Raw genomic sequence first — 144,179 nt, 5'->3', positions numbered from 1 at the left:
AAATCCCCCTTACGCTCGGAATGGCCTGGCACGGGAAGGACATTCTTAGCAAGGACCGAATCAAGAAACCACAACCGGTATGGCAAAAAGGACTTATTGGTGCTTGTGGTTCGAGTGGCGGTGAATTGGCCGTGGCAAATCTCCCCCACAATGTCGGACAAGGTGGCATCGGGAGGAGCAACATAGAGAGGCAAGCCCGCCCCATCCACGGGAGATCCCAATGGGCAGTCCATAGCCATAGCAAGGTTATCAAGGGTGAACTCATACTCATAATCATCAATGGTGATTTTGATTTTGTCTGGTTCCGCACATGAATAGAACATGTTGGCATTGAAGAGACGGACCATGCGTGGGTAGTAGGATTAAGCACGTGGTTTGAAGAGAGTTATAAGACCACGCTCCTTCAATTCGCAGACAGACCACGCCGTCTCACGATTATGCTCAAAACCATCTTTGATAGCGAACTTGGCTTCGGGAACGATTGGCCATTTAGCCCAATTTGGGGTTTGAGGTGCATTAGAAGGGCCCTTGGACAATCTAGCACGCTTGGAGGCCACTCTAGAAGCCATTGGGAGGAAGAAAATTGGTTCAGGACTTTTTACAAACACCTGGCGTGCATAAGAAATGGAAAGAAGGACAAAATGAGGTTAAAGATGTAAAAATCCCAAAATTTTAACCTTAAAATGAACATGCAAGCACACCCAACAATCACCAATCCTCCACAACTAGAATCCCATCCTCCTTAATGAGAAAATTTAAAGAAAAAGAAAGGGAAAAAAGACGTACCCAAACTTGGAGAAACAAGATCCCCTTATACTTGAATGATGAGAGAGTGAGGGATGAGGGATGGGAGGATGAATATGGAGATAGATGAATGAGAGGGTTAGAGAAAGATTGGAAGAAGATGGAAGCTTTGAGAGAGGGCAAGAGTAGAGTTAGGGGCGAGAGTTGAGAGAAATGAGGGTTTAAAATGAAATAAAATGGGGGGAAATGGGCTTGGAAGCCCATTTTAATGTGCCAGCGAAGGGCGGCGGGCACCTACGGTCTCGCGGCGGGCGCCCGCGGGATGGCACACACACATTGTCAAGAATGGAGGGCGCCTGCGAGGAATGGCGGGCTCCCACGGGAGAGGCGCGGGGGCTCTGCGGGGCCCCGCAGATACTGCGGGGGCTCCATGGATGATCGATGGCCACTGCCTATTTTGGCGAGCGCCCACGGATCTGCGGCAGGCGCCCACGGGGCTACTCAGCAGCTGCCTTGTGTAACTTAATTTTGCTTACAAGGCCTGGGTTGGGATCAAAAACAACTTAGATATGAAATTTGAATTATGGAGGATTCTAGTTGCTGTGCAGGAGTGCCGGAATGGGATTTAGTATCAATGGCCCAAGAAAGAGTCACGAAACCCAAATGGCATTTAAATTTTTGGATTAGACGAGCCAAATGCCTAAATGACATGAATAATTCCGGACGTGGTACGGAGACCTGAAAACGACTAAGAAAACCGAATGTGACCACGGAATGTAAGATTAGACAATTCCGAAAAAATGCACAATTTGGTTAAACTTAGCGAATTCCCAAAAAATTCTAGGCAATTGACACTTGGAAGAGGGAAGCTTGGAAGATGGAAGAATTGTTTCCCATGAATGCTAAATTTAATGTCGATAGCTAGACGAACCAAGCGTTGCATGGTGCATTAATCCTCGTAGATTGGGTCCGTCAATAGGACTTTCTCAACTTTTCGAATAGGGACTATGCCATCGACATAAGGCTTAAGCCGTTGACCGTTAACCTTGAAGAGAGATCCATTGGTAGGATCTTGGAGTTCGATTGCACTATGAGGAAAGCCGGCGGTGATGACATATGGACCATCCCACCGTGAACGGAGTTTACCGGGAAAGAGTCTCAATCTAGAATTGAAAAGCCAAGCTTTTTGTCCAGGGGCAAAAGACTTTTTGACAATGTGCTTGTCATGAAAAGTTTTAGACTTTGCTTTATAGATTTTGGCACTTTCATACGCATCATTGCGAAGTTCTTCAAGTTCATTAAGCTACAATTTGTGAGTAGAGCTGGCTTATTTGAGGTTAAACTTTAGCCTTTTATGGCCCAATAAGCACGGTGCTCTAATTCGACGAGAAGATGACAGGCTTTGCCAAAGACAAGTCGATATGGGGACAAGCCAATTGGTGTCTTGTAAGCTGTCCGGTAAGCCCAAAGCACATCGTTTAGCCTCAATGACCAATCTTTGCAGTCCAATCGAACCATTTTTTCTAGGATATGCTTAATCTCCCGATTAGATACTTCCACTTGACCACTCGTTTGAGGATGGTAAGGTGTGGCAACCTTATGAATGACAGAGTACTTGGAGAGGATGGATTTAAGGTAACGATTTCGGAAATGAGATCCACTGTCACTGATGATTGCTCGTGGCGTACCAAAACGACTAAAAATGTTAGATTGAATGAACTGGATCACAACTTTATGATCATCAGTTTTGGTAGCCTCGGCTTCAACCCATTTGGAAACATAGTCCACCGCTACAAGGATATACTCATAGCCATAAGAAGATGGAAACGGTCCCATGAAGTCGATTCCCCACACATCAAAAATTTTAATAATGAGGATGGGAGTGAGGGGCATCATGTCTTTCCTAGACATGGATCCAAGCTTTTGGCAATGCTCACAAGATATACAGAAATTGTAAGCATCCCGAAACAAGGATGGCCAATAAAATCCGCTTTGAAGGACTTTGTCAGCAGTCTTTCTGGCACTAAAGTGTCCCCCACAAGCAAGAGTGTGGCAGAAATTTAGGACACTTGTGGGTTCATTATCGGGAACGCATCTCAGGATGATTTGATCAGGGTAGTACTAGAACAATTCTGGATCTTCCCAAAAAAAATGCTTGACTTGGGAGAAGAACCGGTCTTTCTCTTGTTTGGACCAATTGGGTGGAATTTTACCTATTGCTAGATAGTTGACAATATCCGCAAACCAAGGGAAACTTGAATGGGAAATCTGAAAAAGTTGCTCATCTGGAAAGGAGTCCCGGACCGCAGCAAATTCAGAAGATTTCTCAATGAGTAAGCGAGAAAGATGATTTGCGACAACATTGTCGGTCCCTTTTTTATCCCGGATTTCGATGTCAAACTTTTGAAGTAAAAGTATCCATCAAATTAGGCGGGGTTTGGTCTCTTTTTTAGCGAGCAAATGCCTAAGAGCGGCATGATTCGAGAAAACAATGGCCTTGGATGCAAGAAGATGGGAACGGAATTTATCCAAGGCATACACCATAGCTAGCAATTCTTTCTCAGTGGTGGTGTAATTTAACTGGGCGTCGGAGAGTGTCTTGCTAGCATAATAAATGACATATGGAAGTTTATCCACACGTTGGCCCAAAACCGCACCTAATGCATAATCGGATGCATCACACATGATCTCAAATGAAAGAGACCAATTAGGCAGTTTCATGATTGGGGCGGATGAGAGAAGAGTGCGAAGTTTCACGAAAGCTTCCATACAAGCTTCATCAAAATTGAATGGAACATCCTTGGCAAGAAGATTACATAAGGGCCGAGAAATTTTGCTAAAGTCTTTGATGAAGCGACGATAGAAGCCGGCATGGCCAAGAAAAAAACGGATTTGACGGACAGAATTTGGAGGAGGGAGGTTGGAGATTAACTCAACTTTGGCTTTGTCCACCTCAATTCCCCGTTTAGAAATGACATGTCCTAGAACAATGCCTTCTTAGACCATAAAATGGCTTTTCTCCCAACTTAGAATTAGATTTGTCTCCTTGCATCTTTGGAGTACAAGGGATAGATTATGGAGACATGAGTCAAAGGAGGAGCCAAAGACGGAGAAATAGTCCATGAAAACTTCCAATAACTTTTCAACCATATTGGAAAATATGGACATCATACACTTTTAGAACGTTGCCGGTGCATTGCATAGCCCAAAAGGCATGCGTCGAAAGGCAAAGGTTCCAAAATGACATGTGAAAGTTGTTTTTTCTTGATCTTGGGGGGCGATTGCCACTTGATTATAGCCGGAATAACCGTCAAGAAAATAATAATAGCTTTGGCCGGCTAGCCTTTCTAGGATTTGATCAATGAATGGAAGTGGAAAATGATCCTTCCTAGTGGTAGAGTTGAGTTTCTAGTAGTCAATGCACACACGCCACCCGGTGGTGGTTCATTGTGGCACAAGCTCACCCGTTGAATTTTCAACAACGGTGAGACCGGATTTCTTGGGGATAACTTGAGTGGAGCTTACCCATTTGCTATTAGAGATGGGGTAGATGATTCTCGCACCTAGCAATTTGATCACTTCTTTCATGACCACTTCCTTCATGTTGGGATTCAACTGGTGCTGCACCTCTCTAGTAGGCTTTGCGTCGTCCTCCATATGAATGCGATGCATATAAATAGAGGGGTCGATTCCTTTCAAATCAGCCACTACCCAGCCAATAGCTTCTTTGTGCTCTTGAAGCACCGCTAAAAGGTTGATTTCTTAGTCGTTAAGAAGGTCCGATGCAATAATGACTGGAAGAGTTTGATTTACACCAAGAAACACATACTTGAGGTGGGCCGGGAGCGGCTGATCGGTTGATCAACTAAACATCAACCTTCGCAATAGCACGAATCATTGTAAAATAGGGCTATTGGTCGGGTAAGTCGAACCACTGGGACTGCGCTAGCTTACGGCAACCTTAGTGTCTAGAATCTTTCTAGAATGATGAAGGGTTTATAAAGGTTTTGTTGTTTGTCACTTAAGCTAAGAATATTGAAATTGCATAAATTAGAAACTTGCAAGAATTAAAAAGAAACGAAATACAAGTAGAGAAAAACTAGGGAAATGAATCCGCTCCAACCCTATACAAATTCTAGATTGAGATTAAATTGGGAAAATCAACGTAAATGATGGTCATGACACATAACAACCCTTGGTTGCTATACTATCCTCAAGAGGTTCATTAAATCAAAAACAAGAATAATCCATCAAAGATTCACATGCTTGAACTACCTAAACTAGGGTGTAGTCTTCAACATGCTCCCTAAGCCAAAGATTATCAAGCCCTTAATTAAATGATGAGAGCACACAAAGTTAAGAATCAAGTATAAACCATCAAAGGGCATCCTAAGCAATGATTTATCAAAGTTCTCAAACTCCATGCCATTAAAACCATTCTATGATCTAACTTCCATTGTCACTATGGAAATGCAAGCAATATGATTAGGAAGAGAAACCATCTAAGACAAGATGAATAGCTCAAAATAATCATGTATAGACATTAGAATTCATTACAACACATATGATGCTCTAGATCATAAAATCACCAACAATAATACATTGAAATCCCAAAAGTAAAATCTACACTAGAACATGCTTACAAGGGAGGGGCTTCATCACCTCCCTAGAGAAGATTTAGTTACCCATAGGAGCAATGGAAGAAGGAAGAAGCTTGAAGACCTCCTCCATTTTCGTGCTCCCTTCTTCAAGCTTGAAGAACTCTCCTTCTTGCTCCCTTCTCTCTCCTCTAATCTTGTAGAATATGGGATAATGATATGTGTGGCCTTCCTTGCCTTATCTACCACCAAAAGGTCACCAACCAACATCTCCAACCACTTCATTAAAGAGGAAAGCAAAGTGAAGAAACCAAGGTGCAAGTGGGCTGGAATGAGCCATTTCCGAAGGGCATTCTGCCCAAAATTCGAGCACTCTAAGCAAGGCCTCGAGCACTCGAATTTAGTGTAAAAATGCCCATGCTTCACTTGCTCCGCCCAGACCTACTTTGGTTAAACAGCCATAACTTTGCACTCCGAACTCCGAATGATGAACCGTTTGAAGATTTAGAAAGATAATTCAGAGCTCTAAATATTTCATGTTTTGGTGGAGATCCAATTCTCAAGGATGGTTGGTCGAAAATGAAGATCAAGGCAGAATTTCATTGCTGCCAGGCAGTTCTGCGCGCCTCTGGTAACAAGGCCATAACTCTCTGCTCTGAGCTCCGAATGACAAACCGTTTGAAGATTTAGAAAGCTGATTCAGAGCTCTAAATCTTTCATGTTATGAGGGAAGTCCAGTTCTCGAGTTTGGAAGGTCAAAATGGCGAGCAAAGCCCAGGTTCTACTGCTGCCAGAATTCAGCATTGGCACCTTTTGTTGCTCAAGATTCCACAAGGCCTTATTCTTGTTCCATTTTGGCCAATGAACCTGAAAATGCATAAAAACATAGAAATGAAGATAATTTACATAAATTAACATACAATGGACTTTACTAATGCAATTTAGGGCGCTTGAATATATAATATTCGGCGCTTATCACACCCCCAAACTTACATTTTGCTAGTCCCTTAGCAAAACTACAATGAAAAATTTAATGAAAAGACAACTATGGGCTTGCTACTGCAAAAATATCATCCATGGTAAAATAAGATATATACATTGCTCAAAAAATAACTTGAAATAGAAAAAGAGCTGGAGATGGGGTCATTGGGAAGACTACCTTGCATATATGAAGCATTGATACAAAAATTGGCTAAATACATTTCCACATACATGCATCAACATCAAAGTCTATATAAATAACTCAATTATCATCTCTTGAAAGGAAATCAACTCTAGCTTCAGTGAAAGTGAATTGGATTCTCAACATGCGGCTTTTACTTTCTTTTCCAATTCCAAAGCACAAGTTTGCAAATCATTAAATTCCCCTTTAAATGAGGTCCCTAAGGCATGATTTTATTTATAAGACAACTTTTGTTGCTTGTTGATAATTTATTGTAACTCATAAGCGAAACATAGAATGGTTGTGCAATGCTGAAGTCCCTTAAGCTTTCTAACCAACCTATGTAGCAAGCGTTAGGCCAACAACTCCCAAACCAGATGGCTTTAGGGTGTTAAGTGTAGAGACACTCCTAGGGCTTAATAACTCGAGTTGGAAAGGCTACGAACGTCAACTGATCATTATTTTCTTTCTTTCTAAGTTTTTTTTTTTTTTTTTTTTTTTTTAGATTCATGCCAAAAGTATTCATCCATTAGGTTTATCAAATCAGATTAACTAGGGCAAGGTCAAGGTCAATCAAGTTGCATGCCTCACAGTTAAGTTTCCAATGTGCATCTGTGCATTGTGAAGCTTAAAAGAGTGTCAAATCCAGCGAGAATTTAATTGAGACATTTATACAGACTAATTTGAATCTACATGATCATTTCAACTTAAATTTTTCTTTATTTTCAAAAATGTCAATTGCTTCTATACACAAGGTATTAAACATATGCTTCATCTCCAACTAGTGTCAAGTTATATTATCATTGCTTAGCAAAAATGCAAAACCAAAAATGCATAAATGCACCCCCAAACTTAAATGTCACATTGTCCTCAATGTGAGAAGACAAGTAAATCAAAATAAGAGCAAAAAAGGGGGGAAAGGAACAATAATACCAAGTGGAGTGACGACGACGTAGATGGTCAGCTATGCGAGTGTGCAAATGCGTCCCCCAAACTTGGACATGAAGACCGATCAAAACACAACTAATGTACACAGGTAAAAATCAAAACATAAATAAAAAGAAAAACAGGACTTATTTATTTATTTATATATATATATATATATATATTGTTATAATATTATTATTATATATATATAGTATTATGTTTTTTTTTTTTTTTTTTTTTTTGGAATGAATGGCATGCATGAGTTGGTGGTGAGTGAGAAGGTGAGGTGGGTGAGGGTGGATGCCGAGGGTGAAGGGGATAGAAGCCAAGGTGGGTTGGTTTGGGTTGGGTGGCTGCATGGTTGAGAGTGGGGAGCATGCATGGTTTGCATGCTTGGGTGGGGAGGTGTGGGTTGTTTGGTGGAGAGTGGAGAGGTGGGGATGCCGAGAGGGTGGCATGAGAGAGTAAGGGGCATGCATGCATGGGCTTGCATGCAGGAGGGTTGAGGTTGGTTGGCATGGTTGAGGAATTTCAGCGAACACCTGGCGTGCACCACAAAAAGGAGAAGGTGAAAATGAGTGGGGTGGAGGAGGAAACCCAAAAATTTTTGGCCCTGCAATTGTAAGAACGACTCCCAAACAATCACAAATCTCCATTGCATGCAAGCCCATCCTCCATTGATACCAAAAATGTGAAAGAGAAAAAGAAGGAGAAACTTACCCCACAATGGAGAACCAAAGGCCCTGTGTGCGTGGGATAAATGGTGGGGATGGGTGGGAGGTTGATGATTGTGCTTGGGTTAGAGGAGAGTGGGGAAAAAGGTGGAGGAGGTGAAGGTAGGTTTGCATGGGGTGGTGAGGTTGAGGGTGGTTGGGTTGTGGAGTTGGTGGAGGAGAGGGGTTGGCAGCCGAGGAGAGGAGATGAGGTTGAGTGAGAGTGGTGGGCTGTGGTTTTAGAAGGGAGAGAGAGAGGCTTGGTTCGAGCACTCGAAAGGTGCTTTCGAGTGCTCGAAATGGGGGCAGTGGCCTCGGTTGGTTTGCATGAGAGAGCCCGGGCAATGGCGAGCACTCGAAACTTGGGTTCGAGTGCTCTAGAAATCGGCAGAGAGGGGTGGGTTTGGGTTGGTGTGGTGGGTTTGTTGTGGAGATGGTTGGCATGGTGTGGGGGGGCATGGTTGTGACATGCATGGCTGCATGGTGGCTGAGAGTGGAGGTGGCTTGAGGGGGTGAGGTTGGGAGGTTGGTTAGTTGGAGGAGGCTTGGGTTTGCATGCATGATGGGCTACATAGGAAGCCGAGAGAGAGATGGTTTGCATGGAGTGTGGTTGGGTTGGGGATGGTGTTGGGATGGTGATGTTGAAGTTGCTGAGATGAGATGAGGGTGAATTGGTGAGCACATGCATGGTTGCTTGCATGCACGGTTGCGAGGTTGGGGTGGTGGTGCAGGCAAGAGGCATGGAAGTTGGGTTGGTGTGGAAAAGATTGGTGCAAGATGCCGAGAGATGGGCATGCTTGATGGGGTGAGAATTTCGAGCACTCAAAATGGGTTCTTCGAGTGCTCGAAGTAGATGCAGTGAGACAGGGAGAGGGAGTGAGTGAGGAAGAGGGTTTGTGTGGTGGATGAGAGAGAATTGGTTTGGTGGTGCAGAGAGGAGATGAGGTTGGTTAGGGTGGGAAGGTTGGTTATGCATGTGGAGGTTGAAGGTTGTGGATGGAGGAGTGCCGAGAGGGTGAAGGGTGTTAGATTTTGCATGCATGCATGGGGGTATGCCGAGAGGATGAGGGTTGTTGATGGGTTCGGGTGAGGTGGTGAGTGGTGGTAGGCATAGGGAGTGAGAGGGATGCATGGAGTGGGTTGTTTGGTTGGAGAAGTGGTCAAGTGATGCATGAGGTGAGAGAAGGTGATTGCTGGGATGTTGGTTGTTGGAGTTGGGTTTCTTGGTTGAGAGAAGTGGTCGAGCACTCTAAGCATGGAAGTAGAGTGCTCGAATTGGGACCAGTAGCCTCAGCAGCTTTGGGGTTTAAAATTCAAGCAAGGTCGAGCACTCCAAATTGGAGTTTAGATTGCTCGAAATGAAGCCAGAGAGTTCGGGTTTGCTGGGATGTGGCTGCGAGCACTCCAAAGGAACTTGAGAGGGCTCGAAAATGAGGCAGTGGCTGCAAATGAAGGGCTGAAATTGGAGGGCATCAGCGAGCACTCCAACTTGGATTTTGAATGCTCGAAATTGGATCAGTAGGCTTGAAAATGAATTCATTGCAATGGAATGTGTAATGTGAGCAACATGGAAATGGAAGCTGTTCAAAATGGAGTCCATGCATGGAAAGTCAGTGGCTTGGAGATGAAAGAATGCATGCAATCTAAATACATTATCAGTGGTTATTGTTGCATGCATTGGATGGAATTTGATTCATGTGCAACATCATTCCATGCATTTGCATATGCAATCTCATTCTATGGAAGACAGTGAGCACTATTACATGCATTTTCATGCATTTTGATGCATTTGCAACATCATTCCAAGAATTTTGCAAGTTGGCGACTTGGAAACAAAAAAAATTTTGCATGTCATTCCCATGGAATGCATGGGGAAAGTTTTAAACTTTGCATGCGGCAACCTAAATTCAAGCTATGCATAGAAAAATTTTGAAGCTTTGCATGGCATTCCCATGCATAGAAGAAATTTTTGAACTTTTGCATCGCAACATCATTCCAATTTTAATGTAGGGAAAATTTTTTGAAGCCTTGCAAGAAAATTCCAATCCAATGCATGGATGGAAAATTTTTGAAACTTAGCACTTTATCTCTAAAGCATGGAAAAAATTTTAAAATTTGCAAATTCAGTCCATTCCACTGCATGGATGGAAAATTTTTGGAAAAATTATCAAATTGCTCAACATTTCTAATGCCTAGATGAAAATTTTTCAAACTTTGCATTTCATCTCCAATGCATGGAAAATTTTGAGAAAATTTTCAAACCTTGCAGCTTCTCTCTAATACATGGAGAATTTTGAGAAAATTTCCAACTTGTGCATTAAAAATGAGAAAATATGCACATGAGAAGCATTCTCAAGATCCGATGAAATTGCTAGGAAGCGATGGAAATTTTCGGGAATGAAAATTAGGGCTGAGAAGGTCTAAGAAGCCGGTCTAAAATTGCGGAACACAACTGAAGACCATTTCAGAAAAATCAAATTTTTGGCTTTTCGAAACCATTTCCCAGAAAATTTCAAGGCACGAGCAATTTGAGAAGGTAGGGAAGCTTGGAACATCGAAAGAATTTATTCCCTTGCTTTGCTAAATTTAATGTCGATAGCTAGACGAAGTTAGAGCAGGTACTAATCCTCAAAAATCTCGATAGCTAGACACACCGAGATCAGGTTAGTCCTCCTTACCCTATACCATGTCTCTCAAGAGATTCAAGCTTCCCCAAATAGGATAATTCTTTTAAAAGCGAAGGAGGAAGAGCTTGAAGACAAAAGTGGAAAAGAGGTAGCGGAAAGACCTCAACCCACTCTTCATCCTCAATGAAGAACTTTGGATTATGGGGCTTATTTGGATTATAGGAAGATGGAGTAGGTGAGAGTGCACCTAGCAAAGGCTTTTGAAGGGTCATATTGAGCACGGGAATGCTCGACAACTTATCCTTCAAAATTTCAACATCCTCCTCACACTTATCCGGCGGTTCGGGCTCAACAACTTGAGACAACTCAAGAGAAGGAATAAGATGAGATGCAAGCTCCCAAGAAAGAGATACATTTGATGTTGACCAAGGAAGAGAATGAATAGGTGGATGAATGTTAAGCAAAGAATTCACCTCTGAAATGGAATTGTCAACATTAAAATCCTCACAATTGAAATGAGCCAAACAAGCTTTTAGAGGATCCTCCATTGAAGGAGGTGCATCAAGCAAAGGATTATTTAGGGGTTGTTCTAGAGTTTTAAAGGATGCAATCTCATCATCTTTTTCCTCATTTTTAACCACAAATTCTTCCATTTTATGAGTGGCAACAATTTGATCTTCAACCACTATTTCATCATTTTCATATGTGATGACCACTTGATCATTCTCATGATGAAAGTTACTAGGAGTAATCTCATCATTCATAGAATTTTCTTTTGGATTGGCCATAAATTCAAATGAAAATGTTTCCTCCTCTTCATGATTTTTAGCATTAATCCTTTGTTGAATTTGAGATATTTGGTCATCTATCATTGCACTAACTTGGGACTGGTGATATGGTACCACTTGATTGATAGACTCTACTGTGGATTGCATGCTAGCAAGGGAGGCCAATAGTTGATTGTTGGAGTCCATCATTTGCGTGTGCATAGACTCCATCATTTGTTTGTTAGCAACAATTAGCTCATCCAATGGAGACGGTGGAAAAGGAGAAGAGGGCGGGAAAGAATGATCATTGGGTTGAAAAGGTTGCATATGAGATTGTGGGGTTGAATTTCCTATGTCATGCCACAAGAAGTTTTGTTGGTCTCCCCAACCCGAGTTGTAACCATTGAAGTATGGATCACTACCCGGTTCAAAGAAATTTTCATTTGGTTGCTCTAGATAAAAATCCGAGAATTGTCTCGTTGGAAGACAATCTCTTGTATGATGTGAATTACTAGAGCAAAAAGCACAAAACGCATGTGGTGTGTAGAATTGAGTTGGGAGATAATTATTCTCCATCTAAGAGTTAAACATCAACAACACATAACATAATCAACACAACAATTCTTTATCATCAACTCCACATACAATGATATTCCCTTTCTCCTCAATTATCAAGACAAAAATTAAAATGGCCACGACAAGGACCGATGCTTGGAATTGAAAATACACAATTACAATAGCCTCGACAAGGGCTTGCAATTTATCTACTTCTAAGCTTAACACATGCACGATATTCACAATTCGAAACTAGAAGGTCAAGAGACTTACCCGGGGTCCTCTAGACTTACAATTTGCTAGCATTCCCCACGGCGAGCTTCGAGTTCCTAGAATCTCACTTACAACACAAAAATGGTTAAACCACACAAGAAATATTCACAAAACACAGTATTCACAATCAAACTAAAATTAACCCTAGAACCTTGGTCGCTAAACCGTTTGCAGTCCCCGGCAACGGCGCCAAAAATTGATCGGTTGATCAACTAAATATCAACCTTCGCAATAGCACGAATCATTGTAAAATAGGGCTATTGGTCGGGTAAGTCGAACCACTGGGACTGCGCTAGCTTACGGCAACCTTAGTGTCTAGAATCTTTCTAGAATGATGAAGGGTTTATAAAGGTTTTGTTGTTTGTCACTTAAGCTAAGAATATTGAAATTGCATAAATTAGAAACTTGCAAGAATTAAAAAGAAATGAAATACAAGTAGAGAAAAACTAGGGAAATGAATCCGCTCCAACCCTATACAAATTCTAGATTGAGATTAAATTGGGAAAATCAACGTAAATGATGGTCATGACACATAACAACCCTTGGTTGCTATACTATCCTCAAGAGGTTCATTAAATCAAAAACAAGAATAATCCATCAAAGATTCACATGCTTGAACTACCTAAACTAGGGTGTAGTCTTCAACATGCTCCCTAAGCCAAAGATTATCAAGCCCTTAATTAAATGATGAGAGCACACAAAGTTAAGAATCAAGTATAAACCATCAAAGGGCATCCTAAGCAATGATTTATCAAAGTTCTCAAACTCCATGCCATTAAAACCATTCTATGATCTAACTTCCATTGTCACTATGGAAATGCAAGCAATATGATTAGGAAGAGAAACCATCTAAGACAAGATGAATAGCTCAAAATAATCATGTATAGACATTAGAATTCATTACAACACATATGATGCTCTAGATCATAAAATCACCAACAATAATACATTGAAATCCCAAAAGTAAAATCTACACTAGAACATGCTTACAAGGGAGGGGCTTCATCACCTCCCTAGAGAAGATTTAGTTACCCATAGGAGCAATGGAAGAAGGAAGAAGCTTGAAGACCTCCTCCATTTTCGTGCTCCCTTCTTCAAGCTTGAAGAACTCTCCTTCTTGCTCCCTTCTCTCTCCTCTAATCTTGTAGAATATGGGATAATGATATGTGTGGCCTTCCTTGCCTTATCTACCACCAAAAGGTCACCAACCAACATCTCCAACCACTTCATTAAAGAGGAAAGCAAAGTGAAGAAACCAAGGTGCAAGTGGGCTGAAATGAGCCATTTCCGAAGGGCATTCTGCCCAAAATTCGAGCACTCTAAGCAAGGCCTCGAGCACTCGAATTTAGTGTAAAAATGCCCATGCTTCACTTGCTCCGCCCAGACCTACTTTGGTTAAACAGCCATAACTTTGCACTCCGAACTCCGAATGATGAACCGTTTGAAGATTTAGAAAGATAATTCAGAGCTCTAAATATTTCATGTTTTGGTGGAGATCCAATTCTCAAGGATGGTTGGTCGAAAATGAAGATCAAGGCAGAATTTCATTGCTGCCAGGCAGTTCTGCGCGCCTCTGGTAACAAGGCCATAACTCTCTGCTCTGAGCTCCGAATGACAAACCGTTTGAAGATTTGGAAAGCTGATTCAGAGCTCTAAATCTTTCATGTTATGAGGGAAGTCCAGTTCTCGAGTTTGGAAGGTCAAAATGGCGAGCAAAGCCCAGGTTCTACTGCTGCCAGAATTCAGCATTGGCACCTTTTGTTGCTCAAGATTCCACAAGGCCTTATTCTTGTTCCATTTTGGCCAATGAACCTGAAAATGCATAAAAACATAGAAATGAAGATAATTTACATAAATTAACATACAACGGACTTTACTAATGCAATTTAGGGCGCTTGAATATATAATATTCGGCGCTTATCAGCGGCTTAAGCTCAAGTTGTGGTGGAGATTTCAAGGACGGGACCGGAGGAGTAGTGGAAAGTTGAAGAAGTGATTCTTTTGGAATTTTCCAAGGAGGAGTATCCATGATGGCACCCACATCGAGCAAAGAATTTACTTCTTGGATAGATTGGTCAATATCAAAGTTTGAGAAGTCGAAACGAAACATGCAAGTTTCGAGAGGATCTTTGCTTAGAATAAAGGGGAGAGATTCCTCAACCACTTCATCTACCACATCAATAAGAAAACAATCATCCTCATTGGAAGGATGTTGAGTTGCATGGAAGATGTGGAGCTTGACTTGCATATTGCCAAAGGCAATGTCCATCACCCCGGTTCAGCAATTAATTGAAGTGTTAGCCGTAGCTAAAAATGGCCTACCGAGGATCACGGGAATATGCTTCTTTGGGTCATGGACCGATTCCGTGTCAAGAACCAAAAAGTCTACCGGGAAGTAGAATTTGTCCACTTTGATAATGACATCCTCAAGAATGCCCCATGGGTGCTTAACTGATCTGTCGGCAAGCTGCAAAACCACAGAGGTTGGCTTTAAATCCCCCAAACCTAGTTATAAGTAAACTGAATAAGGAATCAAATTTACACTAGCTCCTAAATCGAGGAGGGCCCTTTCTATCTTGTTGTCGCCAATGACACACGAGATAGTTGGGGTGCCCGGATCCTTATACTTTGGAGGAGCACTGTGTTGAATGATTGCACTCACATTTTTCAGTTAATCTCACCTTCTTTGGCAAATGATTTTTGGAAGTGCGCTTTTGAGTGCACAAATCCTTAAAAAATTTTGCATAGGGAGGGATTTGTTTTATAGCATCCAAGAGAGGCAAGTTAATCTTTACTTGCTTGAAAACTTCCCACATGTCTTGAATTTTGCAATTCTTATTCCCAAAATGTGTCGACTCTTGGAGACGTTGAGGAAACGGAGCCTTAGGCTCATAAGAAGTCTCTACATTTGGGTTGACAAGCTTGGGATTTTCATGAGTACTAGAATTTGGATTTCCAAGAGTGACTTTTTTATTAGAGAGAAGATTTGGATTTTTGGAAGGAAGGGTTGTTTCATCTTTCTCTCCATTAACCTTATTGTTCACAACTCGACCACTCCTTAGGGTGGTGATTGCTTGTACTTGTTCATGAGTAGGCCCACTCGGAGGAGGGGTTTCGTTAATCACATGAATCCCTCTAGGATTCTCAAATGTTTAAGCGGGAAGCTTCCCTTTATCTCTTTGAAGGAGTTGGTTCATTGAAGTGGCTATTTGCCCCACTTAATTCTTAAGTTTAGCAATAGACTAAGTATGGGAATAAACCATTTGGAGAGTGGGCTGCAAGGATGACAAGAGTTGCTTGTTGGATTCCATCATTTGCTTGTTTGCAGCCAAAATCTCATCAGTTGGGAACGCAAGAGGTTGATTAGAGACATTTGGATTATACGGAGGGCGGTAGCTTGACGAGGCCTAAAATGGCCTATTTTGAAGTTGAGAAGAGGGCTGGTTTTGATGCCCTTGATTTTAAAATTGTGAATTTTGTGGGGTTTGTTGCCTCCACGAGAAATTCGGATGATCTCTCTATCCCGGATTGTAAGTATTGGAATATGGATTATTTCCGGGCCTTGAGAACATCGCATTTGCTTGCTCTTGATTGGGATTAGGAAATTGTTCCGGTGTGGGACAATCTTCCGAGAGATGGAAAGGACTAGTGCATGATGCACACACTGTACTAGCTAAATTTTGAGACAAGGAAGGAGATAGATGTAGTGCCATCAATTGACAGAATTTATGAGCTATGGCATCCACTTGAGATGATTCTTCCCTCATTGTCTTCGGTTGACAAGGGTTGGTGTTCTTGGCATTGGTTGAGGCTAGAAGCCTACAAGAATTGTGTTGCAATGAATTCTCACTCAGATTCTCTAGTAAGGTCCACGCCTCATCTGCACTTTTAGACATGAACATCCCTCCATATAAGGAGTCAACCATGAATCTATGGGTGCCGATCAAACCAGCATAGAAAGCTTGCACCAATTGCCATTTTGGAATTAAGTAATGTGGACATTTCCTAAGGAGGTCTTATAGTCTTTCCCAAGTCTCATGGAGTTGTTCCCCATCGCTTTGTGAAAAGCTAAGAATAGAACGCCTCATAAGATTGGTCTTACTCACTAGATAATATTTTTTTAAGAATTCTTGTTGCAATTGAGCCCATGTAGTGATGGAATTTGCAGCAAGGGAGTTCAACCAATATTTTGCCCTATCTTTTAAGGAGAATGGGAAGAGATGCAAATGGAGAGCATTGTCAGGGAAGCCCCTTAGCTTGATGGTAGAGCATATTTCAAGGAATTCATCAAGGTGCTTATAAGGATACTCATTTTCAAAGCCATGAAAAGATGAAAGCATTTGGATGGTGCTAGATTTGATTTCATATTGAGCGGCCTCAATATTTGGAATCACTATGCAAGAGGGAGAAGCATAAGTGGTAGGGATGAAATGGTCCCTAAGAGTCATGGGAACCATATTTGGAATTTTGGCCCTATCATTATTAATTCCCTCATTTCCGACATTTCCTACATTTTTAGCCATTGTGTTAAATTCAGTTTCAAGTTCTCTTATGCTAGTAGATTCCCTAAGGTTTCTTCTAAGAGTTCTTTCAAGTGAATTTATGTCAACCGGCGAGTCAAGAGTTGGTAAGGAAAGTGACCTACGGCCAAACATAAAAAACACATAGCACAATTAAGACAACAATTCATCACCATCAACTCCACATACGATGTTCCCTTTCTCCTCAATTATCAAGACAGAAATGTAAATGGCCACGACAAGGACCGATGCTTGCATTTGACAAGAAAAATAAATAGCCTCGACAAGGGCTTCACAACTTAACTATATCTAAACTAAACGCATGCAAGATATTCACAACCTTGAAATTAGAGTTTCGAAAACTTACCTGAAGTCGTCTAGACTTACAAATTTGCTAGCTTTCCTCAACAAGCCTTGAATATCTAGAATCTCACAACACTTAAAATGTCAAAATAATCAAAACAACATAAGAAAATATTCATGAAACACAATATTAACAATCAAACCAAAGGTAATCCTAAAACTTCGGTTGCAAAATCGTTTGCAGTCCTCGGCAACGACGCCAAAAATTGATCGACGGATCGATTACAATTGTAAATCAACCATTTTGCAATAGCACAAATCATTGTAAAATAGGGCTATTGGTTGGATAAGTCGAACCACTGGGACTGCTATCTTATGGGAACCAAGGTGTTTAAAATCACTTTTAGTTTGATCAAAGAGGTATAGAGCTTTGTTTGATTTGTCACTTAACTAAGAATGAAAGATTGCCTAAAACAGTAAATGAAAGGAATCTAAGATGAGAGGAACTTATGTAGAGAAAGCTAGGGAAGTGAATTCACCACTAACTATGTAAACATGCTTGCTTGCAAAGAACTTGGGGGACAAAATATACATGTAACCATGATATGTAGAAATGCAAGACAACTACAACATCTTCAAGAAGTACACACATTCAAGAATTAAGTATAATCTATCAAAGGTTGGTATAATTCATCTATCTAAACTGAGGTATAGCATGAAATATCCTTCCTAAGCTATAAACTATCTAAGTCCTCAATTTGTGTGATAAGTGCACATGAAGTCAAAAGCTAAGAATAATCCATCAAAAGGGAGACCCTAAGCTATGGACTATCAAATCTTCCATACAACATGCCATTAAAAGCCTTATAATCATGAAAACATACAATCTCAGACAAGATAATACATTTAACACAATCATTTATTGAATTGAAGAACATTTACAACATGTGTAAGTCTCTAGAATATGAAAAGATTACATACACACTTCATTCCCCAAATCAAAACAAGATTCTAGCATGCTTACAAAGAGTGGCTTCATCACCTCCCTAGGATAGGGAGTTAGTTGCTCATGGATGCAAAAGAAGAAGGGGAAAAGATGAAAGCCCCCTCCATTTTTGTGCTTAGAGGACCCAAAATACCCAACACCTCAAGAACTCTTTTTTCTCTCTCTATAACTTTTCAAGAATAAGGTATATCCAATAATAATGCATCAAGGCTCTTATCTAGCCAAAAACCCCTCTCCTCACCTTCCATCATGAGCTCCAACCACTCCAAGGAAGTAGAACCACATAAAAAATGCAGAGGGGACAAGTTCAGCACAAAAACAGGAGCAGGTGGGCCGCTCTCTACAGATCGACGGGCGCCCGCGATGCCCTGGCGTGCGCCCGCGGGCTTTTAACCTCGAAGATGGCTACTGGCATGTTTGGCGGGGGCCCGCGAGTCTGTGGCAGGGCCCCGAAAAACTAGGCAGAGAGTTGAGGAGTTGGCAGGCACCCTCGGGACCTTGTGGCTGCAACATCATCAATACTTCTTGTAAGCCTCTTCGAGCCGAAGCGTTGATGCAGTCTCCACTTTGAACACTAAGCCACGAACTCTATGCATACAAGGACTCAAGCGGCCTAGCCCAAAAGACAGTCCTCAGCAACGGCGCACCTACTTCAACAAGAATAATGTCAAAACCGTTTCTTTAATCATAATCGGGGAAACCAACCTGAAACAAGACAGAAGTACACAAGTGAAGTTAAACTATACATTATACTCCATTAATGGACTTAACTAATGCAAGTAAGGGCGCTTGAATATGTAATATTCGGCGCTTATCAACAGCTTTCCAGGTATAGGTGCTCCCAATACCAGAGAATTAAAAAGGTACTTTTTGATGCTATCAAAAGCATTTTGGCAAGATTTGTCCCAGATGAATGGGGCGTCTTTCTTCATGAGTCAGTTAAAAGGCTGACAACGGCCAGCAAAATTTGAGATGAGCCTACGAATGAACGCAAGTTGACCTTGTAAACTTCGAAGCTCGTGTAAATTCTTTGGTGGCGGCATCTTTTGAATGGCCTCCACTTTATTAGGATCAATCTCAATACCACGATGACGTACAACGTATCCCAGGAATTTCCCTGAAGTCACACCAAATGCACATCTAAGAGGATTCATCTTAAGTTGAAATTTTTGGAGGCAATTAAAAACTGTACGTAGATCCTATAAATGATTCATTCGTTCTTTCGTCTTAACCACCAAGTCATCAACATAACATTCAATAGTCTTGTGGAGTATGTCGTCGAAGATCCTTTGCATGGCGCACTGGTATGTTGCTCCCGCATTTTGGAGTCCGAAGGGCATAACTTTGTAGCAATATATGCCTTTAAAAGTGCGAAAGGCAGTTAGTTCCTCATCTTTCAGAGTCATTCTTATCTGATTGTACCCGAAATAACAATCCATGAATGAGAGAGCTTTATGCCCTGTGGTTGCATCTACAGTGAGTTCGGGGATGGGAAGAGGAAAATCATCTTTTGGGCATGCCTCATTTAAATCACGAAAATCCACACAAATTCGAATCTGTCCATTTTTCTTCTTCACTAGAACAATACTCGAAATCCATGTTGGATATTTGACCTCACAAATGAACCCTACTTCAATCAATTTGTTGAGTTCTTCCTCTATCCTCGGAACTAGCTCTGGACGGAAGAAACATTGAGACTGCTTAATCGGACGTGTCCCATGTTTGACAGCAAGATTATGCACTGCAATTTTAGGATCAAGACCGGGCATCTCTTTAAATGTCCAAGCGAAGACATCTTTGTACTCAGACAATAATTGAAAGTAATCATTTTCTTCTGAGGGGCTTAGGAATGCACTAATGAAAACTGGTCTAGGTTAATCATCAGTCCCTAAGTTGATTTCTTTGAGTTGATCAACGGTAGCCTGCCCCCCATCTTCTAGTGTTGGTGGAGCTTTCTCGATATCATCTGGTTGTTCAGAGTCAAGTTCCTTTTCAATAGTGATGTGGTATGAAGTAACACAAGCTGATTCACCAATGTCTTCTATTTTATCTACTTCTTTTGCTTGATTAGTGAATACAACGGTTCACCATCGAGCTTTTAATATAACATCATTGGTGACATCTACCTCTATCTTATGTTTCATTCGTGAGGGCACTATGCTCCGAACTTCGCTATTGTTCACCACGTCGATGTTAGTTTTCTCTGACTTTCCACTCTTACTGCTTCTTAGTGGTGCATCATTAATAGTACCAATTTGATTAAATATTGACTTTCGAGATTAAGGTTATGGAGATTTTCCTCCTTGGTCATGAAAGCTCATCTTGTTAAAAACAGAGGTCTGTTGACATAAGAACTTGAGACATTTGACTTTTGGCTTGAGAACCTGTTGAATACAGATACTCAATCACATGGAGCTCCTATACGGTCGAAGACTGATTTTTTATGCATAATATATTGGTCTTGTTCATCTTTGACTTCTTCAACCCGATGTAAAAAGTGCTTGACTTCCTATCTTTTTTTGTGATGTGAATTCGAAGTGGCTCAGAAGGTACAAAACTGATACCAAACTTGGGTGGAATGATTTTATGCCCTTGATCTTTCAACTTCTTCTGTGTCTCACTGAGGCAATGCATTTTCTTACCGGTGACCTCTGAATTTTGTTTTACAAGGTTTACAGGATTTGTAAAATCATACCCCGACTTAGCCATGAGTTGGTATGCTTTAGGATCGAATCCTTCATCAATCCTTTGTTTTGGAAGTGATCCATGATTGACCAGAGATTGAGAAGGCCACATGAACCTTTTTAACGAAGGCTTGGAAAGCGAAGACTTTTGAATCTTGGTGAGAGGAAGAGTTAACTCTCCTTTCAGCTTTTGCACATCTTCTTTTTCTTGGGTTTGTGACATCTTCAATTTAAATTCCTTGGTTTCAAGTATCTCAATGACAGGTGACTGCCCTTCTTGTCATTCAGATTTTGGAACATACTTTAAAATAGGTTTCATCCAATGTGCTTTTATCGAGACCCCTCTCGTTTTAGCTACCTTTCCAATGTCTGTCACTGAAACATCTAATGGATCACTTAACGCTTCTTTTGTTTTTGTAGATTGAACCTCTTATGTAGATGGATGGCTTGGGATGGGCACTTCCAAAGGTGTATCATGGTCGATATAGAACTTGGCATCGGCAAAATAAGATTCTGCTTTTGTAAATTGTTTATGGTCTGCCACAACCGTTTGTTCGCCATTCTTGTAGAATTTGAAGCACTGATGAAGAGTCAATGGAATGACACCATTATTATGTATCCAAGGCCTTTCCAACAACAAATTGTAGGACATTTTTGCATTAATAACGTGGAATAAGGTTTCAGCTTGGAGCTCGCCAATAATTAGTTTGCCCGAATCATGCCAATAGCTCTCTGTCCTCCTTGGTTAAAACCTTGAATAATCAAACGGCTACAAGATAACTAGTCGATTGTGATGCCGAGATTTTTCATCGTAAATTTTGGCATGAGATTCACCACTAATCCACCATCAACAAGAATTAGAGCAACTCTTTGTTCTTTTATATAACCGGAGACGAAAAGAGGACAATTATGCGGCTTCGAACCCAACTGAAGATCTTCGTCAATGAAAATAATTGGTGCATAACATGAATCTAGCGTACCTCCGACTACTTCATTATCATCAGACTATTCAATGATGGCTACATCCTTTACATGATTCTCCACAGTCTGGGCTTCATCTTGATCCTTGTTATTCTCACCATCAGGGCTCGTTTCGGTTGAAACCATGTAAGCTGTCACAACTTTGTCATCTAGATATCCTTTTAGAAAGAACTCTTGCAAAGTAATGGGTTTCTGGATCCTTTTGCCTATAGAGGCATGTTTAGTTGACTATGTCTTCCTGACCCATTTTCTGTTATGGCTAGACTACTTATAGTGATATTGAGGTTTCTTCATCCTTTGCCCCCTATCAGAATAACTAGTTTGAAAAATGTCAGCTCGTTGCTTCCGTGGTTTCTTTCTTGTCACCAAAGTCCATCCTTCTTCATCATCCTGAGGAAAGACCCTTCCAAAAGTTGAAATGTCAAGTGCACTCCCTTTGCCAAGAGAGATGGGGATTGGTTTTAATGAGCTAAACTGGATGGTTGTGCAATATACCTCAAAAGTTGAAGGTTGAGAATGAGCACTCCCTACAACAGAGGTTGTCACAGCAGCAGTCGTATGATTTGAAGTTACAACTTCGTCCATGTCCAACAAGATTTTTCCTTGTTTTACCAGATTCTTCACCACTTCCTTGAAGATAAAACACTTCTCAATTAGATGACTGATAATACGATGGTATTTGCAGTATTTTGGATCGTTGACACATCCCATCTCTTAAGGGCGTTTGCATTCAGGGAGTTCTATAACTTTACTTTCGAGTAAACATTCCAAGATGCCAGGGACATCAGAATCGGGTAAGGGGTATTCCTTCTTCTCTAACTCCTTTAGCGTAGGACGCTGTCTTTCCCTCTCTCGAAACTGGTGAGGCTTTTTATCATCCTTCTTATCATCTTTAATAGATATCTTGATTGGGGTGGTTGAGATAGCCATGGAATCTTTAGCAGCGGTCTTAGATGACTTATCGCCCTTCTTCCAGTCTTTCTTATCCTTGCATGGTTCTATGGCTACTGGACTTTTGCCTTCATGGGATTTCATACTGATTTCCATGTCATGGGCACGCGTTGCCAATTCTTCAAATGTGCAAGGTTTTATACCTTGCAGAATGTAAAGAAGGCCCCAATGCATTCCCTGCATACACATCTCCACAGCAGAGATTTCTAACAATCGGTCCTTGCAGTCAAGACTGAGTGCTCTCCACCGATTAATGTAGTCGATTATAGGCTTATCCTTCCATTGCTTCGTATTAGTCAACTCTATCATACTAACCGTACGACAAGTGCTATAGAACCTGTTCTAGAATTCTCGTTCCATTTGGTCCCAACTATTAATTGACTCTGACTTTAGGTCAGTGTACCACTCGAACGCATTTCCTTTAAGGGAGCGAACAAACTGTTTAACTAGGAAGTCCCCCTCTGTTCCGACATTGTTACAAGTCTCGACAAAATGGGCAATGTGTTGCTTGGGGTTACCTTTTTTATTAAATTGCTGAATCTTCGGAAGTTGGTATCCTACATGCATCCTCATACTGTCGATTCTCCTTGTATAGGGCTTTGAGTACATGAGAGTGCTCTGTGAGACGCCTCTATATTGGGCTCGGATTGTATTCGTTATCATATCTTGCAATTGTGCGACAGATAATAAAGAGACTGAAGAAGCGTGATTGGTTTGACTAGATACCTGTTCTGTTACCGGCGTTTGGTTTTGACTAACCGCTTGTTCTGTGACCGGCATCTGTTTGGGGTCTTCCATGCAAGTGCCTTGTGTGGTAGAATTAGGATTTATTAAATCAGAAATTAATTGGACCAAATATTTCCTAATTCAACATTTGGCCCGGCCCCGTTATGATTTTATCCTTATCAAGAGATGACAGGTATCATCATCCTTTTAATCCAAGAAGCCTATAAGTAGAGGCCTGAAGGAAGGAGGAAGGGTACACAAATTTAGAGTCCTGAAATCCAGAGATTCAGAATTCAGAAGTCCAGAAGTCTAGAGACTCAAAAATCCAGAGACTCAGAAGTCAAAGACACAAATTCAGAATCCAAACCCAAAAGCGAAGAACATCAAGCACATCCAAAGACCTTCTGTTCTTTATCAAATTCCACGGTGATCCAAGAACAAGCTCGTGCAGCCCTTGAATCCAACCAACAATAAAAAGGAGATCGAATCAGAGGACCATTCTTTTTGTAAAAGATATCACAAAGGATTGTACTCCAAATATTTCTGATTTAATAAATTATTATTTTGCCCATATTTTTTCTTTATTTGCAGAGAACTAAATTTGTGTGTATAAATTTCTAGCATGCCAGGTGGGACCTTATTTGCCTCTCATCTCTTTCTCCTACCATTAAGTTTCATCTCTGTCAGATTCTACAGCTCCCCCTAAGACTCCGACAGACAAAAAAAGCCCAAAAGAACATCGCTACCATAAAGGTCGACGCCAAAGTCACCATGAAAAGTGGTACGAAGGCCAAATCAAGTGATGGAAGTACCATGGCTGGCCCTGTAACACGTAACAAGTCCCAGGCAATTACGTCATCCAAACAACTCCTGCAAAGTCGGCAAACGTGAAAACCCAACATGTCAAGAACCTTGACGTTATTCCAAAGGAGATTCCGCCGCCAGATTCACCTCATTCCATCCATGATGCTCGCTCTAGTGTCGGTTCACCCCCAAAGTCACCACGTCAGACTTCAGAGCATTCAATCACTTCAAGAAACGTTGACTCTCAAGGCCTATCATACTCATATGTGGTCGCTGCTATGATAACTAGAGCTGCCACGGTGGAGGAACAACTAGCAACTATGTCTCGTATCATTGAGAACCTCACAAAGACTGTTGAAGAGAAGAACTTACAAATCGCTACGCTGATGAACAAATTAGAAGTTCAGACCTTCGGTGAATCACCAATACAATTTGGGCATCCCACATCTTCCATATCACCACTAACTGGGAATCGTGCAACTTTTTCACCACCACCGTCTGGGAATCCTACATCTTCCACAGTAATGCCGACGGAGAAACCTAATTCTACCGCACACGGTACTCGCATGGAGGACCCCAAATAGACGCCGGTGACAGAATAGGTGGCTAGTCAAAACCAGACGCCGGTAATAGAACAGGCAGCTAGTCAAACCAATCATGCTTTTTCAGTCTCTTCATTATCTGTCGCACAATTGCAAGATATGATAACGAATACAATCCGAGCCCAATATGGAGGCGTATCACAGAGCACTCTCATGTACTCAAAGCCCTATACAAGGAGAATCAACAGTACGAGGATGCATGTAGGATACCAACCTCTAAAAATTTAGCAATTTGACGGAAAAGGTAACCCCAAGCAACACATTGCCCATTTTGTCGAGACTTGCAACAATGCCGGAACAGAGGGGGACTTACTAGTTAAACAGTTTGTCAGCTCCCTTAAAAGAAACGCGTTCGAGTGGTACACCGACCTAAAGTCAAAGTCAATTGATAGTTGGGACCAAATGGAACGAGAATTCTTGAACAGGTTCTATAGCACTCGTCGTACTGTTAGTATGATAGAGTTGACTAACATGAAGCAATGGAAGGATGAGCCTGTAATCGACTACATTAATCGGTGGAGAGCACTCAGTCTTGACTACAAGGACCGATTGTCATAAATCTCTGTTGTGGAGATGTGTATGCAGGGAATGCATTGGGGCCTTCTTTACATTCTGCAAGGTATAAAACCTCGCACATTTGAAGAATTGGCAATGCGTGCCCATGACATGGAGATCAGTATGAAATCCCATGAAGGCAAAAGTCCCGTGGCCATAGAACCACGTAAGGATAAGAAAGACTGGAAGAAGGGCGATAAGTTGTCAAAGACCGCTACTAAAGATTCCATGGCTATCTCAACCACCCCAACCAAGATATCTATTAAAGATGATAAGAAGGCTGATAAAAAGCCTCGCCAGTTTCAAGAGAGGGAAAGACAGCGTCCTACGCTAAAGGAGTTAGAGAAGAAGGAATACCCCTTCCCCGATTCCTATGTCCCTGTCATCTTCAATGTTTACTCAAAAGTAAAGTTATAGAACTCCCTGAATGCAAACGCCCTCAAGAGATGGGACGTGTCAACGATCCAAAATACTGCAAATACCATCATATTGCTAGTCATCCAATTGAGAAGTGTTTTATCTTCAAGGAGGTGGTGATGAATCTGGGAAAACAAGGAAAAATCTTGTTGGACACGGACGAAGTTGTAACTTCAAATCATACTACTGCTACTGTGACAACCTCTGTTGTGGGGAGTGCTCATTCTCAACCTTCAACTTCTGAGGTATATTGCATAACCATCTAGTTTAGCTCATTAGAACTAATCCCCATCTTTCTTGGCAAAGGGAGTGCACTTGACATTTCAACCGTTGGAAAGGTCTTTCCTTAGGAAGATGAAGAAGGATGGACTCTGGTGACAAAAAAGAAACCACGGAAGCAACGAGCTGACATTTTTCAAACTAGTTATTCTGATAGGGGGCAAAGGATGAAGAAACCTCAATATCACTATAAGCAGTCTGGCCATAACAGAAAATGGGTCAAGAAGACACAGTTAACCAAACATGCCTCTATAAGCAAAAGGATCCAGAAGCCCATTACTTTACAAGAGTTCTTTCCAAAAGGATATCTAGAAGACGAAGTTGTGACAGCTTTCATGGTTTCAACCAAAATGAGCTCTGATGGTGAGAATAGCAAGGATCAAGATGAAGCCCAGACTGTAAAGAATTATGCAAAGGATGCAGCCATCATTGAAAAGTCTGATGATGATGAAGTAGTCAGAGGTACGCTGGATTCAAGTTATACACCAATTATTTTCACTGACGAAGATCTTCTGTTGGGTTCGAAGCCGTATAATTGTCCTCTTTCATCTCCGGTTATATAAAAGAACAAAGAGTTACTTGAATTCTCGTTGATGGTGAATCAGCAGTGAATCTCATGCCAAAATTTACGATGAAAAATCTCGGCATCACAGTCGACGAGTTATCTCGTAGCCGTTTGATTATTCAAGGTTTTAACCTAGGAGGATAGAGAGCTATTGGCATAATTCGGGCAAAACTAATTATTAGCGAGCTCCAAGCTGAAACCTTATTCCACATTATTGATGCAAAGACGTCCTACAATTTATTGTTAGGAAGGCCTTAGATACATAGTAATAGTGTCATTTCATTGACTCTTCATCAGTGCTTCAAATTCTACAAGAATGGCGTACAAACGGTTGTGGCAGACCATAAATCATTTACAGAAGCAGAATCTCATTTTGCTGATGCCAAGTTCTATATCGATCATGATGCACCTTTGGAAGTGCCCATCCCAAGCCATCCATCTACATAAGAGGTTCAATCTACAAAAACAAAAGAAGCATTAAGTGATCCATTAAATGTTTCAGTGACAGACATTGTAAAGGTAGCTAAAACGAGAGGGGTCTCAATAAAAGCACATCAGACGAAACCTATTTTAAAGTATATTCTAAAATCTCAACGATAAGAAGGGTAGTCACCTATCATTAAGATACTTGAAACCAAGGAATTTAAATTGAAGATATCACAAACCAAAGAAAAAGAAGATATGCAAAAGCTGAAAAGAGAGTTAACTCTTCCTCTCACCAAGATTCAAAAGTCTTTGCCTTCCAAGCCTCCGTTAAAAGGGTTCATGCGGCCTTCTCAATCTCTGGTCAATCATGGATCACTTCCAAAACAAAGGATTGATGAAGGATTCGATCCTAAAGCATACCAACTCATGGCTAAGTCGGGGTAAGATTTTACAAATCCTGTAAACCTTCGAAAACTGAATTCAGAGGTCACCGATGAGAAAATGCATGGCCTTAATGAGACACAGAAGAAGTTGAAAGATCAAGGGCATAAAATCACTCCACCCAAGTCTGGTATCGGTTTCGTACCTTTTGAGCCACTTCGAATTCACATCACAAAAAAAGATAGGAAGTCAAGCACTTTTTACATTGGGTTTGAAGAAGTCAAAGATGAACAAGACCAACAGATTATGCATCAAAAATCAGTCTTCGATCATATAAGAGCTTCATGTGATCGAGCATCTGTATTCAATAGGTTGTCAAGCCAAAAGTCAAATGTCTCAAGTTCTCATGTCAACAGTTTGCCTCGTACCTCTATTTTTAACAATATGAGCTTTCATGACCAAGGAGAAAAATCTCCATAGCCTCAATCTCGAAAGTCTGTATTTAATCAAATTGGTACTATTAATGATGCACCAATAAGAAGCAGCAAGAGTGGAAAGTCAGAGAAAACTAACATCGACGTGGTGAACAATAGCGAAGTTCGGAGCCTAGTGCCCTCGCGAATGAAACGTAAGACAGAGGTAGATGTCACCAATGATGTTATATTAAAAGCTTGAAGGTGAACCGTTGTATTCACTAATCAAGCAAAAGAAGTGGATAAAATAGAAGACATTGGCGAATCATCTTGTGTTACTTCATACCACATCACTATTGAAAAGGAACCTAACTCTGAACAACCAGATGACATTGAGAAAGCTCCTCCAACACTAGAAGACGGGGGGCAGGCTACCATTGATCAACTCAAAGAAATCTACTTAGGGACTGATGATCAACCCAGACCAATTTTCATTAGTGCATTCCTAAGCCCCTCAAAAGAAAATAATTACTTTCAATTGTTGTCTGAGTACAAAGATGTCTTCGCTTAGACATACAAAGAGATACCCGGTCTTGATCCTAAAATTGCAGTGCACAATCTTGCTGTCAAACATGGGACACGTCCGATTAAGCAGTCTCAATGGTTCTTCCGTCTAGAGCTAGTTCCGAGGATAGAGGAAGAACTCAACAAATTGATTGAAGTAGGGTTCATTCATGAGGTCAAATGTCCAACATGGATTTCGAGTATTGTTCCAGTGAAGAAGAAAAATGGACAGATTCGAATTTGTGTGGATTTTCGTGATTTAAATGAGGCATGCCCAAAAGATGATTTTCCTCTTCCCATCCCCGAACTCACTGTAAATGCAACCACGGGGAATGAAGCTCTCTCGTTCATGGATTGTTACTCCAAGTACAATCAGATAAGAATGACTCCGAAAGATGAGGAACTAACTGCCTTTCACACTCCTAAAGGCATATATTGCTACAAAGTTATGCCCTTAGGACTCAAAAATACGGGAGCAACATGCCAGCGCGCCATGCAAAGGATCTTCGACGACATACTCCACAAGATTGTTGAATGTTATGTTGATGACTTGGTGGTTAAGACGAAAGAACGAATGAATCATTTACAAGATCTACGTACAGTTTTTAATCGCCTCTGAAAATTTCAACTCAAGATGAATCCTCTTAAATGTGTATTTGGTGTGACTTCAGGGAAATTCCTGGGATACATTGTACGTCATCGTGGTATTGAGATTAATCCTAATAAAGTGGAGGCATTCAAAAGATGCCGCCACCAAAGAATTTACACGAGCTTCGAAGTTTACAAGGTCAACTTACATTCATTCGTAGGTTCATCTCAAATTTGGCTGGCCGTTGTCAGCCTTTTAACCGACTTATGAAGAAAGACGCCCCATTCATCTAGGACCAATCTTGCCAAAATGCTTTTGATAGCATCAAAAAGTACCTTCTCAATTCTCTGGTATTGGGAGCACCTATACCTGGAAAGCCGCTCATACTTTACATTGCTACGCAAGAAGAATCGTTGGGTGCCTTACTTGCTCAAAATAATGAAGAACATAAAGAAAAGGCATTGTATTACTTAAGTCGCAGACTCACCCCAACGGAGCGAAATTATCCTCCCATTGAAAGGCATTATTTCTTGGCACATACGATACATCTTGTTGCAAGGGCTGATCCTCTCAAATATGTCATGTCTAAACCGGTCCTTTCCGAACGCTTGGCGAGGTGGTCAATTTTGTTTAACGAATTTGAAATTGTTTATGTGCCACGAAAGGCAGTGAAAGGACAAGTCCTGGTAGATTTCTTAGCTGACCATCCTATTCCAGCCGATTGGGAAATTTCTAAAGATTTTCCTGCTGAAGAAGTCTTCCTTGTGGACATCCTCCCTCCATGGATGATGTTTTTTGATGGGATAGCACGAGCAGATGGGGCCGGAGCAGGAGTAGTGTTTGTCTCTCCAAAAAGACATGTTATTCCATACTCTTTTGCACTCGCTAAAAACTGCTCAAATAATGTAGCTGAATATCAAGCCCTGATCATCAGCCTTCAAATGGCAAATGAGATGAAGATCATGGATCTCAAAATATATGGAGACTCTAAGTTGGTGATTAACCAACTTCTTGAAGAATATGAAGTTAAGAAAGATGATCTAGGGCCGTATCATCGTTATGCCTCTCATTTGTTGGAACGGTTTGATAGCGTCATGCTAGAACACATTCTGAGGAAAGAAAATAGGATAGCAGCTGTTTTGGCAAATTTAGCTACAACATTGACGTTAACTGATGAGGACCTGGTTAATGTTCCTATATGTCAACGATGGGTCTTGCCACAAGTCTTGGAAGATAAATTTGAAGAAAGTAATTTGGTTTCTTACTGGACACAAGAGGAAGAAGATTGGAGGCTCCCTATCATTGATTATCTGGAACATGGAAAGCTTCCCGAAGACCTACGCCACAAGACTTAAATACGAAGACGAGCACCTCGTTTCATCTATTACAACAATACGTTGTATAGACGTTCATATAAGGGTTTTTTCCTTCGCTACCTTGGAAATGATGAGGCAACCCATGCAATGAAGGAAGCACATTCTGGGATTTGTGGAGCCCATCAATCCGATCCAAAGCTTCACTTTCGTATCAAAAGAATGGGTTATTATTGGCCCATCATGGTCAAGGACTACATGGAGTATGCGAAAAAGTGTCAAGCCTATCAATTCTATGCTAACTTCATACACCAACCACTGGAACCATTGCACCCTACTGTGACATCATGGCCATTTGATGCATGGGGATTAGATGCAGTTGGTCCTCTAGACAAGTCTTCAAAGGGCCACTTATATATCTTGGCTGCCACTGATTATTTTTCTAAATGGGCGGAAGCTGCACCCTATAAACATGTGAAAAAGGAAACAGTGGTTGATTTCATTAAGTCTAACATTGTTTATCGATATGTTGTCCCTCAGTACATCATCACTGATAATGGGACAAATTTCAAAAATAGTTGGGTAACCGACCTTTGCGAGAAGTTTGGCTTCAAACAACATAAATCCTCCATGTACAATGCCCCTGCAAATGGTCTCGCAGAAGCATTCAATAAAACTCTTTGTTAGTTATTGAAGAAAGTAGTCAACCAGACAAAGAGAGATTGGCATGAGCGAATGGAAAAAGCATTGTGGGCATACCGCACTACGCATCGTACACCTACTCAAGCAACTCCGTATTCTCTTGTCTATGGCCTGGAAGTGGTTCTTCCATTGGAACAACAGATCCCTTCGTTAAGGATAGCCATACAAGAAGGTCTTACAAGTGAAGAAAATGCCATCTTACGTCTTCAAGAACTGGAAGCATTGGATGGAAAGAGATTAGAAGCTTAACAATAGCTAGAGTGTTATCAAGCTCGACTTTCTAAAGCATTCAATAAGAAAGTTCGACCTCGCTCATTTCAAGTTCGAGACTTAGTATTAGTTGTTCATAGACCAATTGTCTTGAATCACAAGGGAAATAAATTTGTATCCAAATGGGATGGACCATATGTTATATGTGAAGTTTATACTAACGGCACATATCTCATTATTGATGAAGACGAAATAAGAGTGGGACCCATTAATGGCAAGTTCCTGAAGCGCTACTACCCATGAAGGCAATGCTCCTTATTGTATGAGCTTAAACTGCACTATGCTCCTAGCCCGCATGAGCTAAAACTGTGTACAGCCCCAATAATAAAAAAATAAAAAAACAAAACAAAACAAAAAAAAATTCTGCATACTCCTACCTGCAAGAGTATAAACTGTGAACGATGAAACCAATAAACAATGACAACATCGTTTTTAAACAAATAGAGATAATAAATCATTTGTTTAATTGCTGAGATTCAAAGTTACAACTTTTGGGGTTTGAAAAGAAAATATAAAATATAAAATAAAAAGGATGATAATCAATATTAAAATTCCATAGCTATGATTTCGTCACGTTCTTGCCATAATATCTCTTCTAGTTGCTTCACTACTTCAAGATCATTATTAGAGATGACGTTAGATTCTTCCACTGAATTTCGATCTGCCCAAAGTTTGGTACTTCCTTCTTCTGAGATAACTGTGTATCCGCCGTCGATATGAGGACTTTAAGCCCCTGAGTTTCTTCCTTGACTTGTTGCAACTCCTTCACTAACTTGGCTTCCTTAACTTCGGCTTCACTCAAGCTAGATCGAAGTGATTGTATACGCTTGGCATCATCATCTTCTATAGACCTAGCGTTAGTGAGCTGTGTATCAATACTGGCCAATCGTTGGAATTGAGAGTCTAAAGTCATCATACAAGCATAGGAAGAAGATGTAGTAACATAATTGGCCGCATTATTTGTATACGAGTCAATTCGTCTCTTCAAAGTTGAATGGTCTCCAGGGAGTTTTGCGAGTCCCTTATAAAGTGTTTGAAGTTTAAGTGCTCGAGACGATATTTTGTCGGTAGGAGTATCGCGGATGATACCTTTTATGACATCAATAAAGAATAAAGCAGCATGGTGATGAACATCAAGAACGATCTCTTCAGCATTGAAAATTGGCATTTCGAAGGGGGCAATGTGATGCAAGGGTGGACCCCGTTCTCTTATAGGCATATAAGGGATAGCCATATCAACTTTTTCAACCGCCTCTATAATTTGACTAGTCACTTCAGCAACCCCCAAAACATCCGAGTGTTGAATAGCTCTGCTTCTTTGTAGTGAAACCTCTGTACCTTTTCCTATCGTAGTTGCCAACGCTAAGGCAGACAGTCCATAAATAGATTCTTAACTACATGTTGGGTTAGCAACAAAGACGACATCTTCCCCGAGAAATCTGTGATACCCCTCGGATCTGAGACACGGGTTGATCAGGCCCAGGCCCAAACCCTAGGGAATATCAAACAATTAATATTTTATAATGAACACGGAATACAAAATAAATTAAGAAATGAAATTAAAGCTGGAAGGAACTAAAAATAGAATCCGCAAAATATTATAATTATTAAAATCCATCAAACCCAAACTCCAAAACTCCATCAGTTTACAACTTGGGAATCCATCTCTAGTGGACCCCTATTAAACATCCAAACGGAAGATAGAACAACTGTAATAAACGTCCAGAAATAAAACTATAGAGAGAGCCCTACATCGTCGGAAGAGTGAATAGAGACCTCTGCTCAGCACGAACACGTCTAAGCCTGGAACTGTCGTGTACCTGAAAAAATAGAAGTGGGTCAGGCCCACGCGCAAGTTCTATACTACTACAATCCAAACAGAGGCCCGATACGCATGTACATCCTAAACAATTCAACAATAGCTGATAGTCCGTAAATATATATATAGTCACACTAAAGGACTCCCACTGGACTCAGGCCTGTCTCAACCTGAATAGAGGTAACATGCTAAAACGCACACGAAGTGGGCATATGTACCTATACCTAAACAGGGTACACCTCCAACTATCGTAGCCAGCTACATATCCCGATGCATATACGCTCCCTAGCCATCGGTCCTGAGGCTTAAGCTCATACCGAGGCACCATAACAGTACATATATAAAATCCATCCAAAATCCCTGGTATTACCGCTCAACAAGTAGTTGCCATGACAATACAAATCCACGGGACTTAACTTTTAGTTAATCCAATCCTTATTCCAAGTAGGTGGGTAATGGTATTGTTTTAAAAACCAAACCCATCCTTAGTATGCCACCGTCCCATACCGGTGCCTACTTTCCAATCCTCCAGTAGTCAATAATACCAATAAATCAAGTATATATCAACTAAATTCCAACATCCAACATTCAATGTTAGCAGTGATAAAATAAGCATTGATAAACAGGGTCACAACAACAACATATACATGCCCAATTTAATTTGTTCCCTTTAGTCTGATATAAAGACAGAATTAATTAAAACTTCTATTTAACACCTTACAAATGACATACAGATATGTAGGGTATGTAACACAAAATCCTAACCTCCACAGTTGATACTAACTGTGATAATGTAAGCATCAAAACAATATTCACAGTATGTATGTAGACATGCTCAAACTATAATGTTCCACAAAACCGATCTAGTGTTAAACTCAAATCCTCCTAGTATTTAAGTTCTAACAGTTGCTATTACAGAAGTTAAGATAGCTATCATCTAGACCCATCCTTCCAATAATTTATACTAGCAGTGGTAAGGAAAAACGTGAACCACAGAACCACAATGCATCCACAAACATGCTTAGTTTAGGTTGAACAAGCATACAACACTACTGTAACTACCAGTTTCATAGCAAAACAGATATCATTTTAGTTTGGTTTAATCTTCATTAATCCTGGAATCATTTAAGAGTGCAAAGAGTATGAAGCCTAAGGGAAAGAGTAAGGATAGAATTTTGCCTCAGAAACTTTTGTTCAAAGTTTCAACGTCGTCTTCTTAAAAAAATCCCGGCGAGTTCCAAAACCCGGTTACTGTTCACGGGTACGAAACACTATTCCCGAACTCAAAATCTAATCTTCACCGTTCAGATTGTGCGACACTGAGTCATGAACCTATCCTCCAAATTTTAGCTCGATCGGACCACGGACGAAGCGGAATCGATTGTTTGATGAAATCTGGGCAGAATGGAAAAAAAAACCTGTGCGACCTCGTTAATATTCACGAGTACGAATCACTGTTCCCGAGGTCAAACTCTGATCTCTACCGTTCAGATTGTGCGACACTGAGTTGTGAACCTCTCCTCCAAAATTCAGCTCGATCGGACCACGGACGAAGCGGGATCGGATGTTTGATGAAATCTGGGCAGAATGGAAAAAACCTGTGCGACCCAGTTACTGTTCACGAGTACGAATCACTGTTCCCGAGGTCAAACTCTGATCTTCACCGTTCAGATTATGCGTCACTGAGCGTGAACCTCTCCTCCAAAATTCAGCTCGATCGGACCACGGACGAAGCGGGATCGGAGCTTTGATCAAACCTTGGCAGAATGTGAAAAACTGCGTTTTTCCTTCTCCACTTCCACAAAACGTGTGCTTTGTTTAAAAAAAAACCCTACACAGACGTCTACCTTATACTTATAGAGTTTTCCTAAACCCTACGTTCATTTAAATCCAACTCACAATCCTAACGGGCCCATCCAATTAACGTAGAAACCTACGACGGCTATAATATAAAACCCTAATTTATACTGTAATTAAAACCCTAGTTAGATGTATTTACCTAATTACCCTATTCACCATTAAATACTTAACAAATAATCTAATTGAACAAAATAATAATTAGTAAACCCAATTAAACCAAATAAGACACACATAAAATAAGACACACATAGAATAATTAAACCAATTACACTTAAACCATTAATGCCAATTAAATAATTAAATCACTAACAAGTAATTCCAATCAAATAACTAAACCAATTACACTTAAACCATTAATGCCAATTAAATAATTAAAACACTAACAAGTAATGCCAATCAAATAACTAAACCAATTACACTTAAACCATTAATGCCAATTAAATAATTAAAACACTAACAAGTAATTCCAATCAAATAACTAAAAATAAATATCATTTAAATAAATTAAATCACCACAAAATAAAACAATTAAGCACCTAATAAAAAAAAATAATGATACATAATCAAATAAAATGCACTTAAATAATAAATTAAATACCATTAAATACCAGGAATATCCTTTTTAAAATTAGGGGTATTACATTCTTCCCCCCTAACAAAAGGAATTCCGTCATCGGAATTCACTCTTACCTTCTTCCAATATTTCAGGAAACCGTGAGCGAATGACATCCTCTTGTTCCCAAGTGGACTCAGACTCATTGTGATGACTCCACTGAACACGAACCAAAGAAATAACCTTATTACGAAGAATCTGATCTCGTCGGTCGACAATACGACACGGTAGCTCTAAATAAGTTGCATCCGGCTGCAACGCAATCTCCCCAACATCGATATGTTGATACCGATCCTCATCTCGAAGAAATTTCCGCAACATGGAAACATGAAACACGTTGTGGACGCGATCCAAAGTATCCGGAAGTGCCAACCGATAAGCAACAGCTCCAATGCGATCCGTAATCATGAATGGACCAACAAATCGCGGTGACAACTTCCCTTTCTTCCCAAAGCGCATAACACCCTTCATATGAGACACTTTGAGTAGAACCTGATCCCCAACCTGAAACTCCAAAGCCCGAGTACGACGATCAGCATAGCTCTTCTGCCTACTTTGGGCAGTACGCATGCGATCTCGAATAAGAGCAATCTTTTCAAAGGTATTCTTGATGAACTCAGGACCTAAAAATCGATTCTCTCCAACCTCCATCCAATAAACAGGTGATCGACACGGTCGACCGTACAATGCCTTAAATGGTGCCATACCAATAGTCTTCTGGAAACAATTGTTATAAGCAAACTCCACAAGTGGCAAATATTCCTCCCAGTGGCCCTTGAAATCCAGAACACACGACCGAAGCATATCTTCCATAATCTGATTCACCCTCTCAGTCTGTTCGTCAGTCTGAGGATGATAAGCGGTACTAATGTGTAACTCCGTACCTAAAGCCTGCTGAAAACTCTTCCAAAATCCAAATACAAAGCTCAAATCCCTGTCCGATATAATAGACAATGGAATGCCATGTAGCTTCACAATCTCTGAAATGTAAAGCCTCGCCAACTGCTCCGAAGTGTAGTCAGTGCAAATAGGCAAGAAATAAGCTGACTTGGTCAACCTATCCACAATGACCCATATGGAATTATGCCCCATGAAAGAATTTGGCAACCCTTCCACAAAATCCATAGATATGCTCTCCCATTTCCACTCCGAAATTGGTAGTGGCTGTAGAGCTCCTGGCGGCCTCTGATGATCAATCTTAACCATCTGACAAGTACTACATTGAGAAACAAAAAGAGCAATGTCCCTCTTCATACCTGCCCACCAAAACTGCCGCTTTATATCTTGATACATCTTATCGCCTCCTGGATGAACAGAGAACTCGGAGTGATGAGTCTCAGTCATCACATCCTTCCTCAAATTATCAGCAGAAGGTACCACTAACCGTCCCTTGTACCTTAAACCTCCATCAGCCCAACATAGTAGAATGGAACCTCTCCGGAAGCTATCTCTGCGACCTTGTCGACACACTGCTGATCGGTGAGTTGTGCTTGTAAAACCCTGCGAATGATGGAAGGTGTAACCACCTGCAAGCCATAAAAGCATCCGATAACTCATCCACACTCTTTAAAGCATTCCACTCAGTAGTGAATAGAGCAGAAAGACTACCAACAGGTCGGCGACTGAGTGCATCCGTCACTACATTCGCTTTCCCTAGATGGTACTGTATAGAAAAATGATAGTCTTTTACAAACTCCAACCACCTGCGCTGTCTCATATTTAGCTCCCGCTGAGTGAACAAGTACTGCAGACTCTTGTAATCACTGAATAATCTGAAGGACTCACCCAACAGATAATGCCTCCAAATACGCAAGGCAAAGACCACTGCTGCCAACTCCAAATCATGTGTTGGATAATTAAGCTCATGAGGCTTAAGTTTCTGAGATCCATAAGAAATCGGTCGCTCCTCCTGCATCAATACACATCCAAGACCCTGCAACGAAGCATCCGTGTAAATAAGATACTCTATCCCGCTCTGCAGAGTAGCCAGAACCGGTGTAGAAGTCAGCTTCCTTTTTAGCTCATCAAAAGCTCGCTGACAGTGTTTATCCCACACGAACTGTACACCCTTCTTGGTCAGATGAGTGAGTGGTCCTGCTATCTTGGAGAACCCCTGGATGAATCTCCTGTAATATCCTGCCAGACCGAGAAAACTCCGAATCTCAGTAGGTGATGTAGGCTGTCCCCACTCAACCACCGCTGAAACCTTGGCCGGATCCACTGCTATCCCCTTTTATGACACCACGTGACCCAGAAATTTCACCTCCCGCTGCCAAAATTCACACTTCTCGAACTTGGCATATAACTGGTGCTCACGAAGCGTCTGCAAGATTATGCGAAGATATCTAGCATGATCGTCCTCCGACCGAGAATAGATCAAGATGTCATCAATAAAGACAATAACAAACTGATCCAAATAAGCCCGGAAGACTCTATTCATTAAGTCCATGACTACTGCAGGTGCATTAGTCGTCCCAAACGGCATAACTCGAAACTCATAAGAACCATATCGCGTGAGAAATGCTGTCTTAGGAACATCCTGTTCCCTGACCCTCAGCTGATGATACCCAGAACGCAGATCAATCTTGGAGAAATATGTGGCTCCCCTTAACTGATCAAACAAGTCATCAATCCTGGGCAAAGGATACTTGTTATGAATCGTAACCTTGTTCAACTCCCTGTAATCTATACACAGACGAAGCGAACCATCCTTCTTCTTTACAAACAGAACCAGTGCTCCCCAAGGTGATGTACTCCTACGAATAAAACCCTGGCTGAGTAACTGCTGAATCTGATCCCTCAGCTCTCTCATCTCTACCGGTGCCATCCTATAGGGTGCCCTAGCAATAGGCGCAGTGCCTGGAGCTAAGTCTATCACAAAATTGATCTCGCGACTAGGTGGCAACCCTGGAATCTCCTGAAATACATCCGGGAAATCCTGTACAATCGGTATGTTATCCAATGACACAGTAATCCCCTCCTCATTTTCCTCCTCCACATGGAACAAATAGGTGCTACCGCCCCCTTTAGAATATGGCATAGCTACTACATACATATCCTGACCAGGTATGGTAAAAATAATAAATCTATCAAAATAAACAACTTGAGCATGGTAGTGAGACAACCAATCCATCCCAAGTATCACATCATAAGTGTGCATGTCCAGGACCAATAGATTGGCTAGAAATCTGAGTCTGCCAATATCTAGTGTCACAGGCCCATCACTCTCATGTATAATAGCTGTATCACCCAATGGTGTAGAAATACCCTGAGGTCTAGTGCATACCCTCGTCCTCATCCCAGACAAAGCAACAAAAGTCCTAACTACAAATGAGTGTGTAGCACCCGTATCAAATAAAACACGTCCATGCAAACCATGAATAAGAAACTTACCCTCAATAATCTGAGGTGCCTGAACATCCTGTGGCATGGGGTTATACACCCTGCCATAGTGCAACTGCTGTGGTGCCTGTCCCTGAGTCTGCGGCGGTGCCGGTAAAGCCAGATGTGTCTGTCCCTGAATCCGTGGAACCTGTGGAGCTGGTAGAGGCACTGCCGCCCTCTGTCCCTGCTGCACATACTGTCTCTGTCCCTGTCCTTGTCCTGCTTTAGGACACTGCCTGGTGGTATGACCATACTCTCCACAAGTGTAACAACTACCCTAGAAAGTACCAAATGGCCTCCTCTGTCGGTTAGCCTGTGGCTGACCCTGTCCTGCCTGTGGTCCCCCATTCTGTTGCCTCTGAATAGGTGCCCCATTCCGGTGAGCATCTGAACCACCTTTGTGCTTCTTCCATGACTGTTGTCCTTGGAACTTGCCTTTGTCATTCTGCCGGTGACCATTGCCATTCCCCTTTTCAGCTGACTGACTAGTAGAGTCTTTATCTCCCCGCTTCTCACTACGAGCCTGTCTGATATCCACAATCAACTGATACTGTTGTAGAGCGGCGTCTACCACCTGAGCATAGGTAGTATAGGCTGGACTACCTGTAATAGCTCTCTTGATAGACCACATCAGTCCCTTGACAAAACTGTTGCGTTTCTTCTCCTCTGTATCCACCTCCTCCGGTGCAAAGAGAAACAAGCGTGTGAACTGCTGCTCATACTCCGCCACTGTCATGTTTCCCTGTTGCAGACTTAGAAACTCGGTCTTCATAGCTGCCCTGACTGCATAGGGAAAATATTTCTCATCAAAGCGAGCACTGGACTCATCATAAGACAATGTCATCCTCTCCTCTGAGGTGGTAACTGACTCCCACCACTGTAGTGCATCCCCAACTAGCTTGAAAGTAGCAAGCATCTGCTTCTGAACCTCCGTGCACTGAACCAAACGAAGATGACGCTCAATGTCCTATTTCTACTGGTGAGCTGCTCTCGCATCAGTTGAGCCTGAGAACACAGGTGGACTCCCCTTTGTGAAAGAGCTCCTAGCCTTTCCCCAAGAATCCGTCTGAACCACTGGTGCTGGTTCAGCTCGATCGGACCACGGACGAAGCGGGATCGGATGTTTGATGAAATCTGGGCAGAATGGAAAAAACGTGTGCGACCCAGTTACTATTCACGAGTACGAATCACTGTTCCCGAGGTCAAACTCTGATCTCCACCATTCAGATTGTGCATCACTGAGTCGTGAACCTCTCCTCCAAAATTCAGCTCGATTGGACCACGGACAAAGCAGGATCGGAGCTTTGATCAAACCTTGGCAAAATGTGAAAAACTGCGTTTTTCCTTCTCCACTTCCACAAAACGTGTGCTTTGTTTAAAAAAACCCTACACAAACGTCTACCTTATACTTATAGAGTTTTCCTAAACCCTAGGTTCATTTAAGTCCAACTCACAATCCTAACCGGCCCATCCAATTAACGTAGAAACCTACGACGGCTATAATATAAAACCCTAATTTATACTGTAATTAAAACCCTAGTTAGATGTATTTACCTAATTACCCTATTCACCATTAAATACTTAACAAATAATCTAATTGAACAAAATAATAATTAGTAAACCCAATTAAACCAAATAAGACACACATAAAATAAGACACACATAGAATAATTAAACCAATTACACTTAAACCATTAATGCCAATTAAATAATTAAAACACTAACAAGTAATTCCAATCAAATAACTAAACCAATTACACTTAAACTATTAATGCCAATTAAATAATTAAAACACTAACAAGTAATGCCAATCAAATAACTAAATCAATTACACTTAAACCATTAATGTCAATTAAATAATTAAAACACTAACAAGTAATTCCAATCAAATAACTAAAAATAAATATCATTTAAATAAATTAAATCACCACAAAAGAAAACAATTAAGCACCTAATAAAAAAAAATAATGACACATAATCAAATAAAATGCACTTAAATAATAAATTAAATACCATTAAATACCAAGAATATCCTTTTTAAAATTAGGGGTATTACAAAATCCCTCGTTGCCTTCTGTCTATTAAAAAAAAAAAAAAGGTGATGGTAAATCACGAGAGAAAAAAAAATTAATTAAAAAAAAAACAAAATATATAAAAATAATAATATTAATAATAATAATAATACCTGTATAGGTTATGAACTACTAGGTACCTCATTAAAAAATCGATCAAGAGAAGAGGCAACACATTCCTGTACTGATCAAGTCTCACCTTATCAGTGATATGCTTCCAGTTACGATCCTCATCACAAGCGTTCACATCCTCATTTGAATCCATTGCTAACTGACGACGGAGACGGTTATTGATTAGTGGTAGGACCTCTTCTGCTATCTGGTGATGACTACTAGACCTTCCAACAATATCACAGTTATTATGAGATTTGATGGTTGTCTTTGGCATTGGCTTAGATGGGAGGCTTGACTTCAACCCCTTAGTTAAAACCTTCCTGATTTTAGTTGGTTTCTCTAGTGGGGAAATCATTCGTTAGGTTGCTTTGAGGTAGTTTCTTCCTGTGTAAATGGATCAACATAGACTTTAGCCCACCATTCAGCATATGCTTTCGTGACCCTGAATTTCTGAAGATTGGAGCTCAAAGGAAGCAATACTTTACACCCAGTATGGAAACAGGTGGACAATCTCCATAGTTTCATGACTTCTTCTAATTTACCAGTACGAATGTCCTTCTTCAACCTCCCTGGGACATCTTAAGGAAAGTGAAATTATCTGCTAAACCTATGCGGACTGTAAGGCTCAATGATGAAATGGTTACCTTGGCACAATGTCAAATAACTCGACCGAAGGGAAGCAAAATATTCAAAGATTTAGAAATTTTGATGGATATCATCCACAAATAGTCGCTCTGGCTCGAATATTTTAGACAAATGTGATAATTGACACCTTCATAAAATTTGAACAAATTTTGGGCTTCTAATTCATCGAAGTGCTTCGCTGACCCTTCCCCTTCAAACTGTATCATTTGAGGAACACAGTTGTGCTCTGGAGAAATAAAGTGCCTGTTGAAATATTCGGCTAACCATCCATACACATAGTGAATGGGAAATGACACTACTAAATTCCATGGGGTAGAGGAAGAAACAATATCGTTCAAGCCCTTGTAAATGCTGGCTAGGACCGGAATCGAAAGACAAAACCCGTCACCATCCGCAATCATGCTGGCAACTTTGAAAACTCCAGGGCGAATCATATTTTCAGGGCTGGAAGGCAGAACAAATTTGCATAACCAACAAGCTACGAAGGCAGCTAAATAAGTTTTCTTTCTCATTCCCTGTTCTATTCCAAGGCCGGTGAATACTTCATCCGCTTGTAAAGTCCAAGTATGAATGGTAGGGATCACTCCAGAAGGATGCTTATGAGTCTATTTGGGACGTTGAATTTTGTTCTTTAATGCTTTTCTTTTAGATTTTCATACTTTATTGGGCCTTTAAACCAAAACTTTACCCAATCAAAAATCTTCACAGTCTGCTCCGTTGTGTGCTGTTTACAAAGATGGTGGAAGGCAGAAAATAAGTACCGACAGTAAGGAGGAAGGAAAGGTTTACCGTATTTGCCTAAATCTAATAACTCTTTCATAGAAGGGATAACTTCTTCGTATTGTTTGCCAGAAAAAGGAAGACCTCCTATCACATACAAGTCACGAAGAAAAATTGACAATTTGCCTATTGAACAATGGAGGGTGTTGGTAGAAGAGCACCAAGATTCAAGGAAAGCTTTAAGAACAGGCCCAGGGCGATCATTTGTGAATAAAGAAGCAAATATTACACCATATAGTCTTTTTTCTTTAAGGAATTTAGCATGGCGACCCATGATGTCCTCTGACCATTCCCAATATCCATCAGTATAGGATAAATCAGGAATCTTGAAGGAATTGCCCCATTTAATTCCTTTAGCACGCATCCTATGATCCAAAAGTGAAAAATGTTCTAGCGCCTTTATTGGCTCGTGAAGTGCAGAGCGTAAAATCAGAACATTTAAAATCAAGCTTTTCTCATTATTCTGATTGTAGCCAAGGTTGGAGAGCTCACAGGATGATATGCGGGACCACTCTGGCAAATGATGGTATAGAGAATCAGAGTGAAGCGGCTTCAGTACAAAACGGCCAACAAGAGAAGTTCTGACATCCAAAGTAGTTCCTTTCTCTATGTTGTCGTTCTCTTGCTCCAAAATGGTGATAGTATGGGACTTGAAACTCTTGAAAAACACCATGGTTGACTAGCACTCCCTGAAAAAAAAAAAAAAAAAGGTTAGCACTTGAAAATAATAATAATAATAAATAAATAAATAAATAATCATCAAAAGTGTGGATTGGCATGGATGGAAGATTTTAGTTTCGAAGGAACAATGGCTCCTTACGGACTAGTTGCGTTTCGAAAGAATAATGGGTCCTTACGGACTAGATGCGTTCCGAGAGAACAATAGCTCCTTACGGACTAGTTGCGTTCCGAAGGAACAATGGGTCCTTACGGACTAGATGCGCTCCGAAGGAACAATGGGTCCCAGATGGACTAAAAGCGTGGAGAGAGAAGAAAAAAATATATAAAATATAAAATATAAAAAATATTAAAAAAAAAAAAAAAAAAAACATTGGATCCAACCAATAACAAAAAGGAGATCGAATCAGAGGACCATTATTTTTGTAAAAGATATCTCAAATGATTGTATTCCAAATATTTCTGATTTAATAAATTATTATTAAATTATTATTTTGCCCATATTTTATCTTTATTTGCAGAAAACAAATTTTGTGTGTATAACGGTATCTTAAGATATTGCTCAGATGAAAGAGTTTGTAATTGTTAGTCATGCCACGTTGAGTTTGTAATTATTACGTGTCCTGTCAGGTCACTGTTCCACGTTGGTCGGTTTTGTAATAGTTAGATAAAACTCGTCAAAAATATCATTATTCTTTTACTGATTGTTAGGTGGCTAAACAAACTCCAACAGAATGAGAAAAACAATGTGATTCGTAACACCTGATGATGATCTGTCAATAATGAGTTGGAATTCTTTAATTGGCCAAAAACATAAAAATGAAAATAATGAGACCAAAGTTTGTCACGGCACAAGTCACAAATTTTGAGTTAGTGATGTATTTGTTTCGGTGATCTCCATATCACAAGAGATGCCTCATGAAATTTGAATTTGAATGTAAGCACGGCTAAAACTAATTATTTAATTATAATAAACCAGTAAAAATAAATAAAGAAATATGCAGTTTATATGATACAGTCACATCTATTATTTACTTCTTTCCATTAACTCTTTTTATCTCTTCAGTAACACAAAATGCCAAAAAAGGCCAGAATCAAGCTATTGAGCCCCTTGTGCACCTCCTATTCAGATGGACCTTACCATTGGGTTAATTGGCTGGCCCAAATTGTTTTGTGACATTAGGCGTAAGATCTCGGTGTAAATGGTGACTCTGGCCTAAAATGAAAGAGTAAAAGAAGTTTAGGCTGAAATTTTGTAGTGAATTGTTAATGGAATTTTTTTCTTTTTTTTTTTAAGTTAACCCGGGTGTCCGAAAGAAAGCTCCTCAACAACCCCACTATTTCTACTAAATTCTCCCCAAATTTTGCATTCGCAAAAATCTCGTGCGCTGGATTGGCGTGATTTTTTATAAAATGAAGCATTCCGTACAACATAAGATAAAGTTCGCAATAAAAGAAAATTTAGAGGAGCCGGGGCAAGTAAAAAACTGTAATGATGGCGTCCGGCCTCTTGAGTTCATTCGATTTTTACACAGATTTTATATTAAAATGACATAAATCCTTTGAAGGTAATTGAACTTATTGGACTTCGGTTGCCCAAGCATGGCCTGCACTGGTCTTGATTCGCAACGCTGGATCCCATACCTAACACTTTACTCCAACGGTGCCTGTTGGCCCAAATATTTGTAATCCTCTGCATCCCTCTACACCTGATTCGGGCCGAGCCGGTTAGGTTACTAGATTACTAGATCCATGAAAAAACATTGAGTAAAAGATAACGCGAATTTTGCTTAGGTCGAGTTGAAAAAATAGAGTTATTCTATACGTGAAAAAATACTGATGAGAAGATAACACGATTTTTCTTGGGTCGAGTTAAAAATTAGAATTGTCCTACCAGTTTAAAAAACTAATAGAATGCATTTTTATTGAGTGAGTATACCAATGATGTCGTGTATATCAATATTTAACCTGTGCTTACTTTTGCATTGTTTTAAAGATAAACATCAAAAACTCTCATGAACTCTATCAGTTTTGTTGCAATTAATCTCTTTGTACTTCTAATTTAACAATTCAACACCCTAACTTGCACATAAATTTGCAATTTGGCCCATTCGGTCTATTTAGGCATTAAAAATCAAACCCTAATGTGGTCACATGCTCCACACGTGATTTAATTTTATTTTAATGATCATTTGTGAGTTGTGGAGGGGAATAAGATGTGGAAATTTGTATTAAAAATAATTTAGATGGGTGGTGAATAGGTTTTATTTACTCCTTTATTCAATTTTTACTTATTTTAATTTTACAGAAATAAGACTAAAATCATACCCATAAAGTAAAAATAAAGTAAAGTAAATAAAGTTTGAGAGATGATACCAGGATTTTGAGCAAGGAAACCCCAATTGGTAGAATAGACCAATTGTTGTGGGAAAAACCTCGTGGATTGTGTAGTCCAAAACAAAACGATCTAATATGTTTGAAGCAAAGTACACTAAACTTTAACTCAGGCTCACACCTTATCATTATACCAAAATCTAATTGCTGACAATCCCTGACTTTGCGACTCCCCCGTCCAATAGCTCTCGACTTCAGGCTTACTCTTAATCTCTACAGAAGATTTGCAGGTAGATCAAACAACATTCCATGAATGCTTTGACCCCTTCAAAGTGTGATAGTTTCACCTATTTTCTTCAAAATCTGAATTTGATGAAAAATGAATGAATCTTCAATTATGCTCCAATTTCGATGATATAAAGAACAACACTCCTAAATCACTATTGTGTTTATGTGTGTGCTCTCAAAAATAAAAACAGAAAAATCAAATTTGATTTTCTGAAAAATATCTCTCAAAAGGCTCTCTCAAAAAAATGATTTTTTGTTCCTAAAAGCCATGAAATCCTAATTGAGAAAACATATTTTTATAGAATTTTGAAAACCTAGATATGCCTGGAAAATAAGATAAATTCGTGTATAGGATTTTGGAAGGAAGTCTAGACCAAAAAAGAATCAAAATAGATCATGAAACTGAAGTTACCAATGCAAATCTGATGTCTTGAACCGATACTGGATTTTGGCTACCGGTTCAGAATGAGCGGAGAAGAAATATCTTCGTGATCAAAAGTTGGCTGATCGCTCCACCCCTTTTCTTCAAGATCCAAATTTAATGAAAAATGAATGAATTTTGCTTTTCAGAATTTCTGAATCTTCAATTATGCTCCAATTCCGATGAGATATCCTAAATCACTCTTGTGTTTATGTAACAAAAAAATCAAATTTAATTTTCTGAAAAATATCTCTCAAAAGGCTCTCTCAAAATAATGAAATTTTGTTCCTAAAAGCCATGAAATTCTAATTGAGAAAACATGTTTTTATAGACTTTTGAAAACCTAGATATGCCTAGAAAATAAGGTAAATTCATCCGTAGGATTTTGGAAGGAAGTCTAGACCAAAAAGGAATCAAAACAGATCAAGAAACTGAAGTTACCAAAACAGATCTGATGCCTTGAACCGGTACTGGATTTTGGCTACCGGATTAGAATGGGTAGAAAAGAATTCTCTTCAAGATCTGAATTTGATGAAGAATGAATGAATTCTGCTTTTCAAATTTCTGAATCTTCAATTATGCTCCAATTTCTATGAGATAGAGAACAACACTCCTAAATCACTCTTGTGTTTATGTGTGTGCTCTTAAAAATAAAAACAGAAAAATCAGATTTGATTTTTTGAAAAATATCTCTCAAAAGGCTTTTTTAAAATAATGAATTTTTGTTCCTAAAAGCCATGAAATCCTAATTAAGAAAACATGTTTTTATAGACTTTTGAAAACCTAGATATACCTAGAAAATAAAGTAAGTTCGTGCATAGGATTTTGGAAAGAAGTCTAGACCAAAAAGGAATCAAAACAGATCAGAAAGCTAAAGTTACCAAAACAGATTAGAAAGCTGAAGTTACCAAAACAGATCTGATGCCTTAAACCGATACTGGATTTTGGCTACCAGTTCAGAATGGGCAGAGAATAATTCTCTTCATGATTAGAAGTTGGTTGATTGCTTCATTCCTTGTCTTGAAGATATGAATTTGATGAAGAATAAATGAATTCAGTTTTTCAGAATTTCTGAATCTTCAATTATGCTCCAATTCTGATGGGAGAACAACACTCATAAATCACTCTTATGTTTATATGTATGCTCTCAAAAATAAAAATAGAAAATCAGATTTGATTTTATGAAAAATATCTCTTAAAAAGCTCTCTCAAAATAATGAATTTTTGTTCCTAAAAACCATGAAATCCTAATTGAGAAAACATGTTTTTATAGACTTTTGAAAACCAAGATATGCTTAGAAAATATGGTAAATTCATGCATAGGATTTTGGAAGGAAATCTAGACAAAAAAGGAATCAAAACAAATCAGGAAACTGAAGCTACCAAAACATATCTGATGCCTTGAACTGGTACTGGATTTTGGCTACCAGTTCAGAATGGGTAGAGAAGAATTCTCTTCGTGATCAGAAGTTGGGTATTGGTACTAGATTTGGCTACCGGTTCCCAATGGACATAATATAATTCTTCTATTTGGCTACCTGTTCCTTGATTTGGCTACCAGTTCGAAATAGGCAGAATGTAAACTTCCTAAGAACTTCAAACTTCCAAAACTTTTTAAGTGTTCTCACACACTCACATACCTTTCTAAAACATTGTTCTCATCATCCCGGAATGTATTAAAGTATGAACACTTGGACTTCTTCATTCTTCAAATCTGTTTCCGATCTTCAATCTTGAAGTTCTGAACCAAAATATTACAACTCAATCGGACTTATTTTGTCAACGAAATTAACCAATTACAAAATATATATGTCACAATTATATATATATATATATTTATATATATATGTCACACCATTATACTCTTCAACCAATTGCTTTACAAACCTCATCTTATAAAAATATGAAAATATAAATAAATTTAACTATATGAAAATAAATTTAAAAATATAAATAAAAATAAATTTAAAAATATGAAAATAAATTAGAAAAATATTTTTACATATAAAATAAGTGTATTTATATGTGATTTTATGATCAATTTTTATTTTACTTTCTACAATAACGGGTTAATAACTAATGTGTTTTGTGTTAATGATAAAAATTAGTTACTATGCTGTTAGGTTCAATTTTTACCTTAGTCCTTATACATTTTTTTTTTCTTCCCTTTTAAAAATGTGCTAATTGTAAAACTAAATAAATAATAAAGAAACTTTATATTATCAAAAGTGATGTTTTAGTAGATGCTCTTTCCTTATTTGCGTAGGTGTTTAAAAAAGAAACTATAGTTTTGCCTATAAATTGGACGATTATACTATTAATTCACTAAATTCGATCAATCGGGTGAGACTCAACATGGATGAATTGGTTCATGGTCTATGATAAAAGGGTTAAGTGCAAAACATCCCCATCTACTATCGATATAATGCAAAACAGTCCCTATGTGGTATAAAACCTTCATATACTATCAATTTGGTGCAATTAGCCCCCTGTTCACATAAAAAGACATTAATACCTTTTCTAATATAAATGAAATAATATTAAAAAAAATTAGGCAATGTAAAATTACCATTTTAGACAATTTATTCTTTTTTTTTTTTTTTTTTTGTATTTGGCTGATTGATAGCCGAGGTAGGAACACCGAAACTAAATTCCAGTGGAGAACCGACTTGAAGCCTTGAACTTAAACCCTCAGCTTCTAGTGCTGAAGTTATAAGAACATTCCCATGGTAGTACTTCCATCCACATGTGCAGGGCTTTTTAGAATCTATCTGATGCCCAATTCGAAGGGGAGGGAGTAGCCGAACCCTCTCCTCTATTCCTGACCTCAGAAAGGAAATTGGACAATCAATCTCAAGCATTTGGGAGTTAGCTAAGTGGAGAATGGGGATGGGCTTTGATTTGTTATGGCAGAGGAGTATGGAGACGATGCGAGATGGGTGTTAACCAGAGAGTTTGTCAGCGACCATCGACGTCGAAAACGCATCACCGGCGTGCCATCCCCGCTGCAAGTCGCCATTGCCGGAGCCCAATCTGTGGCTCAACGATGGTGATGATACAGCACCTCTGTAACTTTTTCTCAGCAATGGAAAATGGGGGATTTTACAAAAAGAACAAAATGGAGGAAAGGGGATTTTAGAGCTAAAAATTATGATTTTTTGGTATGCTTTGGGTATGATAATTTGTTATTTTTTTGAGTTTGATCAATTACTGGGTGTTTTGTGTTTGATATATATATATATATATATATATATATATATATATATATATATATTTCCTGAATAGTTGATATATATATTTTTTGTTCTGGGTCTTTTCCTATCTATAAAAAGAACATGACCCATTCATGTGAGTCACAGATTGCATTGTATCACGGCCATAGACAGCATGGACACAAACCACAAAATAGAAGGAGAGAATTAGGGTGAGGATGGCATATACAAGAAGATGGCAGTGGTCTAAAGTGGTCGAAAGGGCACACAGTTGAGAGGGATATATATTTTGGAAGATTTGAAATCTAAAAATGTTGTGGGTCTAGGGTTTCAATCATAGTATTTGAATATACCATTAAGAGAAGCGAGAAATATACAGGAGTAGTGGTGGTGGTGGGGTTGGGGACGGTGGTGGTGGTGGAGGATAGGAGAGAAGGGTTGTAATGACCCGGTCATTTTTCCTCCTTTCCTTTTTCTCAAATTTTACGGATAAATTTTTTCCGTTTAATTTTCTTTTCCAAGTTCTGTTTCTCGTCACTTGGTGTCGTCTCGAGTGCTTGGAAATGGTTTCTGAGACTCTTTTCTTTGGATTGACAACTTCCTTTAAGGACCAAGTCATTTCCACATTTTCACTTTTTGGATACTATTCACTTTTCGTCTTTTTCCCCGTTTGTCACTTTTTGGCACAACCTCACTTTTCATGCTCGGAATTGATTTCTGATTTCACGTACCTTCATTCTAAGTGGTTTTCACGAAATACGTATCTTTACTTTTGTAGAAAAGTACTTTGGTTACTCCCTGTGTCCATAGGGGCATGGATGCATAGTTTCTTCGAAAATATTTTCTTTTCTTGTGGTGTTTTTCGTAAATATCTTTTGAAGATATTTTATTTCAGGGGTTTTTAAGAAAATATTTTCTTTTTGGGTCATTTTTACAGTTATCTTTTGTTGGAGGGGCTATTGTGCAATTAACGAAAATTATTACAAAATGCCTCATTTTGAGCCTGGATCCTCGTACAAGATTCATTTTTACATTTCGTCGAGTCGGGTACTCTTAGAATTTCCTTCCGATCATTTTCCCCACTTTTAAGGTTTTCGGCCCTAGTTAGCTCCGAACTTGTTCGGAGCATATCTTTCTGCTCGGGACTCGATTTTCAACGCCGTTTCTTTCATTGCTTGTTTTATTTCATTTTGGTTCTTTTTTTGTTCATGTTGTTTTACCGTTTGAGCACATCTACGCAAATTTCATTTTTTCGAACCCAGTGGGGCCCGTTCGGGGCACTTTTAGGGTTTTACTATAAATAGAATAACTTAAAATGAAAAATCATATTTTCACCATCTTTTTCCCCTCTTTGGCCGGCAGCCATGGTGGCCCCTTGGGCTGCCACCACTCTTTTTTCTTCTCCACTTGATTTTCTTTGTTATTTGTCTCATGCCTTAACGTTTATCGTAGGCTTTGACGTGTTCTTCCTTTCCTCCTTATTAGAATCCATTTATGACCATTTTGAGTTCGGGTTTCAAGTTTAGGTTTATATTTTCATGGTACCTCAAAGGTTAAAGTTGTTCCTCTCGTTATCCCCGACATAACCTAGGAGTATCGTCGGATTCGGAGCACTTTTCTTTCGGTGGGGATTTGAGATTTCATCTCAAATTGAGGTAGAGGATGTCTTAGGTTTATATCTTGGTTATATTGAGTGCATTCCATGCTTACACAACTTAATCACATGCCTTTGTATTAAATCTAAAAACTGTATTTATTTATTTATTTTCTTGTATGAGATATAATTCTCCCGATTGGTTATAGCTTGGCTTAAACTTGTGGCATGCTATTAAATTACACCTTGATATGTTCATTAACATATATTAAATTGAGAGCATTTGGACAAGTATTGAAACTTTTATTTAATTATTTTCTTGAATGAAAATTTAATTCATGTGGCCGTATCTAACTTGAAATCAATATGTGATGTCAAATTATATTAGGCCCTAGCATACTCTTCAACATATGTGAATTTGAGAGTATTCAAAAACGTTTTAAAATATAGAGATAATTAATTAATTAGATTAATTAATTTATTCCAAGTGTACTATTCACTTTATTGGATTTCTGACTTGATATTGTTGATGAGCATGCCATATACTCTCACATATATTAAATCGGGAATATTTGATTAGGTTTTGAAACATTTCATTTTATTATTTTCTTGTATGAAGGTTTAATCATTATGGTTGTATCTTGCATGAAAATTTCTTGTATTTTGCTATTAAATCAAGTCTTGACATGTTTATAACATACTTTAATTTGAAAGCATTTGGATGAGTTTTAAAATCTAGATATTTTAATTAAATGAATTAATTAAAATCCATTCAATCGTTCCATGGGCTTGATTAAGTTTCTAAATTGGTATTCATGATTTAATCGAGTTAATTATACTTTGATATTGAACACTTGTCAACCTTATGAATTGGACTTGTATTTTATAGGGTTTTTACCTTTTTGTCATGCATCATGACCTCTTGTATCTTGGTTTCATTAATGTAGTTAATGGACTTGCACAGTTGTCTTAGAATGGTTTAATTATTCACGTGTTGTTTAACAAATAATTAAATCATATGTCTTATACTTGTGGTATATTTACATCAATGGATTCCATGTGCTATTTATCTTAGTTGTAGTCTATATAGATGCACACTATGATTTCTTGACATTTCACATGCCATTATAGTTGAGGACTGAGGGCATGACTTGTGTGTTTCCATAATCTTGGTTGTGCATGGAATGTGGTTTAATGTTTTACTTGTATCTTGATACTATCTTGACTTGCACAACTTGTTGATTTTGGAAACTCGACGATATCAATCAAGACTTGACATTACTAGGACTTAGTTTTAGTACGGGGGATAGAAAGCCCCCTACAATAGCGTGTGCATTAGGGGAAGGTACCCGTGTGTTAGTAACTCTAAAGTGATCCCAAGAGTACGGTTCTAATCCGGGCGACATCCGAGTATCCACATTGTTTAATTTAAACCCTTAGATTTCAAGTGTATTCCTTGAAGTTCTAAGAATCTTGTCGTGTTATATGGAATGTTCATATCTTGTTAATTGCATAGATATTATGCATTATCCTTGATTTCACGCCTTATCCTTGTCGTGTTAATTGAATTATTTTAATCTTTTTAATTTTCTTAGTTATCTCATTTCACGTTACTTTATGCTATCGTGACTTTAGGAATGATCCTATACATGTAACTGGACTTAGATTCTAGGTGGCATGGACCACATGTAATGATTTATATCAACATGCAAAATCTTTAAACCCTTAGATTTCAAGTGTTATCTCTTGAAGATCTAAGAACCTTATCGTGTTATATGAAGTATTTCCTACCTTGTTTAATTGCATAGACATTATGCTTACTTCGTGTATTTAGATCTCATTTAGCAAACTTGAAACTGTGCACTTGTTTCTTGGATCTAGATTCCATTTAGTATACTTGTGTCTCGTATACTTGCTTTGTGTGTTGCCGATCCCGTTTAGTATACTTGTAATTTGCATACTTGCCTCGTATGTTTTCAATTTCGTTTAGTACACTTGTACCCAGTATACTTGCATGTTGTGTATTTTATTTCAATCGCCTATGTAACTTAGGATGATCCCTGAGTCTCACTTTGACATAGACGTTAGGTGGCATGAGCCCCTTTAACATGTTTCACCTTAAGATGATGATATTGTAAAATGTTAGGTCTATTGCAACGACCCGAACCCGGGGGTCCGAACTGTTAGCCTAGTCCTTACTCAAACTCGAGGTAATCTATGTCAAACCCGACATTTCTAGTGTCAAAACATCACCTTTAAGATCATCATTAGGCTTCCAAAATATACATTACAAAAGAGCTCTAAGTTACAAGAGATAGCAAAAATGGACTTATGGCAACCCTCAAGCTTGCGGTGGATTATCATCCACCACTTCCTTCCCATAACCTGAAAAATGTTAATATAAAGGGGTGAGCAAATTGCCCAGTAGGTGGTGCCTAAGACAAACCTTTTGTAACCCCGTGTATCCAAATAATGAATAGGAATAAAGGATAGGGGTCATGCTATGCCGAGAAAGAATACAACATCAATTCCAAATTCAAAGTGAACAATGCCGTGCCATGAAATGCAATGCCATGTATGTCACTCCACATTGTCAAAATCCAAATCCATTACTTTTCAAACTGTTAATATAACCCGTCCTTTAGTGACTCCGCAGCGACACGAGAGAATGATTGGCTACTGTCCCTGACCCTTTATACCCCCGCGGCGTCATTTGGGGCCCAGCTAGCTCAACCACGCTAGGGCGATTTCCCTAATTCCCTTTAAGTTATATTAACACCACGGCCTGTTGGTGACTCCGCGGCGACCGGGTTTTCATAAAAATACTTTAATCAAAACTTCTTCTCAAAATTTCCCTTTTTCATTTCAAACCAATCATTCCCATTTTCCTCCAAATGCTTATGCATGGACATGTCATGCCATACATATGTATTCATCATTCTTCAACAATTTCAACTTAAACTACACAAGAAAATTTAACATGCTCTCACATAACATTTTTAGCAAGTTAACAACATAATGAGCATAGAAAACTAACACTTAAACATGCTTTCCATCCAAATAAAGTAATACACATAGTTACATGATTCATATACACATTTAAGCCATTTTAAAACAAAATCAACACAATCTAGCATATCAAACAACAAGTAACGAGAATATAACTCACATAAGCACAAGAATGCATGGATTAGAAATTCCTACCTTAAGGAGGATGAAAATCCCCTAAAATCGGAATCCCTAGAGTGCACTAAAACTGAAATTGCTTATATGGAAGTGAATATCTCGCCGTAATCTTTGAATTACCACAAACGGCTTCCAAATATTCCAAGTAATGAAGGAGGAATCAAGACTTGAAGTTTTTGTTGAGAAGAAAAAGAAAAAATGAAGAAATGCGAGGGAGAGAGGAAACCAGCGGGGAGAGAGAGAATAAGAGACCAAATGTGGTCTCTTTGATCATTAAACATGTGAGTGGTGGGTCCTACCATAAACATTTTCAAATTTTGACTTTTCTTATGCACCACGCAAATAAATATGTACACAACCATACAAAATACCTCATGAAACACATAAAAATAAAATATATGAGATGCAAAAGAACCCAACTAAAATCTCCGTACATAACAATACCGGTAGCGGGTCCCACACTGGTCCGTCCGGTCCGAAAAATACAAAAATGCAAAAATGACCAACCTTCTATTTTCAAGAGCCCTGAACTCAATGGAATGCTCCAAACAACTCTTCGACATACCCGGCACACCCAACGGTGTTCAATACGCAAAATGTAAAAAGATGAAAATGCCCTTTGCATCAACAAAATTCCCAATGCCCTTTACATCAACAAAATTCCCGAAAAAATGAAAAATGGAAAAAATTGGAAACATCACAATCTCCCCAACTTAAAAGGATTTCGTCCCTGAAATCAAGCCATACCTGGGGAAGAAAACAACTCCGGGTACTTGGAGCGAACCTCCTGTTCAAGCTCCCAAGTAGCCTCATCAACTCCTTGATATCTCCAGAGGATTTTCACTAGCGGTATCGTCTTATCCCTTAACACCTTCTGTCGTGTGTCAAGGATCTGAACGGTCATTCTTCATAGGAAATATCTTCATCACTGTCCACATCAACCCAATCCAAAATATGAGATGGCTCCGGCTTATATTTTCGTAACATCGACACATGAAAAATATTGTGGACTCTGTCCAACTGTGGTGGTAATGCAAGTCTGTAGGCAACCTTTCCTACGAAATCCAAAATCTCGAACGGTCCAATGAATCTTGGCGATAACTTGCCACTTTTCCTGAACCTCATTAAACCCTTCCATGGAGAAACTCGTAGAAAAACATGGTCTCCCACCTCAAAAGATAGCGGTCATCTCCGCCTATCCGCATAACTCTTCTATCGGCTCTAAGCTGTAAGCAACCTTTGTCTGATCAGCTTAATCTTCTCAGTAGTTTCGAGTACTATGTCAGGTCCTAAGGCGGCTGTCTCGCCCACCTCAATCCAATAAACAGCAGACCTACAAGGTCTACCATACAATGCCTCAAATGGAGCCATCTCAATGCTCGCCTGATAACTGTTGTTGTAGGCGAACTCAATAAGTAGAAGGTGATCCTCCCAAATCAAGCACACATGCCCAAAGCATATCCTCCAAGATCTAGATGGTACGCTCCGACTGGCTGTCCGTCTGTGGATGGAATGCCGTACTAAGGTGCAACGCTAAACCAAACGCTTTTTGAAGTCCTTCCCAAAACTTCGAAGTGAACTTGGCATTCCTATCAGAAACAATGGTTACTGGAACTCCATGCAACCTTACAATCTCCTTCACATACAGCACACCAAGCGCCTCTGCATCATTTGTTGCCTTAATAGGCAAAAAGTGAGCTGTCTTGGTCAATCTATCAATGATGACCCATACGGCTTCATTGCCCCTCCGGAACTTAGGAAGACCTATCACAAAATCCATAGCAATCTGCTCCCATTTCCACTGTGCTACAAGCAATAGCTGTAACAAACTTGCTGGTCTCTAATGCTCAGCCTTCACCTGTTGACAGGTAAGGCATCTAGCGACAAACTGTGCAACATCATTCTTCATTCCGTTCCACCAATACTGACGTCTCAAATTGTGATACATTTTAGTACCACCTGGATGAACTGCAAAGCAAGAAGTGTGAAACTCTCGTAGAACGTCTTCACGGCAAACTGTGGAAACAACCAACAAACCCCTGAACCGTAGACCCCCATCTACATGTAAGGTCCAATCCTTCACGGTCTCGCCACTGGAGATCAAAATGTGAATGGTATCTAAATCTGGGTCCTATCTCTGTGACTCAATCACTCGTCCGACAAGAGTAGGTTGAGCCACGAGACTAAACAAGAATGCCGATTCACTGCCATCGTCATCATAGCAACACAATCCCATCTCTGCTAAGTCTTCAAGCATCTTCCATTTTCGAATAGCCAAACCGGCCAAAGTTCCATGAGATTTTCGGCTTAAGGCATCAGCTACCACATTTACCTTGCTCGGATGATACTGCAAGTCAAAATTATAATCTTCCAAGAACTTAACCCATCGCCTCTGTCTGTTGTTCAAGTCCTTTTGGGAGAAAAGGTACTTGAGACTCTTATTATTCGAGAACACCTCGAATCTTTCAACATACAAATAGTGTCTCCAACTCTTCAGGGCAAAAATAATGGCTTCCAACTCCAAATCATGAGTAGGGTAGTTGTACTCATGAGTCTTCAATTGTCGAGACCTATAAGCCACTACTCTATCATCCTGTATCCACACACAATCCAAGCCATCATGTGAAGCGTCACAGTATATCACATAACCCAAGCCACGCTCAGGTATCACCAACACTGGAGTCATAGTCAACCTTGTCTTTAACTCCTGAAAGGATGACTTACAGGCTTCATTCCATACAAACTTGATCCCTTTCCGGGTTAAACGGGTCATAAGCGCTGCCAAATGGGAGAAATCTTTCACAAATCTCCGATAGTAACCCGCTAGGCTGAAGAAACTCTCGATCTCAAAAACATTCTTAGGTTACTCCCAAGTCAAAACCACTTCTATCTTTGATAGATCCATTAACACTCCACCTTCCGAGACAACATGCCCCAAAATCTTTACCTCTTGTAGCCAAAACTCACACTTCTCATATTTGGCATACAATCGGTGTTCTCGCAAAATCTATAATACAATGCCCAAATGGACCTCGTGCTCCTCACAAGTCCGTAAATACACAAGAATGTTATCCATGAAAACTACCACAAACTGGTCCAGGTAATCTTGAAAGACGCGATTCATTAAGTCCATGAATGCCGCTGGCGTATTCGTCAAGCCAAAAGGCATAACCAAGAACTCATAATGTCCATACCGTATACGGAACGCTATCTTTGGGATATCCTCATCCCTAACCCACAACTGATAATAGCCAGACCTCAAGTCAATCTTCGAGAAACAACTGGCTCCCCTCAACTGGTCAAATAAATCATCTATCATTGGCAAATGATACTTGTTCTTGATAGTGGCATGATTCAACTTCAGGTAATCAATGCACAACCTCAAAGAACCATCTTTCTTCTGCGTAAACAAGACTGGTGCGCCCCATGGTGACACACTCGGTTGGATGAAACCTTTCATCCTCAAATCATCAAGCTGCTTCTTCAATTCTTCCAATTCAACTGGTGCCATACGATACGGTGCCATAGAAATAGGCGCAGTACCGGGCATCAAATCAATAGTGAACTCCACTTCTCAATGTGGAGGCAACTCTGTCAAGTCTTTCGGAAAAACATCCAAGAAATCACAAACAACTGCTGGGTAGACCTGTCCCACAACATCATCTTCTTCGGCTAAAAGACTAGCCAATAAGTAATCACTACAACTTCTTCCATGAATTCCATAAAACGATGAAGTGTGGGAATCATCCCGATCTCCCACAAAAAAGAAACAATCCCTCTCTAGAGTGCAAACCGTGACTCTACCTCTGAAGCAATCGATCGTAGCATGAAATGAAGCTAACCAATCCATCCCGAGAATGACATCAAAGCCAGTCATTTCAAGGAGGATGAGATCAAATACGAAAGTCCGCCTAGCTATCACGATAGAACAATCTCTCACAACTCGGCTTAAGGACACTGAAACCCCAACTAGCGTATCAATACTCAACGCCCAATCCATGAAACTGACCTCTAACCCCGATGTAAGTGCAAATGATGATGCAATGAAGGAATGAGATGCACCAGAGTCAAAGAGAACATGAGCCCAAGAACCAAACACTGGAAAGATATCTCAGAGAACTGATGGACCAGAAGATGCATCAGTCAGTGCAGGTGCAAAGACACGTCCTTGCGGTGCCTGTGCCTAAGAACTGCCAACCTGACCACTTGACTGCTGCACTAACGTAGCAGGAATATCCCTCCTAGCTAGTCGTGATCCCTATGAAGACATGGCAGGCTATGGTGGTGGCGGTGGTCTGAAACCTGACTGAGCTGTAGCCGACTGTGACGGCCTCTACTGTGACCCTCTGCCACTACCGGTGCCTGCCCCCCGATTCGAACAGTCTAGAATCAAATGGCCTTACTGGCCACACCCATAACAAGTTCTTGGAGCTGAAGATGATCTCATAGGACAATTGGACTTGTAATGTCTAGGCTACTGACATTGAAAACAAACAACTCCACTCTTATCAGACCCAGCTGGCATAGGAGTGGTAGGAGCGGATCCTGCAGACCATTGCCCCTGAAACTGAGATGAACCACCCATGTTCCTCTTCCATGACTGCCCTCTAAAGATGGTCCTGCATTTCTCTTCTGTCTCCACTGTTCTTTTCCTACATTCTTATCTTTTGTTTCAGCCTCTAACATCAATACCCTTTCCAATGCCTCAACATACACCTTGATATATTGTACCGTTATCAATGGCCTCATTTTGTAATCGAGATAGGAAACAAACTTTTGAGTCTTTTCAACTACATTGCTCACTAATTCTGGAGCAAAGCGAGAGAGTGAGGTAAACTTGTTCTCGTACTCCGTCACTGACATATTGCCTTGGATAAGGCCATTAAACTGCTCCCTTAGCTCCCACCTCTTGGGAACTAGAAAATACTTCTTATAAAACAGCTCTTTAAATATGTCCCAACTTATCTCCTCCACCTTGTGTCGATTGGTGACTGACTTTGTAACGTTTCCGATTTTTAGCATTTTTTTTCAATTTTCTGAAATTGAAATTGATGCAAGGGTATTTCGGTCATTTCACTTTTGCGCACGGGATTGTGGTTGGGTCCAGTTGCATTTGTACATTTTATTTTGTGTGGCCTATATGGTAGTTGTGTGGTAATGCACTTGTATGTGTGTGGTGTAGAATTAAAATCAAAAGGAAAGGAAAAGTCAAAAGTGGAAGTGGCGGGACCCACCACTAGTGTATAATTGAAGCTAGAGACCATTTTTGGTCTCACACTCACTCTCTCTCCCCGTAAACTCCTTTCTCTCTCTACCTTCACTTCATTTTTTTTCTTTTCTTTTCCAAGCAAAGTTTGAATCAAGATTTCTCTCTCATTTCTTATCGGATTAAGGTGCTGTTTGAGGCAAAACGAAGAGCACGACGAGCTCTACGCATCCATACCTGAAATTCCAGATTTGGTACCCTCCTTGGAGTTCGAATTTGTGGACCCATTTTAAGGGTTTTGGTGCAACTTGAGGTAGGGGCTCTTAATCCACAACTTTCTTGCTCCTAGGTGAATTATATCTTCTAAATTATTGCAAGAAATGTTTATTGGCATTAGTTATAGTTTAAAGAAATTTAAGCATGTATATGTGATTATGTGAGAATGCGTATTAAATGTTTTATGTGGAAAACATGTCTATGTGATGATTTATATATGTTTCTTATGCTAGATGTGGTGTTGTATTAAAGCATGTTGAATTTCTTAAGAATTTATGTTTTACTTATTTTAAGTGAGTTGGTTATGAAATGATGATTATAATCATGATAATAATACACTCATGCACTTACATTGGGCATGAAATGGGAGAATTTATTTTGGAACAAAAAGGGGAGTTTTGGGAGAAGTGTTTTGATGAAAGTTTTTTGGAAAAACCTGGTCGCTGCGGAGTTACCAACGGGCTGGAGGTTAATATAGCCCAGAGGGGACTAGGGAGTCACCCTAGCATGGTTGAGCTAGCTGGGCCCCAAAATGACGTCGCAGAGTTACCAAGGGTCAGGGACACTAGCCAATCCTCCTCTCGTGTTGCGGCGGGGTTACCAAAGGGTAGGCTGTATTAACAGTTTGAAAGTATGGTTTTGAGAAATGAAAATGGGGAGTGACATTGGCATGCATTACATCACATTGCATTGCATTGTTTAAGCTTGAAATTGAAGTGTATGTTGTTATATCCCCACATAGCATGATCCCCATTTCCCATTGGCCTATGCTTTGCTTGGATTCACAAAGACACAAGATGTGTGTCTTAAGTGTCACCTGCTGAGCTTTATGCTCACCCTACTATATATATATATTTTTTCAGGTCTTGGAAAAGAACCGGTAGACGATAATCCACCTCAAGCTTAAGAGATGCTAAAAGATTTCTTTTGTTATTTTTGCAACTAGGCCATTCTTTTGTATAAGGAGCATTCTGGAAATATAATTAAAGTTGTTCAAATGGCTTTGTAAATTAAGAATGGAACTTACTTTGTTGATGTAAATGAATTTGTTGAAGTTATTATATATATTTGATCCTATGTAATTCAATTAATTGAAGTTGTATTATGATCTCATGTTGGTATTCGAGTTCTTGATCATGGAATGGAAGATTTTTAGTCGTTTAATTCAAGCACGGACCATTTCCAAGCTTCCATTTCTATTTTCCTTCCCTTCCATAGCAAAGCAGGTCAGTCTCAGATTCAAGTCTTGGGATCTCCATTTCGGTCGACCGAAATGGTGCATCGGTCGACCGAAATAGAATTCTTCACTCTCAGGATTCACTTCGGTCGACCGAAATGAGGTTCGGTCGACCGAAGCAATTTGGCTGCTCTCGGTATCTACCCTTCAGTCAACCGAAATAGAATTTCGGACGACCGAAGCTCAGGAGCTCATTTCGGACGACCGAAGCTCTACTTCGGTCGACCAAAATGAAGCTAAATGTTGTTGCTCCATTCTTCTCTTCGGGTATTCATCACTTCGTATGTTCTAAGTGTCCATGATCTTGTTTAGAAGTTTGATCCTAGTGAAATGATGACATTTCGACTCCCGAAATGATAGGTTCGGCGTTGACGACCCTGGGTTCGAGTAAGGACCCGGGTAGCGGTTCGGGCCTCCGGGTTCGGGTCGTTACAATGAATGGTATCAGAGCAATGGTTCGAAAACCTTTAGGACGACGAGTAGAGGCTTGCACGGGGTGTTGATTGCATTGTTTATGTGACTATTTGCTATGTGTTTATTTACTTGAGCAAACATGTTTAACTGTCTATGTGCTTACATGCTTACTTGCTTACTTGTTATGTTAAACCGTTTCTTGCACAGCTGTGTATGCTAAGTGTTAGTATGACGCCATTTCATGTTGAGTCATTTTCAGTGGACCTTAGTGTCATGTCATTAAACCGTTTTCTCCTCTTATAGTACGATGTCACGGCGTGAGGAAGCAAGGGAAGTTGGCCCCAGGCTAATAAGGGGTGATGTTGGTGAGAGCTCCAGGTCCAATCCGGAGGAGCTGAATGATGAGAACACACTTCTTAGGGACTTAATTCCCCCAAGAGTTGTTCCCACAAGAAGGAAAAATGTTGAAGCACCCGTAGAAGTGGGTGAAGGTTCTGTGGCACTAGAGTTGAATCGTTTGTTGCAAAGTGCCGTGAGGGCCGCAATTACTGCTCAGTCGCAGTCGGCACCATAACTTACAGTTCAAGTTGAAGAGACGTCAGCCCAATAGTGTCTCAAGACCATTAAAGGGTTTTCTCAGTTGATGCCAGTTATGTTTAAGGGCGGTGCGAATCTAGTAGCAGATGACTACTTGGATCAAGTTGAGACTCAGTTGCTCTCAATAGATGTGATGGAGGATCATTTGAAGATCATCCTAGCTACTTACAAGTTTGCTAAGGATGCTAAGGTTTGGTGGAAGTCGGTTACGAGCCAGTACAAGGTGGAAGAGATGAGTTGGGACAGGTTCAAGGAACTGTTTTATGGGAAGTATTTTTCGCTTTCCAAAAGATGGGAGTTACAAGACTAGTTTCATAACCTTATTCAAGGGAGCATGTCAGTGGCAGAATATGCGAACAAGTTCACTTTACTTTCTCGCTTTGCTCCATAAATGGTGAAAGATGAAGCTAACAAAACTCGAAAGTTTGTTTCTAGTCTTAATGATCGGATAAGGCCATTGATCACGGCACAGTTCATTAAGGTTTACTCTGAAGCAATGGAAAGGGCATTGATGCTGGAGACTGATAATAAAGAGAAAGACGCAAGAAGAGAGCAATTGAAGCAAAAGAGAGGTGTAGGGCCATCTTCAAAGGGATCTTCTTGGAAGAGGAACAGAGGAAGTTCATTTCAGTTTCAGGGGCAACAGTCTGCATGATCTGCTCCTACCACTCCTGTGCCAGCTGGATCTGACAAGAGTGGAGTTGTTTGTTATCAATGTCAGCAGCCTGGACACTACAAGTCTAGTTGTCCCATGAGGTTGTCATCAGTTTCTTCAACTCCAAGGGCTTGTTATGGGTGTGGCCAACAGGGTCATTTGATTCGGGATTACCCGAGTTAAGGAGCAGGCACCGGTAGTAGCAGAGGGTCACGACAGAGGCCGTCATAGTCGGCTATAGTTCAGTCAGGTTTCAGACCACCGCCACCACCACAACCTGCTATGTCTTCTCAGGGTTCACGACCAGTTAGGAGGGATACTCCTACTTTGTCAGTGCAGCAGTCTGGTGTTCAGGGTAGCAGTTCTCAGGCACAAGCACCACAGGGCCGTGTCTTTGCACTTACACCGGCTGATGCATTTTCTGGACCGTCTGTTCTTTGAGGTATCTTTCCAGTGTTTGGTTCTTGGGCTCGCATTCTTTTTGACTCTGGTGCATCTCATTCCTTCATTTCATCATCGTTTGCATTTACATCGGGGTTAGAGATCAGTTTTATGGATCAGGCGTTATCGGTTGATACGCCAGTTGGGGTTTCTGTGTCTTTGAATCGAGTTGTGAGGGATTGTTCCATTATGATAATCGGACGGACATTTTTGTTTGACCTTATCCTCCTGGAGATGACTAACTTTGATGTCATTCTCGGGATGGATTGGTTAGCATCCTTTCATGCCACGATTGATTGTTTCAGAGGAAGAGTCACAGTTTGCACTCCTGAGGGAGATTGTTTCTTTTTCATGGGAGATCGGAGTGATTCCGACCTTCGTCGTTGTATGGGATTCGTGGGAAAGGATGTAGTGATTACTTTTTGGCTAGTCTTCTAGCCGAAGAAGATGGTGTTGTGGAAGCAGATTATCCGGTGGTTGTTCGCAATTTTCTGGACGTGTTTCCAGAGGATCTGACGGAGTTACATCCACACCGGGAAGTAGAGTTCACTATTGATTTGATGCCTGGTACCGCGCTAATTTCTATGGCACCGTATCGTATGGCACCAGTTAAATTGGAAGAGTTGAAAAGACAGCTTGATGATTTGAGGATGAAAGGTTTTATCCGACCGAGTGTGTCACCGTAGGGCACACCGGTCTTGTTTGCTAAGAAGAAAGATGGTTCTTTGAGGTTGTGCATTGATTATCGAAAGTTGAATCATGCCACCATCAAGAACAAGTATCCTTTGCCAAGGATCGACGATTTATTTAATCAGTTGAGGGGAGCTAGTTGTTTCTCGAAGATTAACTTGAGGTCTGGCTATTATCAGTTATGGGTTAGGGATGAAGATATCCCGAAGACAGCGTTCCGTACACGGTATGGACATTATAAGTTCCTTGTTATGCCTTTTGGCTTGACTAATGCGCCAGCGGCATTCATGGACTTGATGAACCGCGTCTTTCACGATTACTTGGACCAGTTTGTGGTAGTTTTCGTGGATGACATTCTTGTGTACTCGCGGACTCGGGAAGAGCACGAGGTCCATTTGGGTACTGTTCTATAGATTTTGCGGGAGCACCGATTGTATGCCAAATATGAGAAGTGTGAGTTTTGGCTACAAGAGGTGAAGTTTTTGGGACATGTTGTTTCAGAAGGCGGAGTGTCAGTTGATCCATCGAAGATTGAAGGTGTTTTGAATTGGGAGCAACCCAAGAATGTATTTGAAATCCGCAGTTTTCTTGGTCTAGCGGGTTATTACCGGAGATTTGTGAAAGATTTCTCCCATTTGGCAGCGTCTTGACCCGTTTGACTCGGAAAGGGATCAAGTTCGTGTGGAATGAAGCCTATGAGTCATCTTTTCAAGAATTGAAGACAAGGTTGACTACGGCTCCAGTGTTGGTGTTACCTGAGCGTGGCTTGGGTTATGTGATCTATTGTGATGCTTCACGTGATAGTTTGGAAGGTGTGTTGATGCAGGATGGTAGATTAGTAGTTTATGGGTCTCGACAGTTGAAGACTCACGAGCTTAACTACCCTACTCATGATTTGGAGTTAGCGACAGTTGTATTTGCCTTGAATTGTTAGAGACATTACTTATATGGTGAGAGATTCGAGGTGTACTCGGATCATAAAAGTCTCAAGTACCTTTTCTCCCAAAAGGACTTGAACAATAGACAGAGAAGATGGGTTGAGTACTTGAAGGATTACAATTTTGATTTGCAGTATCATCCGGATAAGGCAAATGTGGTAGCTGATGCCTTAAGTCAGAAATCTCGTGGAGCTTTGGCAAGTTTAGCCATTCAGAAATGGAAAATGCTTAATGATCTGGCAGAGATGGGATTGCAGTGTTTCGATGACGAGGTTTGCAGTGAGTCAGCATTATTGTTTAGTCTTGTGGCTCAGCCTACTCTTGTTGTACGAGTGATTGAGTCACAGCGACAGGATACAGATTTGGATGTTGTTCACGCTTTGATTTCCAGTGGTGAGACAGTGAAATATTGGACCTTGCATGCAGATGGAGGTCTACGGTTCAAGGGTTTGTTGGTGATTTCCACAGGTTGTCGTGAGGACGTCTTAAGGGAGTTTCATACTTCCCGCTTTGCAGTTCACCCAGGTGGTACCAAAATGTATCACAATTTGAGACGTTAGTATTGGTGGAACGGGATGAAGAAAGATGTTGCACAGTTTATGGCTAAGTGCCTTACCTGTCAACAGGTGAAGGCCGAGCATCAGAAACCGGCAGGGTTGTTGCAACCATTGCCTGTAGCGCAGTGGAAATGGGAGCATATTGCTATGGATTTCATGATGGGACTTCCAAAGTCACGGAGAGGTAACGAGGCCGTATGGGTCATCATAGACAGATTGACCAAGACGGCTCACTTTTTGCCTATTAAGTCCACTGATGATGCAGAAGCACTTGGTGTTCTTTATGTGAAGGAGATTGTAAGGTTACATGGAATTCCAGTAACCATTGTTTCGGATAGGAATGCAAAGTTGTAATGACCCGGTCATTTTCTTCCTTTCCCTTTTTCCTCAAATTTTGCAGATAAATTTTTTCTGTTATCTTTTCTTTTTTCTGGATGGTTTTTCGTCGCTTAGTGTCATCTCGAGTGGTCAGAATTGGTTTATGAGACTCTTTCATGTGAATTGACAACTTCCTTTGAGGACCGAGTCATTTTTCGCATTTTTCGTTTTTGAACACTATGCGCTATTTCGTCTTTTCCCTATTATGTCATTTTACCTATTTCGTCTTATCTCCGTTTGTCAGTTTTTGGCACAACCTCACTTCTTGTGCTCGAAGTTGGTTTTTGACTACACATATCCTTATCGTGAGTGGTTTCTACGAAATACGTATCTTTACTTTTGCAAGAAAGTACTCTAATTGCTCCCGGTGCCCATAGGGGCATGGATGCATAAATCTTTGAAATTAATTTCATTTCTTGGGGTGTATTTCATAAATATGTTTTGAAGATATTTTATTTCAGGGGCATCTAAGAAAATATCTTTCGGAAGATATTTTCATTCTGGGGCAGTTTCGAAGTTAACCCTTTTTGTAAGGGCCATTGTGCAATTAACGAAAGTTATTGCAAAATATCTCGTCTAGAGCCTGGATCCTCGTACGGGATTCGTTTTCACTTTTTGTTGACTCGTAAATTCATAGAATTCCGTTCTGATCATTTTTCTCCAGTTTCGGAGTTTCTGGATCCAGTTGCCGCTGAACTTGTTCGAGGCATAACTTTTTGTTCGGGACTTGGTTTTTGATGCCGTTTCTTTCATTTTTCATATTTTCTAATTTTGATCTTTTTTATTCACGGAGTTTTTCCTTTTGAGCGCGTTTGCTCAAAATCCACTTTTCCATACCCGGTGGGGCCTTTTCGGGGCACTTTTTGTGATTTACTATAAATAGGTGCCTTAAAAAAGAAAAATCAGATTTTCTTCTTCTTCCTCCTCTCCTTGCATGACTAAAGGCAGCCATGGATGCCCATGGAGCTGCCATCTTCTCTCTCCTCCTTTAACCTATTTTTCCTAAGTGAAAATCCTTCGTCCTTTGCATTTGTTACTCGCCTCGTCGTGCTCTACCATTACCCCTTATTAGAACCATTTCTGACCAAATTTTGAGTTTGGGATTTAGGCCAAGTTTGGATTTTCATGGGGCTTCTTGGAGATTCATATAGATCGTGTTGTCCCCGACAAAACTTAGGAGTTTCTTCGGATTCGGAGCCGTTTCGTTTTGATGGCTTTTGAGATTTTCATCTCAAATTGAGGTCGGGGGTGTCTTAGGATTATATTTGTGGTGTATTGATGATTATATATGCTTATACAACTTGTATGCATGATTTTAATTAATTTCTTTGTAAATGATTTAATGTTCAAGGATATGTATGACTTGGAATTGAATTGTAACATGCTAGGAAATTATGCTTGGATATGTTGGTTAACATATATTAAATTTGACTTATTTGATTAAAAATTACAACTTTTATTTAATATCTATCTTTAGTGAAAGTTTAATTCCCATGGTTGTATCAAGCATGAAATCAAGTTGTAATGTGATATTTAAATAGGCCTTAGCACGTTCTCTAACATAGATTAAATTGAGGGCATTTGGAATTATTTAAAAATCTAGAGGAAATTAATTAATTAGCTTGATTAATTTTGTTTTAAGTGATTTAATCACTTAAATTGTCATTTGATGTTATATATGTGATGACCATGACATGTCCTTCAATACATATTAAATTGAGGTTATTTGGGATTAGCTTGGAATTTAGAGAATTTAACTATTTATGTCTAATTAAATTCTATTTTATTACTCCATAGATTTAATTGCATTTTGGAAGTTGTTTTTATATTTAAATCATGGATTTGGATTTGGTGTATGTTCACTTGATTACTTTTGAGAATTGGATAACATAGTTGTTACTTTTATATTCATGAGAATATGTTTTTCCTTATTGAATTTATTGTTGCTATGTGTAAGGAATTGCACATTTTGTATTTAATATCTTTCATGCCATAGTAGTTGTAGACTTTGAGCATGTATTGTATAAGTTTCCAAAATTGGGTTGTGCTTGGTAAATAGTTGATATCTTATATATACATGTTGATATATATATACGTTGTTGCACAATTTGTTAATTTTGGAAACTTGGGAATGTCGTTGTTTGGCTACGGCTAGGACTTGGTTCTAGTACGGGAGATTGTCCCTCTATATAGTCTAGTGCACACATAGGGAGGTTACCCATGGGCTAGTAACCCTAAAGTAACTATGTTGTCGGTCTGATTCGGCGTGACGTCTGAGTATCCACTTTGTTTGATTTCGTATTTCATTTCAAGTTGATAACTAGATGATATTGTAACTTGTTGTTCTTTGTTTGATTTCCCATTTTAAGTTGCAAGATATTAACTTTGAGAAATCATGCTTTAAGCGTTGTATTGGAAGTTCCAATGTTGGTTAAATTACATCGATATCATAATTTGTGTTTTGATGTTCAAATGTAGTTTATGAATGATCCTATAGATTCACTTTGAACATAGACGTTAGGTGGCATGTCCCACTCTTGTTGTTTTCGTATCTTGGATTTCAAGTTGAAAACTTTGAAAATCTATATCTTGTTGCTTTGTATAACATGTTTCCATGTTGTTTGAATTGCATGAATAATGTGATTATGCTAGAAATGTTTTAAGGTAGCTTAGAATACTTCTTAAGTCTCATTTTAACATAGACGTTAGGTGGCATGAACCCCTTTGATATGTTTCACCTTAAAGTGATAAAATTGTAAAATGCTAGGTCGATGCATGCTCATCTCCTACGAGTAGCTTTATGTTACTCACCCCTACGATACTGGGGCATATTTCAGGTACAGGACTCAAGACTTGAGGATTTCATTGCCTTGGATCGTTTGGTGGCTTTATGTATCAAACTTGTATTCTTTGATTCTATGTATGTAAAGTGTACATCAGTACACTCCTTTTAATGAATTTTACATGTATGACATGAGGCCAAGGGCCATTAACTTGAAAGGTTACAAGTATGTTTCCTCTAAAACTCAAGTATTACCATTGTAGCTTATTTGTGAGAAATGGATGCTTTGTATGCTAAAACTTGTTAATGGAATGTAAAGAGGCTTTAGACCATGTTGGTACATCTATTTTATCATATTGCATGCACTTGCATACTCACTTTGGCAAACAACACCATCCTTGATGAAACAAAAACTCTAAGTAGCATTTTTAGGGAGTTTTACCCTATTCTGTTCCAGGGGCATTTCGGGTATTTCACAATGCATTTTTTTCATTTTTCCTCAAGAGTCACGTAGAAAACTCAATTTTGAGGGTAGGTTTCTTCTTTGTGTTTTTCCAGAAAATGCCATCTTCGCCCTCAAAAATCCATATTTGTCCGAAAAATCCTTGTTGCCAAGTTTTGCAGATTTTTAGTGCAAATGTACTTGGTACTATTCATCGACTTTTTTTTGAAAAGTGTGACGACCGATCCGAAACTTCCGGGGGTCTTGTGGGTGTATTTTAAGATTGTATTTTCAATTTAGGCAATTTAAAAACCTCCCGAAACCCTATTTCCTTTCTTTGGGCAGCAGCTCGGAGAAATTTTTACCCCCTTGACCAGATTTTCTTGGGGACATTCTGGGCATTTTACAATGCATTTTTTTGTTTCCGTCCATTATTGGGGTAGAAAACTTGATTTTAGGGGGGATTTCTTCTTTGAGTTTTTCCAGAAAAGTCCGTTTAGATGCCCGTTTTTACTCTTAGTTGCAGCAGTAGTGGATTGACGGCACTGTAGCTGTCACGGCCTTCGTCGGGCCTCCGCGACGTTGATTTTGTTTTTAACCTTTCTCCCTCATCCGGACTCCAAATCAAGTGAATTTTTTTTTTAAATTGATTTATTTTTCATTGTCTATCCAACGGTGTGCTCAATTATACCCAGATATTTCTAAATAATTACCAGTTTACCCCTTTTAGCTTTATTGCTCGTTTTTCTTTGTTTTGTCGTTTCTCCTTCGTACGGAATCCGAATAATGAAATTCTTGAGTCCATCATGATTAGTTTTTCATTGTCTTCCCAGTGGTGTGCTCAATATCACTTGAATTCACTTTTTTGCAAAATGACCTTTTTGCCCCTAGGTTCATTTTTGTCCGTTTTTTAAATGACACTTCCGCATTTGTTTTCCTTTGGGTTCCATGACCTCATTGAGGATCACATTGGTGTCTTAGAGACGCATTGTATCTCTAAAGACCGTTATTTCACCTGTCGCTTCCGCATTTTGGATCCATTATTGGGTCATCTTTTGGTCATCACTAACGCACCGGGTTTTCAAAACTTGGGCCGTCATAAAAGTTCATTTCCAAGTTTTGGGAAGGACTTCAAGCAACGTTCAACTCAACGTTGCACCTGAGTACGGCATTCCATCTGCAGACGGACGGCCAATCGAAGCGTACTATCCAGATTCTGGAGGATATGCTTCAAGCATGTGTGCTTGATTTGGGAGGTAGTTGGGAGGATCACCTTCCACTCATTGAGTTTGCCTACAACAACAGTTATCAGGTGAGCATTGAAATGGCTCCATTTAAGGCGTTGTATGGCAGACCTTGTAGATCTCCAGTTTGTTGGACTGAGGTAGGCGAGACAGCCGCCTTAGGACCCGACATTATACTCGAGACTACCGAGAAAATTAAATTGATCAGACAGAGGTTGCTCACAGCTCAGAGTCAACAGAAGAGCTATGCAGATAAGAGGAGACGACCGCTATCTTTTGAGGTGGGAGACCATGTTTTTCTAAGGGTTTCTCCACGGAAAAGATTGATGAGGTTTGGGAAAAGTGGCAAGTTGTCGTCACGATTCATTGGACCATTTGAGATTTGATCGGTTGGTCAATTAACATCAACCTTCGCAATAGCACGAATCATTGTAAAATAGGGCTATTGGTCGGGTAAGTCGAACCACAGGGACTACGCTAGTCTAATACAACCTAAATGTCTAGAATCATTCTTAGAATGATGAAGGGTGTATAGAGGTTTTGTTGGATGTCACTTAAGCTAGGAAATTAAAAGTGCATAAAACAATAAATTGCAAGAATTCAAGGGAGTAAAGTACAAGTAAAGAAGGCTAGGGAAATGAATCCACCTCCATCCCTATACACATGCTAGGTTAAGATTAATTTAAGGGGAAAACAACATATATGATAGTCATGATACATAACAATACTAGGTTGCTATAATATCCTTAAGAAGTTCATTTAATTAGAAAGGCAAGAATAAACCATCAAAGGTTCACATGATCAACTACCTAAACTAAAATGTAGCTTAGAACATGTTTACTAAGCCAAGGATTATCAAGCCCTAATTTAAATGGTGAATGCACATAAAGCTAAGAATCAAGTATAGCCCATCAAAGGGAAACCCTAAGCCATGAACTATCTAGGTTCTCCAACTCCATGCCATTAAAACCATTCCATGATCTAACTTCCATTGTCACCATGGAAGTGCAAGCAATATGATTAAGAAAAGCAACCATCCAAGACAAGATGAATAACTCACAATAATCATTTAAAACATTCAACATTCATTACAACAAAAATGAGGCTCTTGACCATGGAAAAACTATCAAAAATACATTGTAATCCCCAAAAATAAACTATACTAACACATGCTTACAAGGGAGGGGTTTCATCACCTCCCTAGATGAGGTTTAGTTACCCATTGGTGAGCTAGAAGAAGGAAGAAGCATCATCCTCATCTCCATTTTCGAGCTCCTACTGTAGCACTCAAGAACACCCTTCTCCTTGCTCTCTTCTCTCTCCTTTCTCTTGCTCAAGATAAAGCTTCATCATATATGTGGCATTTGGGTAGCCTTTTATGCTCCAACAATACCCTCTCTCCTCCAAGGAACACCTCCAACCACTTCATAAAGAAGGAAGATGGCATTGAGGAAACCAATGTGCAAGTGGGCTGAAATGAGCCATTTCCGAAGGGCATTCTGCCTGATTTTCGAGCACACGCTTGGTGACCTCGAGCACTCTAACTTAGTGCAATGTGCAACATGCTCCTCTTGCTTAGTGCTGACCTATTTTGGGAAAACTGCTATAACTTTGTGCCCCGAACTCCGAATGACGATCTGTTTGAAGATTTGGAGAGCTGATTCAGTGCTTTAAAAACTTCATGTTTTGATGAAGACCCAATTCTCAAGTCTAGTTGGTAGAAAATGGGGAGAAAGGCAGTACATCAGTGCTGCTAGGCAGTTCTGCGCACCTCTGTTGTGAAGATCATAACTCTCTGCTCCGAACTCCGAATGATGAACCACTTGAAGATTTGGAAAGCTGATTCAGAGCTCTAAATCTTTCATGTTATGAGGGAAGTCCAGTTCTCGAGTTTGGAAGGTCAAAATGGCAAGCAAAGTCCAGGCTCTACTGCTGCCAGAATTCAGCGTTGGCACCTTTTGTTGCTCAAGATTCCACAAGGCCTTATTCTTGTTCCATTTTGGCCAATGAACCTGAAAATGCATAAAAACATAGAAATGGAGTTAATCTACATAAAATAATTAATAACTGGACTTTGTTAATGTAATTTAGGGCGCTTGAATATACATTATTCGGCGCTTATCAAGATTCTGGACCGTGTAGGAGAGTGGCCTACAGACTTGCTTTGCCACCACAGCTGAACAAGGTTCACAATGTTTTTCATGTGTCGATGTTACGGAAGTATGAACTAGATCCATCTCACGTTTTAGATTGGGTTGACATAGACGTTGATGAAGATGTTTCCGATGAAGAGGGATCAGTGCAGATCCTTGACACACGGCAAAAGGTGTTAAGGGGCAAGACGGTGTAGTTGGTGAAAGTTCTTTGGCAACACCACGGAGTCGAGGAGGCTACTTGGGAGCTTGAGCAGCTGGTTCGCTCCAAGCACTCAGAGTTGTTTTCTTCCCCAGGTATGGCTTAATTTTGGGGACGAAATCCTTTTTAAGTTGGGGAGATTGTAACGTTTCCGATTTTTAGCATTTTTTTTCAATTTTCTGAAATTGAAATTGATGCAACGGTATTTTGGTCATTTCACTTTTGCGCGCAGGATTGTGGTTGGGCCCAGTTGCATTTGTGCATTTTATTTTGTGTGGCCTATATGGTAGTTGTGTGGTAATGCACTTGTATGTGTGTGGTGTAGAATTAAAATCAAAAGGAAAGGAAAAGTCAAAAGTGGAAGTGGTGGGACCCACCACTAGTGTATAATTGAAGCTAGAGACCATTTTTGGTCTCACACTCACTCTCTCTCCCCGTAAGCTCCTTTCTCTCTCTACCTTCACTTCATTTTTTTTTCCTTTTCTTTTCTAAGCAAAGTTTGAATCAAGATTTCTCTCTCATTTCTTATCGGATTAAGGTGCCGTTTGAGGCAAAACGAAGAGCACGATGAGCTCTACGCATCCATACCTGAAATTCCATATTTGGTACCCTCCTTGGAGTTCAAATTTGTGGACCCATTTTAAGGGTTTTGGTGCAACTTGAGGTAGGGGCTCTTAATTCACAACTTTCTTGCTCCTAGGTGAATTATATCTTCTAAATTGTTGCAAGAAATGTTTATTGGCACTAGTTATAGTTTAAAGAAATTTGAGCATGTATATGTGATTATGTGAGAATGTGTATTAAATGTTTTATGTGGAAAACATGTCTATGTGATGATTTATATATGTTTCTTATGCTAGATGTGGTGTTGTATTAAAGCATGTTGAATTTCTTGAGAATTTATGTTTTACTTATTTTAAGTGAGTTGGTTATGAAATGATGATTATAATCATGATATTGATACACTCATGCACTTACATTGGGCATGAAATGGGAGAATTTGTTTTGAAACAAAAAGGGGAGTTTTGGGAGAAGTGTTTTGATGAAAGTGTTTTGGAAAAACCCAGTCACTGCGGGGTTACCAACGGGTCGAAGGTTAATATAGCCGAGAGGGGACTAGGGAGTCGCCCTAGCGTGGTTGAGCTAGCTAGGCCCTATAATGACGCCGCGGGGTTACCAAGGGTCAGGGACACTAGCCAATCCTTCTCTCGTGTCGCGGCGGGGTTACCAAAAGGCGGGCTGTATTAACAGTTTGAAAGTATGGTTTTGAGAAATGAAAATGGGGAGCGACATTGGCATGCATTACATCACATTGCATTGCATTGTTTATGCTTAAAATTGAAGTGTATGTTGTTTTATCCCCACATAGCATGATCCCCATTTCCCATTGGCCTATGCTTTGCTTGGATTCACAAAGACACAAGATGTGTGTCTTAAGTGTCACCTGCTAAACTTTATGCTCACCCTACTATATATATATATATATATATATATATATATATATATATATATATATATTTCAGGTCTTGGAAAAGAACCGGTGGACGATAATCCACCTCAAGCTTAAGAGATGCTAAAAGATTACTTTTGTTATTTTTGCAACTAGGCCATCCTTTTGTATAAGGAGCATTCTGGAAATGTAATTAAAGTTGTTCAAATGGCTTTGTAAATTAAGAATGGAACTTACTTTGTTGATGTAAATGAATTTGTTGAAGTTTTGATCCTATGTAATTCAATTAATTGAAGCTGTATTATGATCTCATGTTGGTATTCGAGTTCTTGATTATGGAATGGAAGATTTTTAGTCGTTTAATTCAAGCACGGACCATTTCCAAGCTTCCATTTCTATTTTCCTTCCCTTCCATAGCAAAACAGGTCAATCTCAGATTCAAGTCTTGGGATCTCCATTTCGGTCTACCGAAATGGTGCATCGGTCAACCGAAATAGAATTCTTCACTCTCAGGATCTCACTTCGGTCGACCGAAATAAGGTTCGGTCCATCGAAACAATTTGGCTGCTCTTGGTATTTACCATTCGGTAGACCGAAATAGAATTTTGGAAGACCGAAGCTTAAGAGCTCATTTCGGAAAACCGAAACTCCACTTCGGTCGACCGAAATGAAGCTGAATGTTGTTGCTCCATTCTTCTCTTCGGGTATTCATCACTTCGTACGTTCTAAGTGTCCATGATCTTGTTTAGAAGTTTGATCCTAGTGAAATGATGACATTTCGACTCCCGAAATGATAGGTTCGGCGTTGACGACCCCGGGTTCGAGTAAGGACCCGTGTAGTGGTCCGGGCCTCCGGGTTCGGGTCGTTACAGACTTTCACCAAAGCTTAGCATCCTTGGAAAACTTGTAAGTGGCTAAGATGATTTTCACATGATCATCCGTCACATCTATAGAAGTCAAGTGACCTTCCACTTGATCCATGTAGTCGTCCGCTACCATTGGATCTGCACCGCCCTCAAACATCACTGGCATCAACTTAGAAAACCCTAAAATCAACTTAAGACGTTTCTGCGCTGGTGTCTCCTCTACCTGAACTACCGGTTGTGGTACCGGTTACGGAAAAGTAACAATTGTAGCCCTCAAGGCACTCTACAACAAGCGGTTCAATGCTAGTTCCGCCTAACCTTCGCCCTCCTCATTGTGTGCTTCAACATTACCCCTCCTAGTGGAGAAACCAAGTCCCTAAGAAGTGTATCCTCTTCGACCTGCTCTGCGGGATTCGAGCCAGAGCTCTCGCCAACATCTCTTCTTGTTGGCCTAGGGCCAACTTTCCTTGGTTCTTTACACGGTGGCATCGTACTATAAAATGAGAAAATAGTTCAATGACATGATATTAAGGTCCACCGTGGATGACTCAACATGAAATGATGTCATACCAACACTTAGCATGCAAAGCTATGTAAGAAACACTTTAGCATAAACACGTAAGCACATAAGTAATTAATCACATATATAATGCAAACAACTTCCCATGCAACTCGATGTAGGCTTCTACCCATCATCCTAATGGTTTTCGAACTGAGGCTCTAATACCAAATCTGTAACGACCCGAACCCGGGGGTCCGAACAGTTAGCCGGGTCCTTACTCGAACTCGATATCATCTATGTCAAACCTATCATTTCTAGTGTCAAAACATCACCTTTAAGATCATCATTAGGCTTCCATAATGGCTCAAAACGAATCTCCAAGGCTTAGGATTAATTATATTGAAGGGAAGAACAAAATGTGCAGGACAGATGCACTTTGGTCGACCGAAGTAGAGCTTCGGTCAGCCGAAGCAGAGCTTCGGTCAGCCGAAGCAACTCCCTTGAACCGGTCGACTGAAACAGGCATTTCGATCGACCAAAATGAAACCTTAACAGCTATTAAAGTCTCTAGATGAACCGGTCGACTAAAGCAGAGATTTCGGTCGACCGAAATGGCTCTGCAAGCCCTAGAATTGCTATTAGAATGCTGAAACCCATAAATGAGCAATGGTCTATGGAAAAATTTGCAAATCAACTTCAAATTTGTTCTAAAAACTCTTCAAATGATGGAACAACATACTATAATCATGATCATCGGCATTTTTAATATAATACAACATCAACGAGTCTACTCAAATAAGAATTAAACTGCAGTCTTTACATTAATCCCTTTTATATCATAATAGAGTTAAGGCTCATAATTAGGTTACAAAGCCATGATAGCAAATTTAATTACATTCCAAAATATGCATTACAAAAGAATAGCTCTAAGTTACAAGAGATAACAAAAATAGACTTCTGGCAACCCTCAAGCTTGCGGTGGATTGTCATCCGTCACTTCCTTCCCATGACCTGAAAAATGTTAATATAAAGGGGTGAGCAAATTGCTCAATAGGTGGTGCCTAAAACACCTCTTGTAACCCCGTGAATCCAAATAATGAATAGGAATAAAGGATAGGGGTCATGCTACGCTAGGAAAGAATACAACATCAATTCCAAATTCAAAGTGAACAAGACCGTGCCATGAAATGCAATGCCATGTATGTCGCTCCCCAATGTCAAAATCCAAATCCATCACTTTTCAAACTGTTAATATAACCTGTCTTTTAGTGACTCCGCAACGACACGAGAAAAGGATTGACTACTGTCCCTGACCCTTGGTACCCCCGCGGCGTCATTTGGGCCCAGCTAGCTCAACCACGCTAGGGTGATTTCCCTAGTTCCCTTTAGGTAATATTAACACCACGGCCCGTTGGTGACTCCGCGGCGACCGGGTTTTCATAAAATACTTTAATCAAAACTTCTTCTCAAAATTCTCCTTTTTCATTTCAAACAAATCATTCCCATTTTCCTCCCAATGCTTATGCATGGACATGTTATACCTTACATATGTATTCATCATTCTTCAACAATTTCAACTTAAACTACACAAGAAAATTTCACATGCTCTCACATAACATTTCTAGCAAGTTAACAACATAATGAGCATAGAAAACTAACACTTAAACATGCTTTCCATCCAAATAAAGTAATACACATAGTTACATGTTTCATATACACATTTAAGCCATTTTAAAACAAAATCAACACAATCTAGCATATCAAACAACAAGTAACGAGAATATAATTCACATAAGCACAAGAATGCATGTATTAGAAACCTCAACCTCAAAGAGGATGCAAAACCCCCAAAATGGGTCCCAAAACTGGAATCCCTAGAGTGCACTAAAACTGAAATTGCTTATATGGAAGTAAAGATCTCGCCGTGCTCTTCAAATTGCCGCAAACGGCTTCCAAAAATTCTAAGTAATGAAGGAGGAATCAAAACTTGAAGTTTTTGTTGAGAAGAAAAAGAGAAAATGAAGAAATGTGAGGGAGAGAGGAAACTAGCGGGGAGAGAGAGAATAAGAGACCAAATGTGGTCTCTTTGATCACTAAACATATGAGTGGTGGGTCCCACCACCAACATTTTTCAAATTTTGACTTTTCTTATGCACCACACAAATAAATATGTACACGACCATATAAAATAATACCTCATGAAACACATAAAAATAAAATATATGAGATGCAAATGAACCCAACTAAAATCCTCGTACACAACAATACCGGTAGCGGGTCCCACACGGATCCGTCCGGTCCGAAAAATGGAAAAATGACCAACCTTGCATTTCTAAGAGCCCTGAATTTAATGGAATGCTCCAAACAACTCTCCGACACACCCGGCACACCCCACGGTGTCCCGTACGTAAAATGTGAAAAGACGAAGATGCCGTTTGCATCAACAAAATTCCAGGAAAAATAAAAAATGGAGAAAATTGGAAACATCACATTTATGCATGCTCATTCCCTACGAGTACCACAGGATACTCACCCCTTCGCTGAATGAGACCTGTTTCAGGTATGAAGACTTGGTTCTTGATGTTCATCATTCCTTGGATGACTTGTAGTTTTTAAGTTGCCATTTCATACAGATGTTAGCCTGAAATGTCATTTTTTAGCCTTATATGTCAAAATTTGTATCTTTGATTCCATATATATAATGTGTTAATAAGTACACCTTTTACGATGTATTTGACATGTATGAGATGAGGCCAGAGGCCAATGACATGTATCTTGTATCCTATGTAACTTTTAACTTCACGAAATATTATGAAAATATTGAAAAATGCCAAGTCATTGCTTCATCATGTCTGCATCGGGTGTGGGAATTCTATTTTTATTCTTCCATAGGGTCTCATTAATCATGAATGAAGTGTGGCCAAGGGCCAAACGGTAATTTGAAACCATTTTATAATTTTAAGTTTCAAAATTCCCTTTTCATGTGCATTTTCCGCCTTTTTTGGCCGTCGGAGGGTCGGATTTTGCATCGGGTCTTCTCGGGAGCCGCGAACCATTCTCCTGCGCTTGAAATCATTTATTATGATTGCGTGCACATTCGTTTCAACCTAGAAATGCATTTAGGGTCAAATGCATACTTGGTGCAAAATTACATTTTTTGAATTTTTGCCCTTTTCTGATCTAGGGGCATTCTGGGTATTTCACAGTGTATTTTGTTTTTTTCATTTTCTTCTGTGTGATCAGGCAGAAAACTCGATTTTAGGGGGGATTTCTTCTTCGTGTTTTTCCAGAAAATGTCGTTAAGGGCCCCGTTTTTGCTCTCTATTCTGGCATATTTCAGAAAAGCATGTAGCAGTTTTTTTTTTTGTTTTTTAATCCGCTTGACCTATGCTGATCTAGAGGCATTTTAGAGATTTTACAGTGTGTTTTTTTCGTTTTCTTTCACGTTGCCAGGTAGGAAACGTGATTTTAAGGGGCATTTCTTCTTCGTGTTTTTCCATAAAAATTCGTTTAAGAGTCCGTTTTTAGCCTCAGTTCTGGAAAATCAGAAATGATGTTTGCTGTCAAAACACTATTCACCGTCCAGATTTGTAACCCAAAAGTTGATTTTTTTGAAACTTTGGAATTTCATATTTTCTTCATCCGGACTCCGAATCAAGTGATTATTGAGTCTAGATTTATTAATTTTTCCTTGTCTATTTAATGATATGTTCAGTTGCATCTAGTTTTGTTTTAAAAGACAATTTTACCCCTGGTCAAGTACCCTTCCCATTTTATAATCTTAACTTCCACATTTGATTCTTTTGAGTTTCGTGACTTCATGGAAGGTCACCTTGGCATCTTAGGGATGTCGTATATTCCTAGAGACCTTATTTCTATTTTCGCTTCCGCATTTCGGATCCGTTTCGAATCATCATAGGACACACTGGCTTGAAAAATCAGATAAAATAGGGTTTTGAATTTATTTTATTTCAATTTTAATTAAAAAGTGGTCAGAGGGGTTTATTTGCACCTTTTTTGAATTTTATGAATTGAAATGCACATTTATAAAAAGTAGGGACTAGTTATGCACAAACACTATATATCAAGGGATTTTTTTGCAACTGACCCATGGTAAAAGTATTGTGAAACCAATAAAATAAAAATACTTATGGTTCTATTCTGTTTGAACAAATTGTGAATCAAACCAATTCTTACTATTACTCTAATTTTAAAGAGTAGTGTTATTTAGCCTGACAAAAGAAAAACCGACCCTCTACAGAGAGTTTATTTGGCTGCTTAAGTGTCAATTATAGTGGACCGCATCTTAACTCTTTGAAACTCTATGTATCTCTTTATCTAAGTAAATAGAAAGCAAGATCAATCAATTAAAAGAATATCATAAAACAATCTACACAACTATTCCACATCAATAAATCCCAAGATCGCAATTAATATTCTCCAAAATCCTAAAAATAGAGTAGAAACAAAACGAGAACGGAAATACAAAAATAATTTTGCATTTTACTCTCTTTCTTTCCCTCTCCATATATATATAGAGAGAGAGAGAGTAAAGTGAAAAAAAAAAACCTCTGTTATATAGGTATTCAAAAAATTCCTTACATCTTTCGAATTAAAAAAATAAAGACAATTCTTTAATTTGAAGACTAAAATACCTAAAATTCCATTAAGGCAAAAATAAAAATAAATAAAGTAATAATAATAAATGATTAAAAAATATAATAAACAAAAAAATAAAAATAAAAATAAAGGTATCTTCTAAAAATTTTATAAAAATCCCAATTTTTAATTTTATTATTTATTTTATTTTACTTATTTATTTATTAAAAGAAGGAAATTGCTAAAATTCCCTTAAAGGTATTTTGTGAGTTTTTCTTTAAAAATGTGATAAAAAATGATGACTAGGGGGCAATTTGCTACAAATTTTCAAAATACAAGAATTGCTATATACACTTTATAGAAAGGAATGGGTTTCTTCCACGATTTTTTATATAGCAAGGGTTTTTGCATTTCACCCCCCCCCCCCCCCCCCCCCCCACACACACACACACACACACACATGTATATATTATGAATCATATTTGATGTTTTCTGACCTATGAACACCTTTAAAATCAAAACTAAAAAGCCTCTATCAGTTGTATGTCGGAAAACATTAATCCACTTACTGAGATTCTAGATTCAAATATTTCATCCGTCTTCGTTTTCTCTCTCTCATTCTCTCTATCCTCTTTAACTTCTCCATAGTTGTCCCTTCTCTTTCCCATTGCATCCCAATTCATGCCTTTCAAAACCTTAAATCTCATTATGGTGAGTGCTAGAAAAACTAAAATTATATGATGTGAGTAGCGGTCAACCGGTAGTATTATTTGTTACTGTTTACAATAAAAATTGAGACTGGTTTTGAATTTGGTTACCTGTCGTAATGAGAAAAATATAAAATTGGGAGATAATTAGTTTGAATGGTCTCTAGGACGTGGCGCTCAAGTTGATATTTGTTGTGAATAACGTATAGTGTGTAATGTGATCGAGGTGAATTTGTTTGGCCATAAATATGAGTATATTTCATAAGACGGAGAAGTGGGTTGTGAGCAAACGCGTGTTGCTAGCGGATGGATATTGTTGACACCTCCAGAGTGTAGGCTGAGCAAATACATTGAGCAGTATCTGATGGGCAAACAATGAGGAAATATAGAGGGTGGTGGGAGAGACGGAGAGTGTGATAGAGAAACTCTGTAGTGAATTTTTGATATTTTATATTTACTAATGTCTGCCTGTAATTTGAGTAAAAATTCCTCCGTGACATAGTAATTCATATTCTTTTTGTCCCAAAATATTTATTCACTTTTCCTTTTTGAAATTTCTCAAAATATATGTCTTTTTCTAAAAATAAATATACTATTTTTCGTCACATTCCCAAATTACTTCTTTTTCATTTGCTTGTTTAGCCCTTTACTCATTATTAAATAAAGATATTACAACTATTTTGAAAAAGAAAAAATATAAAAGTCACGGGTGACATCAATTCTATCATTTTTTATCTGAAAACGGCGCACCCCCGGAAATTTAATAAAACAAAATCTAATCCAACTTTTATATTTAGGTAATTTTGGTCAGTTTTCACGCGTGTTTAGGGCCAACACTGACGTGAATTTAGTGTAGGTATTTAACTCAAACTCGGGTGGAGGGATGGACAAAGTAGGTAAGTAGTAGGTTACTTACGTTGACCGAAATGTTCTTCAGTCAACAACGCATGTGAGTTGGAGCATCTGTGGTCAGTCCGGAGCAAATGTAGAAAATGCGTATTCTGATTGAATTTCTTCGCTACACCCCCTCTCTCTATCTACACGTCACTTTCTCTCTCTACACTCCTCTCCGGCATGAATTTCAACAAGAAGTTAACGTCACTGCCTTTCTAAAAATCAATCAATTGCACAGCATGAGACGAAACTTCTGGTCAAACCAGCACTCCTTCCCTTCTATGGCATTTGACCGCCATCAAATTTCAATATTCATCCCAACCTAACTCAATACATAGACCCTAGCCAGCTCAGATGGGCTATTCTTCATCTTCACCGTTTTCGTTTTCTAGCTCTCTTGCTTGTTGAACGACTCCGATTTGTGGCATCTGAAGATGACCATGTTTGAAGCAATCGAAGAGCCTAAGAAGAGGATCGAGATCAGAGCGTTAGATGCTCTGGGGTTAGGGTTTGATCTGGCGAGCGATTTCAGGCTGAAGTTTGCCAAAGGGTGTTCGGATGGTGGAAGGTTGGTGGTGATTGATGAAGGCAATAAGAGAGACATTGTGATTCCTGGAGGGGGTGTGGTGCGAGATGTACCGGAGGATATTCGGTGCGATAAAGGGGACCGGATTCGGTTCAAGTCCGATGTCCTTGAATTCAATCAGGTGAAGTTTTTGATGTTGTTTTATTTGCTTTTGCATTGTGTTTTGTGTGTGTGGTTTTAGTTAGGGCTATAGTAGCTGTTCCAGTCTGATTGCGTATGTTGAATGTCAAAATTCAGTTAATGATACACATTACTATAAATTAATGTTGTGATCCAGTTGAAAATTTGTTTGGAAATCAAAATATTTGGAAAAAGGGCAGAAAACAACTGCTCAATTTGTGATATAAATTTACACAAGCATTTTCAAATGCATAAAACAAATAGTGACTAAAATGGATAGATAAAAAGCTATTGTAGATATCAAAAACTGGATATAGTTTTGTATGTTCTTCAATAGCCTGCTAGGAAGATTCCTAAAGATGATGATATATGCTAGGAACTTACTCGTCTAGGACAAAAATCTTGCATGCCATGTGACACGGCTAACATAAAGTAAGGGTGCCAATACCATTAAAGGGACTGTGCTCATTTATATGAGCATGAATGGATCATCTTAGCTGTTTCATGGTCAAATGCTGTTTAAACTGATTTTAAAAGGAAATGTAATTGGAGCTTTTAGACTGGGAATATGGGAGCCGCAAAACAAATGTTCTGCGTATTATGCGACATGTCCAACTGGAGTGACCATATGTTTCGTCATCACATTGTATCAAATCAGTATCACTTGAATAAGGAATAGGTTTTCCTGATAGCATATTTTTCTTACGGTTCTCGGTTCTCTACATATGCTATCACTGATATAGCATATTTTTGTCATGGCTTTCCAGACAAACAAAATATTTTGTGGGTTATCAGATTGAGGAACATTTGCTTTTAGGTGGTGGTTGGTAAAATTTCCAAAACAACAAAGCTCTTCCTGGACCTTATATATAACAAGTATTGTAGGTTGAATATATATGTCATCTTCATTTACTTTTCAGTCCACTCATTTATACTCTCTACAATGACATTTTTAGTTTTATGCTGATCTATTGTCCTTTTTGTTTTTGGTTCCATATCATTCTCTTATGGCAGATGTCAGAGTTACTTAATCAGAGATCTTCAGTACAAGGAAAAATACCTTCAGGCTATCTTAATGCTATTTTTGATTTAAGTGGATCCTGGTTCAATGATGCTGCTGATGCGAGATATCTTGCTTTTGATGGTTACTTCATCTCACTGTACTATTTGCACCTAACGGCATCTCCACTGGTACTCCAAGACAAAGTAAAGAATTCTGTTCCATCTCACTGGAATCCAGAATCATTAGCTAGGTAGATTTTCTGTTTCTATTTATTCTATTTATTTATTTTTGATATGTAATGAGGCCTCTGTTAATCTCTAACATTTTGAGATAAGCTAACAAATAGGAAAAATCACTGTGCATTAATAAAAAATAAAAAATAAAAACATTTTTGTTGTTTTGGAACAAAGACAGTAAAGATATGATGACTAATAGGTTTCAATGTCATTTCATGTGTGACATAAACTAATTTGAAATGAAGGAAATTTTAAAAGGATTGACCTGACTTGAGAGTATATTTGCTTCTTAGAAAACTTTTGTTTTGGTGGTATTTGGCTTTGAAGAATAATGATCGCATTTTGAATTCTTTACTTGATGCATGTGCTGGAAAATAATTCCACCTTTCAATTTACTTTTCTGGTACATCTATTATTTCTTAAATTCAAAAGTTCTGAAACATATATTTCGCCTCTGAACAATCTTGGGTTCAATTAAAAATTTGATATCTAGAGAAATCATAATATATGATCCTGCGGATAAATGGAACTAACCCTGAAAACATTGCCAATGATGAAAGTGTGGTAAGCATTTTCTACATTGTATTAGCTAAGGATAGATGCATGCAGATTGTGTTGCTTCTGATGGTTAGTTAATTACAGTTTAGATGTTCTTTCAAACTATTGAGACATGGACTATACCTGGCCTGGGGACAACTTTGGATTTCTTCAATGTAATTCTGCCACCAAAGTGACCCCACAAAATTTCATCGATTTAACAAACTCATTATTTAATTGTAAACATTTGCTTGGATTGCCTTACCAGAAAACATAGACTGGCAGGCTGGCGTTGTCTGTCATGGCTTATATAGGTACAGCAGAGCATCAAAAGCTTTGTAAGCAGCGACACATATTCTCAATTCCGTTTCTCCACATCAAATATATATATTATTTCAACAATCATGATAATGTTTTTAGAAATTGGCATAGTCTTCTTATTGTTTTAAGTTTCTATCCAAGTATTACTCCAATTTTTTATTCTCAACCTTCTCAAGTTATTCTTGAATCATTCTAGGCTGAAAAAAAATTCTAAATATAGTAGTAAAATTTCGGTAGCCGCCAAACCTGTTCGGAAAATATCTCATCAGATCCTTAATTGCATGCTAATAAAGCTGGCATTTCAATTGACTTTTACTTGTACCAAGTATTTTACTTCTAATGCCGCATGTCTAGTCTATGTGTATATAATTTCTATAAGCCTATTATGGCATATTTCACTACAAAAATTAGTTTTGCAATCTTTTTTGCTCTTCTTTTAATAGTAAAGAATTGTTTGATGTTATTCCACCTTAGCATCTTTTTTTCCCCCCGTCTTTATCGGTGAAACCTTAGCTTCTTGTTATTTAAATGAAAACACAGAAACAAATTCAATTAATTGACTTCTCTTTATTCATTTATATATTTTATTTTCTCTTTCCAAGAATTTCAATACATTCTGCCAAATGTTTTCACGGAAATTTTGATCCTTGCATTTAGTAGTTTGTTATTTTTCTGCAAGAGCATATTGTCTAATGCTCTCCCATCCCTCCCTTAATTGTATTACCTTACCAGACTCCAAAAGAATTATAATGACCTCAGCATATTGCAAAATTGTTAAGATGCTACTTGTGAATTAAATCAATCATTCTATATAGTGGCTTGTTCAAATGTCCCATGGACATGTAATGATTCCAGTGTAGTATTTAGAAGGACAAGTTCATCCCCAAAATGTTGCTATACCCACAAATGATTGTAAACACCTGAAATGACACTTTTATTTTTTATTTTTACGAAACACCTGAAATCAGAATCATTTCTAATGTTAGATCAAAGAAAAAAAAAATACTTTACTTTCTATGGAAAATGCAAAGCAAGTCATGGGCACATCGGGTATGAGATTGGTTGCATTTTTCAGTTCTGCAATGTGTATATTAAAATTTGATTCAAGCTAGCTCCCGCTACTTTTGGATAATGCATGTATCATAAGAACCTTTGTTGCATGGACCTGGGTACGTGTTTTGAGTTTCCGAATGATATATATATTTATTCTGTTAAGTATTTTGAGTTTGAGAATGCGCCTAAATGTTGGCTTTATCAAATCCCTAAACCCAAGGATATAGGGACACAATTATTTATATTGTTTTTAAATCTTCTTTTACTTCCTAGGCTGAAATGGTGCTTTTATGTAATATAGTGTTCAACAGGGACAATTTCTCGTTTTGAAGCAATAACTAACAAAGGGACATAGTAAGTTTTTATATCCAAATTGTATGATAGACTTGAATTATAGGATATTCTTACTAGGTGCATATCCGACTAGACATATCATACACCAGCATCATATGTCTGACATGATGATCACTCTTGAGAAAAATCCTTGCAACCTAGGGAGAAACAATAAAGCTGTGCCAGGGGGAGGAAGTGTTGTATTCAATCAGCTGAATGATTTGTTCGCTCTCCTAAAATTTCCCTCTTGCTCACTAAATGCAGCTATGATTTTAGTTATTTCAGGTTTAATGCAACTGATTGCTAACAGGCTCTCTTGGTTTATTGGAGTTAGTGTGCCAATTTGAGTTCATATGCGTGCTGCTGTTAATATGGTGATGGATGCTGATTGGATTTTTTGACAGGTTCATCCAGACTTATGGAACGCATGTAATTGTGGGGATGGGTGTTGGAGGTCAAGATTTACTTTGTGTTAAGCAGAAACCTTCCTCATCAATTCCTCCTGCTGAACTTAAAGGATATTTGGAGGATCTTGGAGATTGTCTATTTTCAGATGGAAGGAGCCCTTCTCTGCTAGAGAGGAAGACAAGAGATGGTAAACAAAAGGTACTTCTAATAAATGTTTTTTTAATTGACTTCTGCTGTGACTGTAAGGCAGGTAAGAAACTGATAATGTGGTCCATTCATACAGGTCCCTGAGGTCTTTAATCGTATGTTGCAATCACATACCATGCAATTTACCAGTGTAACAGAAACATCAAGCAAAGATGTAAGTTGCAGGATACTTCACACATTCTGAATTAATACTATAACAGTTGCAAGCTGTGACTCTATGAACTAATTTGTAATAGGGCCTCACTATTATTTGGTCAAAAAGAGGAGGGGATGTGTTTTCGCAAAGCCACTCCAAGTGGCTCCAGACTGTGGCAGCTAACCCCGAAGCAATTCTCTTTAAATTTGTTCCAATCACTTCTCTCCTTACTGGGATATCAGGGAGTGGCTATCTTAGTCATGCAATCAACTTGTATTTACGCTGTAAGTGCTTCAAAGCTTGGATGCCTGTCAATGAAATACGGTTAATCCATAATTTTTACGGTTTTAAGCCATATCACGTGGACAGCTTTTTCACTATAACATCACTACCACTCGGGATTGCTAAAGCAAATTGTTTTTAATTCCAAAATATCATGGATGGAGTTGTGCAAAATGGTGGAGAATGATAAAGACATCTTCCCAAGAATGTGTTGCGAAATGCTAAGCAAAACATATTTCTCTTTCTAAAAGCCTCCTTGGATCATTTTCTTTCCATTTATTTTTTCCTTTAAGTGGGAGTTCCATATGGATATCCTTGAATTTGTAAGATATATTTCACCAAGTCAAAAACTATCTTCAGCTTCTTTTCAGGATTGTTTCCAAGTCATTTTAGTTTATTTATTTTTACAGAATCATTGTATTTTTTTTTTCCCTGAGTTTTAGTTATATATAATACTTTAACTAAATGTGGTAGATTTTTGGTCAAATGATTCTCTTGTCAGACAAGCCTTCTGTAGAGGATTTGCAATACTTTTTGGAGTTCCAAGTTCCTAGACAATGGGCACCTTTGTTTTGTGAGCTACCTCTTAGGCATCAAAGAAAAAAGGCCTATTGCCCTTCACTGCAGTTCAGTTTCATGGGTCCAAAGATTCATGTTAGTTCTACCAAGGTACGTGTGCACTCTCTCTCTCTTTCTCTACACACAAGCACTTCTATGTATGCGGATTAGTAGTTTGGTTATAAATCATGCTGGATAATAGTATTTCATGTTAGATGTTTCTTGTTCATTTTGTTCTCAATTTGTCTGTGAGATAAAGCCATTCCTACAATAATTGGCATTCACGTGAAGGTTCCTATTGGCTTTGTCCATGAGGATCTCACTTGATGGACAGGTAAAATGGTGGTTGCATTAATGGTTGTTTGAGACCCTTTCCCCCAAATCTCTGCCTTGCATTCCTCCCTACTATCCTTTTCTATACCTCTAAATCGGTCCCTCCCTTTCTCTTGTCAAACTTAGCAATCTCCATCAAGAGCCTATTCTTCTGCCATTCAATATTACCAAAAACCTCCTGAGTCCTCTTCTTTACATCCTCCTTCAAAAACTTGAGTTTGTTAACAATAACAAAGCTTGGGTTTCCTTCCACGCTATTATCAGGTTTCTATATGCTATTAGTTTCCTTAGAGTTTTAGGTTTTCTATAATTACAAATATGCATATATTGCAAAAGCAAAATTTAACCTTTTAATTAATATATCAGATTGCTCTGCAATGTTATTTTAACTTAGTGGATTCACAGTTGTTTATCGTTCCTGAACATTCATAGCTTTCACTTCGTCACAATGTCTATGGATTGCACCAACTCCATGGCTTGACCCTCCTTCCCTTAAAAAATTAACCCCAAATTCTTGCTCATCTGTCCTATATTCTGCATCAACCAACCCTCCTCCCTATCCTCCATCAACTGAATAATCTTGTTATCTTCCTTCCTATTAGGGTCCACCATTGCTGAAGGTTGAAACAACCCCATTATATTACCTCCCGCTCTACTACAACCTGCTCAAACTCAAACGGGTCATATGGCAGTCCCATTTCATCCTCTCAGCAAGAAGATTCACTCACCCTCCACTCCGTAGTAGTGCTATATCCTTCCTCTGATGAATCCTCATATCGAGAACAAGTCTGATCCCCCAATTGACACATTCTTTCTAACCCAATGTGCATATCCAACTCCACCATTAGCACCGCTGCCGATTCACTCCTTGGTTTGATGCCCTTTTTGACACACAAAGTGACTTCTCTATCTTCCTTATTATCACCAACCGAAATGGCCAAATTAACATGAGAATCACCGTGTTGAACATTACCCAACACATTTCAAACCTCCTCCATCATCCCCACTATTTTGCTACACGAACCCCCTTTGACAACCATCGGCGATCTCCCTTCTCTTGCCCTCCAGGAACATCCCCCAGTACCCCCACCGTCGCCCATTCAACCCCCGGAATGAAAAGGAGAAAAGGACGGAAAATCCTTTGGATTGGGCCTATTTAATACCCCCACTAACCTTAATTTGATTCAGAGAATTGGGCTCTGCTCTGCCTGCCTGCCTTTTAGGCCGCTATTAATGGGCCATTTTTGCTTCTGTTGGGCTTGATCTACTCTGGTGTGACCCACCTTCGTGTGAATCTGTTTTCCCAATAAGTTGCCCCCGCGTATCTTGGCCTAATTGCAAAGGCCAACCTCCTTCTAGGAGTCATTCCAACTTATTAAGGGATGGGCCTATCTTCCTGTTATTTGATTTTAAAGTTGGGCCAGGTTGGCTTAGCCCAACTCTCTAGATGGCCCTCCCCCATTCGCATGGACATGGGGCACTCACCGTCTTGTTAATTATAGGGCCCTAATGAGACGACCCAATGTTATGCGTCGAACCATCCCATAGCCAGCTTTTTTTTATTTTAACTTTGGGTTCCTTCTGATGGATAAGTTTGCGATTGAGTTTGGGCCATGCCTAAGCCCGATTCCCTGAATGGCTCAACCCAATCCCCTAAGGTTAGAAATACCCATCTTCTTTTCGCCAATTGGGCCGACATGCAATAACTCAATCTTCTAATCACTTTGGAAGCCCAACCAGTGCGTTTTTTCAAGTTACCCACCTCCCTGTCAAACCTTCCGAGCAGACAGCATTGGAGAGCCTTATGGCCCTCCCTCCTTTTCCTAACTCCTCGTCGGCCTTGAAGGGATTCCCTTGTTCTCAACATAAGATCTTAACATCCCAAGTGGGAAAGGTGAGACAAGTTAGACAACCTTGCCACCTCCAGGAAGGAGCGCCTCTCTCCATTAGTCGTCTGTCTCACCATCCAGGGCAGCTTTCAAGGCTGCAGAGAAGAGTTTCTAGCAAATCAAGAAGTTTTTAACTTCCTCATGATCTTGCGACTTTCATCAGACAATAAGGCGAGACAACCTTGCCACCTCCAGGAAGGAGCGCCTCTCTCCATTAGTCGTCTGTCTCACCATCCAGGGCAGCTTTCAAGGCTGCAGAGAAGAGTTTCTAGCAAATCAAGAAGTTGATAACTTCCTCATGATCTTGCGACTTTCATCAGACAATATTACACTTTGATTATATAAAGTTTAGTTAGCTATGTGCTGTTGGGTTGTTGCAATGTCCAACACTCGTGTTTGTCTGAGACCATGACACCAAATTCAGTGTTCTTGAGTTATTGAGAAATATAAGATATCTATTAATTAAACTATATAAGGTATATTGCCAAAAAAAAAAAAAGTCCTTCACTGCACTCACTGGAGAGAAGGGATCATCGCTGTTGTAAGGTAGGCCGGCTATTTATTAGCCGAAGTGTAGGCTGGCTAATTTATGATAAAACTTTTAACATGTGCATCAGAATACTGGAACATCTTTAATAAGCGTTAGTCGATCTCCGGAGGACAACAAATTTCTTTTCCAACCCGAAATTATTTTTTTTCATTTTCTCCAGTAGAGGAAGGCAATGTTCTCTCTTTACTCTCTTGAGGGGCAAGGGAACATCCAGGTACTTGATAGGAAAACTACCATTTTTTATTCCTCTTCAATTATGTGGAATTTCTGGGAGGAGCTCTGTTCGAGAGGAAGCACTGGCTTTTATCGAAATTCACCTTTTGGCCATTAGAATCAGCTTCTTAGTTTCCGGAAAGATCAGTCCTAGTACCACTTACTGTCTCATAGGTGGAAGAGATGTATTAGCACTCTGAGAGTGTGCTTCTTGAGCTTCATTGTGTATATACTGTACTCATCTTTTTTTGGATATTAAAATTAAATTTACATACCAAAAGTACCCATACTCTCATGGGTCGAGCTTTGAATATTGTTTTCATTTTGACATGATGATGACAATACCGTGGGTTTGTTAGTTCAATAGATGTGAGATATTAGATAACAAATACTCACAATAGATCAAAAGAAAACAAGGTTTGGTAAAGGTGAACAGCCCTATTCAAGCATTGGCGCATAACGGGAGGCTAGCTCAGGAGAATACTATTCCTGTAGTCCTTGAGTTTAGGAGTTAATGATTTGCGGATAGTAGCTTTGGTCGATAGGGTAAGCGCTCATTTCGTTGTTGCTTGCTTTCCTTCTGTTATGAGAGAGGCACTATAAGGCCATTTCTCTTTAGACAAATCACGCCCCATTCATTGAATGAGTTGACACTAAACCTCCTGCTCTTTAAGAGATTAAGGGCTGTCTGCATTACTGAATTAACTATAATTAATGGTACTTGACTATCATTATCTTTGCAAAAAAAAAAAAAAATGACAAAACTACTAACCCTTGCCATTAGTGTACCATTATGGAAATAACAAAACTTATGCCATTTGCCTCGCACATGATATGTATTATTCTGTTATGACAATTTTGCCCTATTTATGATGAATGAGCCATGAATTATTTTGATTGGATTTAATGGTTGTTTACGGATGTTGAAAGGTGACGTCAAGAAGTGGAACAGTGTTTGGCAATTTGGAGTGGTGCAAAAATATATTCTTTATGGAGATATCAGAGTTGGACCATAAGGAAGGAGATTAGGGATTGGATGATGTGGAGAGCAATAGAAGAGAGCAATGCAAGGCGGAGATCGGCGAGATTACCATTATGGTGGAGATATCTTGTCGGCAAAAGTTGAGTTCTTTGTCGCTTGTGGCAGGGGATGGGAATACAAAGTTTTTGTATTGATTCGTGAATTCTCACCAAAGGGGGTAATCACATCGAAAGACTTCAGATCGATGGTAAATTTGCGGAGGAGGACATCAGGCGAAGGAAGAGGTGATAGAGTTGCTTGATGCTTTCCACATGCATGACCACTTTGAGTGGAGTATCAATGCTTCCTTCATTGTTCTCGTCCCTAAAAAGGGTAGGGCTAAGCCAAGAACTTGAGGCCTATTAGCTTGGTGGGTAGTATCCATAAAATTATTGCTACAATCGTTGCCTTACGGTTGAGTAGAGTGATAGATGGCATGATATCAGTTTCTCAGAATGCCTTCGTTGGTGGGTGGCAGATTTTTGGACTCAGTGAGTGTGTGGAGTCCAGGATCTGGAGTGGGATTCAAGGGTTTGTTTGCAAGCTGGATATTGAGAAGGCATACAACCATAGGACTGTTGTTACATCGGTTATCTTGTACGGAGCAAAATTTTATGTGTTAAAAAAGAAACAAGAACAACGCATTCATGTGGCTGAAATGCGAATGCCAAGATGGATGATAGGAGTAACTAGAAGAGATAAGGTTAATAATTAGCATATAAGAGAGAAATTAAGAGTTATGCCCATCAGTGAGAAAATAAGAAAGTAAATTTAGGCTGTATGAATATATTCAATGCAGACCAATAGATGTGCGGGTGAAAAAGGAAGATTGAGATTGACCAAAATTAACATGGAGTGAAGTAATAAGAAATATTTGTTTTAAAAAATAAATCTGATAGGGGAAATGACTTATGGTAGAAAAGAGTTGAAAAAGACTATCAACATAGCCGACCCGTTTATACGGGATAGAAGGCAAGGATGAGGATGATTACTAGTGAGTCATGAAATATCGATATCCATCAATGCATCATGATATTTTTGTGATATATATGCGATAGTTTTGGGATTTTCAAAAACATCAAACCATCATTTTCAGCTCATTGGTATTTGATAATCAATATATTTCTACAAATTGATTTCTGATTTAAGAGTGGTAATGTAAAGGCAGACTTCACAGTTGACAAGTGCACCAATAAATTAGTTTATTTATTGGTTATTCTCTTCTCAAGCGGCTTTTTGTTTTTTCTTTATATTCTTTTAATTTCCTGGAATTCTTTCATCTTTCTTTTCTTCCAAAGGACTTCTGTTTCCCATTTCTCTCCCTTTTACTCTGTTGAGATGGTAATTTTTTTCCTCTCAAAATAAAGATGGAAAACAGAGAGAGAGAGAGTACGCTATAACCTTCATTACTGTCCGTGTGTAGGCTTATCATTTTTTGAAATATACATTTTCTATCCAATAAAAAATTAAGAAGTGAGGTCCTTTTGCTTACTCGAATATCCCTTTGAACAATACTACAATGATAGACATGTTTGAACAATCAATGGGGGACACCTTCACCAACATTTAAGCTCGATGCCTTGGGAATTTGTTAATATATGCCGCCGAAAATTTGTTTTATCCTTCTAATGATTCTTTCTTCAAAAGTTGATTAGTCTTGCCTTTGTTATTTTTCCTTGAGCTTCTTGTCAATTCTAGAGCAATTGAAACTATAGTTTCTGTGGATTTACCTGCATCCTTGTAGATTGTCTTGGTACAATATGAATGATTCCATAGGCTTAATTTGGAGTTTTTGGTAAGAAATGGACTCCGTCTAGTTGTTTTGTCTAGCTGACATTTGTAACAAATACATCCTGGAAGAACTTTTTATTTATTTATTTATTTTTGGTAAGTAGAACTCCAGCATAAAATTAATGCTTGCAGTAGAACTCTAGCATACAATTGCATGTATTAACTGATTCAAAGTTCTCCTCTCTCTGACTGTTTCAGGTTTCAAGTGTTCAAAAACCGGTTATTGGCCTGCGCTTGTACTTAGAAGGGAAGAAAAGCAACTGGTTGGCAATACACATACAGCATCTCTCAAGTCTTCCAAATATAATGACATCTGCTAGCGCCGCTGAGATGAGGCCATGCGAGTGGCGAGGTTCAGATGATTATGAAGCTAAGGACCAATTCCTAGAACCAGTCAAATGGAAGAGATACTCGAATGTGTGCTCATCGGTGGTTAAGCATGACCCAAACTGGATACAGGGAGAATTGGGTGGTGGTGTTTTCGTTGTAACTGGTGCACAGCTCATCAGCAAGGGAAAATGGCCAAAGACAGTTCTTCACCTTCGTCTGCTGTATACCCACCTACCCAACTTTACCGTCAGGAAAACAGAGTGGGCTGCCGCACCAGAAGCTTCTCGCAAGTCAAGCTTCCTGACAAATCTAAGTACGACTTTCACATTCACTCAGCGGACAATAACCGATGGACCGAAGCAGCTTCCTGCTGCAATGAACTCCGGTGTATATCCAGACGGCCCACCAGTTCCAGTTCGCTCAACAAAGTTACTTAAATTTGTGGATACAGCGGAGGTTGTGCGAGGCCCACATGACACCCCCGGACATTGGTTGGTAACAGCTGCTAAGCTAGTTACCGACGGTGGTAAGATTGGCTTGCATGTAAAGTTTGCATTATTGGAAAATTCACAGGAATCATAGTTTCATTGTGTACATGTGATGTGACTGGGATGTAATTTAGGTAAATTATTTTCTTTGGTTTTTTGGTTCATTTTAGTTTTATTTTCATCTGAAGATAACTTTGAGGATAAAATTTCACAGCTTTGTACAGAAGAAGCAAATACTTAGAGAGTAGATGCAATTAGGAGTTTTTCCCCTTATACAATTTCTTGTGTTTCACTGATTTATACTATATGTATAAGAAGTTGATTTTTGTAAATTATTAAAGTGTGTGCGCGCGCGCGCGCGCGTCTTTTAACCGTATCTTTTAAAACGATCTCTGACCGACAATTGATGCTATCTATTTCGAACTGCTGCACATCATGTCTTCTTTCACAAACTATCTGCCCAACAATTCACTAATGAATCTGACACTTGTATCGTAAATAAGGGTGTTAATTTGGGCTCAAGTCATGAATTATGAGGGAATTTAGATTTATGTGTTGTTTGATAAAATTGAAAGTTTGAATGCTAAAATTTTAATGGCTAAATTTAAATACATAAGGAGTATATTTTTAATACGTCTTTGATTTTTAAGTGTTTAGTGTTGGGACAAGAATAATTTTTCTATTCGAATTTTACCAAAAGCACTTAAATAGATAATTATTACTTATGTCATTTTTCCTATCCAAAATTGCATTACCAAAAGCACTTAAATAGTTAATTAGATAATTAATTGTTGAATTGAGTTGTTAAACATCATCTTAATAAAAGTATTGGAAGCGAAATTTAGAATGCTTAAAATAGTAAGAAAGTGAGATTCAATCCATCAAATTGGGTGGTTGCATGTTAGATATGTTTACAGTGACATGATGACCTAGTATCAATCACTAATTAAACAGGAACAAAGAAAAGTATTCCATCTTTTTCACGTGCCTCATTTTCATCTCCTCCACTGCCGCAACTGGAGTTTCAATTGGATTTTGATTGTATTTGAAGAAGAATAGATTGACAATTTAGAGGGGAGAGAGTGAGAATTTTAGAGGGAGAAGAAAAGAAAACGGTGGGGGAGAGGGGAGCCATGACGGAGAGGGTGGGGACCGGTAACGTTTATGTTATGTTCGGTAGGAAAGAAAAAAATTAGATAGAAGGAAATGATGCATAAGATATCCCAATAGAAGAGATTGTGTGTTTCATTCTTTTTGTTCAGTTAGATAGAAGAGAAGATAATAAACTAATAATTTACCATGTTTGTTAAAAGGAATTTTTTTTTTTTTTCAGATGGGTCTAACCGATAATAATTTACAAATGGGTCTATTTCTATATATATATATATATATATTAAGTTTTATGATTTTTAGATGGCTCTATTTACAAATGGGTCTAATTTGTATTTATTATTATTATTATTATTATTATTTTAAGACACATGCAACCTTTTTATTGCGGCACATTAGCTAAGCATGGCTAAGGGCAGTCCATCCATCATAATATCTCCAGAAATAAAATAATAAATGAAAACAAATTTCTGAAAACAAAAACAAACAGCCAACTTTTTGGCTGGTGAGAATACGGTCAAGATGGTTCACCATTTGACAGATTCTCTAAGCTTGGGAATCATCAAGAACAGTACTCAATAGCTCATTAATACCTGATAGGCACAGATGCATGCTAGAGCTTAAGAAGCCAAGCAAAAATAAAAATATATATATATATTAAAAATTAAATTAACGAAATCCGACATTTTTATTGCAACTGTTTGATAGCAACCGACATATTCGATGAACCACATACATTATTACATACTGGGAGCCATTAAAATTTACAAATTATTGTTTGTCTAATTTCGGCAGTTGATGTGCAGGCGAGGTGTTCCATGAAAATTTACCTCTTTTTAGTGAGACCTGAAATTATACATGGGGCTTATCTGTTGTGCTACACATACCTGCGAGGAGGAGCATCTTAAATAGCAGTGTGTCCTTAACTGGCATCACAGCAAGCAGCACGGCTGAACAATGGAGGCAGCACTTATCGGGGTTGAGGACGTGTCTGGACAATGAAGATTTCCTTGCCAACCACGCATCCTTCAACATCCTGAGGGCAGCCAAACTTTCGCTCAAGGAAGAAACCTACAGCACAAAGGCGCTGACCAAGCTGACGCCGAAAGATTGGGTCCAATGTCAAGGGTTTCTTGCTATAATCTACAGTCAAATGGAGAACTTCCCCATCAGCAGGACCCGAACCAAGGACCACCATCTCCTTGCTGAAATTTGCAAATGCCAATGTGCTCACCAGACCATCAAACTTTCCTGAAGACAAACGCCATGGGGTGCCTCGGGTGCCCGAAGCTAGTGTTTCGCCAAGCCCAGGAGCAATCTCAGCCTCAACAGAATTTTCGTCATTGTCTACCGGGCTTAATGTGTGGAGTACAAAGGATAACTCAGGTGAAAGCATTTCTTGCACAAGAACGGCCATTGCAGCCTCCTTCTGAGGTACTCCAGCAGCTCTACGGCTTAAAACTGCTCTTCGAGTGTAGAGTGAAGCCCATACTCGGCTAACAGCATTCCCAAAAGTTATTGGATTTGAAGGACTGACATTCGGAATTGATTCATAAAGTCCGGCAGCTGACATTCCAGCCAAGTCTTCAACATTAGCACTTGAACGGACAATCAAACGTGCATTGCCTGGAAATATTCTCCCTAGGTTTTTGATGGTGTCCTTTGGAGGCTGCAGAGAGGAGATCAATTCCTGGAGTTGGTCGCAGAGTCTGTCAAGTTCGCCACCTTCCAATTTGGCTGTTTCTATCTGTTCCACCAAGCACCTAAAGGTTTCCATGGACTTGCTTTGCTCTAAAGCCAGCTCCATCGAACCAAAAGGTAATACAGCTCCTGCTGGGACATTAAATGAAGCTGGCACTCCTTGGTCACTGTGGACTGCCATTGAGAAACTACACCCATTTATATTTTACACAATAACAATGCATGCAATGAACATACTTACTAGGTTATGGTCTGATACTGCAGAGTTATTATATCTAAATCACATATAGTGATATACATAGTAAATCAGGATATTTGAATAAAACCCTGTTGCATATACAGACACATATTGCGCGCGCACATGCAAACATGTATAGATTTGATGTCTACGAGAGAGAGAGAGAGAGAGAGAGAGAGAATGTTTGATCAAATATAAGAAAAAACATGAAATAGCTTGGCCTGCAACTCACTTGAGGAAAACCATAGAGAAACACTTTCACTAACCGAATTCAAACATTTGATGTGTAGTTCGACGAAAGCACCATAGATTAAAGCTTTTGTATTCCTTTCAACCGTATGAACCTAATTCTTGCTCCATGGTGGAGCTGAACAGTTTTTCTGCGGTAACTGGATTGAAGAAATATAGTGTGTCGTGGAAGAATTTTTGTAAGCGTGGTGTCCAACTGTTGTCTGCATTTAAGTAATTTAGAAGAGTCTATGCAACATTAAGGCAAAATAATAAGTTTGCATGTATGTTTGCATTTATTATTATTGAAGATTTAATAGAGGAATCAGTGGAGGAAAATCCTTTAGTAATTGATATTTTTCCTATTATTGAAGGTTTAGTGTTACTAGAGGAATAAGTGGAGAAAAATCCTCTTTGTTTCCTATTTTCTATCTCTTTCCATTCTCATCATTTCTTCTCCCATATAGAGGAGCCTCCACCATTGTAATGTGAATGATTTGAGAGATTATCATAAAAGTGATGTCCTTTGGGCCCTTTGTGCCGTGGATGTAGGCCCTAGTGGCTGAACCACGTAATATATGTGGGTTCTTCTTGTTTCATTTCTCTCTTCACTTCTCTATTTCATTATTTACAACAATTATTTATGCATGGATGTATGCCCATTTACATAATGACCATGTGCATAAACTCGGAAAAAATGTTGTTTTCTGCTATGGTCAAAATGAGTTCATTTCATTCAAGGAAAAAAAAAAAAAAAAAAAAAAGGGCTCATTTCAAATGCAACATACAAGAGATTAAAAAGGCCTCTTATGCACAAGTCACCAAGATACTCCTTGTTCCATACCTCAAAAGAGTTCAGCTTTACATGCATAGAACCAGATCAATGCGTTTACCAAAAATTAAGTAACAAACAAAGCATTCATATCGTCCCCATCTAAATTACACTATTTCTCTTTCAATTCTGAAGCAATAACACCAATGGTTGTCGCCTAGTGGTACTTCCTCACTTTCCAAAGTAGAAGGTCGAGGGTTCAAGTCCCCATAGGGACAGAGTGGGTGTGTTTCTTGCCAATGAAAATAAATAAATAAATAAAATTTCTGAAGTAATAACAAGAAAGTTCTTTTTGATACCTACAAAGAATACAGCAAATGGTTATGCATATCCACACAGCATGACATGGCTGTAATTGCATATACACAAGTAAATTGGGTACGCACTGTTCTAGTATAGTGGTAATATTGGAAGTCGATTTGTAGTTTTAGCGTTTTGTTTCATCTTTTCATCTAAAATGGAGAGGAGGCATGGATATGCATTCAGATCAACGGTTAAATGTGTTGACATGCCTGTCCATATTGACACAAGCCCCGACACTATATGTGGATTAAACAAAATATGACCAAAAGCTCAAGCCATTGCATAAAAAATTACCATACAAAAGAAATTTCTTATTTCCTTTAAAATATTCTGAATTTTAGACATTTATGCAATTGGGAAAGAGAAATGGGTTTCATACTACTGTATAAGATACTGTTGTCCTCGGGATACTAAAAAGCAGCAGACATAAAGAAAATAATTTAAAACATAAATATATCCACAAAAGTTGGTAAAATTTTAAAACAATTTAGAAGGCATTACAAATCATGGTGCTGATAATGACGGCACAGAAAGCAAATTAACATTCCAGTCACTGAAAAATCTATTCTTTATGAAGAGAAAAAAAAAAGAAGGATGCGTTGATATTCTTCAAAGAAGGAAAGATGCGATCTTGGGTACAAAATATGCTACCTTTATCAGAAGCCGCTGCCAAAGAAGCTAGGTGACCACAAGCAGCAGCCTTCGCACCAGAAGTTTGTATATCTGCATCAGCAAGCAGTACAACGCCTCCAGTAGATTCAACCTGGAAGAAAACACTTACTTTACCAAATTCCAAACTAAACTCAAGTTCAATAGATGGTGACTGCCAGCCTGACATGTTTGGATTGAGGAACCAGAATCAGTATGTAAAAATTATTACCTGATTTGAGTAAGGGGTTTTGACAGAAGACCAGGATGAATGATTTTCCCCTGGGATTCCAACTGTGGATGAGCCGTTAGTTGAAAGATTCTTTACAGGAGAATCGCCACTTTGAGCATCCGACAAAGATGGAATTATATTAACACACGTTGAAGATGCTTCTAACCTAAGAAAGAATAGTTAAAAGCCAAAACATCAGATTGTGTGACGCGTGAATAATAATCAATACTCATGGTAACGAAAATCTGATCCTAGATGGTGTGAAGTCCAGAAAGACGACCTCACATATTTTCCATTGAGTTTTTGCAACTCAACAACTTTGTCATCATCTTCACATGTCACAAATACAACATTCTCCTGCAGATTGCGAGAATAATTCATGATTATATTACCTTCATAACTACATGAAAACATGATACTCTCAAAGAGAATGAAGTATAAGACTAACTTGTCGTGCCCTAACACCAAGATGAGATAAGTGAGGCAGCTCCTGCAGAAGTACAACTCCAACTATATTGCTCCCGGCAGCAGTTACCTGCCAGATGCATCAAATGTGAGAACATTTATTCCTCTGCTGCATTGTATTTACAGTCCAATGATTTATAGATAAAAACATATAGCGAGACAGGAAATATTCCTGACCTCTTCATCTCCATCTGCTTTGCTGACCACAAGAATAACAGGTCCGGTTACAGATGATGGCAGTGTCCCAGGGACAATGCTCTCAACCTAAAATCAAATAAACTTAGTGCCATGTGAATAAATGTCGGCTAAACGGAATTTATGTTAGGAATACAGCCATAGTGCATTTAGTTAGGGTTGAGGGAAACCTAACGAAAAATTGTAGTTCTGATTATATATAAAAAAAAAAAGATGACAAAAGATCATTCAAAATTTGTTCTTTTATAAGAAACAATACATATTTGGATGTATAAGAAATTAGAATTAAACTTATGCCACAGTAGGAAAAATATAGCATTAACTATAGTTTCTTTGCATCACACAAGTGTTTTTGATTCTCTGAAGTTTGAAAAGCACTTAGAAATACAAATAGAAAACTTCAACACTTTCAAGTTAAATGTGATGTTGGTATAGCCTAGTTGACTAAACTGTGCAAGGTCATAACCAACAAAAATTGGTATCAGTTATTTTCCCCATCAGAAAATCGGTAGAAAGCTTAGGAAGAGGAAACATTTTCATACTACAAACATAAAAAAATAAATAAAATACTAATAATAATAATAATAAATAAATAAGCAAATCAGAGGGTCTCTATGTTGTGAAATTTAAAATGAAAGGAATACCCAAAAGATATATTGATTTAAACAATAAAAATTATGACCACAAGAACAAACTTAAAAATGCCAATTATGTAGGCAACCGATTGATCCAATTGTCATAGATTTACATGGATAAAACCCAATACTCTTACAATTTTCATGAATGGACAAATTCAGGAAAGGAATCATGTTATATGGTGTGATTGACAACAAGAAGAAACTGACCACTAACTGATCACTAACTATGAATAGATTTTGTAATATAAAATAAGTTAGGATGGTAAAATTAATACTAAAACCTGGATTTTGATTCAACAAACACAGAATGGATATGCTGGAATAGTAAAATATATATATATATTAGCCAAGAGCTAGCAATTAGCAACCAGTTTTGTTAACATAATTTTCTTCAGTCACAAAGGGAGATTGATGAGGACATTGCTGAAAAATACAGCTCAATGGATTTTGTGGGGAAGTGATTCTATAGTGCTACAAGATCGAGAGATGAATCAAATTAAAAGAGAAGTATAAAAATACGGGTACAAGGCCACCCATATTCCACAGTACAGAATGTGTCATGGAACAAAAAGAAAACATCCATATAATACATAATTAAATGAAGATGTAAAGGTGGATGATCAGTAAATATCAATGCATTGAAGAAAGATAACTGGCTGGAATAATTTGGTCATGTTTATTGAAGACAAATACTGCCTCAAAAAGAAGGGATCTCTTCCAAGTTAACAAAATACGAGGACAAGAGGACAGCAATAAATACATAGGTGAAGATAGTGCCAGAGAGTGTATGAAGTGCATGCTTGCCACTCTATTAAAAAGTTATTTTTGTTCCAGTTAAAATTATTTACGACCCTTGGAGTTCTAGATTGATCTTGGGGAGCTTTTTGGGCTAAATTTTCAAACCAAAAGGGCTTCTCCAGAAAAATTGGGATTAGTTAATTAATGTAAATGGGATTTAAGAAGAAAGCCCATCTTTTGGAAGCCCGTGTGGGTGTGAAGCAAACTATCTCAAGGCTAACCAACTACTAAAGTTAAAAAGGTTGAAGTCCATCTTTATCCTAAAAAACCCATTTCGCCGTCATTCCTTTATTTTATTGACAAATCTTGATCTTTATATGTTAAAAATAAAGTACACATTGCTAGAAGACAGACATGGCACGTTGAGGCTTTTGGGATTGTAAAAACGATCTGGAAAAAGAAGAGGCGCTGCAAACTCTTCGTCATCATCTTCTTCTTCCTTTTTATATGTTGTCTTCAGATTCTCCATAGTTATTGCAAACACACATTACATCTCCACTTTGAATTCATGTTCTAGTTTTCTAATTGCATAAATTTTAAGAAATAAAAATCCCTAATTTTTTCATGACGTGTTAGAATTTTTTTTATTTTTTTGAAGTTCCTTTTATATATTTTTATTCAATTCTGGACATTGCCTCATAAAAGCTCTGGTTTATTCATGATGTGTCCATAATCCAGCTCTCATTAAACGCTTCTTTTTTTAGAAGTTAAAGGAAAAATGTCTTCTAAGGAAGCACATCCCTTCAAAATCCTTGCGAGTTGCAACCTAAATAAACTGCACCAAGCAAGCCCTTAATGTCTCTTGTATGGCACAACTCTCCAACTCTTTTTGTTCTCTCTTTTTCCCTAATAAAAGATATGATCCTTGACTGAGATGATCGCCATGCAAGAATGCGTGAGGCCAACTTTAAAAATTGGGACAAGACTTTGTTGCATTAAGATGACTTGTATGCTTTTCATCTATATTAGCATGAGCACTCAATTTAATGCTCCCAATATATGGGACAATGTTCTTAATTTTTGCAAAAAACTATCATCCTGAAACTTCAATTAGACACCTGACTCATTGCATTTGACGGAAGAGAGAGAATGAGAGATTTACTTTTCTTTCTTCTTTTCACATTAATAGTGGGAAAAAACCAGGAGCAGTAATAGTTGGCAATAGCTATCATGCAGGCATATTTTTTGAATTGAGGCAACATGAACCAGAAATGCAAATGGAAGAGTTGATTTCCAAATACTTAATTCAATAATTTTATTATACAATATTGTATGGGTTATTTTTCAGAAAAAAATTCATTAAATGCAATTAGGGACAAAATTTTGTTAACCCATTATCAGTCTAAATGATTTCTTAACTGCTTCAATTCACTTCACTTTTTCCCCCTTCTCTTCTTGGCTTCAAAATTAAGAAAATTTCAACATCTCAATTATAGAGCACGCTCGAATTAAAAGTTTACATATTTTGGATAAACAAAAATGAAAAGGTAAAAATTTTAATTCATGTGCTGGAAGTGGGAGTAACTGAGTACCTGTATTAGGGTTCCAAAAGCAGCTCCTGGAACAAGGACATCCCAACCCTGAGACCTAAGTGTGGTTCTGATAGCTTTTAAAAGAAGCGTACAAAGTTTTGAAACCTGAAAAATTACACTAGAGATGACATTATCCATGCAAAGTTAGAAGGCAGTAGTAGTTCAATAATCAATTATCCAAATGTATATTCAATAAAACCAGTATCAGAATTAGAAGGCTGATAATTTATAGCATATAAATTACAGCTTTAATTCAACGGGAAATGTATAATAGCACTACCATACCCAGCACGAATTTCAGCTTCAGTGTATGTCCTCACACTGTTTTCAGGAATTCCAAGAGCTTTCCCTAATGTCTGCAAGATTCAGGAATAACATCAGGTCAAAACCCCAATTATTTTTTTATAAAAATCTAGCACATATTCAGGAATAACATCAGATCAAAACCCCAATTATTTTTTTATAAAAATCTAGCACATGTGCACTATAGGACTCACTTCAGATGCTAAATACTTTAATACAGGGGGCGATAAGCCCTGAAAGTTATTCTATGATGTTCTCTAGCGTAAGACAAGACAACAGAAGCATCCAGCTGCAGACTGAGTCAATTTACAACAATATAAAGTGATGATATACAAGTTTCATGCACAATATGGACTCCAATCCGAACATAGAAACAGAAGCTATACCTGGACTTTTGAAGGAAATATCTGAAGAAGTGCCTCAGAATATTCTTCCGTCAGCCTCCGAGATCTATCAAGGGTAGCTTTGAGCCTTAGTGCCCAAACTGTCTTACCATCTTCACTACCTTTATAAGATCAACATAATGATGTTTAAGAAGCATTAGCTGCATTACTACATTGAACTAGTCGAATACTCGGAAGATGTTTAGAAAGTGTTACGACATTGAAGCAATCAAATACCTTCTCTTTCTAAAAGACCCTTTTCTTGCCATGCCAGAAGTTCATTTCCAATAGCAGCACATTCTTCAGGCTTCCAACTGGATAGCCCCAGCTGACGAATGCCAAGAATGAGAGCTCTAAATGGATTTTCCCAAGAGCTAACATTCTTTGATTCCACATTCTCTGCAAGCCAATGAACCCCTCCCAGAGCTTCAAGTGCATTGAGAAACCTATACAGATCAAGTAAAAAATGCATTAGTCCAAAAAAAATCTCCAATCTATTGTACAACCTGTAATAGAAACGATTTAAATAGAACAAAATCAATTCTACAACCCAAACAGCGAACATAGTCCCAGGTAAATAGGTTTCACCTAATGGTTATAACTATATGCCACTAAAGTCACCAACTTTGCAAGAATTATTAGCTTTGGAAAATGGCCAATCAGCCCCTGAATGATACTCCCTCCGTCCCAATTTAATATTCCATCTTTCCTTTTTTGTCCGTCCCAAAATACTTGTCCCATTTGAGAAGTAAAAGTAAAATAAATGCATTTTCAATTAATACCCTTTAACTTTTCAACAATTTCCCAACTTGATAATACATATATTCAAACTACAAAGGGTAAGGCCCAAGAAAAACAAATAAATAAAATAAAATTTCAAAGGCTAAGTTGGGAATTTAAAATGGGACAACACATTAAATGCATGTTCCTTTAGAGTTAGAAGACTAAAGATGGAATATTAATTTGAGATGGAGGGAGTATTGCATTTCCAGTACATTAGATACAATGTTATCAATTTTTTTTTTTTTTTTTTTTTTTCATAAATGGGTTGGTTGTATTAATATCAAAGATAGAACATTATAGCACAAGAGAAAAGAGGGCATTCCCTTACACTGTGATAAATTAATCCTTAAAGTTGCACAACTGGAATGCCCAGAGGTTTACAGGTGTGGATTAGTTCTGAGAGGGAGGGGGAACAAGTAATTTTGTTTCAGTCTTTTTTTTTTTTTTTTGAATGATTTTAATTAATTCCAAACTTCATCAAGCATCCACAAAATCAACCAGTGTGAAAAAAAAAAAAAAAACGGGGGAAAAACAGAGACTAGAAATTTTACGTGGCCAAGAGAATTGTTCATAACCTCCAACACTGAAAAAAAACAAAATGTTACCCGGCACTTCAGACTCTACTCCCCAATTTTTTCAATCCATTGATTTGACTTGTATACACAACAATCCCATTGGTTCCACAAATCACCACGAGTACAACAATCCATAGGATAGTGATTTTTTTTTTCTTTTTTCCAGAAGGTAATCCATAGGATAGTATTGATATTTTATTTTCTGAAGTGTATAATAGATGATTACTAATTTAGTACATTAGATTTATAATATTAATACAGAATTAGTAATCACTATTTTACTAGTAACCATAGGTTCCGAATTTACATTAGGACTTGAGAATTTTAGTGGATGACTAATTTAGAAGTTATAATTTATAGTTGTAGAGTAATGTTAAGTATAAACTACTAGCACTAATAAGTCAAAAATACAGATTATTTGCAGTTGGATGTATTATATAGATTTGTAATTTATAGAAGCCTTGCAACTTGAAGATGCCATGTCAAACAGGAGAGGTTAAGACACTAGTGGTATGGGTGATGAGTGATGACATAGGTTGAAGATTTGGTATTCCAGTTCATATGGATAGATACAAATTGACTTGCAAATTTTGTGATCATTAGAAATGGCATCACAAGGTTGAAGAAACACTTTAGCACATGAGAAGGGGAATGTTGCACTGTATGAACAAGTAGAAAAGTTATGGGAATAGATTATGAAGCGTCTTCCAGAGGGTAAGCAGAGAAGAAGAGAAAACAGAAAAGGAGAGAAGCGGTGTCGTTAAGAGGGCAGGATGATGAGGAGTAGGTGAAGGTTGTTGATACAGTGGATGATTCACGTTCTGATCTGGAGATAACCGTAGCTCTTTGGGAGAGTTTGAGAGTATTGAAGATTTTAATGGAGGAATCAGTGGAGAAATCTTTCAGTAATTGATGTTGTTTTCTATTATTGAAGATTCAATGGAGGAATCAGTGGAGAAAAATCCTCCTTGTTTCCTATTTTCTAATTCTTTCCATTCTCATAATTTCTTCTCCTCCACCATTGTATTGTATATGAATTGTGAGAGTATTATAAAAGCGAGGTAGCCCTTTGGGCTCTCTGTGCCATGGATGTAGGCACTAGTGGCTGAACCACAATATACATGTGTTATACTTGTTTTATTTATCTCTTTGTTTCCATTTCATGCTTTACAACATGGTATTAGAGCCTAATTTCTCTTCCTAGGTTTGGACCCCTATTTTGGGGTATTCCCTTACCATCTGAAATGCTGCTAAGGGTTCTCGGTGCTATTTGTGACTTATTTGGGCTGCCAATTTGTTCAACAGTAATGTTCTTCGTCTTTGCCGTGTCTCCGGCAGTTTTTTATTGACTTGTTTGGGCTGCCGGTGTGTTCGGTAGCATTGTCTTCGTCTTTTCCGTGTCTCCGGCAGTTTTTATCGACTTGTTTGGGCTGCCGGTGTGTTCGGTAGCATTGTAACATTGTTCTTCGTCTTCTCTCTCCTCTTTTCTCTCTTCATCATTCACACTTCTTGTTACTCGTCATCTCAATGGCAAGTTGGGCATTCATGCTCCAACTTGAAGGGGAGTATTGACGATTTAATGAAGGAATCAGTGGAGAAATCTTTCAGTAATTGATGTTGTTTCCTATTATTGAAGATTTGGTGTTACTAGAGGAATTAGTGGAGAAAAATCCTCCTTGTTTCCTATTTTCTAATTCTTTCCATTCTCATAATTTCTTCTCATATATAAAGGAGCCTCCACCATTGTATTGTATATGAATTGAGAGAGTATTATAAAAGTGATGTAGCCCTTTGGGCTCTTTGTGCCGTGGATGTAGGCCCTAGTGGCAGAACCACGTAATACATGTGTTCTACTTGTTTTATTTATCTCTTCGCTTCCGTTTTATGCTTTACAATAGAGAGAATCAGAGGAATGAGAATAGAGACAAGGATTTAGAAAGAACAGGAAATAGGAGTCAATCATAGTATGATAAGCAGACAGTTCTGAAGGACCTCGTGGTTTTAATTCTAAACCTAGCTCAGGAGCGGTAGCGGTAGCTCTAGTGGTGGTTGTACTGTTGAGGGTTCCGTAGTTGGTTTAGATCACGTAATGTTTGTGATGCTGGTTTGAGAGGGAGTGGCACACATTGTCAGAGAGTGGATTGATGTTCATTCACCTGAGGCTATGTTATGAACTAAGGATCCCACTGTTCAAAAGTGCAAAATCTCTAAAGCATCCGAGGATTGATAAAGTTGTATGAAGGATTTTTTTTTTTTCATCTTCACAATTTCCGCACAAGAAGAGCCATAGTATATCTCAAGTAATAAAAAATTAGAAAACTAAATTTAAAAAAAAAAAACAGCAACAACAACATCAACAACGCAACTACCCATTTTGCTAGTCCTGCCTATGTGGGGTGCTAAAGATAATATAGTTGTTCAACAACATAATATACCTGCTCAGAAGTACAAATGCATAGTCCTCAAGTCCAATCTCACAAAGACGCCACTGTACAAAAACCAGTACAGAAAAGAACAGAGTATCATACTCTATTATTTGGTATTTTCATCCCAATTTCAAGCAAATGCAAAATGAAAACTGTAAGTGATCTTGCCTTTTGTCGCATTGCAATCGCAGTATCAGGGGCATCATTTCGAAGACCGCTTTCAAGACCATTCACAATTACTTCTCGCAAAGCATGCAAAGAGTGTATTGTTTTGATCAATAGATCAATCTCATTACTTGTTCCACCCAAACCATCGAGATCCTAGAATAAAAAAAGAATCACCTACTATCATTTAACATAGAAATTAGAACCAACATCACTAAACAACACTGCTAAATGGTACCCAGGGTAGTAACTCTTTCCTCCAAATAATTTGGAAAAAAATATATATGTAGTTTGTAAAGTAATAAATCAAGAGTGAAATAAATCTACCACTTTGTAATCCATTTCTTCATGCTTAATTTGAGATACAGTGAAATAAATATACAAGCATCAAGCCTATTTTCCAAAAATAAGCTGGAAGATCATTTTGTCCCATTTAACCTTCTCTGGTTCCAGATTGTCACTGTATGTATTCTAATCAGCATCTCGAACCAAAATATGATATAATGCAAAGAAATATTATGATTCCTTTAGCTCATTACCGCTCTTGTCAGTATCTGATTCCTCGGAACAGAGAAGAAAACTATTTAGTATTGAAATTATAAATATCTATCCATTTAGGGTTTTTCTATGGTAGCTTTTTATTGGTCTCGTTCTCCAAATTTAGTGAAGTATGCAAATTGTCTTGAAAGCATGTTGTGGGGATGGGCTATTACAATTGCATGCGACGGATTTTTTGGTTTCTGGATGTTTACTGGAATTCTTATAGCAGGTCCTAAACTCATCAATTGGGATTTCAATTTATTTGAAGATAAGGAATTGATATTATTATTTTGGATGTCTCTCCATTTGGGAGATATTTAATGACTATTGTAAGTCATCACTACCCGAGTGCCCAAGTAAGCATTGGGTTTCCAGAATTCGGCATTTATGGTCTGACAACAGCCCTCAATCAAAACCTACTGGGTGGTCTCATTTCTTTTCCCACTAAGACAGTAAACAATCTTTTGAAACATTGTGTGTAATAGTAATAAAAAAACAAAAACAAAAACAGATGTTCACATTGCAGACATCAAGGTAATGTAGACTTATCATGTGTAGCGTATAGATAACCACTATAAACAAGTCACTGTCAACATATGTTAACAGATATGATAACCACGATTTATGGAATGACTTACCATATTAGGAGAGATTTGATAGCCACAAATCATGGCATAAAATATGTTGTGATTTGATTTAGTTTTGATTTAATTTCCTTTCATGTAATATGAGCATGTGCTCTTTTTATCTATAAATACAATAGTTGTGAATGAGTGATTAATCTCATTCAAGCCTTTACACAATTCTCTCATTTCTCTCTTTTTCTTCTTGGTATCAGAGCCAGGGTGGTCCGACTGCAATAAGGGCATTGCGAGTTCAGTCTCACCCATTCGAGAATGGTCTAATGCCCTTCCACGAGTTGTCGGGTAGGTAAGGAGGTCCCGACCTCAACGAGGGCGTTGAGTTTGTCACCACCCATTCAGAAACGATCTGAGGAGGCATAGTTGTTTCTTTTTTATGGTCTGAGGAGACATTGTTGATTCTTCTATCTACATGTTTTAAACATGTATACAAAGGGAAATGGTCTGAGGAGACATTGTTAGTTGTTTACACTCTGAGGAGACATTATTGGTTGTTTATCGTCTGAGGAAACATGGTTGGTTCTTTATGGTCTGAGACATGGTTGTTTCTGGTCTAAGGAGACATTGTTGAATGTTTATGGTGTGAGGAGACACTTTGATTTGTTGATCCGCACTTCATTTGCCAGAAAAGCATCGCCAATCAAATTTGCACGTGTTAGCAAGACTGTGTTTAAGGATGCATTGTCTAAGTTGGGCGTCTCAGACATCCACTCACCAACTTAAGGGGTAGTGTTAGCTGAGTTATGATAGGCGCAAATCATGGGAATGTGACTTACCATATTATCTGAGATATGATAGCCGCAAATCATGGTATAGAATATGCCATAGAATATACTGTGATTTGATTTAATTTCCTTTCTTGTAATATGAGCATGTGCTCTTTTTAGCTATAAAAACTATAGTTGTGAATGAGTGATTAATCTCATTATTCAAGCCTTTACACAATTCTCTCATTTCTCTCCTTTTTCTTCTTATTGTATTTCTTCTATATAAAATCTGGAAACTTGTATGCATGTGTAAAGCCTGCTACACTGTTATGTAAATTGAGATTCAAACAATTATCATGTGTCCATAATTGAATTCACATAATTGCTGCATGCTGGTAAACAACAAATCACAAAATGAGACCAGGAATAACGAGAAGTGACCATCTACCTTCTTGCACTCCAAAAATAATGAAAGGGATGATGAGCTCCGCTCATCCAAAGATCCTTTTATTGATTCAAGTTGTTCTGCAAGGCTGCAATGACACAAAACCATAAACAGAGATCAAATTAGACGTAGTTAACCAGATGAGTCATTTACAAACAAGCTCACACTTAATTTTGGATTATCAAAATGGTAATTTGGATAATGTTTTTTACAAGAATCACTTTCTGTAAATAAAATAAGTTCTTATACATTATAAGTCATCAATGTTTAATGTCTCAAATTTGAGAAAGATTTTAGTCATTTACAAAATTATATTAATTTAAGATACTAGGTCATACTTTTTATTCATCGAGTATTTGTAGTATCTGTATACACAGAGCACTTTGATAGAACCCCTGAATCATGGAAATATAGCCATCATTTTCCATCTAACCCATTGTGTATTTAGGTAGCCCTATAACTAATGGTTAGTGAAGTAGCACAGGTGAAATAAAGTTGGTTTTAGTGTAGAATCATACTTTAATTATAGATATTAAATATTTTAATTCCAAAATTAAGAAAGATTTCAGTCAATTTTGAAGTGGAACTAAATCAGGGAAGCAAAACTGAGTTAACATTTATATATTGATTATACAAGAAAAGTCAGAAAATTCTCGTTTATACTTCACAGATAACGAGAGAAAAAATAATAATAACTTCACAGACATGGATTGCAAGCACCATCCCACTGATCCCCCAGATATTAAAAGATTATAGTCCAAAAATTGTAAAACATGGGTCAAAGTGAGAGCATTCAATAGCCTTTTCCCTTCAGATCTCACGTTTAAAAACACAAAATAGAATAACATGTCAAGAATAATTAACAGGCAACCTATTTTAAATGAACTAAGGCATGTGTGTCAACACACAAGTGTGGTTACACACCCAAGTGAATGATCTGTCTAATTTCCAATTGTCAGAACAAGGAAATATGGCTGATTTTTCAAGGTTGTTAAACTTCCTTTCTTATTCTGGGGTGAAACTGAATATTTTTAAAAGCCTGTTCTATGTGAAAGGCCCTTGGGACTTATATTAGACTATCATGTAAATCCTCTATACGTATAAAATTAAGTACCTGGGGATGTAGTAGCTGAAGCTCAAAGTGAGGTTAAGGTAAATGTTATGACAAACGCAATGAACTTAAGTTGAACCAAGAATCACGACAAAAATTAAACACGCCACACAAAGATCACAAAGATTTTTACGTGATTCGGCAAAAGCCTACGTCCACGGTTGGGATCCGGTGAAAGTTTTCACTATATGTAAAATTGGAGATTACAAGTTTTTTTTTGGCCCCTCACTCTATTTCTATACGAATATCAGAGTCTTTCTTGTCCACCACTCCAGTGACTCGTTGGATAATTTTTGACCCGTTTTTTGTTCATGGGTCGTGGACCCTAATTAGTCTCTTGTAGCCCGAGCGGTTTCGGGCCACAATATCACAGTAAATTTTGAGTAGTAGTGAAACAATGTTTAACAAGACTTGAATGACCACTTATATATTGTTACGACAAACGCAGCGATCCCAGAAAACAATCACGAAACACGACAGAAAATAAACACACCACACAAAAAATATTACATGGTTCGGCAAAGCCTACGTCAACGGTGAAGATCCAGCAAAAAAATCACTATACAAAAATCTAGAGATTTCAAGTTTCAGCCCCCAAACCTTAGCTCTGGCTCTCACTCTCTTTTCTGAAATTTTCAGTGTCTCTCAACCTCCCACTCCAAACCCTAAACGCCCTCAACAAGAGAGTACTAAACAGGGTCCATGACCCACAAGCAAAAAAAAAAAAAAAAACTCAATCTACTGGTCGTCGTGTAGAAAACAGGTCTCAACACGACCCAGAACCAAATTCGGGCCACAACATCACATGTATAACATGTAAATATAGTAATCTACCTTAGCAGTAATATTGACATTCTAGATGATAACCAATAATGTGATTTTTTTTTTCTTTTCTTTTCTTTTATCTTTTTTGGTAGGTGATAAGGTACTGTTAGAGTGAAAAAATTATAAATATGAAACATTCCCCGACCTAATTTACAGTAATAAGATATATATCCAAAGCAGTTGCATTTAAAACACAAAATATAGAACATAGGAACATATTGATGCTGCAGTAAGCAAGTGACCTTCACTACAATTTAGAAGTCGCATAATGCAGAGCCAACTGGCAACAATTAAACTTCAGCACAGCCTAACTTCAATCAAAACAGAATCACCATAAACTCATATGTAAAAGACTAAGAAAATCATAGAAATAAAACATAATTTTATGATGAGATCATTTCGCAGAATTTTTGTGGTAGCAAAAATTAAATTATTTTGTTATTGTTACCAAACTTTGTAATATAGGAGTTTTACAGCTATTATAATTGTTTATACACTTGGCAGATATAATGGAAAACAGATGCAAGTAACTAACGCCATAAAGACGACAACAATTTGGGATTCAAGGTTATCTAAGATATAGAATTACATATATCAGACCTTCCAGCATTGAAGAAATCTTTGAGTTCATGATGGAATATATTGAATTGTTCTACAAATGCTTCACTATATTCTCCAGGGTTCTTGGTAATTCTTGCAAGCATTGCTTCTGTAGCAACCAAATCTTCAGGGCCAGCGTTTCGGTGAAGCTTGTTTTGTATTGTATGCTTGATTTCTTGCTGGAATGTAGATATCAGTAAATATATCACATAAACCATTTGAAAATAATAAAAATCAACATGTGTTGCATGAAGAATAACCTTAAGGTCATGAGGGATATCATTTCGATGAGCAATATCTCTAATTCGTGTTAGAGGAACAGATGCAGTAAATTCTGCTTTAAAAGATGGCAGACATGGATGAATTTTGCGGATGACAAGTACTTCCTGCATATTATCAAATAAAAACACATAATCACTGACAAAGAACAACGGCTAAGAAAGCAACGCACATGCATGTGTGTGTGTGTATAATATTGGTATGTCTGTGTGAGTATAAAAGAAAAAGAATAAATAAAACCAAAGGAAACATTCAAACAGAAGGTAGAATTGCAAAGAATGATCTTCAGTCAGAAATTAAAAACTTTAGATAGTTGAAATATAAACAACGGTTTCTTTACCCTAATCACTAAAAATAATAAAATTTGGTTAAGTCAGATACCAGTTTAAGGTAATTTGGAATTGAAAAGTACATCAATGCAATTTTCAAAAAGTCGAACTTGACTCGAAACATCATTGAGTTAAGTTACCCAAAAACTTGATCGAGTCAAATACTAAAGACTCTTCATATATAAATTATATATAACATCAGTATATCCTGTCTCAATTTTATAAGATACCAATATAATCTTTCTAACAATGAAATCAAATGCATTGGTATCCTAATTTTAAATATTCTAGCATAAAGATTTAAAGTTATGCATACCAAAAAAGGAGTACGCATATTAATAGTATTCGAAATGAGATTTAAACTTTAAAATACAAAGTATCAAATGCTAAATGTAAGATTTAAAACATTTCAAGTAAATTTGAACTCAATGATGAGCCACGAAGTAAAAACTCAACTCGGACATGTTCCAGTTTTCCACGCAGTTTCTCGTTATTTGATTTCTCTAAGTCAACCTTACTCTAGCACTATACTTTTTCCATGAATGGAAGTTTATTATCTGACAGTAGGCATTATTACTTTAAATGCCGATGGTTTTAACTCAAGTGATAGGATCAAGAACCCAGTAAGCCACATGCTCTTAAATTGTGGTATGACGGATGGATTCATAAAATTCATTTCACTACAATACATTAACCTAGTTTAAACGATGTAATTCTTAATTAACACTAGATAATTACTTGACAGTAGCATATTTGAAACGTGCATGTAGTCTTGTTATATTTCCTGTTACAGAGCACGATATACCACCATGACAATGAAGCTCACACTTACAAGAAATCGCATAAGGGTGTTGGTTCCACCCCACTGTGGAATACAAAAAAACTAACAAAACCAAAAGGCATAGTTGAATGCTATAAAGCATGCCTTGTTGCAAAAGGCATTAACCAACAAAAGGGTATAGGTTATACAATTGCCTTCAATCATGTTGTTAAATCCACAACAATAAATTTCATACCATCTTTAGCAATCTCCAAAGGGTGGAAAATCCACCAACAAATCGATGCCACATATGCTTTGCTGCATGGAAATCTACAATAGGAGATCTACTTGACTTAACCACCTGACTTTATAGATGACCATTACTCACAACATGCATCTCCTCAGGCAACTCTATCTGTGGTTTTAAACAAGCACTACAAGCATGTTCCTATCACCTTAGCTCTTTCATTATAGACATTGGATTTGTTAGGCCTAAAAATAACATTTCGCTCTTTATCACCACGACCATGGGGTGATTGTTTGTATTCTTATCTATGGTGATGATTTTGTAATCATTAGAAATGATTATTCCACCTTAGATCACACCATTCATCAATTTGGGCACAGAATTTTCCACCAAAGACATTGGCTACTCCATTATTTTCTAACAGTGGAAATTCAACACACACCAAATGGTTTGCGTCTATGTTAACAAAAATCTATTCCTGATCTTCTCAACAAAACAAAGATGGCCAAATCAAAGCCATCTCCACCTGTATACCATGCAATGCTCATATCTCAAAATTCTGTGGAATACCTGTGTCCAAACCAAAAATTTATGGACAAGTCATAGGAGCTCTTCAGTATGTCACCGTTGCATGACCAGGCATCTCTCAATTGTAAATGTGGCGTGTCAGTTCATTCATCAAACCTACAAACTCTCACTGGCCTATGGTCGAATGAATATTGCACTATTACAAACAAATAGTTCCAGATTGACTAACCAAGAATTGATTCGTTGCAAATATCAGTTTATTCCCACACAAATTGAGCAAGGTGGCTAGACAATTATAAGTCCAAGGACGCTATTTGATATTTCTTAGACCTTAATTGATATCTTTGCAATCACGAAATGACAAGTTGTGGCTCGATCAAACATAGTAAGTGAATACAGTGCTCTAATATGTGCTGCAGCTGAACTCACGCGGGTACAATCTCTTCTCGGTTCACTGAGTATTTATCTTCCTCAACATTCAATTATTTGGTGTTACAACATTCGTGCTACGTATCTACCCGTGAATGGGTAATCCATGCACATACCAAGATTAATTTTCCTTTGTACATGAGAAAGTTGCTAAACGCCATCTTCATGTTCAGTTCATCTCTACCAAATATCAACTTGCAGACACCTTGACAAAAGATCTCTCGTTGGGACGTTTTAGTTTCATTTGGAAATCAGACCGTTGAGTTTGAAGGAGCATGTTAAAGGAACCATAACCAAAATGGTAACTAGGCATATCAAATCCCACAGATTTCGGAAACCATGTAAATCCTCCTTATATCTGTTTCACCAAAACAGCTGTGCAGCTCTCTAATTCCAAGGAAATCTCTCCATGAATCCCTCTTCCATATGAAATCTCTCAACCTCCAAATCTTGCAAAAAGTATATAAACAAGTTGTAATATATTCAAATAAAAATAAAGGAAGAATTCTTTTTTTCTTTTCATTGTAGCAAAGCATGAAAAGACTCAAGTTCAAATCCCCTCATTTCTTAGATAATTATAATTGATATACTTGTTGGATCAAGATCTGGCTGCAAATGAGGAGACATGTTAGATTATTGAAATACCTAATGTTACACCCTCTCACAGCTTAAGCTTTTTGGATAATTGGTAGTCTAATAAACCTAAATACAATAAAATGGAGGGTTTAAAATGGTATGATGGAGATGAGGGGTAAGAACTGCCCCTAGCCACCACTCAGCAGTGATATATTGCAACTGAAATCTTTCAGGGGCTAGAACACTTGCATCCCAAAAAAGTATATATATTTTCTTTGATAGCTGCGTGATTTGGAAATATATATATATAAATAAATAGCTGCGTGATTTGTTCGCTTTCTTATGCACTTATTAATTATTGCTTCCCTCGTATCCATGTAGATAGTTTTAGTTTATTATTTCTCCTTATTTAGAGTAAATCTGATACTTCCTCCATCTCAAAAATGTCATATACTTTGAGAAGTACCAAAATTACTAAAATCAACAAAGAAAATTACCAAAATAAGATCGAACCAAAAAGGCAAAAACATGTTTTCTCTTTTCCTTTTCTTTTCAAATGAAACTTCTTCAAAACATGTTTTCCCTTTTCTTTTGAAACAATTTTTTTAAAACATGTTTATTTGCCTTTTGCTGATTGCTTGCTTTTCAGAAGCAAGTCTGACTTAACACATAAATGAAATTACAAATCTCAAACTCATGAAAGAACCGATCCAGATATATTTCTCAAAGAATGTTTATTATAAAAGTGCTTGCTTGTTTTCAATTTTTATTTTCCAGAGCATGATTCCTTTGATTTTCAAAATCTTTGATGTTTTTGGAAGTAAGCAAATGTGATGAGTAATGGATGAGGTTATATTGCATTCGCTCATGAAAATATCCACCAAAGAGAAGTCAAGATGGTCTGTAGGCTTGTCTTCTTAAAACCACCTTTTTTTTTCTTTCTTTTTTTTCCAAAACAACCTAGTTTTCTTAAAACCACCTTTATAGAAGACAAATTTGTTTCACTCTTCTTCTTTTTTTCTTTTTTCTTTTTTCTTTTTAAAACCACTTGTTTTCCTAGAAACCAATTCTTGAAATTATTTTCTTAAAATACCTTTCCTATAACTTATCGGAAATAAATAAAAATAAATATAATAAATATAAAAATAAAAATAAAAACCGCCTTCTTTCCTATACATTTGCTTTTCAAAACAACCTAGTTTTCCTAAAACCACCTTTATACAAAACAAATTTGTTTACGCACCTTGTTTTCTAAAACTGACCTACTCCAAAGCCAACTTGTTTCCTAGAACCATGTTAATCCAAAACATAAGTTTTTCAAAAATTTACTAGGATTCTAGAGTCTTTAGAAATGTAATTCATTTGGTGCCAGATGTTAATTAAATAAGCTCAATTAATCTTTCGCATCGAAAGAGATAACAACAAAAGGAACTCTTAGCCAGATAGGCAGGTAAGTTGAATTCATGTTAATTTTGAGATATTTATAAAAAAAAATAAAAAACTAATTGAAGGGGAATCTGAAAACATCTAATGACATTTGACGATAGAAAATCAATGTCTAAGACCACACGAAGTATATTATTTAGAACAAAAAGCTATGAAAAATCCAAAGCATAAAAATAAAATCAATTTCAAACATACTATATTAGTGATAGACCACCTGAGGTGAAGTGTCTTTCATACAGGAAATCCTTTCCAATTCACGAAATATAAGCCTGGAAATCTCAGCATGCCTGTTTGGCCGGTGATGACCTCCACCTTCAAAGCACGGAATTTGTCCTATGTTTATCCACTGCATAAAAGGAGAACATTTAAAAGGAGCTTGGACGAATCAACTGAATGAAAACTTAAGCAGAAACAATATCAAGCAGTAAACCTTAAGATAGATAGCAGAATATATGAGAGCCTCCAAGCGATGCCCGCTCTCCGCATTTCCATGTAATAGCTCACGGACAACTTCAAGCTTCATCAATAAAAGAGAGATAAAACATGAAAAGAAGTCAGCAAAGAAAATAAGGTCTCTAAATTTAGAGATACTAGCTGATATTTTATTAAGTGATGACACTAAAATTGGAATAAAAGAATAGCTAGCCAAGGCAGCAGAACTCTCTTTAAGGATATGAAATAAATAAATAAATTGGAGAGAGAGAGAGAGAGAGAGAGAGAGAGAGAGAGAGAGAGGCAGTGAGAGTCCAAAACTGACATTATTAAGATCTCCTACAACCAGTATAAGCCAATTAGAACTAGAAAATAGGAAAATGTTGAAAAATCTAAAACCATACTAACTTCCCAACAGCATCAAAGTTGAATCAAACAAAATAAGAACATCTGATGGAACTAGTCATTAATGCAAGAAAAAGAGAATAATAACGTATGACAATACCAGCAGCAGAATTTTATATTTTTGGACTTGATTTACAATATAAATGAAAATTTCAAGTTTCCATCACTGCTGCAGATTTACACCAGACCTGTCATTATATTTGTGAATTTATTTATTTTCATCATGCTCCTGTTTAGTTCAAATTCAAGAAAAAAATGAATTTGTCTTCCTAATAAATAATTTTATAAATTGCACAAAAATAACTCAAATCGTAAATTTTGGTATTTTTATAATACATTGAGTATATGCTACAAAGAATATAATTTTATGTGTGTCTTCCTTGGTCTTCTTCTTCTTTTTTTTCGGTCTTCTTCCTTTTTTGGCTCCTTTGAGCGGCCACTAATGGCGAATGATCATGAGTGTAGACACCCCATTTTCGCCCTCCTTATTTACCGAGTCAATCGGCTGGAGATTGTAATCTCTAACTCACATCCAAAAAGATCCAACCGTTGGATCGAAAATCCAACTTCACCATGATGTCTAAAATATCGCAAAACCCTGGGATACAATTAGAGCCAAGCTCTCCGAGTAATTCTCGGCACCCGATCATCAAACCCCACAGTAAGGGCAAAATCGTAATTTTGTACCCTGTCACAATCCGATCTTCAAAATGATGAACGTACTTCACCATTGTGTTCAAAAGGTCCAAGAACCCTAGAATACATCACAAGCAAGGATTGCATTCCCCCAAGGACCTCAAGTTTATGGGCAAAATGATAAACTCACACCTACAGCTGAAAATCCAACCATCTAATCAGAAATCAAACTGCACCATCACTTTCAAAGCACCCAAAAACCCTGGTGTAGGCTCAGTCCCAGATACACAGCACATCTCTAGTCCCTTGGATCAATACAAGGGCAAATGAGTTATTTCACATCCCCCAATGGGAAAACAGGACAATCTGACATCACCAGTGCGACCGAAAGGCCCAAAAACCTTAGAACAGAGTATGAACTCAGCATATAATGCAAGTTCATAGTTAAGTCAGCACAAGGGGAAAACAATCTTGTCTTTTCTGCATCTGAATGCGCTACTTGCTCTGAAATGAACTTGTTGGAAAAAAAATTAAGAGCTAGAAAGTGGAAGAGAAGAATTCTTGTTCTATAAATATTTCATAATAAATGAATTACACAGAAAGTCAAATACAAATATGGCAACAACTTCTTGTCCAAGTATAGCAACGTTAACATTCTGTCAAGGAGTGATTCAAGGGCTTAAATCACTCCTATAATTATTCTCCAACACCCTCCTCAAGTTAGTACACGGAGATTAAACTCAAGTGTCCAACTTGAAATTAAATATTGAGACGAGTAAATCTGTGATGAGTTGATCCAGAGATCCAGACCAGTTGATCCAAAGAACTAAGACGAGACGAGTTGATCCGAGATGAGAAGAGTATAGAGTAAGGTATGATAAACCTGCTCTGATACCATGATGAAAGAAAAAATAAAAGTTGAAGAGAAAAATTAAAACATGAAGAACATAAGAATATAACGTGGTTTAGCCACTAGGGCTTACATCCACGACACACACTACATCTCTTTCATTCATTGTCTCTTTATTTTGTTTACAATAACCACCTCTATTTATAAGTGAATTGGGGAAAACTTGTAGCTAGAGAATAGATATTTCTTGCTCTATAAATATTTCACAATAAAGGAATTACAAAGAAAGTGAAATACAAATATGGCAACAACTTGTTGCCCAAGTATAGCAACGTTAACATTCTGTCAAGGATTGATTCAAGGGCTTAAATCACTCCTATAATTATTCTCCAACAGAAGTAAAATACCATTTAAAGCGTTTCATGATGCTACACAAGTTGAAAATGGTCTGAAATACCATTTCTAGCATTTTGAATTGCTTCATACTCAAAAAAGGCCAAAAATACCGATTCTAGCGTGACATCGCAGTACATGGTCAAAATTGGCCTGAAATTCCAATTCTAGCATTTCAAGATGCTACATGGTCTAAATTGGCCTAAAATACCATTTCTAGCCTTTCAGATGCTACTCAGTCAAAAATGGCCTAAAATACTAAATCTAGTGCCACAAGACGCTGCAAAAAGGGGTCAAAGACACAAAAAAAGGAAAAAGACATGCCAACAGCATCTTATGATGCTGCAGACTAAAATTTGGCCTGCAAATGAGCTGACCGCACAGCTAGCTCTCATTAAATGGGGGCATTCCCCCCTCATTTTGAGGATCCATTCTCTCTCTCTCCCACCACTCTAAGCCTACTTTCTCTCTCTAGAAATAAAACCCCCTCTCTCTCTCTACCCTTGTAGGAGGAGCCTAGCCAAACGCACCTTAACCTTCAGCCATTTGAAGATCAAAGCAAAGCATTGAAGAAACATCGATCTTTTAAAAAAGAAGGTATTGAAGAAGAGCAAGCATAAAAAAAGAAGACAATCGGAAAATCTTCATCAACACTCTATTTCTAACCCTTCTGTTTTTCTTTTCTTTTGATCCTCGGGATCTTTCCTTTACATTGCGCTTTACGTTATGCATTGCATGACCCCTAGTTCATGATTGTGTGCATCTTTTAAACCCTTGTCATGATTCTTGTAGGAGTAATATGGTGAGAACAATGTTCTGCCTATGAGGGGTGTTGTTAGGAAGATTTGTGATGAGAACGGGGGAAATAGTTTGCAACTCTTGGTAGAGCACATTTAAAAAAAAACTGCCACTCCAAAAACAACACGTTGAGATATGAGTAGTGGACTTGGGTCAAATGGAATAAAAGAAAATAAGAACAATAGTATGATATACAAGTATATGATCATTGAAGGCGAAGAATAGAAGGGAAAGAGAGGAGAAAAAACTTGTGCCAGGTTAACAGTTTACTGGATTATGCGTGAAAATTGCTACTCTTTTATGCACTTGATTATGTTAGCATGTGAGAAAAACATGGTTGCTTTTTGATGGGGTAAGGACTCAAATCCTAGACTCTGATAGAGAGTTAACGCAAGGTTTGTGATCTAGGCCTGGAGGGGAGGAGTGAATAGGTCTTCTAGATGGTTAACTTTTCAAAATTTTAACACCGAACGAAAATTCGAACTTAAATTAAAGGTAAGTATCAATATCAATCACTTATCATGCAAGCCTTAACAACATTCAATCAAAAATAATTTTAAACCAATATTAAGAATGCAACAGGACACCCAAGCATTTTTACGTGGAAAACCCAAATGGAAGGGACCTAGTCCAATCAGATCAGAATCCACTAAAGAGATATTACACTAGGTTAACAGTTCAATAACCCCAAAACCTCTAGCTACCTCTTGACAATCCACAAAACCCTCCACTTGGGTCCCAGGCAAACAGTCCACTCTGTCAACAGACTTCACTCCTCGTGAACTTGCTTCTTCAACTGCAATTTTCATCTCTAAACTGGTCGTCCACTCCAATCTTGGTTGATTAATTTCTTGTTGGTGTTGAACTCTTCAAAACAGCTCCACAACAATTAAGATGCTAACACATTAATATGACACTCACCAATCTAAGGTATGACGATTGATGAATGCTTAAAAAAAATGAATGCACTAAATTTTGCTTAAAACCCTCTTGCTTGTATATTTTCTATGTATTCTATATATTCTGTGTATCTTATGATTTATGAGATAAAAAAGGTATCTAAGACAACCAAAATTGTAGAGAGCATAGGATTTTAGCGTTTCGATCTGAAAAGTAAACTAGCTTACCGACCAGGATCGATCGAGGAACATGTAGATCCATCGACACAGTTCATAAAGCTTTTGATTGATATCTCGATGGATCAAAGACTATGTATTGCTATACTTGAAATTTTCCAAGCAGGATAGTTTTCAAAAACACTTTTTAAGCAAATCAATTCCGATACTTTACATCAAATCATGAAATCTAAAAACCCTAATGCGTGAATGCATATACCCTAATTTTGGTAAGTGCATATAATAGTGTCAATTTACCTTTGTACCCTTGATGTTGAAGGTTATACTTTTGCCCTTAGTTGAAGCTTAATTCGAACTCTGACCATGACCAAGAGGTAACTAACTTGACACTAAGTTTTGAAAATCTAACTAAACTAAAAAATAATATAAATGTTCAAACTAATGAGAGAGAGAGAGAGAGAGAGAGAGAGATCATGGTGGCTACAGGAAATGTGTATCTCATATGTATAAAACCCTAAGCCTACAGTGGCTTATATAAAAATACAAGACTCAGCTAATTACATAATGACCCAAAATATTCTAATGCTCTCAAGCTGGAGAGTATATATCAAATAATCCCAGCTTGGAACAGATAGTCCTTAACCGATTATGACCCAATGCTTTGGTAAACATATCAGCTAATTGATCTTCAAACTTCACAAATGGAGTAGAGATGCTCCCACTTAATATTTTTTCTCGAATGAAGTGACAATCAACTTCAATATGTTTGGTCCACTCATGAAACACAGGATTTGATGCAATGTGAACAGCTGCTTGATTATCACAGAGCAATGGAGTAGGAATTTCAACTGTCAACCCAAGTTCTTTTAGAAAATGTTGTATCCAAGTCAACTCACTAGTGGTATGGGCCATTGCCCTGTACTCAGCTTCAGCACTAGATCGAGCTACCACCGTTTGCTTTTTACTTTTCCATGTAACCAGATTTCCTCCTACAAATGTGTAGTAGCCTGTAATAGATCTCCTGTCTGAAGGAGAACCAGCCCAATCAGCATCTGTAAAACCTTCCACCCTGAGATGACCATTTGATTTATATAGTAACCCAAAACCTGGAACTTGCTTGAGATATCGGATAATCCGAAGAACAGCAACCCAATGTGGCATTCTAGGAGCTCCCATGAACTGACTTACAACACTAACTGCATATGAAATATTAGGTCGAGTGATAGTGAGATAAATTAATTTCCCAACAAGGCGACGAAATCTGCTCGGGTCATTAAATAGATCACCCTCATCAGACACAAGTTTTGTATTTGAATCCATAGGAGCATCAACTGGACGACCACCCAACATACCTGCTTCTTCTAATAAGTCCAACACATATTTGCGTTGAGATAAACTTATACCCTTCTTGAATCTAGTAACTTCAATGCCCAAGAAATACCTAAGTTTACTTAAGCCTTTAGTATGGAATCGATTTTGTAGAAACAACTTCAACTTAGCAATGCCTTCAGAATCGTCACCCGTGATCACAATATCATCTACATACACCACAAGAAAAATGAAGCCAGCTTTAGTGCGCTGGTGAAATACTGAATGATCGTTTTGGCATCTGTTAAGACCAAATTCTAATGTCGCCTCAGAGAATTTTCCAAACCAAGCCCATGGAGATTGTTTCAATCCATACAAGGCCTTTTTAAGGCGACAAATAGTGTGACGATACTCCCCCTAAGCAACAAAACTAGGTGATTGCTCCATATAAACTTCTTCAACTAAGTCACCATGCAAGAAGGCATTCTTGACATCCAATTGAAACAACGGCCAATTACAATTGGCAATAATGGAAATAAGTACCCGAATAAAAGAAATCTTAGCAGCAAGAAAAAAGGTCTCATCGTAGTCAATACCATAAGTCTATGTGTACCCTTTTGCCACCAGACGAGCCTTCAACCGCTCAGTAGACCCATCGTGAAGGTATTTAACATTGTAGACCCACTTACAACGAACCGTTGTGGAGCCCGGAGGTAAGGGAACAAGATCCCAAGTCCGATTACGGTGAAGGCATCCATTTCATCTACCATGGCTGTGCGCCAATCTGAATTAGAAAGAGCATCCTGCAAAGTTTTAGGAACAAAAGTAGCAGACATTTTGGATAAAAAACAAGATAAAGAGGATGAAACATTATGGTAGGAGACAAAGTTAGAAATGGGATGTGCAGTAACACATGACGAATACCCTTATGGAGAGCAATAGGCAAATCATCAGGCAAAGTAGATGGCGTCGGATCCGAAGACACTGAAGGAGATGGAGGGAGCGAAGTAAGCGGTCAAGGACGTCGAGTATAAACCTGCAAGTGGACAATGGAGTGAGGAGGTGTGGGAGCAAGAACTAGGGAGGGAACAGTTAGCATAGGTGGCTCAAGAGTAATATCGAGAGGGGTAGTAGAATCAGAAAAATATGGGAGAGACTCAGAAAAGGAGACATCAGCACTAGTGAAATAGCGCTGAAAATGAGGACTGTAGCAACGATAACCCTTCTGAGTGCGAGAAAACCCAAGAAAAACACACTTAGTGGCACGAGGGTCGAGTTTATCAAGACCAGGCCCAAGGTTATGGACATAACACACACATCGAAAGACTCGAGGAGTAAGATTAAACAATGCGGAGTTGGGAAATAGAACAGAATGAGGAGATTTCCCTTGTAACACCGACGAAGGCATCCGATTAATAAGATGACAAGCCGTAAGAACAGCATCACTCCAAAAACATTTGGGAACATTCAAATGGAATAAAAGGGCACGACATTCTTCCAGGAGATGACGATTTTTACGTTTAGCTACTCCATTTTGTTGAGGAGTATAAGTACAAGATGATTGATGAATGATGCCTTTAGCATGAAAATAAGTCTCAAAAGGGTCTGAGAAATATTCTTTGGCATTGTCAGAACGTAAAACTTTAATGGAACATCCAAATTGAGTTTTTATTTCTTTGCGAAATAGTTGAAAAATAAAGAATAGGTCAGAACGATTTTTCATTAAAAACAACCAAGTCATACGAGAATGATCATCCACAAAAGTCACAAAATAACGAAATCCATTAATAGAAATATGTTTCATTGGGCCCCATACATCTGAATGAATTAACTGAAAAGGACTAGCAACACAATTATTAGCTCTCAGTTTGAAAGATACACGACAATGCTTACTAAGCTGACACGAGAATGACAATGCTTACTCAATTTCACAAGACATGGACTCAATACAACTAAGACGAAGACTGGGGACTTGAAGCTGCAAAACTGATAATGATGGATGGCCGAGACGACAGTGCCACTAGAAAGGAGACAAAGATGATTGAAGAGCTGTGGGAGATGGTGCAAGATCAAAGTAATACAAGCCACCTACTTCATGTCCCGTACCAATCTTCTTCATCGTCTTGAGATCCTGAAAAATACAACATGAGGAATAAAATGTAACGGAACAATTAAGAGATTTAGTTATTTGACTAATGGACATCAAATTAAAAGGGAATTGAGGAATATATAATACAGAGGAAAGGGACATAGAAGAGGTGAGTTGGGTGGTTCCCACACCCAAAACTTTAGTTGAGGAGCCATTAGCAAGAGTAACACTTTGAGAGGAAGGAATAGACTGCAAATCAGATAAGAGATGAGAACTACCAGTCATGTGATCAGATGCGCCAGAGTCAAGAATCCAGGGACTCTGACAAGAGGATAAGAGACATGCAGGTGCAGGGCAAAGGAAACCATGGAAGATGAGGTTGAAGGCCATTATTGAGACATAAACTGAGCATACTCATCGCGGGAAATTGTTATGGTGACCATAGCAGGCTCAACAGCCACTTGTGGAGCAGTTGGTGTGGCAGAGAAAGAAGAATCCCCTTCATTAGAGGTTACTTGATGTGCATAGGAAGAAAGTGGCAGTTTCCCATGAAGATCCCGACAGTAATTAACAGTGTGATTAGTAAGACTGCAATGAGTGTAGAGTTTTGAGTCTCTGCCTCTGCCATGACCACGGCCACGACCACGTCCACGGGTAAAACGACCGCCACTGCCACGAGAAGGCTGATAACCACCCTGGTTCACAACTAATGCAGAACGTTCACTGCTAGGAGGAGCAGTGACACCACTTGAAGTACTCCCGGAAGCGCCACTAGATAGAGTAGCAAGCTGGAGTATGGAGAACATATCAGGAAGAGAGGGAAGTGCAGGGCTACCCAAAATTTGTGCACGAACAAATTCATATTCGGGTGACAACCCCGTGAGAAACCGAACAGCATTAAAATCCTCACGTTGTTGTTGCATGCTCTTCACATCAGAGGTGTTAGGCTGATACAAGTTCATTTCTTCACAAATTCCCATTGACTGGGAGAAGTATTTTGCGAGACTGTGAGTACCTTGCTGGAGGTCAAAGAATTGTCTGCACACCTCATAAATTCTGGTGATATTACCAGTACCTGAATATAGCTGTTTGAGGCAGTTCCAGATCTCCTTGGCAGTATCCAAATACAACAGGTTGGAGCTGATATCAGGTTCAATACAATTCAGCATTAAGGAAATGATCTGAGCATCCTTTTGTTCCCATGAACTGAAATCTGCATCACTGTTTTTAGGCTTATCCTTAACCAAATGAGAGCCAAAGCCTTTGGCTTTCAGAAAAATAGCTACTGACTTGGCCCATAAAATATAGTTCTTGCCATTGAGCTTGACCGAAGTCATGGGAGGATTGAAAGAAGCAGAAGAAAACAGGTCTGAACCGGCAGCCATATAGAAGGAAAGAGAGAGAAGAAAACCGAACCTAAAAAAAAAAAAAAAAAAAAAACCGAATCCGGATCTGGTCAAACGGGTTTGGATCTGGGCAATCGGGCCAAATCAAAACCAGTTCTCTGCTATTCCGGTTTTTGTAAACCAAGGTTGGGATAGCTTCGCGCCTGCAGCCAAACACCACCCTTCTCCTTCACAATTAGCGCCGGCAAGAACCAGAACTCTGCCGCTGACAATAAACTCCAACACCCGAGGTTCGCAATGGAGAATCAAGGCTAGTACACACCCTATCCCTTACAGCGGTGACGGCAACCCAACACAAGCAACGATCTAACAACCGAGCAGAGAGAGTTCGCGATGATGGAACCTCTGCAACTTGCGACAACCAAGGCAGCCTCAGCCAACAAAACAAAGGGCTTTAGATCTGAGAACGACGGACGAGAAGCGCTGAACACAACGACAGCTTCAAGTCTCCGGCTCTAAATAGAACGACTGCCAAACCTTCGGGGAAGAACAGAATCGACTTCAATCCCGATTTCGATTTGTATAAGAACACCACAGATGCAATCACAACCACAATCTTAGTTTCCTATTGTTTCGTACCGCTCTGATACTATGTTCAAACTGATGAGAGAGAGATCATGGTGGCTACAAGAAATGTGTATCTCATATGTATAAAACCATAAGCCTACAGTGGCTTATATAAAGATACAAGACTCAGCTACTTACATAATGACCCAAAATATTCTAACAATAAACAAAATTACAATTTTGATCTCGAAAAATGCCAACCTAAGTCCTATTGACCTAACAATTTTAGTGATTTGTGAAACTTGAGTTATTATTCCATCTTATCTAGTATTGAGCTCTCCAAAACTATCAAGATTGCTTTGATCTTGAGATTTCTATGGTTGCCAAATGTTACGAGCTAAATGAGAAAAATAATATTTTAAAAAGACATGTTGATTTCCAATTGAAAAAGAAAGTAATCAACCCTTATATGTTGAAAGCCGAATGCAACGGAACATCAAGTGCATGGAATGTCCACCACCTCTAGAGTTATACAATAGCGTCCGTGTGTGGTGTGCAGATTTTGCAACGATACTGGGGTTTAAACACCCGGAATGAATTGTTGATCTTGTGACACATGATCTCTTGTTTTTGATTATTTGTATACGTCAACAACCAGAGGGTGATTCATGATCTCTTGTTTCTTGATTATTCCAGGTAGGTGACAGTTGAGCTGCACTAATGTTGTATGGTTCAAAGGATATATTCCCAGACATGCAATCATTTTACGAATGTCAGCTAGAGGAAATCTCTATTCTCAAGACAGGCTTGCCAAGTTTGGGTTTATTAAGAAAATAAGTTTGTGTCTTTTGTAGAGACAAAGAGGAAGACCACAGTCACTTGTTCTTCAGATGCTCCTTAGTCAAAAGGGTATGGTCCTTCATGTGTTATTTTAGTCAAGATTAATTAAAATCATACTTGCTGCTACTGTCTATGTGATCTGGAAGGAGAGACATGGGAGATTGTTTTCTAATTCTTACGTAGATGTTGTAACCCTACAGAAGGAAATCATGGGTTTGGTGAAACTTAGGTCTTGGTATGGAAAGGTCTTAATGACTAAGGATAGCAGGTGGTTACAAAGAGCATGGGCTCTTCAAATAGTCAAACTTTAACTTTCAAATGATGGTCTTGTTTAAGAGGAGGCTGCTGGTTTGCAACTTGTTTGGTTCCAGATATTCAGGATTGCTGAAGAATGATGTAAGTTGGTCTCATATGGCAAATATATGGAGGTTCCCTTTCTATGCTATTTGCAGTGTTGCTGAACTGAGGGATATGGCTAGGTGGGCAAGCAAATGGTGGTTTTGTTCATTGCTGGGCTTGATGGTGCTGGCAATTGTGGACACATGGGTCATAGGGGATTTAAAGATTATGACCTTCAAAATGATCTTAAGAGGCTCCATTACTTTAGGTCCCTCTTTTCTAAGCAGAACAATTAAGTTTTTGTTTAGTTCTGCTTTAAACCTGTGTAGTTTTCTCTTATCTTCTGTCTTCTGTCCTGGTGGAGTTAGAGCTTTATACGTGAATTGAACATGCCCGGGGCATTCCCCTTATATTTTGTCTCTGAGCCTTAGTGCCTTTTGGTAATATATTCTCACATGTACTTGCGGGGAATAAAATTAGTTTGTGGTTAGTAAATGTAATTATATCAATGTAATATGAAATTTGCGGCTTATTAGTCATAATATTAGTAATAAACCTTGTTGTAAAGATAAAAACATAGCAAGGAGTCAAAACAGAACATACATGTATATGCATGTGTGCATGTGCACAAAGGTAAGCATGCATATGCATGCAAATTTTCCCGAGAAAGAAAAAGAAAACGACTAAAAACAGTCAATAGTGGTACCTTTTGCCACCAATTACGGGCAGTCCGATCACTTTCCACTAACTTTAAAGCAATCCCTTCAAGTCCCGAAGTGTCCCACTTTCTCTCTGATTCTCTGTTATGATGCTCATTTGATCGCATAAATGATGCAGCCTTCCCTTGCCATTGCTCCACAAAAGGACTCGTCACCCCCTCCGAATTAGTAGAACCATTAGATACTGCAGACCTATTATCACCCCTCACTTCCTCACCATGCTCTTCTGAAACTGAAGGCAACAAATCCACAGCCTCAGAAGTCATGTTCCATCGGCAAACTACCTGACAACTCCCTCCTTTTGGCAGCTTCAACACACGGTTATCACCACTTTCCCAAACCACACTCTTGTCCTTTCCCATAAACACGAATTTGAACTCAACAGATTCTCCCCCCTTTAGTTCCAACTCACAAAACCATCCATCCTTTGTCCAACTCATCGCCACTTTCTTCTTCCATGAGCCAAATTCTCTTGCCGATCCCAAAATTGCAACACTCTCGCCAAATTCAACTTGGTGATTAAGTCGGACGCGTAGTAGCACCTTCCCACGCCGTGGCCCGGATCCCATCTTCTGCTTCTCTTCCTCTCTGCCAAAAAAAAAAAAAAAAAAAAAAAAAAAAAAAAACATTCTGTTGTTCTATTTGTATGAATTTACTTTTGAGCGACTAAGAAAGAATTATAAAATTAAAACTAATAAAAAAAAACAAAAAACAAAAAACACTGCTTTCTAATTCGAATAAGTACTTTTGTATGATCACTTAGAGAGTGCAAGAAACATACCATAAGAGATTGTTTGATTTTGATCATTCGAGCTGATTTTATCAGGAGGACTGAGGAGATTTTTTTTTTTTTTTCTTTGGTGAGAAAAATACAGATTTGTTAACCAGATGAAACTCCCTTAAGCAGACCCAAAAGAAATAAAGACAAAAATGAGAGATTAATAATCAGGGTTCAATTTGATTGTTTTTTAAAATAGTCATGTTTGGTGCTAGATATCAAGAAACCCAAAAGGAACTGTTTATAAGGTTATTAATTAACCAAATATTATCCAAATTGATTAAACTTCAATCAATTCTAATAACCATTTTATTTAGAAATACAAAAAGGGCATTAAAAACCACGAACTTAAAAAAAACAATAAATTCCATCTCTTCCCCTAATAAAGCTTTCTCAACAATCAAACACATTGGAATTGAACCACAATTGAATGAATCACCTGGTTTCAGTAGAAGAAACACCACAGACGATTCGAGAAGAGTGTCTAGATTGATCCACAAATTCAAGACTATGGAGAGGGAGAGTAGTTCTCGGCCTCAAGAAAGTGAGAGCATTTTGTTGGCTTTGACGGTAGAGGAGGAATCTGGATTGCCCTCTCAGATGGTTTCGTGTGGATGCACAAGTAGCAGTAGCAGTAGCAGTAGAGCAGACGCCCAATACACGCAGAGAATCCATTACAGCATATAGATACACATATAGATATATATGGAGAGAGAGAGGAAAGGAGAGAAAGAGATGTGAACGGTTTCAGTTTTTCAGTGTCTCCAAGACCGTCCGTTTATCATATAGGTGCAAGAGAGTGCTGGAGAGAGACGGAGGAGTGGTGATAGTTTGAACCAAATTGATTGATATTTTTACTCTACTATTTATGTTTTTAGCATTTGGTTTCGTGCCACGTGGAAAGAGGTCCGAATGCTAATGAACAAATCCCCATGGCGGATCTGATCTAGTAAGATTGTGTATTATTGGAAGTTGTCCGGATCCCACTGCATTAAATCACGAGTGTTGCAGTTAAATAGTGTCATCATGTCTCGTGATATACTTAAAAAAGCGGTCCTCCTCACTTAAATAGCTCATGTATGAAAAAATAATAATGTGAAAAAAATTTAAGCTTGTTTTTAAAAAATTAAAAGTTTTTTCAGATTTTAAACCTGATTAAAAAAAATTGCAAAATAATTTTCGAAAACAAAAACTCATAAAATTGCTTAATTGTATTTATGAAAATAGTTTTATGTACTTAGAAAATAAATAAAAATATTCTTGTACCTCACTCTTTTATTTCTTTAATTTATGATATTAACTATTAATGTATTTTTTTTTTTATATAAGTGTTGGAGGTGCATTCATTTTAGCTAGTATTCTTAACTTAATAAAAGTTGCGCAAATACAATATATATCAAGTGTAATTAAAACTTGATTAAATTTTTTTTTTTTCCTAAATAACTTGATTAAATTTAAATATAATAAAAGAGTTACATGAATTACTTCAAATGTCATATGCACTTTTAGTTGTACAAATATTAAGTTTAGTGATACATAACCAAAACAAAACATTAGAGAATTACATAAATAGCTAATCAAGAAAAAACATTGGAAAATAATAAAAGTAACTTTATCTAGCATTGCCTCCAAATGATGCCCACATTTGATTCGTCAAATGAGTTCTAAAGGTTACCATTTGTGTTGCACCATCACAGATAAATTAAGTGCATTCAGTACACCGGCACTACTATTGCTACTATTCCCCCATCTCCATAAAAAAAAATGATCATCTAATATATTTTGATGAATAATGAATGAAATTGTGAATCGTGCAACAAGCAGTTATTATAAATCGTTGTCTAACCAACTTATAACAAGGCATAAGCTTTAAAATGGGAAAATGAGCATTTAGTATTCCAAAACAACGTTCAATGACATTGCGAAATGATGAATGGCAATAGTTAAATAATTCCTTTGCACCACGCGATTGCCGATTGTTACCCTTATAATCTTGTAGATGATATCTTTGATCACGCTATGGAGGCAAAAATCCTTTTGTGCATGGGTAACCAGAATCAACTACATAGTATTTCCCTGCAAAATATTATTTAAATTTTATTAGGGTTAGTATCATACTATTATTAATATTAAAAATACAAAAGTAATACCATCATCTGGTATTGGGAATCACGCAACAGCTCTAGTAATTGCATTAATAAAAAATCTCGAGTCATTTGTCGTACCCTCCTAACCCGCGTAAATGAAAGTAAATAGCATATCAAATGAGTAAGCACACATAACATTTTGTGTCACTATAGACTTTCTTCCTTTATAAGGAGTTTGTTTTCTAGCAGCTGCAAAAGCACTTATATGTGTTCTAATGCAATTCTTAAATCAAGGATGATATTTTGGATTATGAAGTATATAAGAAAGCACATCACTACTTTGTGGTGGACGTATGAGGAATTTGCTAAGGCGACATATTGCTCTCAATATGAGTTTAAAATGTCTAGAAATTGTTTTGCTAGAATGTTAAAATCGTTCAGCTACCACTACATGACGAATATTATGTCCTATAATGAACTAAAACATTGTCACTGACTCCTCGATTGAAATTGTATATGTGTCTTCCAACAATTCATGTTCTCTCAATATTCGACATAATTACAGAAAGACTTCTCTATCCATTCGTAATATATCAAAACATAAACCGGCATGGTCATTTAACAATTTCTGAATATACTCATGACCTGTTAACCCTGAAGTTCTCTTTGGTACCTTCGATTTAAAGGAATCTTCATACTCTTGCATCAAATTCAAGCACATACAATCTAAAAGGTCATCAAAATCTTCATTTGATACACTAGACGATGTATGATAAGGGCTGATTATTGCATATTTGAGCCCCTAAGTGTTGATGAAAAAGACGCTTCAGAAAAGATTTGAAGAAAATTGACTAAGTATAGAATTTCTGTTCGAGCACAAGTCAAAAGGCTCGAGCACATGCCAAAAACCTCGAGCAGAAGCTTCTCTGCTCAAGACTTTGATATTAAGTCATATTTTTAAGTTGCGAGATTAATTCTTATTAAGTCCTAATTCGTCCCAGACGAACCCAGATGACCCCAGAAGACCTAAAACCCATCCAATCCTTATTAGAAGTCAGTTGCTTCTATAAAAGGATGTAGAAGGCCACAGAAAGGCTTTCCTTACTCTCGCTTTAGGTTTCATTATTATAAATCTAGAGGATGCTTTTGGGGTTTCTGGTAGTTGTAATGAAGCATTGAAGGTGAAGATCCTTAGAAAAGAAGTGCAATCCATGATGATGAAGACCACAACAACACATATGATATCTTGCATCGTCATGAGTAGTTAATTCCTTTCCTAGAGCATTTATGTAACCCGAATTCGAATACTATAGTTTGATTGTTCTAAACTTTGAGAATTTAACTGTTTATGTATTTTGATTGTATGATTATGAGCAATTGACTTAGATCAATTGGTTTTTAATGAAATACATAGTTTTTAAATGATTAATACCTTGTCTTAGATTTAATTGTTCATTAATTATATACAACATATTCTTAGTGTACGAAATTGGCGGCTAAATGCTTCTCAAACAATAAGAATAGATATCATGTAATGGTGTTCAAATGTTTTTCATGAATAAATGTTTTCATAGTCTATATATAGGGAAGATGAGTTATACTACAATATTAGTTAGAAGTAGGTATGTAGATAATTCGTGCCAACCGAAGATAGGTTATTATTAATTAAAATTCATGAAACATCTTTATTTAAATATGAATTAAACGAATGTTATTGAGTTTAATTCCATATAATACGTAATTATTGAAATCCTAAAGTTGAATAGTTGATCATAATATGAGGTTCGTGGTGAAGTCAATTCCTAAAACCTTCTTTCTCTATCTCATTCCTTTATTTAGTTTAATTTTATTTATGTTCGTGACACACCAAATTAAACAATCTTTTTCTCTGAATTGAAATAGTATTCATTGAACACTTAATAAACCACTATAGTTCCTGAGGTTCGACACCCTTTAAGTAGCCCTATCCTGCAAAGGATTCGTACTATTGCGAGTGGTATTTTATTATTGACACTGTCAGCCACACATCAATATGTCACTCTAATATGTGTTTTCCATCTTGATTTTCTAAGAATCTAGACAAATTTTCAATAACTATTATAAATTAAACATAGTAAAAGTTATACTAAAACAAAGTTTTCATAATATAGAGCATAATAAATTGTCCTCCACATGAATATAACATAAAGTTACATGCATAAAAAATAAAAAAAAATAAAAAAAAATGGTATAAGGAAATTGTTCAATAACACATAAAATCAAATACGCGTTTTAAGTCACATGCATCCAAAAACTAAACCATGCATTCATTAACCATCCAAGTCAGTCCAAGCTCTTCAACCAATCAAACATCCTGGAAATACTCATCTTAATGAACAATTCTCTATAGTGCAATTCATTGAACTTTTCAGTTGCTTTCAAATATGTGTCATCGTCTATCTCATCAAGACCCTCAAAGCATTCAATGTAATTACTTAGAGAGTATGGATTACATGATGGGTTAGTTGCCTCTTGAGTATGTTTCATTTTCTTATACCTCTCATAGTTGCCTCTTGAGTATGTTTCATTTTCTTATACCTCTCTGCCTTAACTAATGAAGCTTCAGTCCTTACTTTGGAAGCTTTAGTCCTTACTTTAAAAGCCTCAGCAAAGCAAACAAGAGTATCATTTACTAAACCAGTATTGTGCATTACAAATTTTAGACCTTCAACTTCAAGAAAATGGAGCCCCTAATTTCATGAGGACTGTTTTATCCCCTCAATAGCTTTATCAGACCTTACTAAACTAGTATTATGCATTACAAATTTTAGAGAGAACCAAAGGAAAAGAAAATTAATGAAAAAAAAAAAAAAACTAGTAAATTCCAATTTAAAACTAGCATGTTCAAGAATTTAATATGGTCCCTAGGCCATCTATATATTTAAGGAAGCATACTCTATGTCATAGGTCATTCACATACTTTAAAACATATCTAAGTTCTTGAACAAAAAGAGAAACCAGAAGAGAACCCTCCTTCATTCTATTCGCAAATACACATCTATACAATGGCAAGGACATTTTGGTTGATTCAGAGAGTGGTATACAGTAAAGAAAATATCTGCAGCACCTTGTCCTTTAATCTTCTTTTTCATATTTCTAGACAAACATGCCTCGGTCCACTTTCCCTCTTACCCTTACATTCCCTTTAAAGACTTTCCCTCCCCCGTTAATTATTAATGCTTGTTTCATTTTCTCATCTTCCCTAATTACTATCATTGAAACTTTCCTTTTTCCTTGGGTCACACACATTGCATTTTCTCTCTATCCATTTCTCTTCTCTCTCTCCTCTTCAATCAACAAAACCATTTCAATCCACAGCTGGAGGGAATTTCCTTCCATAATTATAGGAAACTTATCCTTCTTTCATTTGGATATCACCATGTCATAATGGAGTGCCTCTCTTTTCTTTTCTATTCTATTTGAAAGAGTATGCATCTGTGAATAAATAAAAAAAAGCCACATAGATAATAAACTAATGGGTCTAATTTCTTCCTTTAAATTAGTCACACCTTAATTAGTTATTCTTGTTTTACTTTCTTAATATTGCTGACATGAGTATTGGTGTAAGATGAAAGTCTTATGGGATCTATACAAAATATTAGGAATTTGTCTATATATAAGTGAAAAGGAAAGGAAGAAAAAGACGAACATATATATATATATATGCAAACAAATATATGCATACACATATATATTTATATATTTGTATATATACATATATAAGTGAAAAAGTGAAAAGGAAAGGAAGAAAAAGACGAACATATATATATGTAGACGAATATATACATACACACATATATATGTATATATATAAAAGTAAAAAAGACAGCAAGAAAAAGAAGAAAGTTTGTATACAAAGAATATTGCTGTTAAAAATTCCAAAAGTGTTTTCTGTAGAAATTCACTATATTTTTGTGATCCTAAATCCTCATTAATCCATTTATGCAAAAAGAAAGTCTGTATACAAATAATCAATTGAACAATATTGATGGCTTCCCTAAACTGAAAACCAAATCCCTAAACTGAAAGTCAAATCCACAACAAAATTCACCCAACCAACAAAATCCATAATCAGATTTATAACCAAACTCATCCAACCAACCAAACCCATAACCAAATTCATTCAAAAAACAAAATCCATAACCACAAACTTGCTACAGAAAGAAAGAGTGTGCGTGTTGTGTTTTAATTAGAATACAAATTTGTATTTACCTCAACAAATAGAGCTTGGAAAAATCTGAGTAAGAGTCTGGACGTAGAGGAAAGAAGTGCATTGTTGCAGAGATAAGCGGTAGAGAGGGGGGTTCACAGCGAGAGATGCAGTTTCAGATGAGAGGTGTTGTAAAGCGTTTTCGAAAAGGAGGCGTAAAATGTTGTTATAAACGATAGGGTTATAAATGATAAGACTGTTTCTTTTTTAAGTGGAGAACAGATCTCCGTGTATTCTCCCAAAACACCAAAAACAACTTAAAGTTGTCCTTTAAAAAGTGCGACTCTTAAACCTCCAGTTTTGGAAAAACTGTTTTCATAAAATTGTTCCAAGCAGATCACAAATTCCATTTTTAGATTTTTGTAACTCCCAAAATAGAAAACTATTTTGGGAGTTCCATTCCAAGCAAGGCCTTAAATGCTAGTAATGTAAAAATTATTAAATAGTTCTAAATCATTGATATTTGGTAGATGTAAGGGGTGTTTCGCGATAAATAGTAAGCTATTAGGTGGGTGTGACTGCCATGATTTTTCAAGTCAGTGCGTCTTGTGATGAACCGAAATTTGACCCGATAACGAATCCCAAATGCGGAAGCGAAAATAGAAACCAAGTCTCCAGAGATGCAATACATCTCTAAGACGCCAAAGTGACCTTTCATAAGGCCATGGAACTAAACGAGAACAAACGTGGAAGAAAAAGATCAAAAGTAGATCAAGTATGCCCCTAAGGGCAAAGTTGTCTTTTCACACGAAAACAAAATCTAAAGAGATATACGTTATTCCTAAGACACAAGCATGACTTCCCATGAAGCCACAAAACAAAAGGAAAACAAGCGGAAACGATGTTTTAAAAACGGACAAGTTTAGTCCTAGTGGCAAAATGGTAATTTTTAGAAATATTCGGGTGCTAATGAGCACACCATTGGATAGATGATAAGAAATTAACAAAGTTAGACTCAAAAATCACTTGATTTGGAGTTCGAACGAAGAAGATAGGCTAAAAACAAAATCAGAGTCAAGGCGGCTAAGAAAGGGGGCACCAAAGCACCCCATGTGCGCGCCGAGGCCTATCGCGTGCTCACGCACTGATGCGTGTGCGCGCGTGACACCTGCTTAACAGTAGGTGCTGACAACAGCCCCTTTTCTGTTTTACTGAAACAGAGAGCTTTTTAGACCCTTAAATGAATTTTTTTTTTTGAAAAACACAAAGAAGAAACCCCCCTTAAAATCAAGTTTTCTAGCTGACTATGTCAAAAGAAAATTTTAATTTTGATGTGAAATACCCAAAATACCCTTATGCTCAGTTTTGACTAAAAACTTAAAAATGCAATTGCTTCAAGTGTTCAAATGGCCGAATATGAAGTTTTGTGCTAAAACGATTGTGCACGCAGACCTAATAAGTGTTTTTAAACATGCAGGAATGGTCCGTGACCCCCAAATATGCCCGATGCAAAAATCAACCTATCAAACCTCAAAAATGTAAAGAAATGCTTTAAATGGAAAACTTGAAACCTACTATCATTCATTTCATGCAAATATGATATTTTGTGCAAAGTGAGCATCCACGCAAACATAATATACATATTTACACACGTTCTAATAGCCTACGGCCACAATGGACACTAAACACAAAATATCACCTATTAAACCTCAAATTTTGCCTAAAATGACATTTAAAGGAAAAACTTGAAACCAAAATGCATAGATGCAAACGAAAAGGCGTTTGGCCCTTGGCCATACCTCAAATATATTAAAAGAGTCCTAATGAGTATACTCGTGCACACTTTGCACCATCCGAATTGAAAACGACAACTTAAAACTTCATATTTTCCTATTTTTCAATAATTACACATGAAACTTAAAATACTTAAAAGAAGCATCTTCAAACTAAATGGCCCTTGGCCTCATTACATACACATCAAATACATTCCAAAAGGTGCACTTATATGCACATTACATAATTAAAACCAAATATACATGTTTTGACATATAAAACCAAAAATAAGGCATTTCATGTTAACAAGTGCATGAATAAAGTACTTCAAATTTGCAAGACAACCAAGGGATATTGTGTATCCTAAAACATGATCTCCGTACCTGAAAAATATCCCAACAACGAGGGTAAGCAATTAAAGTTACTCGTAAGAAGATGAACATGCATGGACCTAACGTTTTACAAGTTTATATGTATTAATCGATGTAGTTCATTCCACCTAACGTCTATGTCAAAAGTGAGACTCAGGGTCATCCTAAGCTACTTTAAAGTATTTCTAGCATAAACCACAACATTCATGTAATTGATAATGAAATACGCAATATGCAAGCATACTAGGTACAAATATGCTAATTGAAATTTAAATATACCAAAACAAGTATACAAAGTACAATCATACCAAAAGGAATTTAAATATACCGAAACAAGTATACAAGGTACAAGTATACTAAACGGAGTTCAAATACACACGAAACAAGTATACAAAGTGCAAGTATACTAAATGGAATTTAAATACACATAAAACAAGTATACGAGCACAAGTATACTATATGAGATTTAAATACACGAAATAAGTATACAAAGCGCAAGTATACTAAATGAAATTGTAAATGCACACACCAAATCATAAGCTACAAGTAATCCATGATTAACAACTTAGAATTGAATCCGAAATCAAGTAGTGTTTCGACTAGGACATATAGTCTCATGACCAAACAAGTTATTCCGGGTAATTACGACCCGTAAGATACTACCTAGTGCACACTTAATGTTGTAGGGGGAACTCTTACCCCCCGTACTAAAGCCGAAACCTAGCTGTGACGGCCCTGATTTTTCAAGCCAGTGCGTCCTATGATGAACCGAAGTTTGACCCAATAACGGATCTGAAATGAGGAAGCGAAAACATAAACAAGGTCTTTAGGGATATACAACACCCCTAGGACGCCAAGGTGACCTTCCATGAGGTCACTGATGAGCGTTAAAAAGTGCGCATTTAAACCCCTTAAGCTCGAGTATTCTAGAACCTTTATCTATCTTATTTTTCTGTTTTAGACTAATTTCATGTTTTTGCCCTTTTCAGACACTTATCCCCAAAATAAGTCAATTCAGCCAAATTAAAGCATAAAAAAAGCAATCTCAAGCTAAATGGAAGAAATGAGCAAAGTGGAAGCAAAGTGGTGAAAAACAGCAATATTCGATCGATCGGACCAAGCTCAGATCGATCTCATAGTGATCGTTCCAACCATTTCAAGATGGATCGAGCCTTTTGTCATTTTCCTCTCCAAAATACCTTTTTCGATCGATCCAACAATTATCTGATCGATCGAACTTCTTTGATCTTATCCCCACCTACCACTTTTGTCTTTTTTCCAAAATATCCCAAAAATATCTCAGATTTGTCTTATTCCAAAAAGGCGCCGCCATGGTTCGATCGATCTCTCCAGAATTTGATCGATCGAACCCCCTCAAGTTAAAAAAAAAAAAATAGAGTCTAGCTTATTAAAAGATAGCTCGTGATGCAATCATTGAAAAGGCCCTAGGGAACGAGGCCTGACCATTGGGTGTGACACTTGAGCTACCTATATAAGGATTTTGAGCCATTTTACATATATACAATCTTAGACATATAGACAATCTTGGAGAGAGAGGTTAGAGGAATCTAGAGATTAGAAAGATACACACTATTTGGGAGTTTTCCCATTCATCTAGGGTTTCTATTAAGAAGAAGATCATTCCAACCATGGAGATGGTCCTTAAGGGTTGGATGACTATATCAATGAGTGGCTAAACATCTTCTTGGGGCTAGAGTTAGCCCTAAGCATGCCTTCTAGATTTTGATGTTTTGTATTTTGAGGGGATTTGTGTTGTAATTCTTGTCTTGACATTTAATTTATATATGAATCTTGTTTTTACAATGATTTGTGCTGTTTAATACTTCCAATTGATCATTTCATTCTACTCATATGTCTATGTATGCTAGAATAGATGTTCATGTGTTTATCTCTAGGTTTTGTGTTATTGATGCATGTCTATGTGTGTTGATGCTATGAATCTAAAGATTGTCAAGGCATGGTACTTTAATGGAATACTTTTGTGGTTTGTTTGATGGTTCATACTCATTTCTTGATGGATTGTGCTTTTACCTTAGTTTAATTTTCATGTCCCCAGTTTAGTTGTAGTGTAGTTGCCTTACTTTCTTATATGGTAGGACAATACATGCTCGTTATTTGATGTTCCATGCTTATGAATGCAAGTAATATAATTCTTTAGCTTGTTAATGTGTTTTGATTGTGAGCTTAAAGGAAGGAATAATGGCTTAGTTTGATATATTGTGTTATTCATTAGGTTGTCTAGATAATGTATACTTAATTAGTCATCCAAGCTTGTTGATTCAATCAATCACACATATTAGTATTGCAACATATATTTCCCCTCATTCATTATATATTGAGTGTCTAGAAAGGTGATGTTTAATGGTGACCTCTAAGTCCCAAAATCCCTCTCTCTTATTCTTTACCCTTTATTTACTTTAATCGCTTTGTATTGAATTTGTTTAACATTGTAGTTTAATTAACCAATCAAAACATCTTTGATCACTCGACCTACTAATATAACGTTGTTTCCATATCAATATTGCTTCCTTTCCCTTGGGATGATCCCTACTCACCCTAGCTAGTTAGAGGTAGTAGTGGCACTTTACAAATTCAAACTTGGCCACTCTTTAGCATGTTTTAGCTGGTTGCCCACGACAAGCACACCAAGTTTTGGCGCCGTTGCCGGGGATAGGCAACACCGTATTTTGGAAACAATTAGGAATTAGTACTCTTTTGATCGTGTTTTTACTTTATTTTATTTTGGTTACTTATTGTGTTTGTTCTTGATTGGCTAGGTGAATTGAGCAAAGGAAGTGAAGTAAAGGAGAATTCTAAAGCAATGAGCTAAGCTAAGCATAAAAAGGCTAAAATCTAAAAAATTGCAAAGCTAAGCAAAAATTGAAAAATAAATTGAAGTCGCTTAAGGACCCTTTGTGAGCTTTTCTAAACTCAATCTCTAGTTAAATCGTGAGCCTATGTAAAGGCAAGTTTTTATTTTCTTAAATAGATCATGAGCTCGCGTGGAGGCAATTTAATTTTTCTTGCATATTGTTCAAAGTATGGGAGTATGAGATCATCGTATATGGAGGATTATTGATTATTGATTTGTTGCGGAGGCGAAGTGATTGCTACTTGCTTGTTGCTTGCCTTTATTTTTGTTTATACATGTATGGTTGTAGGTCGTTGAATCCTACTCTTGTCCCACTTAATTTGACTCTTGAATCCATTGTTCGTAATCCTAAGGGAAAGGGAAGCTCTCATCACTCTATTTTATCAATGGAGGAGCAAAATAACGACCATATGGAGGACCTTGGTCACATAGACCAACAAGGTATCCTCCACCTTAATGTGCATCATGACAATATTCAAGTACCATTAGGCGTGCCAAGACCTTTTATTCCACCACAACAAGGCCAAGTTCCATTGGGAATGCCTCAGCCAATTTTTGTTCTACCCCCACCTCCTATTGCTCAAGTAAATCAAGGTGTTCGTGTAGCACCACCGGTTGTGAATCCTTCTCTTGCTTTGCGAGATCATTATGTGCCAAATAAATATAATGCACCTCTATGCATTCAATTGCCCCCATTTAGAGCACATCACTATGAAATTAAACTACAAACCATTCAAATACTTCCCAATTATCATGGACTTCCAAGTGAAGAGCCTTACAAGCATTTGGATGAGTTTCTTGAAGTCTGTTCCACCGTGAAATACACTGACATGCCAGAAGAAGTTTTAACACTCAAACTTTTTCCTTTTACCCTTAAGGACAAAGCAAAATATTGGTTCAACAATCTTAGGCCTTTTTTGATAACTTCTTGGGCAGAAATGCAACAAGAGTTCTTGAAAAAGTACTATCCGGTTTCAAAGACCAATGCAATGAGAACTTCAATTAGAGAATTTTCTCAAGGGGAAGGGAAATTGTTTCACGAAGCATGGGAGCACCTCAATGACTTGCTTAGGAAGTGTCCACATCATGACATTCCAAAATGGCAATTGGTGCAATTTTTCTTCAAAAGTTTGTTGGATAATTTTAAAGGAATGGTTGATACTTCCATGGATGGGTCTTATCTTGATAGGCATGAGGATGATGTGTGGCGTCTATATGAGAGCATGAGTAAGAATTCAATGCATAGATCCTTGTCCTCAAAAAATGGTAGAAATCTAGGTGGAAGGAAGAATGTCGGCTTATATCAAGTTGACAATTCCAATGACATAGCCGCCGAGGTGAAATCTTTATCTCATAGGTTTGATCAATTTTTTATCAACCAAAATTCGGCAAATCAAGTGCCTTCCTCCCCTAATTATTTTCCTTATTCATCTAATGAATCTTGCATGACTTGTTCTAGTGTCTTACATTTTACTTTCAATTGTCCCCATAGACATGTGCAAAGTGAGCACCATAAACAAGTGAATGTTACTTTTGTTAACCAAGGAAATAATCCCTATGGCACACATTACAATCCGGGGTGGAGGAACCATCCAAACTTCTCTTGGAAAAGCCAAGGGGAAAGCTCAAACTCTCCCCAAGGTGGTTTTCAAAGCAAGTATGTTCCGCCCCCAATGCAAAGCCAAAGTTCCCATGGTTATAGATCATCTTTTCAATCACATGGAAACCAATTTTTTAACTCTCATTTTCCTAATCAATCATCTTATTCTCAAAGAAGTTCTAGAAGTCCCGCTTTTGAGGAAAAAGTGTTGACCGCTTTGGGTACTCTAGAGGCAAACACTCAATTGTTTCACTCTCATTCCCAATCTATTGCTAAGCTAGAAACCTAAGTTGGGCAAATAACTAGTATCTTGAATGCTAGAGAAAAAGGAAAGATGCCTTTAAATGCCACACCAAAGCAATAATTTGTTGTAGAAACCAATTCCTTATCGGAAAGTCCCACAATTAAGTATGGCAATGCGGTGACAACCTTGAGAAGTGAAAAAATTGTTGACAATCAAGTTGGTATCCAAAATGAAGTGAGTGAACCGGTGCAACCAAAAGTTGACACCCGTTATGTTTCACATTTTATTCCTTTTTCATTACATGTGAAAGATTCTTGTGTTGAAAAATGTTTGCAAAATGATTTGAAAAATTTGTGTGTTATAAGTGATTCAAAGAAAGATTTTGAAAAAGTTTATGAGCCTAAAGCTCCATTTCCAGATGCCTTGAAATGATCCAATTCTCTTAAAAAATAACAAGGCAAAGCTAACGAAATCATTAAAATGTTTAGGCAAGTAAAGATTAACCTTCCCCTTTTGGATGCAATTAAACAAATTCCGGCTTATACCAAATTCTTGAAAGATCTTTGCATCCAAAAGAGGAAGAACAAGAGCCAAGCACCAAAAAAAGTTATTTTGACTGAGCAAGTAAGCTCCATTTTGCAACATAACACACTTTTAAAGTTCAAGGACCCCGGTTCACCTACTACTTCTTGTGTCATTGGTGACCATGTCATTAATCGGCCTTTTCTTGATTTAGAAACAAGTGTGAACCTCCTTCCATACTCGGTATATGTTAAATTGGGCTTAGGAGATTTAAAACCAATGTCAGTAGTTTTACAACTAGCCGATCGATCCATCAAAAAGCCCAGGGTATTATTGAGGATGTGTTAATTAAAATTGACAAGTTCTTCTTCCCAATTGATTTGGTAGTCATAAACATGGAATCGGTCAAAAATCCCAAAAGCCAAATTCTGATTATCCTTGGCCGTCCCTTCTTGGCAACCACAAATGCCAACATCAATTGTAGGACGGGGATAATGAAAATCTCATTTGGCCACATAAAAGTGAAGTTGAACATTTTTAACCCAACCCTGAATTCAATGGATAAACATGAAGATGTGTGTGTTGTGGAAAAGTGTCTTGACAATGAATTTAAAAAAGTTGAGTCTTTGCTTGAAAATGGAATTTCCAAAAGTTTACCTTCCAAAATGATTTCAAAGAATGTTATTTTGAAAACAAGTGTTAAAAGGGCATGGAAGCCCAAGAGTTGCATTGACAAAGGACCGTCAATCTCCTTTGAATCAAATCCAACGAGTTCTCTAGGGAATAATTTGTTGGGTGGGATTTAAAATGCTTTTCACCTCGTTAAGAAGGGAATGCACAACAAGATTTTTGATTCGGGCTAAA

General features: G+C 38.1%; 2 protein-coding genes across 2 annotated transcripts; one reads left to right on the top strand and one right to left on the bottom strand.

Moving 5' to 3' along the window:
* The first annotated feature begins 81,680 nt into the window (after positions 1–81,680).
* On the top strand, positions 81,681–94,418 carry LOC132298155 (MACPF domain-containing protein At1g14780-like). The gene is made up of 7 exons (XM_059794959.1): positions 81,681–82,354; positions 83,368–83,606; positions 86,241–86,442; positions 86,528–86,605; positions 86,688–86,871; positions 87,372–87,538; positions 93,423–94,418. Exons 1-7 carry the CDS (start codon positions 82,082–82,084, stop codon positions 94,134–94,136), a joined length of 1,857 nt encoding a protein of 618 aa, XP_059650942.1. The 5' UTR covers positions 81,681–82,081; the 3' UTR covers positions 94,137–94,418.
* A 1,371-nt stretch (positions 94,419–95,789) lies between these two features.
* Positions 95,790–130,477, bottom strand: LOC132298139 (phosphoglucan, water dikinase, chloroplastic). The gene is made up of 19 exons (XM_059794958.1): positions 130,076–130,477; positions 128,846–129,446; positions 117,491–117,577; positions 117,275–117,406; positions 112,727–112,852; positions 112,467–112,645; positions 109,934–110,018; positions 107,601–107,753; positions 107,442–107,494; positions 103,886–104,094; positions 103,652–103,770; positions 103,248–103,318; positions 102,963–103,080; positions 99,977–100,063; positions 99,783–99,869; positions 99,615–99,691; positions 99,335–99,500; positions 99,106–99,217; positions 95,790–97,027 (listed from the first exon to the last, which is right to left on the bottom strand). The coding sequence occupies exons 1-19, from the start codon at positions 130,309–130,311 to the stop codon at positions 96,123–96,125; spliced, it is 3,603 nt and encodes a 1,200-aa protein (XP_059650941.1). The 5' UTR covers positions 130,312–130,477; the 3' UTR covers positions 95,790–96,122.
* Between the last annotated feature and the right edge of the window lie 13,702 nt (positions 130,478–144,179).

The sequence above is a fragment of the Cornus florida genome, unplaced genomic scaffold (assembly GCF_030987335.1).
Source record: "Cornus florida cultivar Cherokee Brave unplaced genomic scaffold, ASM3098733v1 CherokeeBrave_3.0.0_Hap2_Chr01, whole genome shotgun sequence".
Classification (NCBI taxonomy): Eukaryota; Viridiplantae; Streptophyta; class Magnoliopsida; order Cornales; family Cornaceae; genus Cornus; species Cornus florida.
This window is presented reverse-complemented; position numbering and strand designations above follow the sequence as displayed.

Excerpts from the sequence above, each read along its gene's own strand:
- LOC132298155 (XM_059794959.1), top strand. The coding sequence starts at position 82,082 with ATGACCATGTTTGAAGCAATCGAAGAGCCTAAGAAGAGGATCGAGATC. Across the intron at positions 83,607-86,240 it reads AATCCAGAATCATTAGCTAG|GTTCATCCAGACTTATGGAA; the intron begins GTAGATTTTCTG and ends ATTTTTTGACAG. Across the intron at positions 86,606-86,687 it reads CAGAAACATCAAGCAAAGAT|GGCCTCACTATTATTTGGTC; the intron begins GTAAGTTGCAGG and ends AATTTGTAATAG.
- LOC132298139 (XM_059794958.1), bottom strand. The coding sequence starts at position 130,311 with ATGGATTCTCTGCGTGTATTGGGCGTCTGCTCTACTGCTACTGCTACT. Across the intron at positions 112,646-112,726 it reads ATATCCCTCATGACCTTAAG|CAAGAAATCAAGCATACAAT; the intron begins GTTATTCTTCAT and ends TCTACATTCCAG. Across the intron at positions 100,064-102,962 it reads CTTTTGGAACCCTAATACAG|GTTGAGAGCATTGTCCCTGG; the intron begins GTACTCAGTTAC and ends ATTTGATTTTAG.